This window comes from Zalophus californianus, chromosome 9 (genome assembly GCF_009762305.2).
Source record: "Zalophus californianus isolate mZalCal1 chromosome 9, mZalCal1.pri.v2, whole genome shotgun sequence".
Classification (NCBI taxonomy): Eukaryota; Metazoa; Chordata; class Mammalia; order Carnivora; family Otariidae; genus Zalophus; species Zalophus californianus.
In genome coordinates this window covers 100,588,127-100,731,312 of record NC_045603.1, presented here as the reverse complement: position 1 = coordinate 100,731,312, position 143,186 = coordinate 100,588,127, and the positions used below count along the sequence as shown (strand labels likewise).

The window sequence follows — 143,186 nt, the reverse complement described above, 5'->3', positions numbered from 1 at the left end:
CCGCAGAAAGAGACAGCATGGCCGGGAGGAAAGGGAACGAGCTTGGAAGTCGCTAAGAGTGGGTTCTGATCACCAGCTGCATGAGCGAGTTCCTTTACCTCTCCGTGCCTCAGTTTGCTCATCTGTAAAAGAGGTGGGAGAACAAAACAGCTACTACCAGTAAAAAACACTCGTTACTTAGTAGACTGCACATACACGGTAGCCTGGGGCCGGTCTTGTAGGCTTCACCAGCCTGGGCTTCGTCTGCAAGCTAGGGGGGGTTGCAGTCTGGAGGAACGCTGGTCTCAGAAGAATCAAGAGGGTGAAGGTGGCAGCTGTGGGGAGGGGCGCCTCTTCAGGTTGCTGCAATATTCCAGGAAAGCCCGGGTCCAGAGATTCGGCGGGGAGGCTGGGAGGCAGTCCCACTGAAGGTCAGGGAAAACTGAATGAGGTGAATGAAGGATACAGAAGGGGAATTGAGAGTGAAGCCTTTACCAACTAAAACTGTACATTTTTTTAAAAAGATTTTTTATTTATTCATTCATGAGAGACAGAGGGATAGAGAGAGAGAAGCAGAGGGAGAAGCAGGCTCCCAAGGAGCAGGGAGCCCGATGCGGGACTCGATCCCAGGACCCTGGGATCATGACCTGAGCCGAAGGCAGACGCTTAACCATCTGAGCCACCCAGGCGCCCAAAACTGTACACTTTTTGGTGTGGATTAAAAGAAAAAAAAACATGAAGGACACATGGTATCCTATATAAGGTATAGTATCCTATATATTATAACTCTACGAATATTAGCATAATTATTCCTCCTATTTTTACTGAGCTGTCCTTCTGGAGGGAAACCTGGCCCATCCTCCTTTCCAGAATGAAAAAGCTGAGGCCCCAGAGAGGCAGCCACTCTCCCAAGACCAGCAGGGAGGGTGGGGGTAGGGATGAAACAACTCCCTGGGCCCGTGACACCAGGGACATCGGTTCACCTGCCATGTGTAGAAGTAACTGTACATTTTTGTGTTCTAAATTATTACGTGCTATTGAAGTGGGTCTTAAAATGTCATGTCCTGCAGAAGAGGACATGGACTCTTTCACAAGAGGCCAGTTCACGTCAGGGAAGCCCCTGGTCTTTCATGTGATTCTAGCCGAGCAAGAAGCCTCCTCCGGTGGAGGAAAAGCCAGACAGGACTGCCAGGCTGAACCCAATCCTCCTTCTGGTTTCGATGGGCAGTGCACCGTATGCCCTGCCTGCTGGCCCCAGACCTTTCCAGCATCCCACACACAGGCTCCCTGAGCCTCACCCTGCCCCCGCTCCGAGCCCCCGTGCTTTGCCTATGCTGTGAGCAGGCATGGTCGGCCTAGCCCAGGCTGGCAGGAGGAGGGCTCCCCACTCCCCCCCAGCTCTCTACCCTCCAGCTGTCACTCCACTCCTTGCCCACCATTTGGCAGAGTGCAGCCCCCACCGCCGTCCCAGTCTGGTCCAGCAGGCACAGCTTAAGTTTCCAAAGAAACTCTGACTTTCCTGGGGTTTGGAGCAGGCTGGGCAAGGAGGGAGGAGGGTGGTTCGGCCAGCCACAGTTCCAACTACTGCTGGCTTCTGGAGCCCTCTCCTCCTGAGGCTCCCAGCAGGGCATGGCCACTGCCACTACAGAGGCTTGGCAAATTCTGGCAGAAGGGGTGTGGTGGCCCATCGTGTGTTCCTCTTTCTCTGCTCCCTGACATGCAGGATAACAGCAATCACTTACATGTCACTTTCAACCTTTCAAAGAACGTCCTAAATTTTATTTCGCTTGAGCCTCACTCATAGTTTCCCAAGCAGGGTAATTTAGATTAACTCCTTTTGGCCAAAGGAAAAATAGAGACCAAAGGAAGTAAAATGACCGGTCCAAGTTTCCCTTGCTGGTTAGCTGGACTGGAACCTGTGGAACCTTCCCCATCCCCCACTGCCCCCACCACACCTTCTCTAGGTGGCACAGTGCACTCCCTGAGGTGGCTGTGAAAATGTCTTTGATCGTTTCATAGCCTCCTCTTGCATAAAGAGTCTGGAGGTGTCCCATTTAGGGGGCACGAGGGGCAGTGGAGGGAAAGCAGTTCACTCTTGGGCAGCCTCCACCACGTCTGCGCTCTGGAACCTGCCCCCCATCTCCCCACAAGAATGAAGCGCCTCCCAAGCTTACCAGAGACACATGATTTGTGATCAACTTTGTATCCTGGGCAAGTCTTTTCCTTTATCAACACGAACATCCCAGAAGGAAATATGCTTTGTCTGTGTTTTTCCATGGGGGTAATGGGAAGCTTCAAAGTATACAGGAAATTAGAAAAGACTGGGAAGTATGAGGGCAGAAGAAGAAAAGGGGTGTAGCATGTATGGCTAGAGATGGGAGTTTCTGGGCTTTGCCCCATAGGCGTCCACCACCTGGCAGCTTCTTGTGTGGACTTACTGACTTGACCCCACTCTAGCTTGGGAAGAGAATCCTTCCAAAGGCAACCCATGACTACTCATTCCTGAATCTACAGGACCAAAACCGTGGAGTCCATGCCCCTGCTTCGTGCCCGCCCATCCCTAAATTCCCCCAAATGATGAGTCTGAACCTAGTCTTAGAGACTGCCAGAGAAGGACATGCCTTGATGATCTATGCCTGGGTCTAGGCTCAGGTGGCTTTGATGTTCTTCTTTGGTCTAGCCTAAATCCTTCTGGCTGCATTTTTAAAAAGACCTCTTCGGATCTCTGCCGAGGAGAGCAGGCACCGGGCCAACAGGCAGGAAATGAAATCATGATGCTGGTCATTTTCCTCTTTTCTTTCCTCTCCTCTCCCCCTCCTCCTCCCCATCACCCCGCTGCCCCCACCCTTGGGACTGCTTGTCAGATGTTTTCACGGTGATGAGCAATGCCTGTATATACAGTGCCTTTATGTGTTATAGATTTTTGCCGTGAGCCTTCAGGCTTCTCCTCGCAGCCCTTACAAGGGAAATCCCATAATGAAGGATTTCACGGAGCTCCAAGGGCTGGGAGAGGCTTTTCTTTCCATCTGTCATTTTACTTCAAGCCTTGACCTTTCTGTTCCCATGTAAAGCAGTACCAGGAAGAAACTGGGATTGGGGAGGGAGAGTCTGAGCTGGGACGCTGGGCTGGGCTGCGAGTAAACCAGAGCAAGTATCCTCGGGTCTGGAGAGAACTAAAATGGGGACTTGAGGAAGACGCTTCAGAAGGTGTGGATGGGAGGTGGGGATGGAGGTGAGGAGAAGAGTTTAAAGACGGGAAAGCCCTTCAGTTTAGAATGAAATCCTGAATACAGGTAGGGCAGCCGAACAGTCTGGGAGACCCCTGTCCAGTCATGCCTGGCTGGACACTCAGGGACGCAGAGGCTTCGGAGTCCCAAAAATCTGGGTTCAAATACTGACTCTATGCCTCGCTTGCAATGACCTTGGGTCAAGTGCTTAACTTCCTCAAGCCTCGGAGTCCTCCTTTGAAAGTTACGGGTAATATATACAGACTTCATAGGATTGCTTTGCAGATGGAATAGGATAATGTCCAATGCTCAGCACAGCGCCTGCAGATGGGTAGCTTGTAATCCAGAGGGGCTACCAGTACAGATCTTCCTCACCTTAAACGATGGGGCTACATCCCATGACCCCATCGTAAGTTGAAAACACAGTAAGTCGAAAAGGCATTTAATACACCCAACCTCCCAAACATCGTAGCTTAGGCTAGCCTACCTTAAATGTGCTCAGAACACTGACATTAGCCTACAGATGGGCAAGATCATCTAACACAAAGCCTCTTTAAAATAAGGTGTTGAATATCTCGTGTAATTGATTGAATACTGTATTGAAAGTGAAAATCAGAGTAGCTGTCTGGGTCCAGAACTGCTTTTAAGTGTATGGGCTGTTGACCCTGGGATCACATGGCTGACTGGCAGTTGCTGCTCACTACCCAGCACTGTGAGAGAGCATCACACTGTGTACCTCGAGCCCGGGAAAAGATCACAATTCAAAATTGGAAGTACAGTTTCTGCCGAATGGGTATGGCTTTCACACGATCATAAAGGTGAAACACTGTGACTTGAACCATAGGAAGTCCGGGACTGTCTGTGCCTTCAGATGAGGCTAGAACCACACACAGCAGCACCTGGAAGATAACAGAACCCAGAAAGCCATGCCTTGCTCTCCTTGCTGACCGAACTCCCCGAAAGCCTCCAGAGAGGCCTCACTCTGAGACAAACAGCCGATGGGAAAGCAAGCTTGGGGCTTTGATGCCGGTGAAGGGCCATCTTCTGACCGACTTTCCCATGTCAGGTCGATGGGGAGAGTGAAAAAAAAAAAATCCCAGTCTCCAAGGCTCCACAACCAAATATCCACCCGGCACTGCTTTGAAAGGGCAAAGCCTTCGAGATGCACAAGGATTGTGATTGTTTGAAATGTTGGTAACATTTCATCTTCTCAGAGACCTTGTTCATTTATCAGGGTTCTTAAAACCTTTTGTTCATAAGCTTGTGGTGAGCACAGGAAACATTCTATCTAATATCAGAGGACAGCTGTTCCCAGCAGAGAGACTTAGGGAGAAAGCCCTTAAAAAAAGGAAGGGGGTGGAGGAAATCCCACCAGGGATACAAACATGGGAAAAGCAACTGGGGGCAGAAAGACGGCCCTGCGAACTACAGCTGCCTACCAAGAATATGCTGTTTGGGGAAGTGTGAGAAAAAGAATCGCCACACTGACAGCAGGCCTCTGGAGCTCCCAGTAAACACTGTGACCAAGGCAAGGCCCAAAGCTGGGCTCCTCCTCTCTGTAGGGTTCCTGGCAATCGTGCACGAGGCCCCAGCCAGGGCCCCTAAAAATGTTTGAAGTAGGTGTGGAGCCTTGAGTAACATCTTCTTAAGGGCCAGTGTGGCCGGGGGGGAAAAAAAAAAAAAGCCTAGTGGAAAACTCTGTCCACCCGAGGCCACAGAAGCCCAGGAAATATTTTCTAAAAAGGGCTTTGATTGCTCCTGAAAGCACAAGACAGAGTGAGCAGGGCCAGGCCAAGGCGGGGACTGTGTGTCGCTAGCCATTGGCTGTGTGAGGTTGGGGCAGACAGGTCCGGAGCCTAGGATTTATTTTCAGCTCTTAATTATTTAGCTGGGAGTCCTGTAGAACTTCAGATAAAGGAAAATCACCTCCATGTTTATGCAATGTCTGAAAAGTAGAAATCGTTTTGAATGTAGTTTTTTTTTTTCATTATCAAAGCCAAATTAGGAAAGGGAAGAAAGATAAAGTCAATAGGTAAACTTTCTCAACACTGAAAATTATAGTTGCCTTGCATTGCAATACTGGTATATTACAGAACTTACCAGCTTGAGCTCCGGAATCAGAAAGACCTGGGTGTAAATGCTGGTGCTGGGTGACCTTGAGAAAATGTTTCAGCCCCTCTGTGCCTGGGATTCCTCATCTGCAGAATGAGAATAAAGGCACCTATTTCCTAGGGTTGCTGTGAAGGTTAATGAGCGTCTATGGTTATAATGTTACTTTGTTGCAGTCAGAAGAGCCTAGTCAGGCAACTTGGGTGGTCCTGGCTTGACCATCAACTGGATCCTGTACAAACCCCTGGCCTCAGTTTCCTCTGTCTGAGGCAAATGATACCTGTCTACCCTATCTGACACCAATGCCATGGCTCAAAGCAGCTCATGAAATGTAAAGGCATATATAAATTTGATCCATGATTATTACAAAGTATTCTTAGCATGTAATTTATTTCCCTTTGTTTGCAAACATTCCGGGGCAAGAACTTTGAATTATCAGCTGATCATTCCACCTGATACCTGAAACCTGATTTCCAGCTTTGTTTGGGTCCTGATTCTAACAAATCAATTGCAAAAGAGAAACACACACACACACACACACACACACACACACACACACACACACAGAAAGGTGAACAGAAAACTAGGTTTTTGATGATATTAAGGATTTATCATTAATTTTTTTAGTTGCAATAACTGTATTATGGATACATATAGATATAGATTTTTTTATGAGAAGGTTCTTATACAGTTATACATGGAGTATTTATAGATTATATTATATGATGTTTGGATTTGCTTTAAAATCATCTGTGCAGGAGGGGGAGCTGAGGTATCCTACAGATAAAAGTACAGATAAAAGAAGATTGGTCGTATGCTAATAATTGTAGAAGCTGAGTGAGGGGCACATGGGAGTTATTTATATTATATTCTCTATTTTCTGTTTGAAATTTTTCAATAATAAAAGGGAAAAAATACAAAAGGGGCATCAACGAATGAGTAAGCATCCCTGACAGCAGCTGAGGACCAAATAGTCTTAACCAGGGACTGCCAGATATTTTGGATACAAGGAAGATGCAGAGTAATGGGAAAAAACTTGAAATTGGACAGCCTGCACAGACAAAGCCTTTCTATGTGACCAAGTCACTTAATTTTTTCCAGGCTGCTGTCTCCTCATCTTAAAGTGAGGAAAAGAGACACAAATGCCCCTTTCGGCTTTAACACGATACGATTTTTAAAGATTTCAATATCGAGTACACTTCCCCAGATTTTTTTTTTACCTTTTCAAAGACAGATTTTAATAGCCAGGTTCTTTACATTTCTATGGTGACCAAAAACTTTTTTTTTTTTTGCACATGTTGCATCTTACCCACATAGGAAATAAGTGAATCCATTCAGGCAGGTATCACTTTTCTCATCTTACATCAAGGAAAGTGATTTATGAAATGTCAGCTCCTCAGAATGTGAGTTACTTCACCAGATTTTCTGAATGGAATATATAAAGCTCACTCACAAGTTAGTGAAACCATTTAAAATGTACCAGAAGTGCTCTCAATTTAAGGAAGTACCAAGATAAAGTGTCTAGATAAAAAACGAATCTTTTGGTGAAGTGTATACCCTTTTCCCCAATTTATTTGTGTCTTCCGATTTGCTTGTTACAGTAGAAGGTCGATTGACCAAAGCATGCAGCATTTGGAGAAGTTCTTCCAAACATCATTTTTACAAGCTGGATGTTAACTTGAAAAAAATTCTTTATGTTTCAATTCTTCTTACAAAAAATCTCTCAAAACCAAGAGGTGAATTTCCTGTCTTGGCAAGCACAGCGAAATGAATGCAACCTTCTTGGTGATCTCAGTTAGGGGATTCTTCTGACTTGAGGTCGCCACTGGGCACCCGGTCTTAGTGTCCAGGACTGGAGATGTAGACAGACAGGCAGAGATCAAGTCAAGTGGACACTGGTGCCTTGGCATCTTCTGGAAGGTGCATTTTCAACATCAATCCTGGTATGAGCCAGTTTTACTGTATAGTCTCCTACAAGTGGAAGACAGACAGGGAAGAGCAGTTAATAGAGTGGTTTTGATTTGCTGAAATGGGTCATCTCCCTCTACCCCTCATTCCCAACTGTTTTTCCCTTTTCTGTTTGCTCCTAGGAACTGTGTTTACTCACAACCCTTCTGACACAAAATGTGGGGGCCTTCCCCACAAACCAACCAATGCTCCCACTAACTAAAATTCAATTCCTGGGGTTAGCACAGACGTCATGTGTTAAAGGCTCAGCCCCGCCAGACTGCCCTACGTCTGAGGCCAGTCACAAGCTCCAGGTTGCCAACTCTGCTCCTCACTGACCAGCTATAAATTTAGGGGTTCCCAAAAGACCCTTCTCAGATTTCATCATTTGCTAGAATGGCTCACAGAACTCAACAACAGTTGAGTTACTCACTATTACTTACTATTACCAGTTGATTATAAAGGATATTATAAAGGATGCAAATCAACAGCCAGATGAAAAGGTCCATAGGGTGAGGTCTGGAAGAAACTTCTGTCCCCATGGAGTTGGGGTGTTCCCCCCTCCTAGGTGAGATAGTGGTAAATTATCTCACCATTAAATCACTGGCTATTGGTGATTGACTGAATCTCCAGCCCCTCTCCCCTCCCAGGAGGCTGGGGGAAGGGCCTCAAAGTTCCAACCCTCTAATCATGCCCGGATCTTTTTGGCGATGGGTTCCCATCCTCAAGCTACTTGGTTGGGGCCACCAAGAGTAGTCTTATTAGAGTAAAGAATGCTCATATCACTCCTCTCACTCAGGAAATTCCAAGGGATTTAGGAGCTCTGTGTTAGGAACCAGGGACAAAGACCAAATATCTGCTTTTTATTATATCACGGCTACCCTAATGACTTTGAATAAAATTTTCTAGGACACTGCCTACAAATCTCTCACTTCTTTAAGTACCTGAGTTTGTCTAACAAGGATTTGACATTATTTTGTCCTCCCAAAAGTACTGATCATGGAAAAAGCAGACTATAAATGTCTTTGTACAGTCAATAAACCAACATTTATTGAACAACTACTATGTACAGGCACTTGCTAGGAGCTCTAAGAGATACACAAAGGCATAGGAAGGTTCCTGACTTCTTTTTGTTGAGGACAAGTCAGAAACAAATCTCAGACTTTGATGCCCAAGGTTTCGACATTGTGTTTGAGTCCTGGCGTGCTCCTTAGCCATGAAGGACTTGGGTCTCTGTCTCCTTCTCTGCAATGCATTGTGATGGTAACACTGACTCACAGGATTGTTGGGGGGATTAAATGATATCAGCCCTGGAAAGCTGTTTCAGTCATGCTCAGCACATGGTAAGTGCTCAGTAAGTGTGCTATGAGCATCTGAAAAATGTATGTATGCAAGGAGCTGCTAACACCAGGAGATGCCATACCAGAGAGGTAACAGGCACCCACCACCTAAGGCCGAATGAACAGCAGAGAGGGCATATTTGCTGTAAGAATGGAGTTACTGGGAGCAAAGCTCCCAGGACTGACTGGGCTGGATTCCAGAGTGTCTGAGGCACCAATCACCTGAATGACTGGTCTCAGCCCACTGGGGACCCCTGTCCTGAATGAACCTGGACTGGCCTAGATCTCAGAGTACCCAGGCTTTCTGGCCCCTGAAACTGAGTTCTGGCCATCAGGAGGGCTTCATGGAGGAGGTAGCAGAGGAGTCAAAGCTCCAAAGATGGATAGGGTTTCAGAAGGTTAAGGGCAGAAATAATGCAGAGGTCAGCTTCAGGGTGGCCCATCGTCTCTCTCTACAGGCCTCTCCTCCGGGCAGAAGCTCCATAGCCTGTCAGGGATGTATCCCTCTTTCTCCCCGAAACCTCCCTGCTGCCACCTAAACAGAAAGCTACTCTTTCTCGCCTGGCTCTTGGGAGAGCGGCTACCTACATCCCTTATCCCACAGAACAGCCCTTCTCAGATCTGAATGCTGAGGTCATGCCAACCCTTCCCTTGGGTTTTCTCTTCTCCCAAAGACCATGTTCTGCTGGTCTTCTAGAAGCCACGATTCGTCCCTGTGCATTGCCCAGCATGGGGGTGCCAGCCCACGAGTGGGCTTTGCGGCCTTCCTTGGCAGGGCTTCTGGCTTGTGGCTGCGGTCTCCACCGCCCCCATCCCAGAGGTGCAGGGACACAGCCGTCACTGGCGCCCCCTCCCAGTCCGCTCAGAGACTCTATTCTCAGCATCCTGGCTTCCCGGTCCAAGTTATCACAGGAGAGCTCAAGTGGAAAGCGAAACAGAAACTGAGGGATGTCTTCCTATTTTATCACAAAATGTAAGCAGTCAAATGTAATTCCAGCTCTGCCTCTTACCAGCTGGGTGAGCTTGGGCAAATGACACAACCTTTCAGTGCCTCAGTTTACCCGTTTATTAATAGTAGTCTTTATCATAGTGTTGTGAGGGCTGAATGAGTTACTATAAAAGAAGTACTTGAAACAGTGTCTTGAAAGGAGCTAGGCACTATTTTTTTTTAAAAATATTTTATTTATTTATTTATCTGAGAGCACGAGAGCACGCGCAGGGAGAGGGGCAGAGAGAAGCAGACTCCCCAACGGGCAGGGAGTCCAATGCGGGGCTCCAACCCAGGATCCTGGGATCATGACCTGAGCCGAAGGCAGCCGCTTAACCGACTGAGCCACCCAGGCTCCCGAGAGGCACTATTAGTAAAATGTTATTATCATGGTTAAGACAGCAGGGTACCGAACCAAGGAAGACATTGGAGATATCACTTAACGTCTCTAAAGGTCGGTTTCTTCGTCTTCTGAAAATGGGAGTAATAATAGTATCCACTTCGTTGTACTGCTACGGGACCATATGAATGGCTTTCTGTGAATGATTTAGAACCATACTTGGCATATAGTATGGCAGGAAAAGGCTTAAACCATAAAGAAAAAAAGAAATCTTTTTTTAAATAATTTTTTATTGTTATGTTAATCACCATACAGAAAAAAGAAATCTTTGAAAAAAGATACACACAAACACAGACAGATCCAGGCTAGAAAGGTGATGATGACCTAACTCACTAGAGAATAGAAGAATCCCCGCAACTCCGCCTCCCCAGTGCAGGCTCCTGCCACGTTGCCTGCAGTCTGCAGTCCCCGCCGAGAGCTGCCACATCCGGGACATCGAAGCCCTCCCTCACGGGCCTGCCCGGGGTCTCCTCGCACGGCTCAGTCATGGAAGTAAAGTCATGCGGAATGAAACAGCACATTAAAACACGCCTACTCGACCCCCAGGAAACCAGGGGAGTAAAAAGAATCCTCTTTAGAATTCTTCTTGCTTGCCCCACACTCAGAGCTCCACCGTCTGGGAGGGTAACTGCTGTGGGGGACACAGATCACTAGGACGAGCCACGTGGCTTTGAATGCTGTGGCCAGAAGCCCAGGCCTTGTCTTTTGAAAGATTGGTTCAAGTCCCGAGTCTGCCAGTTACTGACTGTGGGATTCGGGTAAGTTTTTAATGCTCCCTAGCCTCAGTTTCCTCCTTCGTAAAATGGGAAAGGTGAAAATTATCTCACCGTGGCAATGTGAGAATTCAACCTTAGCACAGTGCCTGGTAGATTTGGGTGCCTCATACATTTTGGCGATGGTTATTGACTCTGGATTTCTAAAACCCTGAAGACAGCAGGCTACTCTGTTCAGGAAGTCGTTTTAGGGAAAAATCTGTACCTTCTTCATTTTCCTGGTTGGGGGGGGGTCAGGAAAAGAAGGGTGTGACCATGGCCTGAGCCTCTGGAATGCATCTGCCCAGTGGGCCAGCCTTACCAACCTGTGCCCATCCCGCTTCAGGGGCGTGGTCCTCCTCTGGCTGCAGTCGTCATTCCTGACACCATCAACACCCTTCCTTCTGCAGAGATGTGAACACTCTGGCATTGTTTCTTCCAGCCAATGGCGGCTCTCTGGCCTGCGATTGGTACCTCCGAGATTCCATCGCAATCCAGGCATCCCAGCTATGTCAGCGTGACTCACGTTGTGTGTGTCTGACATCCACATGGCCCCGGAGAAGGCTGGCTCCAGCAAAAGGTTATTTGGAATGCTGCTGAATGTTTGAGGGCTGTCAAGTTATCTTTTTGGGGTTAGGCCATTAAAGTTGCATCTGATGTTTCATGGAACAAATGAGATAAAGTGCATTTTGAAATCCATGGCGCAGAGAGAGGATTTTTATGGATGTGGACACAGTGGCAGCTAAAAGTAGGTAGGTTTTTTTTTTTTTCCTGAAACTTTGCAGGTTTTCTCCCACATAGCTGTTTCACTTCAGTGCAAAGCAGAAACAATCCCCAAACGTGAAGCATGAAGACTGCCATACTAACAGATTCAGTAAAACCTGGAGCTGCTGGGTTGCCTGGAACAACGTGGATCCATCTATCTGGCTCCTATCATCCCAATCAGAGAACTGTCTGCTCTGTCCTTAAATTCTCTACTGAATCTTCATCACACATCCTGCAGAAAAATTTCTTCCAGGCGAACCTAAATCCCTCTTGGGTGCTTTGTAGTCCATGCCTTTGATATCTCTCCATCCCCTCATTCCCCCCGAGGTGACCAGTTCTCCAGATGCTCTAGCCCCACCAGCCTGCTCTTAGCCCTCTGAGCACACAACGCATTTTTCCCACTTTTGTTCCTGAGCTTTGTCAGAGCATCTTTCCCTTCCATCTCTGCCACTATTCATCCAACCAAATGATCTAACAAAGAATCCAGACAAAGAACAGGCACACTGCCAGGCAATGGTTAAGAAGATAAGCAGACCAAACCTCAGAGCCTTCTCATGCTCCAAGCCCAGACTCAAGTGTCACCTCCTCCACGCAGCCTTGTCATTCATCCACTCAACTGAACCCTTTACTCTCTCTCTTCCTGCACTCCCATAACGTTGAGGTGAACTCCTCTCCCTTTTACTAATGTGAAAACTATGTGTGCATGTGTCTGATGTCCTGTAGACTGTAAGTTTGCTGAAGATAGGAACTTCAAGATGTTTACTTTCTATCTCAGACCACTTAATTTATAGAATTAAGACCCCAAGATTTTTCTCCTCCCATGGACACCTGAATGTTCAAAGAAACCAACTACAATGATGCTGGATGGAACATTCTTTATAAAGGCAAAATTGGTGAGAGAGGGTACCCAAATGCCTACTGATTGTAAGTACTTACATTATGATACATTCTTATTGTTGAAAACCATTCTGCATTTACAAAGAATGAAGTTGGGGTGCATGGGTGGCTCAGATGGTTAAGCATCTCCCTTTGGCTCAGCTCATGGATCCCGGTTCTGGGATCCCAGCCCCGCGTCAGCCTCTCTGCTCAGCAGGATGTACAGTAGGGCCAGGATTCATACTTTAGCCCACTGACTCCAGACCCCACCTTCATAACCATTAAACCGTAGAGTCCCCCAAAGCATAAGTCCCAAGGTGAACGGGCTGTGTGATGCAGATAACACATTGAGAGGTAAATTGAGAGGCAAGAGCATTTGGCCAGAGTGAGGTGATGATGGAAAAGACAGGGCTTGAGTTAGGTCTTAAGCAAGTGCAAAACAATTAGTTGAAGTGAAGTTTTATTTATTTATTTATTTATTTATTTATTTATTTATTTATTTGGGGGTGGGAGAGGGCAGAGGGAGAGGGAGAGAGAGAGAGAATCTTAAGCAGGCTCCATGCTGGGTGTGACATGGGGCTCGATCTCACAACCCTGAGACCATGACCTGAACTGAGATCAAGAGTTGGACACTTAACTGACTGAGCCGCCCAGGTGCCCCTAGATCAAATGAACTTTTAGAGACAGGAATCATAGCAGAGATAACAAAGTCAATGACATCAGACAGCTAAGTCTGCTAGTTATATAGAAGCTGTGTGACCTTTTCCAAGTTGACTTCTCTTGAGCCCATGGGTGAAATAAGAAGCCATCAGAGTGAATCAAAGGCCTATGAGGAGAATCTGAAGAGAGAAGGGGGCAGAGAATACAATCCTAGAAACCCTGAAAGGGACCAGTGAGAGTAAAGCCAATTCCTGTGGAAAATGGAAAGTCCTTTGGAAGAGTAGAGGGTAAGAAACCACAACCTAGGGAGTCACCATAGTGACAAGTCTAGAGCAATTATTCAATGGTGACCTTACACTGCCAGCTAGGAAACAAGAAAGAGGGGGAGAAAGTTGGAGCCTTGGGAACTAGAAGACTATGCTAATAAAGATACCTCCTCACAATCACTCAATTCTGGAACTGGATGAGACAGTGGACAACATGTAAGACAACCTGTTTATTTTACAGACAAGATAGGAGATATATTTGAACACTTATATAGAGAGAGGCTTGTGGGTAAAGTGCCTAGCACAGTGCCTCATAAATAGTAGATGTTGAATAGATAATAATTCTTATTATTTTTTTGGAGTGACTTAACCAAGGTCTCAGAAGTTGGTTAATGACCAAAACCATATAAGCATCCACGTCTGTTAATACCCATTGTAGTTCCTTCCATTACTCTTAGCTTTTTTTTCTTCTATGGCAAATTTGAGATGAAGGATGCCAAATTCCACTGAAAGAAGGGGGAAGAAAGAAAAGTTAGTTAGCTGCTCACTCATCCAGATCCAGCAACCCTTTTTAGCATCCAAAGTGGGGAAAACAATCATATGAGGAAAATGTTGGATTATTCCAACATTAGATGAGGAGTTTGGAAATCAAGATTATGGATGTTGGTCTGCCATTAACCAGTTCAATGATCTAACCAGCTTGGGCTCCCATTTACTCGTCTATAAAATTAGAGGTTTGGAAAAAGTAATCTTAGTTTCCTTCCAACTCTGAAATTCTATCAATGTAGGTTCCACTCTTAACACTGCAGTAACTTTCTTTATTAGAGAACATACTCAAATTGTTAAAATATATATATATATATATATCCTACATATGCAACCTTTATCCTATATATATATATATATATATATATATTTAGGTTGCATTACAAGATTAAAGTGAGAAAAGACATGAAAGTTGGCTTCAAACATCTGAAAAACTCTCAAGTCACATAGAGATTAGATCTACTTTGTGTGAGGCTCCAGAGGACAGAAATAAGACAGAAGAGTAAAAGCAATGGGGGCAGGTTTCTGCTTAATACAAAACAGATTTTTTTTCCATGTATTTTGGGGACTCTTATATTAGGTGCATATATATTTATAATTGTTAGGTCTTTGGATGAATTGACCCTTTTATCATTATAAATTGTTCTTTCTTGTGTGTGTCCACTAACAATTTTTGTTTTAAAGTCTATTTTGTTAGGTATTAGTATAGCCATTTCAGCTCTCTTTTTTAGTGTTTGCTATATATTTTTTCATCTTTTTATTTTAAACTTAATTGTGTCTTTGCAGCTAAAGTTTGTCTCTCATAGAGAGCATATAGTTGGATCATGTTTCTTTATCCTGCCAATCATTTCCTTTTGATTGGAGTGTTTAGTACATTTACATTTAATGTAATTACTGATAAGGTAGGATTTACATCTGCCATTTTGCTATTTGTTTTTTATATGTATTATGTCTTTTTTGTTCTTCTATTTTTCCAATGATGTCTTCTTTTGTGTAAAATAGTATTATCTAGTGTGCTATTTAAATTCTCTTGTTTCATTTTTCTTTCATTTCCTTTAAAAAAAATTCTTTTCTTAGTGGGTGTCTTAGGGCTTACAATTAACATTTTAATTTAAAAGAATATGGTTTGGATTAATATCAACTTAATTTCAATAGTACACAAAAAATTTTCTCCAATATAGTACTGTTCCCTTTTGGAAAGTTCCCTTTTGCTCTTTTGTGCTATTATTGTCACACAAATCACATCTTTATACACTATAAGCCTATCAGCACACTTTTATAATTACTACTTTATTCAGTTGGCTTTTAAATTAAGTAGAAGAAAGTTGTTACAAAAAAAAAACACTACATCTATATGGCTTCTTATATTTACTATGTGGTTGCATTTACCAGTGCTTTTTATTTATTTGTGTGGATTTGAGTTACTATCTAGTGTCCTTTCATTTAAACCACAAGAACTCCCTTCAGTATTTCTTGTACAGAAGATCTGTTAGCAACAAACTCTCTCAGTTTTTGTTTATCTGAAAATGTCTTAACTGTTCCTTTATTTTTGAAGGATAACTTTGCCAGATAGAGAATTCTTGGTTAACAGTCTTTCTTAGCACCTTGAACATGTTATCCCACTGCCTCTGGCCTTCACGGTTTCTGATAAGAAGTCAGCTCTTAAACTTATTGAGGATCCCTTGTACATGATGAGTTGCTTTTTTCTTGTTTTCAAGATTCTTTCTTTGTCTTTTTGAAAATTTGACTCTGATGTGTGTAGGTATATGACTATCCTTAAGTTTATTCTACTTAGAGTTTGTTGAGTTTCTTGGATACGTAGATTAATGTGTTTTTTTTTAAAGATTTTATTTATTTATTTGTCAGAGAGAGAGAGCACAAGCAGGGGAGTGGCAGGCAGAGGAAGAAGCAGGCTCCCTGTTAAGCAAGGAGCCTGATGCAGGACTTGACCCCAGGACCCTGGGATCATGACCTGAGCCAAAGGCAGACACTTAACTGACTGAGCCACTCAGGTGTCCCTAGATTAATGTTTTAAAATAAATTTAGGAAGTGTTCAGCCACTATTTCTTCAAATTTTTTTTTCTGCCCCTTTCACTCCTCTCCTTCTGGGACTCCCATTATGTGAATGTTGGTATACTTCATGGTACCCCACAGGTCTTTGAGACTGCTCATTTTTCTTCATTTCCTTTTTCTTTCTGTTTCTCGGACTGGGTAATCTCAGTTGATTTATCTTCAAGGTCACTGGTTCTTTCTTCTGTTAGTTCAAATCTGTAGTTGAAGCCACCTGGTGAATTTTTCAATTTAGTTATTATACTTTCAACTCCAGAATTTATATTTAGTTCTTTTTAATAATTTTTCTCTTTATTGCTATTTTCTATTTTTTATACTCTAACTCTTCAGAAATGGTTTCCTTTAGTGCTTTGAACATATTTATATTTTAAATAACTGATTTAGTATCTTTGTCTAATAAATGTAATATCTGGGCTACCTCAGGAATGATTTCTATTGATTGTTTTTCACCCTGTGTATTGGCCATATTTTCCTATTTTTCTGTGTGTCTCATAATTTTTTTATGAAAACTAGACATTTCAAATAATACAAGGTAGCAACTCTGCAAATCAGATCCCCCCCACCACCACTCTCACACATGCACTACTAGGTTTATTGTTTTTGTTGCTGTTTGTTTACTTAGTGACTTTCCTGGATTAATTCTGTAAAATCTGTATTCTTGGTCATGCCCAACCGCGGAAGTCTCTGTTTAGCCTGCTTCATGGTCAAATAATGATTAGACAAAGATTTCCTTAAATGCCTTGAACCAATATGTCTCTGAGCCTTTACCAAGGGACTCTAGTGTATAGTGTATGTGTGTGCACACCTTCAACAATCTGGCAGACAGTTTAAAAATCTACCTTAGCTTTCTTTTTGCACAGAGGCTCAAGATCAGCTGGTGGCAAGTAATTAGGGCTTTCTCAGGTGTTTCCTGGGCACATGCAAAGCCATACACATGAATGTGGCCTTCTGGATTCCCAAGAACATGTCAGAGCTTTTCAAAGTCCCTATGGACAGCACATGTTCCAGTGTTTCCTTTTAATTTTTTTAGCCAGCCTCTTATTAACCCCAATGGGTATTGCCCACTGTTAAATGTTAAACAACTGCCACTGATTGTTTTGGACAAACATGCTGGGAATAAGGCTGTTCATGGAGAGCAAGCTCTGAGTCAGGTAAAACAATGACAAACCCTGAGATTGGAGCTTTCCCAGAAAACTGCTAAATAAATCAAATAATGACATTTCTCTGCCTTTAAAAAGGCAGAGAAGTTTGAAAAGGTGACAGGACAAAAGAAAATCCTACTTGGAGAGGCAAAAGGCACAGGCAGTTATGGACTGGTAAAAAAACAAGGCACCCAGTCCATAAGTTCAAAGTAGGGAAAATCTTTAAAATTAAAATGAGCGGGGTGCCTGGGTGGCTCAGTTGGTTAGGCATCTGCCTTTGGCTCAGGTCGTGATCCCGGGGTCCTGGGATCGAGCCCTGCACTGCTTCTCCCTCTCCCCCTTGCTCATGCTCTCTGTTGCCTCTCTGTCTCAATCTCTCAAATAAATAAATAAAAATTTAAAAACTTAAAATGAGCAATAAGTATCTAAGGCCAGTTGGAGAACAGAATAAATTTGGAAACACGATAAAATACTGGCAGAAGAAACAGAAAGATTAGGGAAATTTTAATGATACAGCTTAAATGAAAAGATCCATGCAAAGCCTTACCTTCTTTAGTTTTTAAAATGAGAGTTGCTACCTTAGTCCCAGCACTGTCACTAACATCCTATATGTATGTGGGTGTAACTGAGCTGCTATCCCTTAGTTTTCCAAGGAGGAATTGGAGTTTGGAGTTTCCCAAATTTCAATTTTTGTATACAACCGTCCTGATTTTTAAACCCCTATATCTATATATCACTTTGTCAACTTAATTTTTAAAAATTTGATCCTTTTTCTAAACACTACTATAGTTTTTGCCAAATTATGAGTTTGATATGTTACATTTTCTTTTAATACTATTAAAATAAACCTCAAACCATTAAAATACACAATGCTCCTCCAGGTACCAACTACCTCACTTTGGTAGACTTGATGTGTAAGGTTCTTTCCACTTCTGTGATTGTGTGGTTGGGCTTTCCCCTGTCCTTTCTATTCAGGTTATAAGATTACCTCTTGGCGTATGTCTCTCAGAGGACAAGGTAGTTTGGAGTTTAGGATGGACCGGTTTGTGATCAAAACATGTTGGCAACAGCCACTGAGTAACTGATCCATGGTGGTGGTAAAAAGTGGGTTGAGACACCCCAGAGGTGAGATCTGGTACAGAAATATTCATGATTTCATAGAGTGTATGAAATACATTAATAATCCCATGTACTAGAGCTGAACCAATTCTGAGAGAACATGACATAGTACAGTTTGACAATAATAATAAACCTCGCTTAACTTGATCTCAGCACTTATGGTATGCCAGAGTACTGGGCTAAGCACACTGTCTTTACTCTTTACAACCACTCTGCTAGGTAGATACTATTATCTCCATCTTACAGATGAGGAAACCTAGGCTCAGAGCAAATAAATGATTCATCAATCCCCTTGTAACAGCCCTAATGAGGCCCTTTATTTAATCACTGGAGGTTACCCTTGCCATGTTGGAATGGATTGCAGAGAAAGCTCACTATATGAGCAGAAATCTTCCTCCTACTGTCTTATCAGAGATACTAGTTTTGTTCCCTAGGGCTACACAACATAAGATAAGATCATCTGTAGTTTAATTCACCCAATTTATGGATGAGAAAATGGAGTGCAATTTTGGATTTCATTAATAAGATCAGCCTCCAGAAGATGGGATGACCATTTTCTCTTACCTGTCTGGACTAGTCTGCCTCAAAAGCACTGGGGATGCCAGAAAAAGTGGTACCAGAAAAGTGGGTGAGGGTAGGCAAATGGCGGTCCATGGTCTTAGTGTGTTTTGTTGTAACCATTTTAATGGTCTGCAGGTTTCTGAAGTTGCTCCATGTTGTTCTTTCTCATTAGCCACACATTAAGAAAGATATCACACTTTAAGATGGATATCAGTAAACTAGTCAGATCCAGAGGAGGACAGCCTGCTAATGAGGGGCCAGCATCCAACTGAATAGCTGAAGAGAAAGGGTAGTCTAACCTAACCTCGGGGAGAATGGGTGAAGGGATGACATCCTCTGATATCTGGCCAACCGTCAGCATAAATGACAGAGATGGTCAATCTGCCTTGTGTCAGTGGCCAAAGACACCGTTTGTGGGCAGAGATTGCCAGGCAGCAGAAAGTTCTGGGCCCCTAACTAGCTGTGTGACCTTCAGTGTGTCATTTAACCTATCATCCTTCAGGATCCTAATGGTACACGGTTCTTGGGAAGAGTCTATATAGCAAAGGACCTAGTTCAAGGCCCATCAATAGTAAGTAGACACCAATGCTGTTAAGTTTAGATGCTGATGAAGTATTTTGTTCAACCTAAGAAAGCAATGTATATACATATAATAGACAATGAGGATACCTTATAGGACATGTGGTTCTCATCAGCAGAAATGTTTGATCAAAGGCATCATCTTTATCTGGCAGGGACACTAAAGAGGTTCCTCTGTGATAGATGGGGTATAGACTGAGAGACCCACGAAGTTCCCTTCCAACCCTAAAATGTTGTCATCCCATATAAATCTTGCCCCAAGTTACACAGTTTGTGGCACAATGGGGACTAGAACCCACCCCTTCCATCCCTCAGTCCAGTGCCGTCTTCATGACATCATATATCATACATTAAAAAAATAATGTAGAACACTGTCTAGAAACTATTCCAAGTGTAATTGTTTATTCATCACAAATTTCAAGTTTCTCTCTGTAGCCACATTTTAAGAAGGAAACATGTCTATAAACACATAATGTTATAAAGCAAATAATTTAAATCTAAGTAGATTTCATTGGAGTACAAAGAATCCCAATGAATGAAGTTTTTCACATGTTCAAAGCAATGAAAAGTGATGAAGAAAAGTGGAACACAGCAGAAAGTTTTATTTGCTTATTCCTAGTTTATTAGGACATGCCAGAAAGCAAGGAGGGATGTCCTGTGTAAAGACGGTGACTCTGGAAATTTGCTGTAATCCCTTTTCACCAAAGTAGCCACCTGATGCACATGAGCTCCATTAGCTCAGAAAATGCTTCTTTTAAAGATGCCCATAAGGGTCTGAGCTGTCACTTAGTCACCTAAAGAAGGACATGCAAGTTAGGGTCCATTCAAAACTATATGTTTATATGTGCTTGAATGGGGGCTGTGTTTGAGTTGTAGGAATAAAGCATTTGGTTGCTTTACCCCTTGTGCTGGGTAAGCACTCTGGGTAAGCACTCTGTGCTTAAGCACTCTGGAACAAGTATATATTCCATATATTTTTACATTCCCCATATATGTTTTCATTATGCACACACATACACACACACACACACCTACACACACACAACGTTTGTTAGGTCCACACCCAGCATGCAGCCCAATGCAGGGCTTGAACTCACGACCCTGAGATCAAGACCTGAGCTGAGATCAAGAGTCGGCTGCTTAACCAACTGAGCCACCTAGGCACCCCTACATTCCATATATTTTTTTGAAGAATGCCACCTTATTCTATCAACTTAGGATTATGAAAACATCATTCTCTATTGGCTGACAACAGGCATCCAAGTGCTCACCTATATAGGGAACTGAATTTAAAAGGTTCCGATCTGGGATGAGTTAACATTTCCCAAGATACTTAGGGAGTGAGACTATGCCTCAATTCACAATTTAAGAATTGTTATGTAAAACATAAAATATATAAAAGATGCTAGAAGATAAAATTCCTATTGATGATGGTGATGATGATGATGATGATAAAGCCATGGGGACATAACAAACATTTTAAAGCCAAAGGGGAACTTAGTGATCATTTACTGCAGCTAGCTAAGTTTGTAGATGAGGAACTTCAGAAATAGAAACATTTAAGGCATCTGCAGGTCACAGTGCTGCTTCGTGGTAAAGTAGGAACCAGAGTGCAAATATTCTGAATTCTAGCCTAGTGCCATTTCACCAACATGATGCTGTGGCAAGGGCAATATTTTCTGCATCAATTTTAGAAGACATCCAAGCTTCTAATTAGAGGTCTATATTCTGTTCTGTCAATGTCTGGAGGACTTCTGGGACAAGTAAATGATCTGCTCTGACCTCCACTTCCTAACCAAAGGAGTGAAACACTAATCGATACCCTGTCGGATTCAGGGAGGATTCATTCAGACGAGAAACAGATGCTCTGGGAAATACAGCTACTCTAAGAAAGGAATGCTCTCAGATGGACCAAGAAAGCAGCTCCATCTTTGGCAACTTTAAAAGGACTAACCAAACCCCAAACATGTAATCCAGACATCCAACCAACTAGTCCCAACAGAGTATAAACAAATTAAGAACATAATTTGAGAATAATTTAAGAACATTGTAAAAAACACTGTGCAATTCAAGTAATAAGTACTTGACTGGACCGAGTTTTAGAGAGAAGATAAATTTCCTATCCCTGGCTCAGTAGGTTGTGTAAGATGCGTAAAACATGGCATCTCATTCTGTGCCTTTTGTTCTATAGTTTTATTATATTTAAAGCACTCATTTCTCATGTTTAATCACTAGAAAATGTGCTTTTCAGGGTTAGGGACTGTATTCTTCAACTCTTTTTCCCTCTTGCCTGCCTTCCAAAACATTCATTGAGTGTCTAACTATTATGTCCACGACATTCCCAATCCCTAGCACACTGTTTGGCACATGGTAAGGACTCAGTTTTTACTTTAAAAAATGAAGGAATACATCACAAAAGCTAAAGGCATTCTCCAAAGCACAGAAATCTCTGCATATTTGACTACTCCATTTAAACCATTAAAATTCTACCTTACAAATCTGAAGCATGCCCCCGACCTGCTTTGATGTATCTGTGCACAGACCTATGATGTCATCAGTTTAACACATATGTGATCGCTCAGCATGGATACTATATAGAATTTCAATCACAGACTCCTAAACACAGAGGCATATTCTGTGACTGGACAAAATGTCATGAGGTCCTATAGTACATTCCCCTATTTCCAAGCAAAACTGTATCTAATCTATAGTAGAGAACAAGGCTTTCCTAAAGCTGAAAGATTTCCACTGAGTGAAACATACAGGCAGCCTAGGTAAAGTCTTAAGTATCTAAATGGAAGGTAAGACTTCAATTTCTTGAGCTAAGTATGATTTTCATCCCAAATGTAGCCAATTTCACTGGAGTGCCATTACTGATTTACTTAAATCATCTGCTGGATGACAAAAAATTGTTGGTAATTACACTACAAAGAGTATTTATATGAACTTACCTTGTATAAAGGCAAGTAAATTTGAGCCTTATTCAGTATTTTGTTAGGGAAATTTTAAATAAGATACATCATTTTGTTTAAAAAGAGAAGAATTAGAAGATTATAAATTTAGAAGTGGGGGGTAGAAAATCTATTTGCCCAGTTTATTAGAATTACACAGTAGAGATCTCACGCACTGCTACTTGATACAACTAAATTTCCCGAGTTTAAATGATTTCAGGAAGACCCCCACACAAAATGGCCTGTACAGGTCTAGACTCCCTTCTCTCAAAATATATTTTTTTTAAATAATGTTTCATGATCCTGAAATAATTGGTGGCCAGATGTCAGACATTTCATCTGAAACCTTATGTAGACTAACCCAAACCATTTGCTTCGGGACATCTTCCTTGACACCAGAAAAGAATTTTTTGGTCCTGGGTCTCTGAATTTGCCTGATGGACTGACTGGCTGGTCTCAAAAAGGAAACATATGTAGGTATGATGAAGGAAAGCATTTGTAAGTTAGGCAAAAGAATTTTCTTGTTCCTTTTTAATCGTGTGTGTTTTTCTCTCCCTCTAAGCAATAGGTAGAGTAAATTTTGGTGACTTTTTATTTTCAAAAGTGCAAAATTGAATGCTTTTGGTGTTACTTCCCAGGACAAAAACTTAACGTAGTATTCATATTTTTTTTTCTTCCAATTTGATAACAATTTTTAAAGAAAAGAATGTGAAGTTTCACACACTCATTGAAAGGAGAGAGAGGAATCATCATCATCATCACTAAATAGGGCTTGAAGGAACTCACCTCTGTACATCACAAAGAAAGAAGTATTTGGTTTACAGTTAATGGGACCACAATGAAAGTATGAACTGAGATGACTAACAGCAGAAATAAATTAGGATTTTCTGCTCTAATTTCACCTTCCACATAAACCCCTCTGCTCTGGATTTGTGCTTTTCTAAGTTGTTTACATAATGCATAGGCGCAGACTTTGTTTCAAGTTCATGTAAAAGCAGATGCCCTTACTTAAGGCTGAGCAAAGAGGAAATGCATTCCTCCTGAGTCTAAATCCAACCTAGCTTGGATTGTCTAACACACTTATACAAACTGCTTGCTTTCAGGTCAACCCTAAAATAGAAAGACTGTATCTCTCCAGAAGTACACATTTTGAAGATTACAAAATTTTAAAAACAACCTGCTTCACATTTTAAAACTCATTCCTTTTTATGCCAACAAAAGGACCACCAAGAAAATAATTTTAGAAAAATTTTCAATCTGCCTCCTGAAATTTGCCACCAGCAAAAAAAAAAAAAATCCCAAAAAGCCCCAACAAGAAAACTATTTCTCCGGTTTTTATTAATTAGTTCATAAAAGTTTGGAGAATATGAACTCAGCATGTTGTAGAATTATGTTATAAACTATACTAACAGATGCTGGCAATCCTTGTGTTTAAAGATTGCAAAATAAAATATGAAATAAGGAATATTTATTAGAAATATTTTATATAGCTTCGATTTGGTTGTAACTGATACACAGCTGAATAAAACCATGAAATCAAAAGAATATTCAATCACACCCGGAAGGTGGACATTTTTAAAGAGAATGAATGAACTTGGACAAAATTGAAGTGTTTAGAAAACAAATAAAAATGAGTATTGCTCAAAAAAAATTTCTGGTGGGGGTAGTCTCGACATTTTACTAAGAATTTAGATCTACAAAGCGCTTAACCTGACCTCCCACAATTTAGGTGTCTGAAATTAAGCAGGAGCAAAATTTAAAGGACATTCATCTTTTAAGTTTTTAAAACACTTCCCTTGGCTCTTTCTTTTCTTTTTTCAATAATTTATTCTATTTTTTTACCTTTGTATACACAAACCAAGTGTCCATCAAACCAGGCACCAAAAAGCAAGCCCTCTTAAATACAGTTCCCTCAGACTGAGCTTCAACAGCAAGTATTGACATTACCACTAATTTTAACTCTTCTTCTTTTTCAAAAGATACAAAACAGAGTGTCTTGGGTCAGATCAGCAACCATTAAACGAAAAAGAAATAAATAATAAGTTAAAAATAGAGGGAATGTACTAAAACGAATGAAGAAAGTAATACTCAAAATCAAACTCTGTCATCTGAAAAAAGAAACACTTCTACACTTCATATCTGATTGGAACAGAAAGCTTCTCCTTTACATTTGAAACAAGTAATTCCACCTCAAATTCACATTTTCAAAGAAGCCCCCAGCTTTCTGCATCTGATTCCTGCAACAGTCTACTTCATTGAGAGAAAAGCCAGTTCACATTTACTCCTTTTTCCCAAACATTCCCACTGCAGCTCCTTGTAAATTTCAGCATATAATCAGAATTGTCACTGTGGGTTCAGAAAATGACATATTTTAGATATCACCCCCCAGACTGAAAGATTAAAAAGACTTTGCCCAAATTTAGGGGAAACTGAAGGTGCATGGGCTCTCTCTGCAGTTGGAGTTTCCAGCTCCTGCAGTCTAGAAGGTTCTTCATGAGTACGGACACCACATGGGTACCCAGCGAGCGGGAGGGGAGTCGCCCTGCACTTTTGCCCGTCTATTTGTGGAACTCTCTGGACAAGCAGATTTCTAGATGGATTTTCTTCTCGCACAGTAAAATTCTTCCAATATCGCTCATATCCATCTTCGGGAGATAGATCTTACATGTAATTATTAGAGCATCAACCAACCTAGCTAGTGTTTAAATAGTGAATGGGGCAGGGGGCGGGGAGGAATATGTAGCGCGTGAAAAAACTCCTGGTGTGAAAGTAAACGCAGAACTCAGGACCCGAACAGAAAAACCACATTCTCGTCTCCTTCACTGGAGACAGGGTCGAAAGCTGAGTGGCCGTGCGTCGCGACCAGCATCGCGATATTCAGTCTGATGTCGATATGGAGCGGAACTGGACCACGACCCCCAGAAATGCGCCTTTTCAGCAGCCAGGAGCTGCTCCCGATTTCAAAGTGAAAAAATAAACTCCAAAGGGGTGGCAGGCGGCGGTGGCGGGCGCGCGGGGAGGGGAGGGTGCGGAAGGAGGGTGGGAGTCCCGGCCCGCCCGCAGGCCCGCACCGCCTCTCCGGCCCCGCGGGGCCGAGCGTGGCCGGCGGACCTGCCTCGCGGCTCGCGCGCCCACGGCGAGGTGCCGGACGCGCCGCCGCCGCCCCGCGCCGCTCCCCCGCCCGCCGGCCCCCTCCCCCGCCGCTTCCTCTCGCTCTCCCAGCCCCTTCCCCCCACGTGTGGGTGACGTCAAAATTCCGCGAAAAAGCCGCGTGGTGGCTCCCCGAGCGGAGGCGCGATTCCGCCGCCCAGCGGCCCCCTCCCGGCTGCGCCGGGGGGAGGGCGAAGCACCGAGACGACCGGTTCCTTTTCCTCTGGGGAGGCAGGGCCCCGCCGACGCCGCGAGCCAGGAGCCCCCCGCCCCAAATCTTATTGGAAAATTCACTTTTATAAAGCTAATGCATTTCCAGAGCTATTTTCGGCCTCGTGAGGCGTGTCCTGCAGCTGAATCAGACAGGAAGAGGGGGAAGTTCGGGTCTTTTTATTTTTTATTTTTTTTCCAAGGGAGGGGAGTGAGATGCTAGGTGGGTGAACAGACGGCAGGCGCAAGCCTTCCTGACCCACGCCTATCGCATCTGCTGCCTCAGGCACACAGACCCGGTCCGAGCTGAAACACACCGAAAGGGCAGTCTTAATACACAGGCCGGGCCCAGCGCTGCCCCCCGCTGGATCCCGAGCGCCCCAGAGAGGCGACCGGTGGGGGGGGCGCGGCGACAGAGTCCCGGAAGCGTATTCACACCTGGAGTCCCAGGGCCCGGGCGTTGGGAAGCCTTGCGTCGGCTTGTCCCCACCCACCTTCCTTGCCTTGTGCCCTCCATCCCGAACTGTCCTTTTCCTTTCGCACGTTTTTCCAGTTCGCTTTCATTCCCTTCCTGTGACCCCTTCTCCCATCCACCCCCATTTCTCTTTCTGTACCTTCTTTAGTTCTTTTCTGGTATCCCGGGAGCCAGGAGCTGAGACTAGGACATTTGCCTCCTACTTTTAAGTAACCGTCGGGTTTTTGGTTTTCATTGCCTGATCATCCCTCAGTGGAGAAACACAGACCCAGCCCAACTCTTTGGAGGACTTAGGGGGAGGGCGGTGGTCCCCATTCCAGAGCCTGAACTCACTCCCCTCCCCCCACCCTGCCGGAGCGCCCCTGCGCGGAGGCAGCGGGGCTCGAACTCGCGCGGCTCTGAACCTTTGAGCCGACAGTGTGATCACCTGGCCCGCCGGCATCTGCCAGGTGAGCTTCGGAGTATGTGTGCTTAGCGTTTGCAGGTTCCTGCAGAAATGTGCCTATAAACACCCAACACCCGGCTGCACCCTACACCTACAGGGTTTTGTACACTTTCCAACCGAAACTCCAAAACGCGGGGAATAGGGGGTGGGGAGCCGGCACGTAAGGGAATAAAAGTCCAATAAAACTTATGTTCACTAAAGTTTATCACTGATCCTATAAAGGACAGGATTTTTTTTTCTCTTGAGGGCGAAAAAGGGATAAGGAAGAAACAACATTTCCCCCCCCTTTTTTCCCACAGTGACCAGTTTTGACTTAAAAGTCAGAGCACAGGAGCTTGGGTTTTTTTTTTCCCTCTAAACCTGAGTCTATACTCAAAGAAAACGCGCACGTTTGCCCAGAAGGCAACGTGCCTTTTCCCGCGTGCTAGGCGCAGTGCTTTTTAACAAGCAAAAATTAAGGTTTTAACACATGGTCGGAGTGGCCACCAAAAGGGAAAACTCAGTTTCCAGTCCAAGCCTCCCGGAGACATTCCTGCCAACCTCCGCACCCTCTCACGCCCCACCCCATGCTTTGGAGACTGAAACCCGACTGGGGGACGGATTCGATGCGAGGTTAATGTTCGGGAACAGTCCGCAAGAGGAAGGGGAAGTGAATGGGGGAACTTGAGGCGAGCCTGCCACGCGGGAAGCGTCCGCGCTCGTGGGCCTGGGTGAATGGAGAGGCCGCGGGGAGAGGGGGCATCTGCCCGCGCCCCTCTGCGCCCCTCCCCTTCGCGGCTACAGCTCCCCCAGTCCCGCGCCCCGCCGGAATTTCTCCGGGAAGCCAGACGGGGGTAGGGGTGGGGGTACAGGGGAGGGAAGGGGCGAGAGGGCCCTCGGCTCGCTTCCGAGATTTGAGACGTCGCCACCCAGGCTCTCTCCCCAGGGTGGGCCAGGCCCGGAGGACGACCACCCGCCTCTTCCCCTCCCCCTCTCCTCCCCACTTCAGGAGCCCCAGGGCTGGGGATGCTTTTCCTGCAGGGAGGTGGAGAGAAAGACCATGCTGGGTTAGTTATCAAGTGATGTCAAGAGGCTGGAAGCCTTTGCCGACTTCTGTCCTTGCCTGTCGGGCTTGATTTATACTTTAAAAATACCTCTCTCACCCCCACCGGGCCCCCCCCCCAACCTCCCCAGCAGCTTTCTTTGAACGGCTCATAGGTGGCTGAGGTGAAGTTTGAGTAATTCCTTTATGGGGTCTTAAAATGTAAGTTAATATATTTATCCGGAGTGACTCAAGCTTGAGTCGGGAAGTCCAAGTTGACTAAAATCAATAGGTAATTGTTAGGGACCGACTCTATTCCGAGGAACACTGTACTCAGCCTGAGTGTCATCCGCTGGGCAGGACTGTTTCATTTTGAGTTGCAACTTGGGTTTCTCAGTGAGCTTTTTTCTTCCCGAAAGCTAATGGCTTCCACAGCAATTAGACATTTTCCTCGCCCTCCCCCTTCCCTCCCCTTTCTTTACCTACGGTAGATTGGATACTAATTCTCTCGGCTATTGATAAGGTCGCAGGCGCCCCGGCCTCTCCCGAGCCCTCGCCCGCCCCAGTCCCCACTCTCCCTCCGCCCTCCCTTGGCTTCCTTTTGATGTAGCGGGGAACGCGTCCTACTAAAAAAAAAAAAAAAAAAAAAAAAAAAAAAGAAAAAAAAAGAAAAAAAGTAATCTGCCCGGTAACAATCAGCGCGCAGTAGCAGGAGCCCCAGAGCTATTGGCTATGCAAATAGAGGGAGGGGAGACGGCGCCCCAAACTCTTACTCACCCTTTTAAAGCGATATCCCCCCCTTCCCTCCCCCCACCCCTTCCGCCCCACCCTCGTTTAAAGGGGCTGGCCCCGGGGCCCGAGTTAATCGCTAGCACCTCTGGTTTATTCACTCCCCTCCTTCTCTATTCCACTCCCCCGCCTCCTTTCAGGGAACCAAGTGTACAGCTCACCCAGCCTCCCCCCCACCCCGCTAGCTCTCCACGCCCGGGTTCGGGCACCCTTTCTCGGTGAAGGAGGTGCTCGGCCGACCACGGCGTGTCCCGAGCCCTGACCCACGCCATGCTCCCTGCACGTGTCAGCTCGGCCAACTTGCTGGGGGCGCCGGGCTCTGTCCCCTTCCCCCCAAAGTGAAATAACACTGAAAGTTGGGGGGTGGGGTGGAGGGAGGAAGGAGGTGAGGAAACGCCACCATATCCCCTGTAAAAGCAGCCTTGACCCGGGGATGCATTTGAGCACATGTCAGAGCCGACTGCGCCGGCAGCGTCTCCACCGCAATCCCGCTGCCGGGGAGAAAGCCCTGGCTGGCGGGTGAGGCGTGAACCCGGAGGGGTCGGCGAGGATGCAAAGCGAAGGACACAGGGTGGAAGTCTTGGGCCTCCGGGGAAAGGAAGGGGTGGTGTTGTTTGCGCAGGGGGAGAGGGGGGGAGCCAAACCTAATCCCTCCCTCGCCCCCCTCCCCTCCCCCTCCCGGGCTATTTCCTAGAAAGCTGTATCAGTGTGGCCACGCTCGGCGCAGACACCTCGGGCGGCTTGTCAGCAGATGCAGGGGCAAGGAAGCGGGTTTTTCCTGCGTGGCCGCGGGCCGCGGAGCAACCTATGATAGCCCTGCATCCCCCCCCCCCCCACCAAGGCCTGCGGCAGCGCTGGACGCCTCTCCGCTGCTCCCCGTGGCGCCTGTAGCGCCCCCAAGAAGGGGAGGGTTTCTGCTCTAGGGTCACATTCTATCACGTCGGAGAAGCCGCCCCCTCCCTCCTAACACCCACCCCTTCCTCTTCTTCCTCTCCACACACACATGCGGGGGTGGGGGAAGGGGGGACGTTGTTCTGGCCCCTTTAATCGGGCTTTTGAAACAGCCTCGAAGTGATCAGGAACTCAAACGTCCGGGACAGAGCCTTTATCTCTGGATATCCAAGGTTGCTATTTTCCAAAATCGCCCTCCTTAGTCTTCACTTAAGGGATCTGTTTCTAAATTGCATGAGCCTACCCCATCTTCAAGTGATCTACCCGTCATTTCTTGGATCTTACATACATGGGCAGGAGTGGAAAGATCAATGTTGAGAAAGCCAAAGTTGGAGGGTCGTAATTTGGCATGATACACCCACAGAATGTGCGAAATTAGAGGGAATAAATAGGAATCGGTGTGTTTTTTGTGGGTTCCCCTATCCGGGGCCCCTGGCATGCGGGGCTGGATAGAGGGAGAGGGCCTCGGAGAGCTAAGGAGAGGGGTGGGGGGGCGGGGGACCGCGTTTGAAGTTAGGTCGGGCCAGCTGCTGTTCTCCTTAATAACAAGAGGGGAAAGGAGGGAGGGAGGGAGAGATTGAAAGGAGGAGGGGAGGAACGGGAGGGGAGGGAAGGGGAGGAGGAACCGGAGAGGGGAGCGAGGCGAGAGGGAGGAGAACTAACTGCCCAGCCAGTTTGCGTCACTGCCTCGCAGAGCAGAGAAGAGCGAGCAGGGGAGAGCGAGACAAGTTTGAAGGGGAGGGCAGGCAGAGTTAGCAGCCCCCGAGGCTCTCCTCTCCCACCGCCCATCCCTTTCCTCTCTTCTCCCCCAGCCTCTCTCTCTCTCTCTCTCTGCCCCATAACTTTTCTCTCGAAAACCCCCTATTTAGCCAAAGGAAGGAGGTAAGGGGAACCCTCTCCCCTCCCCCCTCCAAAAAACCCCCAACTTTTCCAGTCCGGAGAAAGCAGGGAAGCGAGCGGGCACCCGGCTGGCCATGGAGCTGCTGTGCTGCGAGGTGGACCCGGTCCGCAGGGCCGTGCCAGACGCCAACCTGCTTTACGATGACCGCGTTTTGCAGAACTTGCTCACCATCGAGGAGCGCTACCTTCCCCAGTGCTCCTACTTCAAATGCGTGCAGAAGGACATCCAGCCCTACATGCGCAGGATGGTGGCCACCTGGATGCTGGAGGTAGGTCTGCAGACAGACTCCGTCTGTCCCCGTCCGGATACTCGGCCCCCCCACCCCCCAGCGCAGGGACCCTAAAACTGGGAGAGGGCAGGCTTCGCGCTCGCCGCCCCGCTCCCGTGCGCGTGGTTACCCCGCGCCCTTTGGCGAGACGCGTGGCTTCATTTCTGTTCCCTGCAGGATGCAAGACTAACTGGGGGAGGGGAGGGTGAAAGGGGAGGGAGGAGGAAAATCTGGGAAAAATGAGGCTGTCCTGGGGCGGGGGTGGGGGAGCATCCCGCGCGCGTGTGCCTGCATGTGGCTGCCTCTTCTTCCCACCCCCATCCCGACCTGTCTTTTGCGAAGCCGCGGCTGCTTTCCGTGCTGTGAAGAAGGGAGTAGGAGTGTGAAATCGGGGCCCCAAAGTAAAAAAAAGCAGCCCCCCCAAAGGCCAGAGCAAATTCGTCCTAGCCTCAGGTCCCCGCATGTGGTCGCGACTCCGCGTTGGCACTTAAGGGGGGGGGGAGAAAGAGGGAGGGGGAGGAGGGAGGAGGAGAGAAACGGAGAATTCAGGAGCCCCGGAAGTCGCCATGGAGAAACGTGTGTTTTAGGGGAACCCAAAAGAACCACTTTTTTACCCTTGCTCCAAATCTTTGCCGAGCAAGCCGTGTGCCCACGTATGCACAGCTCTGGACCTGCCGTGGTTTCGCCATGTTGCTTTGCAAACTCCGGTTGGAAAGGCTGGAAAACGTCGCCCGCTCCCCCCTCGCACCCCATTATGCCGGCCACCCCACTTGTAATAGTGCCCTCTCCCCCAACCCCCACCTCACGAAGGTTACTTACAGTTTGGCTTTCCAGTTTCCTCGGTGCGGAGATTTGGGTGGGGTAGGAAGGGGGGGGAGGAGGAGGTGTGTGTAGGGGGGGATGTCGGGGCACCCCTAAAGGAGAGGTCAGAGCGCCCCGTGCCTCTCTCCGGTGGCTCCCCGTTCCTCGGTTTTCCCCCAGCTCGTCACCACGATCCCCAGTTTCTGCCCTTGTGGGCCGCAGCCAGACACTCCCGCCGCGGCGCTCACCCCTCCAAGTTTCCCCTCGGGATCCAAAGCCCCAGGGGTCGAGATACAGACCTTTCCGGCACCCGAAATCTCCGTTTCGGGAAGCCTGGATCCTCTTTGGGGTTTTCACGCCAAAAGGTCTTTTCTAGGATATTTCCTCGATTTTTAATTATTTTTTGAAACCGTCTCCCCATGCTCCGAGTGCAGCCGCCGAGACTGCGGCTCTTCCTCCTCTTCTCCCTCCCCCTCTCTTCCCCACCTCTCCCCACCCACCCCCCCAATAGCGGCGCCTGGGCTGCAGGGACCCCCCCGGACATTTTTTCCAATTGTCGGGAATGATAGAGCAGGGTCCGAGGGTCCGAATGAGACCAAGAAGAAGACCCCCGGAGCTTCCAGAATATTTTTATTGATTTTTTGAAAAGATGACGAAATCCAAAAAAGAGAGTGTGAGTGAGTTAGAGTGAGCAAAGAAGTCAGTAGCCAAAGGGAGCGTCGCAGAGCCGGGCGGCTACTGCGCGTGTGTTTGCCTTCCCGGGTCGGATCTTCAATTCACCTCTTTTTTTTTTTACGTTGCTGGGGAATACCCCAGCGCCGATGGGTTTTTTTAGATTTACCCCGTTTTCCTCATTTTTATTCTTATCACATATTCTACTCCCCTCCCCCTCCCCACTCAAAAATTAAATATTTTTGCTTGTTTCCATAGGTTATGCCTGTTCATTTTTTTTTTTTTTTGTCTTTTCCTGGTACTATTCCCTCCACCCCCTTTCCCCCCAACCCTTTCCCCGCTCCCATTGTAGGTCTGCGAGGAACAGAAGTGTGAAGAGGAGGTCTTCCCTTTGGCCATGAATTACCTGGACCGCTTCTTGGCTGGAGTCCCAACTCCTAAGACCCATCTTCAGCTCCTGGGTGCTGTCTGCATGTTCCTGGCCTCCAAGCTCAAAGAGACCATCCCTCTGACGGCGGAGAAGTTGTGCATTTATACTGACAACTCCATCAAGCCTCAGGAGCTGCTGGTAATGACCCTCTCCTTTCTTCCCCCCTTTCTGTGCATCCTTCCCTCTTTGCTCTCTCCACCCCTGATAAGCTTCTACCCACTGCTCCCCAAACGAGTCCTTTGGATCCCAAATTACCACACCGCTGGAATTTTCACACTTGGAGGAATCAGCGCTTTTAATATGAAATGTTTTTGTGTTCCTACTGTGTGCCAGGCACTGTGCTAAGCACTGAGGATACATCCATGAATAAGATCGCCTGAGACATTTCTGTGGGTGAAATTCATTTGCAGTTGTGTGTGCGGGTGCGTGCGTGTGTGTGTGTGTGTGTGTGTGTGTAGGGGAGACTTGGGACACAGTGATAACATTTTAATTAAATTCCAAATTTTCAACCACTGAATTCTGACAGAATAGTTCGACTTCTCACATGGTAGGAAGGTCTTCATATGATAAGAGTGTGTTGTGATGTGTCTCCTAAGAATCCGGAGTTCAAAGGTGCTATCTGTAAACTCTCAAGATACCTGTACATAGTAGCTGTTCACTAAATATCAATTCATTGACTTTGGAGCCAAGTCACAATGTGGCCTCTTATTGGAGGAATCTGAGGTCTAGGTTCCTAGCTCCAGTGAGGCTGTGACCTCTGTCCGATGACAGGGGTCCTCTCTTGACTCTGGTTTTCTGCCAGCAAACCTCCCGAACGCCCCCCGCCCCATCTAACTCTTTTTCCCTGCAGCTTCACACTTAAGGCGTCCATGTTGCAGCAGTCTGGAATGGTAGAGTGGCTCCCAGGCCCACCTTCCGTGGTCTGCCCACGTTTCTCTAAACTGTTTGGAAAAGGGGGCCCCCTTCTAGCCCCCCCTTCCCCCTCCGTACTGGCAAGGCCTGCACAAAGTCCACAGGGCTAGGACTGGCTGCTAGAACTGAGCTCTTTGTGAGAGGCCTTCCTTTCTGGGGCTGTGCTGCCATCTAGTGGCAGACATGTGCAAGGATGGGGGAGGAATTGCGGGGAATGTCGAGAGGGGCATGAATGACTTCACCTTTGAACCACTGCCAGATTTCAGCTGCTTCTGGTTTGGTCCGGGAGGCCCAGAAAGGTGCTTTCTTCTAGGAGATCTGCTTCCTTTAATAATAGTCCAAGACGAGTGGTTCATACTCACATTCCCCTGTGAGAAGAAAGGGCTGGAATTTCAAGCCATCTTAGAAGACACTGGTTGTTTAATAATTTTGTCTTTTTTTTTTTTTTTCCCATCCCAACCCTCTGTAAAAAGCCAAGGCAGACTTAAAAGAATGTAAAGGAAAAATTGTTAGAATTCGTTACTAGTTTGTTTTCTCATGGGAGACCAGGAAAATGAATCTTCTATTTGGTTCATTTGTTTCAACGTGATGGTGGACCGTGGTGTTCTTCAGGACACCCCAGTTTTTTCCAGGACCAGACAAGCTAATGAATATTGCTCCGCAAAACCCTGCCTTTTTTCCCATTCCCTATTTCGTTATCCTAGAGGCTGGGATCCAGAGGAGTCCTATTTTACACCAGAGAAAGCTAAGGCCCAGCAAGGGGAAGGGAGTCACTCCAGATCACACAACCACTTGGTGCTACAGGAGGGGTCTGGGGGCTGTGGTTGCTGTGGCTTAGCAAATGGAAGAGAGCCTGGGGGTTTTTAGGGCAAATGGGGGAGCAGGGTGCACATGCACGCTGGTCTCTGCCTCTCTTTCTTCTGAAGACAATTAATGGACAGATCCGTTTTCCCTCTAATTGCACATACTTTTAGAGTTTCCTTTTTGGCTTGTTTTACTTTGAACACAAGTCCCCAAATGTATCCCAATAAGGGAGAGAAGAAGTTTTTCACGAAGTGGGCTGGTGGTGAGAAGCCCACGAGAGATGGGGTTGCATTGTTCCCCCTCGGCATTGAACGGAGGGATTCCGTTGACTGTGCACAAGCACTTTCACTTTGCCCCAATCACCCCCCCCCCCCGCAACATGGGGTTGCTAATGACCATCCAGTGGGTCCTTCAGTCATGATGACAAAGACCTATGAAACATTTAGGTGAAAGGGCACTCTGTGGCTGAGTGTCCTTTCCCCAAGACTTCTGCATTTGGTGTGGAGGGGAAAGTTTTAAAGCAGAGAAAAATGGCACTTTTTGGCACCAACTACAAGTCAGCTAATTGGTTGCCAAGGAGTTGGGCCCAGGAACCTTATTTTGAGCTTTATCTGTGTGCATCATTTTTCCATGAGGATTAAAAAGACTATTAATCCAGCAGTAGAGACATAGACAATAAATTACTACCTAAGGGCCACAATGACCTTGGCAGTATCTTTTCTGAGGTTCAGCTTTCTGGGTGGGCAGGCAACAGCACTGCCTGCAAGTCAGGGTTGGCCAGGGGTGGGGAAGCTGAAGAGGAAAAGAAATGGGATAAAATAGAGTCTTGGCAACAGCTACCTGGGCCCTCATTGCCTGTCGCGCCTGCCACTGGAAGCCTAAGAAGAGACGCCAACAATTTCCAAGCTTTGGGGGGCACTTGGACAAATGCGCCCGCCTCCCCATCCAGCGGCGGCCTCAGGAGCATCCTTAAAATGGGTCTGGATCCCAACATACCCTCCCCCCCGCCCCCCACTGCCCGGACACTAGGTCAGCCTTTGGGTTTTATACTCTACTCTTCCTTCTTCCTCCCTCCCTCCCTCCTCAGGAGTGGGAGCTGGTGGTGCTGGGGAAATTGAAGTGGAACCTGGCGGCCGTCACTCCTCACGACTTCATCGAGCACATCCTTCGTAAGCTGCCCCAGCCGAGTGAGAAGTTGTCTCTGATCCGCAAGCACGCGCAGACCTTCATTGCTCTGTGTGCCACTGGTAGGAGCAGGCGGGAGCCGGAGGGGCGGGCCTTGGGAGGGGTGGACACAGGCTGAAGAGCCCTTTGGGGGGTGGTCAAGGGGAGGCTCGCGGGGGTACTGCCTGGCGTGGGCCTGGGGGGCTTAGGAGATGGGTGGTCCCGGGTAACCTAGAGTACCAGGTTTCATGCCCCGGCTGTGTTTTCCTGACTTTATCTGAGCTGGCATATTCTTTTTTCTCTGCTAAACTCATAAATGGTTTATGACGACAGGTGTGGTTAAGGGGAAAAAAAAATAGTGCCTGTTAAAATAATTCTTTATGATGTCTAAAGTGCTCTTTGAAGATTATATATACTGCTGTCTGGTTGTGTTTAAATCTTTAATCTTTTGAGGAAAAGGATGGCTTGGAGATAAGCCCAAGAGGAAATTTGGGGGGTGGGGGCAAATATAGGTTAAAGGAACACTGTCAAGATAAATACGCGGCTTGCCCTGATAAGCAGTAAGGGAGGCCAAAGAAGTTCTTTTTACTGTAGGGCACATATGTGTAGCTGTTCCCTCTGCTGGACGGGGGAGTAAACCTGGCTGGCTCTCAGCAAGGACGCACGTTCTGAGCACTAGGTTCTGATGCCCTCGCTTTCAAGTGCTGGTATTTTGATTTTGGTTGCAAGCTTTAACATAGCAATCACAACTGGCTTTTCTGTATTAAAAGCTTTCCACCCACCCTGTTGATCCCACAATTGATACATAGTTCTTACTGGCCCATTTGCTTTGCATTTCCCTAATAAACTAAAGGCAGTAGTTTGACACTGTCTCATTAAACTGAACCTTGGCCAGTTTCTACCATTTTTTCTTGGTAGTGGCCATGGGAGAGACCCTGGAACCTTAATCATCCAGGGGAGAGGCACCATAGGTAAAGAACTGACCATGTGGGCAGATCTTTGGTTTGGGGGTGGGAGGTTGGTGGGAGAGTGGGGAGGGCTGGGGTGCAGAGGGATTAGCCCCAGTTTGCCAAGGGTGGTTGAATTTTGTAGTTGGGACTGGGGGGGGGGCGGTTAACTCCTTTCACTGTCTTGTTACATGGTATTCAGGAGCGAGTACAGAGGGATCACACAGTATGCAAAAGTGTATATGCTCTGTTCTCAGTCAAAAGGTCAGACTTTGCTACTTCTCACTGGCTGACCTTGGACAGGCTGCTTAACCTCTCTGAACCTCAGCATCCATCTGCAAAACACACCTGGGGGATACATGATCTTACAGCCTTTTCAGGGTGGTTAGGAAAAGGAAAATCAGAAAGAGACACGTGCAAGGAGGTACTTGGTGAACCGAGGAATGTGTAGACAGTGTGTTGTGGTCCTACTTGTGGGAAAATGCCACCGTCTCCCACTTGTAACTATATCCAAATCCAGCAGGACCCCTTGCTCTGCCTTCACTGGCTGGAATGTAGGATTCCCTGACATGCACATTGGATGCTCGGGCATGGGTTTTGTCGCACTGGTTTTCTGCGGTGCTGCCCTTCCAGATCCAGACCAGTCCCATGACATGTGTATGTGCCCTGGGCCCCTTTGTGGGAGAGTGAGCTGCCCTTCCCGTATCCCCGAGGGGGCTGTTGTTCAGAACCCCTGTGTATACCTTGCTGCCTTTTAGACAGTAGCCTAACCATTCTTTTGCTTCCTCTCTTCTGCTGTCTGGCCTGGGGCCCTAGAGGTCAGTCCCTCATTGACTTGTCATTTTGTCTCCCAGGCCTGGGCTGTCCCTTCCTCTCCATTGTCATGATTCACTGTGGGGGAGGGGTCAACCAGTCCTTTTTTTCTCTGGCCCTAGGACAGCTGACCCCTTGACCCTAAGCTCCCCCATTGCCCAGCTGTTAGCCAGAGTTCTGCTTTGACCTTGTGTCTTGACTGACAGATCTTTTGGGGTCTGTCCACCCATCCCTCCATTCTCATCTCTGATTGGGGTGGAGATGGTGGGTGGGATTACCCAGGCCTGGGTAGATCCCCAGATTCTGTAAAGGCCCATTCTCTAAAATTGGGGATCCCATCCCCCGCTTCTGATCTTCTTGCCTAGATCCTTGGCATGGCTGCCAACTTGGGGCCAGGGTGAGGAGCCTGGGCCTCGGGCCCTGAGGACAGAGGCCCAAGGGGTGGCACGGGAAGTCACAAAGACTGCCTTTTGGGAGACTTGAGCTAGACTTGGACAGGAAGTGAGGAAGGATAGAAGGAATAACTCCAACCGAATAAAAACCACAAGCCAAGTACTCAGCCTTAGGTGTGGACTGGTCAGAGCAAGGGGGCGGGGGCGGGCGCTTCTCAGAAGTTTCCTGAGTCTGGGAAGGATGGGTCTGTCTCACAAGGCTTTTCTTTCTCGATCTGTGCTTGAGTCTGTGTGAAGGACTGGGTTAAATAGCGTCCTCACTGTCGGGAGTTTCATAGCAGTTGGCCTGACGGCATCAAAGCCAAAGGTTGCTTCTCTTGGAGGAAAGATCTTCCAGTTAGAAGAGATGCTGCGCTTTGGGTGGGGCCAGGGTGTGACAGATGGTTGAGGGCCTAAGACCGCCTGGCAAGTAGCGGGCGCAAGGTAACTGAGAACCAAAGGTAGGTGGTGACACCGAGGCCGTCCCCTCTGCTCTGTGCGCCTCCCAGCTCCGTCCTGGTCCCCCCCAGCCCTGAACATTCTGCCCGGAAGCCGAAGAGGCACCTGTAGCCAGGGTCTGGCCGGCCTACAGTGGGCCCTGAGGAGGTGGTCGCCAACCCTGGGGGGTGTGGCCAATTGATGGGGAGAGCTGGTTGTGAATGAGCTGGCACTCGTCCCGTAGTCTGTGTGGGGAGTGCGTGTGTGTGTGTGTGTGTGTGTGTGTGTGTGTGTGAGAGAAAGGGGAAGAGAGAGGGCAGGAGAGCAGAGAGGGGCCGTGAGAAGGGGAGGGAAGCTGCAGTTCTCCTTGCCAGCCAGAGGGTAAGAGGGCCGGGCAGAGAGGCACCCTCCTACCCCCCTCCCTCCTCAGCTCAGAATGGCTTCTGGCGGGAGAGACCGCCTGCAACTGCCCGGTGTCCCTGTCAGGGCCAGTCGCGGTCCGTGGAGGCACTGGGGTGAGAAGTAGACCTTCATAGCTGCTGGCCCCTGGCGTCCCCTTTCCTGGAGCTTTGGATCCTGGAGAAGCAGAACTGAGCCTCAGTGTCTCCCTGGTTGTAGCCCTGACGGTAGAGTCCCCCAGGTCTGCAGATGAGGAAAGAAGGACCGTGGAAGATAACTCAGGATCGCACTCGGGCACTGGAAGATTCTTGATGCATGATATCATGCTCAACAGATGCTTCCAGTTAGTCTAGAAAAGCCAATGACATTGAGTTTGAACTTGGTGTGGGGGTGGGGTGGAGGTGCTTAACCTCCCAGGCCCGTGGCACCCCACATGTCCCTCTTTTTGCCCAGGGCCCCACCTCAAGGTGCTGGGCTAAAAAACTCTTTGCACCATGCCCGTGAGCCGTGCCGCCCAAGGCTCCTGACCCCAAGGTCCGAGCCCCAGTGATGATAATACTGCTTGTGTTCCCAGTCTTCCAGGCTTTCCCTAAAGATGCTTCATGACCTTCCATCATGAGGTGTAATCATAGCTGGGACCCAGAGAGGGTAGGTGACTCGCTCGGCCCCTTATCCAAAAAGGGGGGTGTGCCCTGGTGGTTGCCAGGTGGGAAGAATTTAGACCACCTTGCCCTCTCTGAGCCCCTGCACTGCCTCCATAGCTGACAGGGTGTGGAGCCGAGGGGAAGTGGCAGTCTCCTCTGCACGGGCACCCCGTGGGGACAGGCAGTGGGACAAGGTTCTCTCACTTGCCATCTGACTGTAAAATAAATGAGGCGCAGGCTGCTTGCTATTCTCCAGCCGTCTCCCTCCCCTCCTCCTCCCACCGAGGCCTTTGGCTTTACGTTGCCATCAGCTTGGCGTGGCAGTTCCTGCCCCATGCGCGCATCCTATTCCGGGGGGTGGTAGGTGAGGCGTGTGCTGCTCCCAGCATCGGTTGGCCAGTGAGCATCCGCGATCCTGGCCTTTTTAACTTCCACCTTGCTGCAGGTTGGAGGAGGGGGAGAGACTGGGGCGTCCCTGCTTCTCTTCAGCCTCCGAGCAAGTCTCTCTCGCCCCCTAGTGGTGATCCAAAGCACAGCGGTCACTCTTGGACTTCAAGGTCTCCGTCACCATAGCCAAAACAATTCGCGCTAAACTTATGTGCAGGGCCATCTAATCTGTGGTTTCAGACGAGCTTAGCTCAGAGCTCTTTCTTCAGTGAAATCTTACCAAGGCGTGCAGATACCAAGTCTATGAAATGTGGAGCCCTCGCTGCCCTTGTCCAGATTAAGGAGCCCAGTCGGACCCCAGGAGTGCCTATGGTGGTCTTGGGAAGTTAAGTGGGTTGTGCAGGTCACACAGCTTGCTAGTGCCATGGCTAGGACCTATCTCTCTGACCAGGGCTTGCTTTGGGGGGCTTTTCTTGCACTTCTGATAGGAAAATCACCCTGTATTCCTTCGTGGGATGTGGGAGGTGGCTTGAGGAGCTATTCACATTCTGGTAAGTTATAAAGAGCCCTGGGTTCACAGTCCGAGAGTCTCAGCCTTAACCCCAGGCCCAGGATCGGGGATTAGACAAGTCAAGAATTCATCGATGCAGGGTGCCTGGGTGGCTCAGTCGGTGAAGCGTCTGACTCTTGATTTCAGCTCTGGTCATGATCTCAGGGTCGTGAGACCCGAGCCCTGTGTCGGGCTCCATGCTGGGTGTGGAGCCTGCTTAAGATTCTCTCTCTCCCTCTTTCTCTGCCCCCTCCTGCCCCCCTCACTTGCACTCACATGCTCTCTCTCTCTCCCCTGCCGCTCAAAAAGAAGAAGAATTCATTGATTTCACCTGTAAAAGGAAGCAGCGTTTTGAAACTGATGAGTTTTACGTTGGTTTTTATTAACACCTCACCACTACTACTTGGATGAGTAAGCGACCAATAGAGCTGGGATTCTTGCATTCATCATATGAGGGCCCTCGGTTTCTCCCACTCCTGACAAACCAGCATGAGGCTTTGGGGACTCAATGAGGTCATTTCTGGGACACAGAACACAAGTGATAGGGGAAGATTTCTCCAGGCAGCCCAGAGACCTCATACTTCCCGGCGGTCTCGGCACAGTTGGCCTACTGTGAGCATCTGCCTGTAGCCGAGGGATGCGGGACACCTTCCTCCTAATGCCTGCCCATGCTGAACAGCATCTCCCAACGGTCAGGATTATCCTTCACAGTCCCAGAGAAGGTTCCCATGGTCAGAATAGTGGTAGGACACTGCTGGCTTGCCAGGAGCCAGGCACTGTGTTTTTACATGGATTAGTCCTGTCCTCAGAACAACCCTATGAGGTGAGTACACTTCTCCTCCTGATATGCTGGTGGGAAGATGCAGGCTCAGAAAGGTCAGGTAACTGGGCCATCTTCACACAGCTGGCCGGTGGTAGGACAGCGGCCTCCCCATACTCCAGCTTCCAGTTCTTGGAGCTGTTTGGCCCAAATGCTTCCCATGTCCTCAGAGAGTCCTCCTAAGTATCTTCCTGCTCCTGTCCCCTCGAGCACCCCCTTTCTTTTGAGAAGTGTCTTTTTTTTTTTTAAGATTTTTTTTTTTTTTAATTTACTCATTTGACAGGTGTCTTTACTGGCTACCCATGCAGTGTGCACCTAGCCATTTAGAATGCACCGTGCTGGGTTCTGTTCCTACGTTTTTACCTCGGGGCTGGGGGTGGGGATTAATCCTTGCTGCCTGGGACAGGGAGGAACACTTGTGACGACTCTGTTGGAACCCATCACTGGTCAAGGCTGCGGAGGAAGGAGGGGTCTCAGGAAGTCACCTCGGAGGCTAAAGATAAACCCTTACTCCCTGAATATGCCTTTTGCCCCAACATATAGCTCATTGGTATTTTTGACCAAGAGATGTAGAGATTGCAGAGAGATTTTTTACTTGGTATTTTACTTTTGCTGGAATAAAATAATATGAGGAGGAACTTTTACAAAATTACTTGTATTTCTTCCATCTCAACAGTGGGTACGTTTATATACGTTTTCTGTGACTCCTCCTACTTCAGTCACATGCACGGGCGTATATGCGTTTTTATGCATCTATTTCTGGAAGGTTGTAATCTTGGTCATAGCATGCATACATGACGTTTGATTTTTCTGCTCCCCCCGCCCCCGCCCCATCCAAGTGGTAAGTTTGAACAGTTTTCAGTCCAGTTACGTAGCCAGAGTTTAAGGTTTCCAGGAGTGGCTGAGTGGGTTGGGTGAAACTTTCCATGGGTGAGTGCAGAGGTTAGGTAAGTAGAGCTAGTAAGAGGACACGACCCTTCAGATGTTTTATTCGGGTGTTTTTCTCTCTGCTGTTTCCCCTACCAACAGAGAGGGGGGTGTCCCTGAGCAGGGTCCTGGGGCAGCCCCTGAGGTCGTGCAGAACTGTCACTGCTCTCTGTGGTGAGAGAGGCCTTGTGACTCCCCGGCCAGTGGAAGCCATGCTCCGTTCTATTGATGCTTGCTTCTTTTCTTGGGAGTGGTTCTCATTTTAGAGCCTTAAGGAAGAGCAAAATAGAGCTGGAAAGCGCCTGGGGGATTAGCCAGCCTTTGACCTAAACCACGAAGAAAGAAATACATTTTATAACACAACTCAGGATATACATAAATGGACATCAAACTGCTACGAAAGTTTCTCAAGACAGTATTTACTCTTACTACATGATTACTTCCTGATACTTTCTATCCTGTTCAGTTAAACAGCAACAAAAACAACCCACCACCGGGTTTCATGACCCAACAGTGAGCTGCAACTAGAAGCTAGAAAAACACTGATCCAGCCCCACCCTTTATTAGACAAACGGAGTGCCAGGGGCTGGGGGAGGAAGTGACTCACCCAAGGTCCCACAGTCACACCGGGCTTGTAATGCTAATGTCACCTTTGGACTTAACCGGAGGAGAGCCTCGCAGTTGCTCGGGAATCTCAAGGAAGACTGTGCTTTGCTACCGCGGTGGGTGGCAGAGGGGCAGCGTAGTGGTCGCCCGGCTTCCCGCAGCTCTTTCCTGGTGGGGGGAGCACTACCCGGCCTGCGCAATGCTCCCCATTTCTGGGACACAGGCGACAGTATCCCCGGGAGGATGCCCCTCAGCATTTTCCTAGCAAAACAAGAAAGGGGCGAGGTATAGTCCTTCTGGCAACTTTAGCCCCTGCTGCACCCAGGGACCACCCGTATATACCCCCTGGCTTCCAGAAGTTAATTAGTTTGCTAAAATTAGGAGTCACTTTTGCGTGCAGTGGGACAACAAAAGCTAGGCATGTGTGAGGTGTGCTTCCTGGTCGGAGGCCTGGGACAGAGGAAAGGGAGGGCCAGGGATATCCTCCTGTCGTTCCCTGCCAGAGGCTCCCACCCAGGTCCTTTATGGGCCCAAGGCCATGGGCTGGCTGCCTTGTCTGCATTATGAATGTCACAGGGGGAAGCTAACGAGGTTATTGGGCAGAGAAACACTCCTGTGAGCCCATGTGGAGGAGACCTACAGCAGAGCGGGATGCAGGGAGGCCGCCTTTGGCACCATCCATGGGGATAGAGAAGGCACGGGAGGAGTTAGTAGACAAGTGGACGGCAGGCTTGGGGCAGAACGCTGTGATACACATCCCTCAAGAGGTAGAAATGGTGAGTGGGCTAAGGAGAGAAAGCCAAGGAGAAAGACAGAATGACAGAAGGCCAGGCTTGCTCTGTTCATGGGATTCGGCCAAGATGGGAGGTGTGTGCATGGTTCAGTGAATCAGCCGTGTTGCTACGAACACCACCAACTTGCTGCTGGACAATGGGGTCACCTATCAAAGTGCTTTAACGGAATATGTGGCTTAATAGGGCATTGGACAGGAAGAAGGGGAAATATTATGTTACACTGTTTTTATAGTTCAGGAAGAAGGGAAAATGTTATGTCACATTGTTTTTACAGCTCAGTCTAATGGTGGTGCTGTAAATTGAAGTGTGACCCATGCCCTCCCTCTGTACCTCCCTCCTGCCTCCGCCCTTCCCCCCCCCCCCCCCCCACAGGTATAGGCAGTAAACTCTGGAGTAATGCTAGAACCAGAGGTAGCACATTGTGGAGGATTTGCTCCACTCCGGGACTGACTAAAATGAGTGTTGGAGTAACCTCTTTACCATATCAGCACAAGGAGTGGGAAAGGGCACTTTCAGCTCTCAGAAGCCTGCCCTTTCTCATCCACCACATGGGGGTAATTGTGCGCAGCTTATATGGTGGTTGTGTGAATTAGCTGGCATATAACTCAGACGGGACTGTACACGTGGGTCATTAGCAGCTATTAGAGGGCAGCAACAGAAGTCAGGTGCGGGTGTCCTTCTGTCCTCCTGATAACTGGGAAGTAGGTGATCTTGGTCACCCAGCCTCTTTGCGGGAGCACTCAGAGGAACCTGAGGGGTTTGGTCTCCCAAGCTGAGGAGCATATGAGCATAGGAAGATGCCCTCTGTTTGCTTTTGGAGAAATGAAAGTGGATGAGTGTTTGAGCTCCTTAAATTTATCCTCATTTTGTACTTCTCTTTAGCAAACCACTCTTTTTTTCCAGCAAGAAAATAGGACCTTTGGGCCCAAGAGCCATAAAATCTAACCAAGTCATCCATCTGATTAGGATGCAGTGGTTAATACTGGTTAATACCTGCTTTCTCTGTCCTCATGTTCTAAGGGTCCTTGGCATTGGGCTAGAAGTTGGGGATTTGTGTGAAACTTGGCCCTTATCCCCTTGATTACTGCTTCTCTCGCTTCCTTTTTTTTTTTTTAAATGAAGTCATCTTTTGTTTTGTGCCATATTAGTCCTTGTTGACTGTCCACAAAATAATAGGGCAAGATCACATCAGGATTATTGTTCTTCATAAAATTTTACTTGCTTATGCTTTTCCTGCCTGCCACCACCTAGATCCCTTGGTCTGTCTCACTTGTATGGCACATAAGTTACCTTGTCTGGACTCATCTCAGACGTCCCTGCCCTGCTCCTGCCATGACCCCCAGAGGAGAATGTACCCCACTCACCTTCCTGCCCCTTGCACATGTGCTAACCCCAGGACTGTGGGGGCCTGGATCTCCCCTCTGAGAATTTACTATGTGCACTCAGATAAGCTCTCCACCTTCTCTGCCTCTGTCTCCCCATTTTGGCTCCGGGCCCGCCACAGTGACGGCAAATAAAGAAAGGGTGTCTTGTGAAGGAAGACTCGGGAGAGGACGTGTCTGTAGGGTGAGGGGTCACCTGTACAGCTGACTTTTCACCATCCTATTTCTGAGTACCTTCAGGCTGGGGAGCCCCGCGAGCCAAGTGCTTCCCGGGCCTTGACCTTCGGCCTCTCGTCCTCACAGATTTTAAGTTCGCCATGTACCCGCCATCGATGATTGCAACTGGAAGTGTGGGAGCTGCCATCTGTGGACTCCAGCAGGATGAGGACGTGAGCTCGCTCACTGGCGATGCCCTGGTCGACCTGCTGGCCAAGATCACCAACACGGATGTGGTAGGTGGACGCCATCTTCCTGGTTAAAACCAGATGTCTCTTTTCTCGGCTCAGGGAAAGAGACACTTGGCTTGATGATAATGTGTTGGAGGTATTTTTTTTGTTGTTGGTCGCGGTTTCTGTTTTCCAAGATCAACATCCAAGATAGTACAACATTCAATAGATGAGGCTTCCTCCTCAGGGTTTGAAAGCCTGTGTGCCGTAAAACAGAGAAAAGAGCCTAGCTAGCAGATGCAAGGTGGGAGGAGGGCTGTTTACTAGTTTTCCTTTGTGGTGTGGGCTTCCCCGTGGGTCTGAAATGCTGCTCGTTTCCATTTATATTCGTGTCCTCGGGCTGTCTCTCCCCCACAGTGTCGCGCTCTGCTTATACCCACTCAGGCGGAGACACCGTGGAGAGAGGGCTGGAGCCTGGCTCCACTGCGCTGGGGGCGGTGGGGGTCCAAGAGGTGCCCCACCTCGAGCGCGGTGTCTGGCCTTGACACACCTCTCAACCCCACCTGCCTCTCACTTCCCTTTTGTTTAATGTGGTAATGGATTAAGAAGTACTGCTAAAAGAATAAAGAGCCATAGTAATTCAAGGAACTATTATTAGCTATAGGTTTTTCCATCCTTGTGCCCCGTGGACCGCCCAGAGGCTTGCCAGAATATGAAGCTCCCTAGAAGAAAGGTCTTGAGAGACCAGGGTCAAGTGAGGCTCTGATTCAGCTGGTAGGAAATTGCAGTCCTTAGAAGGTCCGAGCCAGGGTGGCTCTGAGAGGTCAGAGAGGCCGCTCCTGCGTCTTCCAGCGTCTTCCAGCGGGAGGCTCTCCACGGGAGGTGCAGAGAGGGCTGAGGTAGCCAGCTGAAGGAGGGGGAGGGCAGTAGCAGAGCTGGGGCTAGAACCCGGAAGCTCCAGCTCCCCGCCTGGAAACGTTGCACTCCACTCTTGCTGTAGTTCCTGACTCTTTTTGTTTGCGAAAGGCCTCTGCTTTGAAGACAACTGGCCTGTCAGCTGCGAGGCCCTCATGTGTCACCATGGAGAGGCTCAAGATGCAGGGGGACTTCACCGTGCCCCCCCTCTGGATGTTCCAGGGAGATTCCGAATGCCCTGCTGTGGGAATAGATTGAGTCAAGCGATAACGTGGCTTACAGGCCCATCGGGGATGCTGAACAGAACGTTGACAACTCCGAGAGCCTAAGGCTGCAGCTTGCTGGCTTTCTCACCTCCCCACCTGTATTTTGCCTTGGCCTTTATTACCATCTCAAGGAAGTGGTGCAGGGAGGTGGTGAAGGGCCTCATGGAACAAACCCAGGGTCCTATTCTGAAGCAGTTCTTAGATGTGCTTTTCAAATTCTAGGTCCAAAACATAGGCTTTTCACAAAGACCTGTGCTACCATGTACTACATGGTTTCCGAAACACAGATGGCGAAGATCCTTCCAGCGTGCTTCATGTGAAGAGTGCTTTTCCCATCCTCCAGAGGCAAATCTGGGTCAGAACTTAACGTTTATAGAAATGATAAGCTTCCTTCCTTTTCTGAGTATCTCCTATTAAGGCTGCCTTACAAAAAGGACTCCCAACGGCAACGAGCTTAAGACAGGCTCTTCCTCAACCCCCAGAGACAAAGATGTCAGTGACAACAGTTTGACCCCCAGGCACTGTAACCTCTTTCAGATATTTCTAGACCTGCCCTGACTGGCTGGTGGCTCCATGGGTCTCTGGCCTTCTCCCACGTGTCCCTTTATCACCCCTTACTGGTTTCACATGGACAGAGGTCACTCCGGAAGTGTCAGCCGCTTTTCAAGACTGCAAACCATTTCTCCTCTTATACTAGGGAAACCGCTTGCCTCTTTCAGATACTATGTAGCCAGTGCATCCGAGGTAGCCATCAGACTGGGTCAAATGGATACAAAAGCCATCAGCCTGGGTCAAATGGATACTAGAGGTCTCCTATGTCTCCCAGCTGTGGAACTGGAGACGCATGTGTGCGCCGTTCTTACCAGCGGGCCTCTGGTTCAACATTTTAATATTAACAACCAAGCTGAACAGAGGAGAATGTAAACTCCGTAGCACTTTTTCAGATAAAAGTCTGAGACCTCTGTGAGTTCTAAGCTTACCTCTGGGCCCCAGAGGCTTGCTCACTCTCCCCCTAGGAATGTTCTTAGTAAAAAAGCTTGAGCAACATTGGGCAAGGCTGGCCACCTGTGCCTGACTTGCAAGTGCTATAGGTCTCCTCCCATCCGTCAGGCCATGTTCTCTGAAGTACTGAGGCTCAGAGTGAAGGAAAAGAAAAGCACTGGAATTCAGAAAGCATTAGTATCTGGAGGGAGGCAGGTTTTGCTTCCTGAGCCCATTTACCATTTCGTGAGTCAAGAAGTGATGTGTTGCAAGCACTTACTCTCCATTCATTTCTGGAAGTATTTATTAAAGGCTCACTTGTTGCAGACTTGCATGATGAACAAGGCATGGATGGAACCAAGGCAGAAATTGGGACGGGTGGGTCATGTATGGAAAATAGGAGATGATCTCCTGACTTCAAGGAACTCGGCAACTGTAGGGGAAATCAAAAGCAAAGCATGCAAAATCCTAGCAAATGAAGATCATCAGCAAATGAATGCTGAAGTGTTATGAACTATAAATGTGGGAGAAAAGCAACCCAGAGGAAGAAGCTCGCTAGGCCTAATGTGAAATGCAGGCCTCCTGGAAGAGGGCACTTGGCAACAGAAAATGTCCTTGGAACGGAGAAACAAAATGTGGTATGTATATGCAGTGGAATATTAGTCTGCCTTAAAAAGGAAGCAAAATCCTGACACGTGCTGCAACATGGATGAGCCTTGAAAACATGCTAAGTGAAAGAAGTCAGACCTGAAGAGACACATATGTGGGGCCACTTATAGGAGATACCTCGCATAGTGGAGTTCATGGAGACAGAAAGTAAAATCGGGGTTACCAGGGCCCAGGGGGTGGGAGGAATGGGGAGTTCTTTAATGGGTATGGAGTTTCACTTTGGGATGATGAGAAAGTTCTGGAGATGGATGATGGAGATGGTAGCATGACCAAGGGAATATACTGAATGCCACCGTACACCTAAAAATGGTTTCCATGGTAAAATGTTATGTTCAGTTTATTTTGCCACAATTAGAACACACACACACACACACACACACACACACACACACACACACAATATGCTTTCAGACCCACACTCTGAAATGCCCACAGGATTGTGTTGAACTCTCCCATGGAGAAGTCAGGTGCCCAGGACCATGTTCTATTAAAGCTGGCTCCAGCAGAATAGGACAAATGGGAACCAGGACCTGGTGTCCCTACAGTTCTGTGCCTGCCCCGTGCACCTTGCTATTTGTGGTTTCCTCGAGCTGATGGTGTTCTCTCTCCATGCATTGTCAGGGGTCGGACTGGGGAAAGCGGGTCCCCTGGATTCCTATGAGACAGGCAGACAAGTTTCTCCGGCTCACTAGCCAGCGGCAGATAGCTTTGATCGGAGGGACCCAGGCAGCTCTGAGAAAGTCGGTCTTTGTTGCTCCGTCTGGTTGCCAAAATAAACCAAAATGCTTCATTCCAAAGAGAAAGCTGAGTGAGAAGCCTGACAGTTTTACAGGGAATAAAAGTCTCAGAGGGTGGTATATTTTAAGTACTTTTTCCTCCCAGTCATAAGTGTTGCTAAAAACAGACGCCAGCCAGCGAGGCGGTGCTGGCTTTGGGGAAACTTCTACCGGGGCTTCCGTTGCCAAGGGTGAGTTTGAGAGGAGGGCTTGAGCGTCCTGGTTCCCCGGTGAACCTTTCCCTGCTCCGCCGGGCAGACTCGGGGTTCCTCTTCCGTCCCCTCGGCACTCGGCTCGTGCTTTGTGCCAGCATTTATCTCAGCGTTCCTTGTCTATAGAGCCTCTTGAACAGGACCCAACTTTTACTGTGCTCTTTATCCAGAGCCCCTGGCAGAGGCTTGGGAATGATGCTGAAGAGAGGGAGGGAAGCCGGAAGGAAGGAACGGAGGACACAAAGGCCAGGCATATGGGCTTAGAGTGTGTTTCTGAGTCTTTGGTCTCCCCAGGTCTTTGGGAAAGCCCTATAAGCCTTAATTTACACACCAAGGTCCTGAGCAAAACACATCACCTTCACGTGACACAGTTTTACAAACTGATAAAAACGCAGGAGTCAGGCTCACGGGCCGTGACCTTGCTGTGAAGCTATTGGGAGATAATTTGACGGAGGCAGACGCTAGTTCCCTGGTCCCTATATTCCTCCTTTTCTACCTTGGTTACGTTAAAACTCTGTCTCGTACTTAAATAGCACGCAGAGAAGATTCAGTATACCCCTGCGTTAGGGTCATCCTGGCATGTTAGGATCATGGTCGCCAGTGAGCTGTTGAAAACCCATTCGCTGTGCAGGGGAGGAAGTCTTGATTTTGACTACATGCTCTGGTCCGGGTCCCCAGCCCTGTGTCTCTGTCCTCCTCAGTGAGAGGCACCGACCCGCTCACGGCACACCTTCTCCTGAGGGCCCCTGTACGGCTGGGGCTGTCCTTTGTGGACCTGACGGGGCCTGTGGTCAAGGACCTTGTGAAGAGTGGCCGGAGGGGAAGCTGGGCGCGGGGAGGGGGACGGAATCGAACTGGAGGCTCATGCTTCCCTCTCCTGCCTTATTTCTTCTGCGGGCTTCATTTGGTATGCAAGGAAATAAGCCAAACAGCCTGTGAAGAAAGGAAGAATGAGATAGTTTCCTAAGTTGTCTCTGCCTGAGTTGGCCGCGGGTCTGGGGCTCATTCAGCCCTTTGTCCCCCTGTTGAGTGCAGTGCGTGTGTGGTGACAATGGCGTGATGCAGTTACACTGGGGGCTAATGGTAGGAGTTCCGTCAGCCCATTCATGGAGGCCGAGGAGGGTGCAGGGCGCAGAGCCCGAGCCAGCACGCAGAGGAAGTCGGAGGCCCGTGTAACGAGCTGGAGATCACAAACACTGCTGTCAGGGCTCCGGGCTGGGGGGCAGGGGCCAGGGAGGGAGCCGATCATCATCGGAGTTGGAGGTTTGCCCGACCTCCAGCACTGTGGAGTGCCACCTGTCCAGGCTGACAGACGAGCATTATGGCTTTCCTTTTAATCAGCTTAATTCGGGGCATCTTAACACAATGACCGGTGCTTTTGGAGGCTGCCGGAAAGCAGAGGTCCCAGAGCTGCTGCATTTTGCATGCATGTAGCATCTTTTCACTGGACGAGCTGTCCGGTGCCCCCCCCCTCCCCTGCCCACCAGCCCCTTGGGGCTACGTCTCCCTTTCTTGGAGAGTCTCTGCCCTGTATGTCTTTCCTTAGAGCTGGGAAGAAGCAGAGGGTCTTAGGGGAAAGAGTTCTGAAGCTGGAGGCTTGCCCGTTTAAAGCCAGGCTTAGCTTTTAACTCGAAGGAACCGGGGGACAAGCCAGTTTCAGTTCCGTTCTCTAGCCGTACAATGAGGGCGTGTGGCTGTTTGAACCCCAGAAGCCGTTCAGACCCCCAAATCCCCCGACTCTGTAATTGCCTCTGTGTGGCGTCTTGTGATTCTGCCCTTTGGAAATACTATGGATTCTGCTCTTCCCCAGCTTTGCCTCCTTTCCGGGCCCTTGAACTGGCCCCCCCCCTCTTTATTTCCTTCTCTCAGCTTGACCTTCCAGCACCAGCAACCCTGCTGGGTTTGAGGCACGTTCCCCCTCTCCAGGTCACCGCTCCTGCCACCCCAGTCCCGTGTGCCGTCCTGCCCTGCTGCTTGGGAGAGTGGGAGCTCCTTGGGCGGGAACGGGGCTGTGTGGGGTGGGCATGTCTGGCTCAGGTAACAGCACCACCACACATTTCCTTCTCCCTTCACTTTCCATCAGCTCACAGAAAATTCTTGTGCTCTTTGCAAGTCCAAGGATGGTTCCTAACAATGCTAAAGGAGGGTATTAAAATACAGGGAGTGAGTTCTGTCTCCAGGAAGGGGGCGTGATGATGTCTCTGTCTTCACCATCACAGAGTAGACTGTTTGACATGGTTCTTGCAAGACAGACACTTGCCCTTAAGTTTTTTTATCCAGTTAAGGATGGGTGATCTGCACTTAAAACTCAAGCTGATCATAGCCGAGCTGTGAAGAAGGGGAACCTGAAGGAGTGGTAGGCCGAGGCCCCAGAGAGCTTTCCAGGAGTGAGGGACATGATTGAGCCCAGGGAGGGTTAGCTTCCCGCTCTGTCCCACGTGAATCTAGAAGCGAGCCGGGGATGGAGTTCAGGGTCCCTCATTTCTGGGGTAACTGCTATAGTCATTTATCTCTTCAAGTAGGAGGTATCAAAGATCAAGAGCCTGGCCATCATCAGTCATGATTTAGACTGAAATGAAAACAGGGCCGAGGAAAGTGCTTTACATGAAACCTTCCTTTATTTTATTCAGGAAGGCCGGTATGTGTGTTCTTGGCTGGAACTTACATAAATGTGACACTTGAGGCATGTTATCTTCAGTCCCATGGCTCTGAAAGTCCAGTAGAAGTGACTGTCCAAGGTCCCAGCCTTCCCTGTAGGAATTTTTCTAGAACCATTCTTTGAGGTTTCAGGCTGCTGGAAGGGAAGGCTGAATGCCAGAAACAGTAGAATCGCCGGCGTCCCAAAAGCGAAGACTCTAATATGGCCCCAGATCAGGTCCTTTCGCTTTCTTGAGCTTTGTCTCCTTGTGTGGAGGACGATCTTTCTCAGGGATGCTGGTGTGGCTAATGCAGTGATAATCATGGAGTCCTGCGTTGGTCATATTTTTGGGGTGGAAGGTGGGCTGACCTTGATGACCTCCCCCTGGCACTGAAATACAGCCTCAGAGGAAGGAAAGCTGGACAGAATCGGCCGGAGGCACTAGGGCTCTTAGTGGTGGGCAGGGTCTTCCACACGACCTTCACCTTCATGTCAGGGAGTCTTCACCAAATGGCTGTGCCATGGGAAACCGTCTTGTTAAAGAGGCCTCGTTGCTGACACCTGACTGGCATTTCTTTTTGAATTTAGTGGTTCAGAGCTATTGTCTGTCCCTCCCCTACACACACAGTCCCTCAATCAGCTGAGAATCCTGCCATCCTCTTTAGAGAACAAAAGCCCTTTATGCCACACCTGAAATTAATAGAACACGTACGTTAATAATACTTCGGGGGGGAAAAAAAGCTCTTTATGCCCTATGCTTTGGATAGGATTTGTCCTCCATGGAGGCAAGCATGTGGGTACCGTCCCTGTGGTATGGAGGGTTCTGACCCATTCCCCCTGCCTCCTTTTAAACATAACCTTCACCAGCTCCTGAAGGACCTCTGTAGCGGAGGGGCATCCCATCACAACTGGCTGGATTCAACTCTTTATTCCCTGCGAGAAAAAAGAAAGAGGAAACTAATATTCATTTCAATTCTGCAGCCCCTCATTTCTCAGTGAGGAGTTCAGGGGAATGAGGGAGGGCAGAGGGCGCCCGAGACATGAGACAGGGCTTTTGAGGATAGTGTTATGCCACCAACATGGCTTCTCAGAACAAGTCGGCTTCTTCAGATGGTGCTCAAATGGAGAACAAGCCACCTACTCTGGCTTTGGAAGGAAAACTGACCGTGGGCCCCACTGTCCACCTCTGATGCACGACCTTCCCAAGGAGAGTTGAGAGTTGTTTACCTATAGTCGTTTGTTTGCCTTGTTTGCCCACACCAGCTTTATCTTTATTTAAGATCAGTTTTCTTTATCGATTGTAAGGCTTTCGGGTTTTCTGATATCTTCTACTGAAATGGAAATGCCCTTAGAAACGTTATGCCTTTAGCCTTCGCCCCGAGCTCACGGGGCGAGTGGTGAGTGACCTGGAAGCACAACCCCTGGGCGTGGGCTTTGGAGGAGGAGCCCAGGGAAGGTTTCCTGTCGATGGTTAGGGGATCAATCGACAGGGTAGAGGATGTGGCCAGGGCATGCCACAGAAGTTTGAGAGATGTTGCCAGTCCCTGACCCTTCAGCTTGTTCAGGGTGGCCCAGAGATCTCTGAGGCTGGGTTCTGTCTGTCTTGTTCCACGATCCACCCCCAGTGTCAGACACATGGTGCTTGCCTTCAGCAATCTGGAGCAAATGCTTATCCATATCTCATCTTAAAGAAATCGAAAGAATTCTTTCAGACTCCAGGACAGGTTTCTTGTCATTCATAAGAAATGGGGTTCATTTATTGAATAGAGCACCTGAGATACATCATCTCAAGAGTTGACCATTACCCTATGAGTGTTTTTCATCCTTATTTTACAAGTTGGGGAGCAGATCCGAGAAGTGAAATGACCTCGTTGCTCCCTGCAAGTATGGTGGGCGGGTCGCAAATACTATCTCCCTGTTTTCATTTGTCTTGCATGCTGGGTGATACTCCATCTCTGCCCTTAGCAATCTGCGGCTGTTGTTCCTAATCTTCAGTTTCGTAAAAAGCTGTAGTTTGAAACGTGGAATGGACAAGATAGGAATGGAACATTGGGGGCCATGGAAACTGTGTCCCTGAGTAGTTCAGTCCAACTTTATTTTAGATCTTCAGAAAATAAAGATAACGCTTTTGTGCTTGGCAAACAGTAGCCTCCAGGCAGTGAGAATTGCACAGTGAAACAAACAACAAGGGAAGCCTAGATTAAGCTGTGGGAAGACGCAAGCGGAGTCGATTTAACATGTTTTCCATATGTAGATGCTGCTTGAGTGCAGAAACAGAGCATTGCAGAGGAGAGGCGGGGAGCATATCTGCTAAGAGCGATTCTCTTTAGCCCACTTGCCGCTAGGAGCCAGCCCCTCCCTCGTGACACCCATGAATTGCCGTGCATTCCACGGCACCCCGCTAACCAGAAGCTTCTGCCTGGGGCAAACTTACTCTGAATTTTCCCTACCAAATATAGACTAATATCAAACAATGTTGCAAATTCTTACTTACTCCCAAATTGGACAGTTGCAAAGTCCAGAGTTCTGTCAACATTCCGTGTTGTAGTAATATGAGAATTGAGGGTGGTTAAGTAAAGCTGAATACCGGGCGTTTTTCTTTTTAAGAACCTCCGCGGTTTCTGAGTACAGTTCAGTGCACTCTCTTCTCATCCATCCCTCTGGTGCCACACCTGCCTGACTCTGTGGCTCTGTCTGCGGTGCTGGACTTTGCCGTTTTCTCTGTCACCTCCCACAGTCCACAAGCAGAAAGCCCCCAGTTGGCGCTGGGGTTACCGGGTGCGGCGTGTCTGTAAAGGGCTCAGCATCTTGGCCAGATTCTCATGTGTGTTTGTCTCAGCTGGGCTTCTGCTAAAAATACCGATTCTGTTTTGATTGATCTGGAATGGGCCGGGATTCTGCATTTTCAACAAGGGGGTGCCGATGCTGCCGGCTGTGGACCCCACTTGGAGCAGTGTGGTCCCACAGCTCTGCCGGAGCACATCTTTCTACTGGGAAACCGGCATGAAGCCCGCGAGGCTTCCATTGTGTATATTTTCTTCATAAATGCTGTGCACACTGTTGATCTTGCTAACAGCTCTGGTCTGACCCCCTCTCCTTCTAGGACTGCCTCAAAGCCTGCCAGGAGCAGATTGAGGTGGTGCTGCTCAACAGCCTGCAGCAGTTCCGTCAGGACCAGGGGGACGGGTCCAAGTCGGAGGATGAACTGGACCAGGCCAGCACCCCTACGGACGTGAGGGATATTGACCTGTGAGGACGAAGTCGGGCCGAATGGGAGAGATAGCGTTCACATCTGCTCTCTCCTTCTCTCTGGTTGTGTTTTGTTCTTTATGTTTTAGGATGAAACTTTAAAAGCAACAACAAAAAAAATTCTGCCCCCACCTAGATCATATTGAAAGATCTTTTAGAAGTGAGAGAAAAAGGTCCTATAAAAACGGAATAACTAAAAGCATTTGGTGCCTATTTGAAGTACAACAGAAGGGAATCCCTTGTATATGCGAACAGTTATTGTTTGATTATGTTAAAAGTAATAGTAAAATGCTTACAGAAAAACCTGCAGAGTAGCTAGAGAAAATGTACGCCTGCAAATATGGGAACAAATTAGAGGAGGCTTTTTTTTTTTTCATGTTATGAACTAGCATGTACACACCCCTTGTAGGATAATTTCAAGGAACTTGCGTATGCCATTTATGGCATGATTAGATTGCAAAGCAATGAACTCAAGAAAGAATTAGAAATAAGGGACACGATGGGGAGGGAGTACAAAACAATCTCTCAACCTGATTGAACCATTTTGGATGTAGAAGCACCTTTGTTCTCGACCACCTGTTTGTTACTAAGTCCGGAGCATAGCTGAATCTCTAGTTATGATCTCTTGCTGTCTACAGTAGCTGCTACCTAAAAGAGATGTTTTATTTTGCCAGTTGGACACAGGTGATTGGATTCTGGGTTTCATGTGCTTGTGACATCTTGCTTCTTCTTCCAAACATGGTTCATTGCAGACACCACCATATTTTTATCAAAAGGGGCAATCTCGCTTTGGGCCATAACCAAAACTCATATGAAATGGAGGGAGATGGAGACCAAGGGTGGGATCTGGAATGGAATATTTTCTCTTCATGTATTCAAGAGGGTAATGTGACCTTGGCATCCTTTATTAAAAAACTGATTTTTGGTGCTGATTGGCATGTCTGGTCCACAGTTTAGCATTGTTATAAACCATTCCATTCGAAAAGCACTTTGAAAACTTGTTCCCGAGGGATAGATGGGATGGTTTATGCAAGTCATGCTGAATAGACTCCTCCCTGCTTCTCCTGTGCTCCTCCCTGCCTGCCCCAAGTCGGGGGACTATTCACTTCTGGTATCTGGCATTCTCTGGTACACAGTTCTGGTATCCCTACCGGGACTCAAGAGACATCCCTTTCCACCGACATTCCCATCACAACATTCCTCCAAAAAGCCTACAAACAAAGATCTGTTACCATTTCGGTGGCAAAGAAGGATCTTAATTCCCACCTATATGCTTCTCCTCTGGACATGGAAAGAAAAGTTACTGCTGGTGCAGACAGACAGCTGAATATCAGAGTGTGGCATTTTGTTCCCTTTTCCGTTTTTTCGTTAATTTCATTGCAAAGTTGTATTCAGCGTACTTGAATTTTTTTCCTCTCCACTTCTTAGAGGCATTCAGTTAGCGAAGAGGTTGGAGCAACAACTTTTTTTTTTTTTTGCACAATTATAATTGACAGGTAATGAAGCTATTAAAATATTTGCCTTTTTAAGTTAGAAAGAAAAAATCAGAACAGGGCTGCTTTGAAGAATTATTTTATACACAGATTCTGCCTTGTTTCGTAGTATGAGGGTTGAAGATGGAGAAAAATCTAAGGGTCTCTTATTTTTCAGTTTATTGTGTTCAGTTTTTTATGATTATTTTTTTTTTTGCGCTGCTAAGAAGCTAAGATCATTCATCCTTATTCACATTAACAGTACCTAGCTGTAATGTTTCACAGAGTGTGCTGCTATTTTATAAACATTTTTATAATATATTATTTTACTGCTTAAATTCCAAGTCCTGAAGTAGGTGGTCAAGATAGGAGTTCTTCGTACTGGAAAAGCCCTTCCATAGTTTTTCTTCTGGTAGCGTATTCATGGTTTTTTTGTTTTTGTTTTGTTTTTTGTTTTTTCCTTTTGGTTTTCTCTCTCTCTCTCTCTCTTATCACATTCTTCAAAGACAGAGCATTCTTTACCTCAGGTTTACTGGACAAAATCAATAGCTACAAAAGAAAATGATTCACATTTTTGTTTTCATAATACCTCACAACCGCATAGTTTCTGCTTGGGAGCCGTTAGTGCGGGGAAAGGAGAAGTCGGCGAGGAGGCCGAAAGCCCCTCTCAGGTGGAGGGTGGGGTGGATTTGGCCCTTGGGTCTGACACCCAGGGACCTTTTCAGTCATGAAGGTCATTAGGCTTCCATTTTGACTCCGGTATCCTCATCATGATGGAAAAAATACAATTGAACCAAGGGATTTCCCCTCCCCCCATCCCCCAGGGCAGATGTTCAGCACAAACATTTATGCAGTGAACTAGGAAGTCATAATTTGCACTTAGGGACCAGGTATCAGGAGACAGATTGAAAAGAATTCCAGCAGGCTATTTGGAGATCCTCCTCTGTGGCCCTTTCTTTAAAGCAGGACTTTCATCTGCTTATCTCTCTTTCCCCTTCCCTGACATGGCTATCCCCAGTTTAGGATCATCTCAGAGGCTTTTCTAGGTCTGAATCTGTGGGCACATGAATCTGCCGCACACGGGATCACAAGGGTGCCTCCTCCCACCTGTCTCGCACCGCGGCCGGCCAGCCCCTCTGCTAAGTGGCACTCGGTGGTTTTCAGGTTTTAAATTGCATTGAATTGGCATGATGGGGAAAACAGGGCAGATGAGTATTGGAGTGGGAGCGGGAGGGAGGTGAAGAGGCTGCATCTCTGCAGAGATGCCATTCCGATGAGTCAGTCTCTCTTGAAGTATGTTTGGAAGGGTTCAGGATTTGGTGAGTTAGCACAACCCTAAAATTCTAGGGAGTTTCTGGTAGGACAGTGGGTGGTGAATTCTGAAGTTTTGGAGAGGAAAGCTGAGCAGCCAGTGTTTTGTCAAGAGCTCACTTTGCATAGGACGCTCTTTCAGGCCCTTGAGGAGTAACAGGGAATGGAAGGAGGCGTGGTCCCTAAGTCCTTGGGAGTCTTGGAGCCTAACGAAAGCAAGGTACAAAGTCACTTAATGGTGACTGTCCCTAAGCTCAAACAGAACCGGACGAATAAGGAAGGGAACAGGCCTACAGGCTCTCCCTGCAGTCTGCAACTTCCCAGTTTTCCTGGAGCCCTGGGTGCCACCGGGGCCTTCTGATCTTTTTCTCCTTCTGGTCCTCGGGGCCTGGTGTGATGGGAGGTGTGGTGTTGCTGATGGGAAGGTGCTAGGTTGTTTGGCTTTTCTGCCTACTCCCTCCTTAAACAAAAGAAGGAAGCTTGGATTTGTTAAAGTAGCTGATGCCCTCCCCTTAGATCTTGGTTTCCTTGGTAGGAGTTTTCGTGAGAGGGAGTTCAGCCCTCCGCCACAGATTTTTTTCTCCTTCTCACCTCCCACAAATGGGGTTCCAGACCTATTCTGGTCTTTTTTCTACTCTGTTGTCTTTCTCTCTGTTCTTCCTCCTCTCTGTGTTTTTGGTTTTTGGTTTTTTGGGTCATTGTTGTTAACTGTTTTTCTCCATCAGTGGGGGCTAAATTGTTCCCCTAAGCCTGCCAAATTTTATTCCTTCCCCTATTTTGGCCAAATCCCAGGGGGGAAAGTCCTAGTATGCCAAAAATATATGCTAAGCATAATTCAATTCCATGCAGGTTCCTACCAGCCAAGAAGCCTGCAGGTGGGAGCAGGGGGTAGGTCCCTCCTTAGAATGTCTTCCCGTGTTGACAGGAGGGCTCCTCAGAGAAGGGGGCTTGTCTCAGAGGAGGCTTTATTCTGGAACTGTCCCAGAACCCCACTGAAGAGCTCACCACGTCTCAACAGCAAGATCCCCTTTGGTCTCCGTGCTCTGTACAGGAGACTCTTGGTCTGCTGCTTTTCCCAGGCAGCCCAGGGCCAGAAGCAGCCCTTTGCCGGCAGGATGGGCTTCTCTTCAGAGGGGGTTGTAGCTTTCCTGTGGTCTGGCACCCTCCGGGCCTTTCCACACTGCCCCGGGGGAGCTCTAGCATGGAGGTGAAGAGCATGAGGCAGGATTGGACGACTTGCTCACAAGAGGGCGGGGGAAGTTTCTCTCCATGGGCCACAGGGGCAGGGCTGGGAGAAGAAAGAGACTTGCACCTTATATCATGTAAATAATGATTTTCTAGTTCAAGAAGATAATATTGGTAGTGTGGGAATGGGAGGTAGGAACGGGGAGGAAGTCTGAGTAAGCCAGTTGGCTTCTAAGCCAAAAGGATTCCTCTTTGTTTATCTTTGAGACAGTCCAACCCTGAGAATAGCTTTAAAAGGGAAATTAGTGCTGAGACAGTAAAGTCCCCTTAAGCCAACAAACCGTAGCTATAGAATGAGCGCAGGCTTCTAGCGGTGTGGGCTCCGAGCAGTTTCGAAGAGCCACTCATGCTGTCGCCCATTTGTACAAAATAGGGCAGGAAGATTCAGGAGGATGTTTATGACTTTCTCATACCACGTGGCTTTTCATGATTCTGGATTCTAAACAACCCAGAACAGTGTTTTCAGCCAGAGCTATTCTCCTACATTTGTGTCTCTCTGCTTTTAGACTTGGCTGGACTATCAGACCCGATTCTTGGCTCAGGTTTCAAGAAGCCATCAGCAAATGTACACATGCACGCTTGTCGCTGCAATGTTTATTCCTTTGCCTGCAGCCTACTTTGGGGAAAAAAAGTGCCTTACTGACTGTAGCCATTGCAGTATCCAGTGTATTTTGACAGGTGCCTGTCATAAAAAAAAAAAAAAAAAAAAAAAAAGTTTTCATTTTTTTTTTTTTTTTGATTGGTTTTTGTTTCGTACTGTTGGCCAACTCTTAAGTCCCCAGCAAATCACTGGGCCATTGGATTTTTTCCATTATGTTCATTACCCTTGTACCATGTACCTCAGATCTCTTTCTCTCTCAGTTACAGTTTCTCGTCTTGGACTTCTTTTATTATTATTATAATTTTTTTTTTTTTGCTTTAAAATGAGTGTGATGCCATATCGAGTCAATGTTATTCTCTCACAATGTACTCTATAAGAGGTGTGGGTGTTTATTTGGTCGGGATGCTAGCAAGTGCTAAAGTAGCATGATCAGTATAAACAAAAGGCTTTTGGAAGTGTGGAAAAAATGTTTTACTGGTTATGATGGTGACATGGTATAGTCAGCCGCCTTTTAAGAGGTCCTGTCTGTTCAGTGTTAAGTGATTTTAAAAAATAATGGCCTGTTATTCTGACCAGCTTAAAGATGGATTTGCAAATGGTTTTGGATGCAATTAGGTTATGCTATTTGGACAATAAACTCACCTTGACCTAAATCCTCTGGCCACTTTGACTTATTTAGAGACCAGCAGCCCTCAGAATAGAACGCGTCTTTCTCCTGTCAGAACACTGTTGGTAACAAGTGGTAGTGGCATAAAACACAAATCCTAACCTGAGAGGCACTCGACGTGTGTATCTGTGTATCTACAGTACACATAGTCGATGGCTTTTTTCTCCCTTTTGGGTCCCACGGGGAGCCGTCTCATAAACTAGATGATTCAGCCCAACTTCCTGAGGTGGGCAAGTCCCTGCTATGACGACTGGGCTTCGTTCCTGGGCCAGCTATTCACTCTTGTTGTGAGCATCTTCTGCCTTGGGAGGTGCTAGAGGCCCTGGGTGCCATCTCCAGACGGGGGGGGGTCTCTGGAGAACTCCACCTCTGTAGGTGTCTTGGCTCCAGTCTGCCGCTCCTCGCAGCTCCCCCCTGATTCCCGACCCGGTCTGTAACTCTCCTGTGAGGACTGGGCCATAAGTACCCTTGGGGGAGGGGTGGTGAGGTAGAGCCTAGGAAGCAGGTGGGCGAGTGCACACTTAAATGAATTGGCAGGCCTTGGTCCTGGCTGCTCCTCAGACCAGCCTCCTTCACAAAAGCAATGGGTAATGCAAAGGGCAATGGCGTCATAGCCATTTTGATGTTGCTATAAACACTTGTGCTCTCTGTGGTTCCCTGTTTCTCTCAAAGCCACTGGAGGCTGTTTCCCAGTTTAATTCTGTCCTGAGCTGCAACGGGTAGATTAATACTGGTCATTGGGAAAATCCACATATTCTGAACAAACTCCCCTTAACAGGATTTCTAATCTTACAAGGACCCTAGAAATTTCCCTTTGTCTCCATCCCCCACTGACAGTCACCATTCTTGGAGACAAGCAGGGATAGCTTTTTTCCTTGGGTCTCTGCCTAGTGAAGTCTGCGAGGCCTCTTGGGAGTTTCCAAGGGCCCCGGTTGCCTCTCTTAACCATCCCTGGAATTCTCTTCTGCACGACCTGTTGTACAGCCGGGTCCCTGCCCTCCCTCCCCCAACTGTTTGCCCTGCAGAATCGGTGCCTATCTGTTACTAACACTACAACACCACTCCTTCTTCCAAATGCCATCCAGGAACACCTCGGGCTTCTCCCATTCAGAACTGCAGATGTTTAGGGGTGGGAAGGGAGCAGATGCTCCATTCCATACAGCTGGCTAGTGATACTCTTCCAGAGCCGTCTCATCCTACACTTGGAAAATCTCAAACCTGAGACAAAAGTGCCCTTTTCTGGAAGTGGAAGTTAGCGATGGAGTGAAGAACTAGAAATCCCAGGTCTTTTGTGCTTAGGGCCTACTTTTGTATTTCTTACATAGCTTTCCAAAGATCTAGAACTGTTATGCAGTACACAGATGTAACACCAAAATAAAATGTTACAGCTGGCTTCGTGATACTCTCAACACACTGCCATGAAGCGAGTATTCAAAACCGAATATCATACCAGATTTTTTTCTCCCCTGCTCTCATAGCAATAACGGCACCAAAAGTGCTGGTGACTGTGGATGTGAAGGTTCAGCCTATCAGAGCTGAGCATCCACAGCCAGCACCCTTGTGTGCAGGGTCTATGCTGAGCCTTCAAGGAAAAGCCCAGAAGACAAAACCTGCACCCCGTGGTTAAGGAGCTTTCACTAGCGGAAACAAAACACAAAGCCTACAAGATTGCATGGAGCTCTGACAGCAAATGCAATGCCTATGGAGTAAATTGATACCAAAGGTGGGAGGGGACACTTTCTGAGGAGACAGTGGACAGGTTTCCTCAAGTAAATGTGTTTTAGGAAAACCCTTTTGGTAAGGTGCAGCACAGTTTGGAAACTCTATGGTAGAAACAGTTTGACCTTTTCCAAAAATAAAGGGATGGGAAGTGAATGCATAATGCAAATTAAAGAGGAAGGGAAAATATTCAAATAGCTTGAAGAACACATATGATATAATGAATCTGAAATGCCGTAAACACAGACCTTATCCTCACGAGACAGGATGAACTCAGCCACAAACACTAATTTTGGATTCCCACCTACCTAATATCTCTTAGGCTCAAATAACTAAGGGTGGCACTTTCGAGATGATGACTGGTGGCTTCCACGCTCTGGGCTCTGGGGGCCTACCCCGCACGGAAGAGGGGCGGAGTCTATCAGCTCTGACCGGAAGCTCAGTCAAGCAGCACTGGGTGGCACGAGAAGACAGCAAGACAGCTCTGCTGTCCCCTCCGACCCCACCTCATTTTCCCACTGGAGCCTTGAGTTTCTGCTTTATCTGAAACATGGCTTGCATTTCATTCATGGTGATTTGCTTTGGCTCTGGCTTTTACTTGTCACCGCCAGCCTTAAACTACCCCTCTGGCCTTCCTAGGAGTCAACATGGAGGACTAAACCTGCGGTGCTTCCTGGGAAGTCCACCAGGTGGCGCCAACACCACAGACAGGAACAACTTCCCAAAAGACCCTTTTGCAGCCCGGTGTAGGATGACTGCCCAGAAGGAACTCCGCTCTCTGGCCACCAGAGGGACCAGCAGTTTCCTCACCCGCTTCTCTCTGTTACTACTACATTCTGACTCCATCTGGGAGAAGCTGGTGCGATTCATGACTTCTGATTCTGCTCAGGGATTGGCAAACTGGTGGCCTGCAGAGACATTTAATATTTCGTTGGACTCCCACCAGGATTTAAATTGCCTTGGACTTACTTGCCAATGTAAGATGAGAGCTTTCACATAAAAGTCGGGACTTTAACTACTCTTGGAAAATCCACGTCCTGGCAACAACCAGCCTGAGGGGCAGTCGGGACTGCAGCTGAGGATGGTCTGACCCCTTCTCTGTCCCCTAGCACCCACTGAACCTGATTCACTCCTTGATGCCACCTGCATCACCTACTGCATGTCACCTGCTGCATTTGCAGCTCGGCTGCAAAAATGTGTCTGCCTTACCTGTCTGCTATGAGGTAGGACTCCTGTACGCCTCAGGTGGAGCAGAAGAGGCCTGTGATTCTCGCTCCACTTTTCTGCCCCAAATAAAGACGTCTGCTCCTCATGAGGCTTCATAATCCCCTTTCTCTCTTTAGGGATTTTAGTTATCAGATACCTGGCAGCTGAGCCAGGTTTTTGAAGTTCCTTCGAGACCCCAGTGCTCAGTCCACACTGAGGTCTGCAGGTGGGCCAGGGGACAAGGTTCAAGATCGGCTTTCTCTCTGTTTTTTTGTAGCCACTTTTTGTTCTTGTGCGTCGGTGACCCCAAGAGAAGATGCACCTGTAAGATTTTGAGATCTGTTGAAAAAGTACAAATCCCGTGGCAGTTTCAGTGATCCCGTCTATCAAAATGACACGCAGGGCTCCTGAGTGCTGCTCATTCCTCCGATAGACTGTCTAGGGCTGGTCAGATGCCAGGCATTCTGCACCAAACACCTCATTCAACAAGTGTTTCTTCAGCACCTGCTTTTCCAGGAACTACGATGTCCCTGCCCTGCTTGATCTCAGTGGCTAATAGCAGAAACAGACAAGTCACGGGGCGCCTGCCACTGAGTGTGGTGGCAAAGAGCACAGTGCTCTCGTGGGCTGCCTGCGCTGGAATCCGCGTCGGTCCACCCACTAGCTTTGTGGCCTTGGGCATGTCAGTTCTCCCCTCAGTGAGCCAGTTCCTTCCTCTGCGAAATGGGGTGGAATAATAGGAGTACCTCCTGAGTTCATTCGTTTGAGCACTTCCACGTGCCTGGCACACAGCCAGAGCGGGATGAATGGTAGCAGTCCTCAGGCGCACGTGGCATGTGAGACAGGCACCTAATTCAGTCTTTTTTAAAAATTAATGTCACCAACAGGTACCAGTTATTTAGCTACTCAACCCAGCGAACTTGGGCACTGAGATAAGGGAGATAAGGGAGACGTTATAGATCATTAGCAGCTAAGTGCAGTTTGTGCTTTTATTTTATTTTATTTTTTTAAACTTTAAATCATATTTTTTATTTTAATTTTTTAATTTTATTATGTTATGTTAATCACCATACATTACATCATTAGTTTTTGATGTAGTGTTCCATGACTCATTGTTTGTGTATAACACCCAGTGCTCCATTCATCACACATCAATACGTGCCCTCTTTCAAACCCATCACCAGGCTAACCCATCCCCCCACCCCCTCCCCTCTAGAACCCTCAGTTTGTTTTTCAGAGGCCATAGTCTCTCATGGTTCATCTCCCCCTCCGATTCCCCCCCTTCATTTTTCCCTTCCTACTATCTTCTTTTTTTTTTTTAACATATAATGTATTATTTGTTTCAGAGATACAGGTCTGTGATTCAACAGTCTTACACAATTCACAGCACTCACCATAGCACATACCCTACCCAGTGTCTATCACCCAGCCACCCCATCCCTCCCACCCCCCACCACTCCACCATCCTCAGTTTGTTTCCTGAAATTAAGAATTCCTCCTATCACTGAGGTCATATGATACATGTCCTTCTCTGATTGACTTATTTTGCTCAGCATAATACCCTTCAGTTCCATCCACGTCCCCACAAATGGCAAGATTTCATTCCTTTTGATGGCTGCATAATATTCCATTGTATATATATACCACATCTTCTTTATACACTCGTCTGTTGATGGACATCTGGGCTCTTTCCATAGTTTGGCTATTGTGGACATTGTTGCTATAAACATCGGGGTGCATATACCCCTTTGGATCACTACATTTGTATTTTTGGGGTAAATACCCAGTAGTGCAATTGCTGGATCATAGGGCAGCTCTATTTTCAACTGTTTGAGGAACCTCCATACTGTTTTCCAGAGGGGTTGCACCAGCTTGCCTTCCCACCAACAGTGTAGGAGGGTTCCCCTTTCTCCACATCCCCGCCAACATCTGTCGTTTCCTGACTTGTTCATTTTAACCATTCTGACGGGTGTGAGGTGGTATCTCATTGAGGTTTTGATTTGGATTTCCCTGATGCCGAGCGATGTTGAGCACTTTTTCATGTGTCTGTTGGCCATTTCGATGTCTTCTTTGGAAAAATGTCTGTTCACGTCTTCTGCCCATTTCTTGATTGGATCATTTGTTCTTTGGGTGTTGAGTTTGATAAGTTCCTTATAGATTTTGGATACCAGCCCTTTATCTGATATGTCATTTGCAAATATCTTCTCCCATTCTGTCGGTTGTCTTTTGGTTTTGTGGACTGTTTCTTTTGCTGTGCAAAAGCTTTTTATCTTGATGAGGTCCCAATAGTTCATTTTTGCCCTTGCTTCCCTTATCTTTGGCGATGTGTCTAGGAAGAAGTTGCTGCAGCTGAGGTCGAAGAGGTTGCTGCCTGTGTTCTCCTTCAGGATGTTGATGGACTCCTGTCTCACATTGAGGTCTTTCAACCATTTTGAGTCTATTTGTGTGTGTGGTGTAAGGAAATGGTCCAGTTTCATTCTTCTGCATGTGGCTGTCCTATTTTACCAACACCATTTGTTGAAGAGACTGTCTTTTTTCCATTGGACATTCTTTCCTGCTTTGTCGAAGATGAGTTGACCATAGATTTGAGGGTCCATTTCTGGGCTCTCTATTCTGTTCCATTGATCTATGTGTCTGTTTTTGTGCCAGTACCATACTGTCCTGATGATGACAGCTTTGTAATACAGCTGGAAGTCTGGAATTGTGATGCCACCAGCTTTGCTTTGCTTTTTCAACATTCCTCTGGCTATTTGGGGTCTTTTCTGATTCCATAAAAATTTTAAGATTATTTGTTCCATTTCTTTGAAAAAAGTGGATGGTATTTTGATAGAGATTGCACTGAATGTGTAGATTGCTCTAGGTAGCATTGACATCTTCACAATGTTTGTTCTTCCAATCCATGAGCATGGAACGCTTTTCCATTTCTTTGTATCTTCCTCAATTTCTTTCATGAGTGTTCTATAGTTTTCTGAGTACAGATCCTTTTCCTCTTTGGCTAGATTTATTCCTAAGTATCTTATGGTTTGGGGTGCAATTGTAAATGGGATCGACTCCTTAATTTCTCTTTCTTTGGTCTTGTTGTTGGTGTATAAGAATGCCACTGATTTCTGTTCATTGATTTTATATCCTGCCACTTTACTGAATTCCTGTATGAGTTCCAGCAGTTTTGGGGTGGTGTTTTTTCGGTTTTCCACATAAAGTATCATATCATCTGCCGAGACTGAGAGTTTGACTTCTTCTTTGCCGATTTGGATGCCTTTGATTTCTTTTTGTTGTCTGATTGCTGTGGCTAGGACTCCTAATACTATGTTGAATAGCAGTGGTGATAGTGGACATCCCTGCCGCGTTCCTGACCTTAGGGGGAAAGCTCTCAGTTTTTCTCCATTGAGAATGATAATCGCTGTGGGTTTTTCATAGATGACTTTTATGATATTGAGGTATGTACCCTCTATCCCTATACTCTGAAGAGTTTTGATCAAGAAAGGATGCTGTACTTTGTCAAATGCTTTTTCTGCATCTATTGAGAGGATCATGTGGTTCTTGTTCTTTCTTTTATTGATGTATCACAATGATTGATTTGCGGATGTTGAACCAACCTTGTAGCCCAGGGATAAATCCCACTTGGTCGTGGTGAATAATCCTTTTAATGTACTGTTGGATCCTATTGGCTAGTATTTTGGTGAGAATTTTTGCATCCATGTTCATCAAGGATGTTGGTCTGTACTTCTCCTTTTTGATGGGGTCTTTGTCTGGTTTGGGGATCAAGGTAATGGAGGCCTCATAAGATGAGTTTGGAAGTTTTCCTTCCATTTCTATTTTCTGGAACAGTTTCAGGAGAATAGGTATTAATTCTTCTTGAAATGTTTGGTAGAATTCCCCTGGGAAGCCATCTGGCCCTGGGCTTTTGTTTGTTGGGAGATTTTTGATGACTGCTTTAATTTCCTTAGTGGTTATAGGTCTGTTCAGGTTTTCTATTTCTTCCTGGTTCAGTTTTGGTAGTTTATACCTCTCTAGGAATGCATCCATTTCTTCCAGATTATCTAATTTGCTGGCATAGAGTTGCTCATAATATGTTCTTATAATTGTTTGTATGTTTTTGGTGTTGGTTGTGATCGCTCCTCTTTCATTCATGATTTTATTAATTTTGGTCATTTCTCTTTTCTTTTTGATAAGTCTGGCCAGGGGTGTATCAATCTTGTGAATTCTTTCAAAGAACCAGCTCCTAGTTTCGTTGATCTGTTCTACTGTTCTTTGGTTTCTATTTCATTGATTTCTGCTCTGATCTTGATTATTTCTCTTCTCCTGCTGGGTTTAGGCTTTCTTTGCTGTTCTTTCTCCAGCTCCTTTAGGTGTAGGGTTAGGTTGTGTATTTGAGACCTTTCTTGTTTCTTGAGAAAGGCTTGTATTGCTATATACTTTCCTCTTAGGACTGCCTTTGCTGCATCCCAAAGATTTTGAACAGTTGTGTTTTCATTTTCATCGGTTTCCATGAATTTTTCTAATTCTTCTTTAATTTCCTGGTTGACCCATTCATTCTTTAGTAAGATGCTCTTTAGCCTCCATGTATTTGAGTTCTTTCCGACTTTCCTCTTGTGATTGAGTTCTAGTTTCAAAGCATTGTGGTCTGAAAAGATGCAGGGAATGATCCCAATCTTTTGGTACTGGTTGAGACCTGATTTGTGACCTAGGATGTGATCTATTCTGGAGAATGTTCCATGGGCACTAGAGAAGAATGTGTATTCCATTGCTTTCGGATGGAATGTACTGAATATGTCTGTGAAGTCCATTTGGTCCAGTGTGTCATTTAAAGTCTTTATTTCCTTGTTGATCTTTTGCTTAGATGATCTGTCCATTTCAGTGACGGGGGTGTTAAAGTCCCCTACTATTATTGTATTGTTGTTGAGGTGTTTGCTTTTGTTATTAATTGGCTTATATAATTGGCTGCTGCCATGTTAGGGGCATAGATATTTACAATTGTTAGATCTTCTTGTTGGATAGACCCTTTAAGTATGATATAGTGTCCTTCCTCATCTCTTATTATAGTCTTTGGTTTAAAATCTAATTTGTCTGCTATAAGGATTGCCACCCCAGCTCTCTTTTGGTGTCCATTAGCATGGTAAATTGTTTTCCACCCCCTCACTCTCAATCTGGGCGTGTCTTTGGGTCTAAAATGAGTCTCTTGCAGACAGCATATTGATGGGTCTTGTTTTATTATCCAATCTGATAGCCTGTGTCATTTGATTGGGGCTTTTAGCCCATTTACATTTAGGGTAACTATTGAAAGATATGAATTTAGTGCCATTGTATTGCCTGTAAGGTGACTGTGACTGTATATTGTCTGTGTTTCTTTCTGGTCTATGTTACTTTTAGGCTCTCTCTCTGCTTAGCGGACCCCTTTCAGTATTTCTTGTAGGGCTAGTTTCGTGTTTGCAAATTGCTTTAGTTTTTGTTTGTCCTGGAAGCTTTTTATCTCTCCTTCTATTTTCAGTGACAGCCTAGCTGGATATAGTATTCTTGGCTGCATATTTTTCTCATTTAGTGCTCTGAATAGATCATGCCGGTCCTTTCTGGCCTGCCAGGTCTCTGTGGATAGGTCTGTTGCCAATCTAATGTTTCTACCATTGTAGGTTACAGATCTCTTCTCCCAAGCTGCTTTCAGGATTTTCTCTTTTCCTCTGAGGCTTGTAAGTTTTACTATTAGATGTCGGGGTGTTGACCTATTTTTATTGATTGTGAGGGGGGTTCTCTGTGCCTCCTGGATTTTGATGCCTGTTTCCTTCCTCAAGTTAGGGAAGTTCTCTGCTATAATTTGCTCCAATATACCTTCTGCCCCTCTCTCTCTTTCTTCTTTTTCTGGGATCCCAATTATTGTAATATTGTTTCATCTTATGGTATCACTTATCTCTCGAATTCTGCCCTCTTGATCCAGTAGTTGTTTATCTCTCTTTTTCTCAGCTTCGTTATTTTCCATCATTTGGTCTTCTAGATCACTAATTCTCTCTTCTGTCTCATTTATCCTAGCAGTTAGAGCCTCCGTTTTTTATTGCACCTCATTAATAGCCTTTTTTATTTCAACTTGGGTTAGATTTTAGTTCTTTTATTTCTCCAGAAAGGGTGTCTCTAATATCTTCCATGCTTTTTTCAAGCCCAGCTAGTATCTTTAAAATTGTCATTCTGAACTCTAGTTCCGACATCTTACTAATGTCCGTATTGATTAGGTCCCTGGCAGTTGGTACTGTCTCTTGTTCTTTTTCCTGAGGTGATTTTTTTCCGTCTTGCCATTTTGTCCAGAGGACAATAGATGAATGAGAGAACAAAATGCTAGCAGGGTAACAACAACTCCAGAAAAATATACACTAAACAAATCGGAAGAGACCTGAAACTATGGGAAAAGAAAGGGAAAGAAAGAATAAGAAAAAGAAAAAGATTAAAAAAAAGAAAAGAATATGATCAAATATGATCAGGCTGGTGCATAGATCAGTGCCACACACTAGATTTTGGGCATATTTTGGTGTGTTAGAAGAAAGTGCCTCCCAAAATTTTAAAGAAAGAAAAACTTATATATGTACAAAAATAAGGGTAAATACGATGAAGGGATGGAATATGACTGTAAAGATGAAAATTATAAAAGATTTTATAAAAGGAATTGATAAGAAGTTGGTTGAAAAAAGAGCAATTTAAAAAAAAAAGGGAGAGAACGTGATCAGGCAGGAGACTAGAACAAAGCCATACACTAGAGATTTAGGGTATATTTTGGTCTGTTAGAAGAAACTGTATTCCAAAATTTTAAAGAGAGAACAGCTTATATATATACCAAAAATAAGGTTAACTACTATGAAGGGATAGAATATGACTCTAAAAAGGAAAAATAAAGAAGATTTTTAAAAAAGGGATTGATAAGATGTTGGTTGAAAAAGGGAAAAAGAAAAGTTAAAAAAATAGAAAAAGAAAAAAAAGAAAATTTAAAAAATTAACTTTGAAAGACTAAAGAATCATGGGGAAAAAAGCCATAAATTCTATGTACAGTATTCCCCTAGCGCTGGAGTCCTTCCGTTCTCATTGATCGGTAAACTTGGTCTTGGTGGGCTGTTCTTGCTGATCTTCTGGGGGAGGGGCCTGTTGCCGTGGTTCCCAAATGTCTTTGCTGAAGGCGGAATTGCCCCGCCCTTGCCAGTCCGGGCTAAGCAATCTGCTGGGGTTTGCTCTCCAGAGCTTTTGTTCCCTGCAAGCTTTCCGTCCAGCTTTGGAGGACGAGAGTGAGAATGGCGGCCTCTCAATCTCCGCTGGAGGAGCCGAGAACTCGGGGCCCCACTCCTCAGTGCGTCCCTAGAGGGAAGCAGTCAATCACTCCCATCTCCCTGGTCTCCAGCCACACTCCGTGCTCACCCGGCCTGTGACCGAGCATTTCTATCTCTGGCACCCGACCCCGTGTGGAGTCTCCAAACCCAGCAGATCTCTGTGGTGCGCTCCCGCGCCTCTCCTCCTGGGGGAGGAAGGGGAGTCTCCCTGGATCTGCCACTTGTTGGGTCCCTGCTGGAGGAGCAGTGGCCTGTGCTGTGGATCATGGTTTATGGCCACCCCGAGCTGAGAGCCCGCGCCTTGGCTCCGTCTCTGCAGCCAGCTTCCCCGCTCCGATACCTGGGAGCTCTGCTGCACTCAGGCACCCCCGGTCTTTCTGTGACCCCGAGGGTCATGAGACCACACTGTCCTGCGAGGATTCCACCCCCCACTAGCCACTGGAGCGACGTCCCTCAGCGGAGCCAACTTCTAAAAGTTCCGATTTTGTGCTCCGCGGCTTTATCACTTGCCAGAAGCGGCCGACGGAGGCCCCCTCCCCCACCGTCTATCCTCCCAAATATCGCCTCGGATTCACTTCTCCGCACGTCCTACCTTCCAGAAAGTGGTCGCTTTTCTGTTCAGAGAGTTGCTGCTATTCTTTTCTTCGATCTCTTGTCGAGCTTGCAGGTGTTCAGAATGGTTTGATCCCTATCCAGCTGAATTCCTGGGACCAGACGAAATTTAAGTCTCCTACTCCTCCACCATCTTGCTCCTGCTGCATTTTGTGGTTTTAAAAGAGCTCTTCCCACCCATCCTGTGTAATCCGCAGGTCCCGCTGTGCATTGGATACTTTGTCTCTTAGCTAAGTGACTGGAGGGTCATACAGCTCATGGGAATTTAGCAGAATAGGACTGGAACCCAGGTGTGGCGATTTCCATGTTATGCATCTCCCGCCACGCTGGGCTGCTTGATGTATTTGTATTTCGTTTACTGAGGATTGAGCTGAGAGAGTGAGGCTTTCAGCCCTGGTGGGGTGTGTGGGAGGATACCGCTTGTTGAAATCACCAGATGGAACGTCCCCTTCGATGAAGACAAGGTCCAAGGAGAAAGAAAGGGGCCTTGTAATCCAAGGAGAGGATTTTTTGGTGGATTTGTACTCTGGAAGTGGCATGTTCTTTCCCAGCATTTGTGCCTTGCCTCTCAGCGAGAGGCGGTGGTTCTGTTCAGGTAGGCTCCTCTTGGTATATGTGGTTTATAAATGTGGAGCCACTGTGATTGTCAGCCCAGCACACACACTTGCAGGAATGTAATTGTTTTCCCCTAAAATGAGTTTTGACCGGAAGAATCTGCCTCTTCAGGCCATTCTTAGTGTGTTCTCCCTCTTCCCAGGTTTGCATTCTCATTCTCAGCTGGGTTTGCCTAGCCCCAGCACTCAGGGCGGGGTGGAAATGTGATCCTCGGGCCTCCAGTTCAAGCCTGCAGAGCCCCTTCAGGATCAGTGACTTTGCATACTGACATAAGTAAATTCTTAGAGTCTCTTGGTATTTGTAGCCATTAAAAAATTTAAAGTGTGTGAGCATTGGCCACTCCCTCGCAACCTTGCTATCAACTTACAGTGAAAGCAAAGCTTGGACTAAATTTTGCAGCTCATGCATACAAACATTTAGCAGATACTGCAGGCCCGAAATGCACACTTCTGTCCCCCCAGTGATGTAACAGCTCAGGGCTCTGTCTCTACCACCACCTTGCATGAAGCTTTCATTCTCCAGGTAAATATTCCAAAGGTAGGAGTCTTTTACCTTTAGAGTTAGCAATAAGCAATCAGAAGGCCTTCTCATCCTATGTCTGAACACGGGGCTGTTTATGATATGAGGTGCAGGCTAGTCCCCCTGTTTATTCAGAGGTGAGGAGTGTCCTGAGATGGCTTCGGTAGGTCAATACACTTATCTCGATTTCAATGAGGCCCAGAATTTACTTGCATTGTTAGAGTTGACAGACTGCTATTTTCACCAATACATGCTCATTTCTGAACTTCAGGATACTAACTAAAGTATCCGTGATCAGTCGAGAGACAGGTAACTGAAGTTCCTGTGGACTATGGTTCTCCCGATTAGGATACCTCTGGACCAACCTTAGATTGTACATCCTCCACTGGGATGTGTTATGGACTGAATGTTTGTGTGCCCCCCCCATTCATATGTTGAAACTTAATCCCCAGTGTAATGGTATTTGGAGGTGGGGACTTTGGGAGGTGATGGGGTCACGAATGGGGTTAGGGGCCTTATCAGAAGAAGCCAGAGGGCTAGCTAGCTCTCTCTCTTCACCTCATGAGGATACGGAGAGAAGTGGGCAGTCAGCCACCTGGAAGAGGGCTCTCACCAGTACCTGATCCTGCTGGCACCCAGGCCTGGACCTGCAGCCTCCAGGCCTGTGAGAAACAAATGTCAGCTCTATAAGCTATCCTGGCCATGTTCCTTTACAGCTGCTGGAGCCAACCGAGAACGCCCGTAGCGTCTGGGTACTAGCTTACGTGAATCACCTGCAGAGGCCGCATATTCTGAAATATTTCAAGAAAACTGAAAACATTGCTACTGGGTCTTTCTCGGTTTTTGCTACTCTGGAATGTGAAAGAAATATTCTGCTGTTCCCACACCAGGCTAGGGGCTGGGAACCAAAAGACGGTCCAGGGCGCTACACAGCTGCTCCTTCTCTGGGGTCTCACCTCCAGGGGAGCCCCTCCTGTCCCCCTCAGCCCCAAAACTTATGTCATTTAAGAAAATCACATCACCTAGTCTGTCCCTGTTCCTCAGGGGGCCCCCTGACACTCCCTCACTTCCCCTCAGCCAGGAGAACCTTTCTAGTCCAGGGAAGGAGCCATCTCGACACAGTCGCTTAAGACTTCGTTTATGTCAAGATTACTTTCATTATCTCCTGGGGACAGAGATTCTTTTCCTAGGCTCTTCCTTGTTGCATTCCCTTCCCTGAAAAGGGGGACCCAGGACACAGGACCAAAAAATGCAGGGGAAGAATACTGGAAGAAAAACACCGAGTCCTATTTCAAAAAATAGTACCCTACCAGGAATGCAGTAGCCAGAGGCCCTGCAAGGATTCATGCCATTCTGAGGTTAGGATCACTCAGCAGCGGAGGCACTGAGGTGGTCTGAGAACTTAGGGCTTCTGCAGCTTTCCATTCATGGCTGAGTTCCTGGAAAGTCTTGATGCCTTAGAGTCTAAAGGCAATCATTCAGGGAGCCTGGGTGGCTCAGTCAGTTAAGCATCTGCCTTTCATTCAGGGTCCTGGGATCAAGTCCTGCATTGGGCCCCTTGCTCAGCAGGGAGTCTGCTTCTCCCTTGTGGTCTCTCTCTCTGACAAATAAATAAATAAAATCTTAAAAAACAAACAAAAAAATAAAAACAGTCATTCAGGGGTGCCTGGCTGGTTCAGGTGGAAGAGCATGTGACTTTTGATCTCAGGGTCATGAGTTTGAGCCCCACATTGGGTGTAAAGGTTACAAAAATTATTTTTGAAAAGAAAAAAAAAAAGCAAGAGCAATCATCCACTTACATTTTCCATATGTCTCTGTAAAATGAAAACGAAGACATTATAGAAGATTTGCTTTGATATGGCATTTCCTACTGCCTTACTTGCTTTATATTCTAATCTTTCCAGATAGTAGGGCCAAGAGATCAAGATTTTAGGGTCCTAAAGGTCTTCTTTTTTCCTTAGCATTCTGTCAGGGCTGTGGCAAAAGCAAGAGCCTGGGCCTTCCCACTCGCTACCCCCCAGTGCTTGCTATCTGCCTGGAGCATTACTGACTGTAGCATACATTTGTATGTTTCATATAAACTGTCACACATATCGTTGACGGGGAGAGTCAGGGTGCTGTAGCTGAGAGAGTCTCACTTAAGCAAGAAGATCTGCCTCTGAATCTCAGGGCTTGCACTGATAAGCAGTAAGAGCTCTGGGTTTGCCTGTTCTTTAATAAAACGGGAAACCTCACTGGATTAAGAGGGTTAAGTGAGGTGGTCTATGTCAAGTGTACTACACAGGAAGCACAAGAATCAGAGGATCTGAATACATGCAAATGTGTCAATGCTGTATGAATTTTTTTTTAATTTTAAAGATTTTATTCATTTATTTGACAGAGAGAGACACAGCGAGAGAGGGAACACAAGCAGGGGGAGTGGGAGAGGGAGAAGGAGGCTTCCCACAGAGCAGGGAGCCCGACGTGGGGCTCGATCCCAGGACCCTGGGATCATGACCCGAGCTGAAGGCAGACGCTTAACAACTGAGCCACCCAGGCACCCCTGTATGAATTATTTTTAAAGGCATTATATATGCACATGTTAATTTCCCAAAAGGCCAGGGGTGGGAGGGGATGTTGTTTTTCTGTGGATCCTGATGGAGGAGACCACTCTTGATACCATGGCAGTAAAACTAAGCATTTATAACTTTCAGAGTAGCCTCTCCGTGCTGCTCTTCCAAACAGCAATGAACTTGGGCTTGGGGAGAGCTCTCTCTCCCACTAAGTGACAGGCTCCAAGGCAAGGCATGAAAAGGGATTAGTGGATACATGTATTCACATAAAGGGGAGTTCCCCAGAAGCACGTCAGGCTGAGAAGGCATCCTTCAACTGTCTATCAGTAGAAAAGCTATTTGACGAACAGATATGATTTTTTTGGAACGAACAATAATGGAGAACCCTGGATGACAGATGTCAGATGTTGGCAAGGCGGCTGCCAAAACAAATCCCCCTCCACCTTCAGACAGCAACCTGATGGAAGACTGGGCACAGTTGGACTGGCAGCCCCTTCTCGTGTGGATCATCGGTCATATTATTATTTCTCAGTCACCAGACAAAGCAGATGGTTTACCATGTATTTGTGATTTTCTGTTGGCTGAGAAATTCTGTTTTTCCATCAGGGTACAGCATGTAATCAATTATGACAGTGGGTGGGGCAAGGAAGTCCCTGCCAGTAAAAGCCCAAGACTTTCTCTTTTATTAAATTTGCATAAGCCACTATAATTTCCAACTTAAAAGCAATAGAGGGGAAAAAGCAAAGTAGTGTTGTTAGAAATAACTTGGGTAATTGCAAAACCACAATTCTTAGTTGGCCCTGGAGTCTCTCAGTTTGTACCGGTATCTGCTGTCAGTTTTGTCTGTCCATTTTTAGTCTTAAAATTTTCTTGTCTCTCTTCTGGTCTCAGAGAGCTTTATCTTAGAATCATAAAGTGACATAATCAGAGTCAAACTCTGTAAAAGTGAACAGAAAAAATACAGAGAATGCACATACTCATCAATTCAGATTTCTTTTTGAATATTCAGTTCTACTGTATTATATGGTAGTAATACTGAGTTGGCCTGCCTTAGCATATGTGAGTAGCTACATACAGAGAACACTATATACATTCTCTCTCATCCACCCTCTGAATAGTTTTCTTTGTGAAAGGCATCTTGCATATATTTATGGAAAAAGTCCTTTAGTAAAAAAAAAAAACAAAAAACAAAAAAAACACAGAAGCATTTTTAACATTATAAATATCTCCTAGAGAAATCTTTGACACAAATAACATGTTTCTTCTTGTCTTTTTTCAAATGTCTGTTATTTTTTCTTATAATATTAGGCTCACAGTGAATAGTTTTCTCTCCTAGCCTTTTTTTCCCCATTTAATCACGTATCAGGGGAATGTTACCATATCATTAGATATTCTTTAGGTACATGATTTCCAATGGTGGCAAATATTGATTGAGTTCCTACCATGTGTCTGGCACTATTCCAGGCACTGAAGGCATGAAAGAGAACAAGGTCGTCCCTAGCCTCAAGGAATTTACATTCTAGCAGAGACAGGTGATAAACCTGTAAAAACAGTAAATAAGGGGTAGAGTTTCAGCTAAAATAGGATGATAGATGGTCACCAGGCAGACTACTTTGCTTGAGGGAAGGCCTTTTGACAAGGTGACTTGAGTTAGGATCTGAAAGTTGAGAAGGAAATAACCACTCAAACGTCTGGGGCAGGTGTGTGTGTGTGGGGGGGGGGGCGGGGGGGTGGAACTTTGTAAACAGAAGGAACAAAAAATGCAGACCCTGAGACAGGAATGAGCATGTCATGGTCTAGGAACAGGAAGAAGCATTATAGCTAGGGCTTGGTGAAGAAGGGGAGTGAACAGAGAAATGGGACTGGAGACCTAGAGGGAGCCCAAGTCACCCAGGCCTTGTAGGAGTTGGGTAAGCAGTGGGGACTTTATTCTAGTGGCAGTGACACTCCATTAAAGAATTTACTAGCAAGGGGCTGGCATGATGTGATTATAAAGACATCCCTTTGGCTGCTGAGTAGGAGATTGTGTATAGCGTACAAGAGAACAGACTGACTCCCACAGTCATCCAGACAAGAGATGATGGAGCTTAGGGGAGGATGTAGTAAGGTCACAAGGAAGAGTGAGGGACTCAACACATACCTTGGTGATAAAGCACACAGAACTGTTTTTTTTTTTTTAGCTTTTATATTTATTGATTGATGAAGATTTGAACATAAGTAAGCTCAATTCAGACATACACAGAGCTCTGTACCCAATAATGCGTGAGCCCACATTGTTCCCAAGCATACATGAGGAATTTATACAAAATGACCATGGACGAGTTCACAAAATGAGTCTCCACAAATTTCAAAGACGTGTATCTTTAAAGATCTTTGAAGTCCTATAAATTTAAGTCTATGACTATTTCAGTCTTAATCTCAGAATAAGGAAAAAAACCCTTTAGTTAAAATTATAAACAAGAAAAATAGAAATTTCATTGACTCCTATTAACCAGCAGGCCAGCATTTGGTTATTTAATTAATACAATTAATTTTACCCTTAATGCTATTGTTAAAAGTATCTGGAAACTGATGCCAACCCACGCTCTCCTCCCTGATCCCACATCCTGAGTAGATCAAGCATTTTCACCCTTGGCTCATTTTCAGTGAAGACTATAATTAAATCTTTATTTGAAAACACGACTAAAAGTCCAGCACTCACTGCATTATTGAGACGACAGAAATTTGTGATGAATTTGATGAAGAGTGTTAGGTCAAGATAAGAATCTAGGATTACATGGGCAACTTGGGTAGAAGATATTGCCATGAGATGAGAAAGACTTGAGGAAGGGTGAGCAGTCTTAGGAGGTAAAAATCAAAGATTCCGTGTGGACAAAGTTAGCCTGAGATGCCCATTGGAGATCCAAGTGAAGATGCTGTGTAGGTAACTGGACAAATGAAGGAGGAGACTGGATACTTGTGGACTGGAGATATAAATATCTATACACTGGATAGGATCACCTAGGAGGCTGCACGGTTAGGTGAAGAAGAGAGCTAAGGACAGAATCCTAGGATAATCCAACATGCACAGTATTTATGGCATTGTCCACTCACTAAACATGTATGTGTTCTCCATGTTTCCCATTACATTTGCAGTTAAATAGGGCCATGTCAGTAGCTCTGGACAATGCATGGAGGAAGCCTCTAAGAACTGGTTCAAGACCTTTAATTGTTCTCCTCTCCTGCCCCAGGAATAATGAATCTATGTATTTACATTGATATATCTGTCAACCCTAATCCCTGAGTGGCTATGTGGAGCAAAGCCCCTTTTTGATACACGTCAGACAAGTTACACAAGAGAGAAACTTTTATGTGTTAAGCCATGGACAACTTCAGGGTTAATTTGTTACCTCAGCATAACTTGGCCCATCCTAACTAATTCAGAATTCCATCATATGCTATACCACAACAAAGCACTATTTTTTATTTAAAAAAAAAGGGGGGGCATATGTGACGTGATAGGTTGTCAACAAAAGCCTACTGGTGGTTATTTCTAGCTTCTATCTAAACAAAGTTTAAACCAACTCCCTGTTCATTTTAGAAGCTGAAGAGCAATCCCGGAACTGTTGAGTGAATAATGCAAGATTATGTCCATTCTTTCAAAGATCGTCATTTCTCAATTGTGTTTTTTTTATTCTTAGAGTTAATGAAAACACTCTTTTTTATACATATTTCTTGCATAATTCTTTAAGTTAATACTGGTGCTTTATAATTTTCTAAATTTCTCCTAAATTAGTACTCTCCCATTTTATCAGATAATTTTTTAGATGTTGGTTCATTTGAGAAATTGAGCATAATAAATATTCCTCATTCATGCATTAACAAATTTTAATTGAGTCCCTACTGTGTTTTAAACATTTTGATAGGAGCCGGGGAAATAATGAAACAGAGCCAGTACTTACCTTCATAGTTATAGTTTTGATACCACCTGGAGCATACTTACCTGGGGTCAAACTCAGTTTTGAGATCTTGAGAGATGGGAAATTAGTTAGCTTCTCTGTGCTTTAAGTTTTTCAATTGTAAAATAAAAATAGGGGTGTCTGGGTGGCTCAGTTGGTTAAGCGGCTGCCTTTGGCTCAGGTCACGATCCCAGGGTCTTGGAATGGAGCCCTGCATTCGGTTCCCTGCTCAGTGGGGAGTCTGCTTCTCCCTCTCCCTCTGCCCCTCCCCATTGCTCATGCTGTCTCAAATAAATAAAATCTTAAAAAAATAAAATTAAATTAATAATTCATACCTTGCAGAGTTATTGTGTTAAATGAGACAAAGTGGAAGTCTGTTTTTAGTTAAGCTTTAGAAATGTACTCAGACTACCTTAAAGAGAAAGAGTTTTTATTGTCAAAAAGAACCTATAAAGTATCTGGTGTTATGGCAGCTGGAGGGACTAGGGACCAGGTAGTCTCTGCATTACACACTTGTGTCTGTTTCTGTGTTTACTGATTTCTTCTATTACCTCGCTTGTTCTTAATTCCTACTCTGTAAATCTGTTCTCAAGCTTGTATAATTTGTGGTTTCTGTTTCTTCATAGCTTCAGTCTGCATGCTCCTCATTGCTCGATCTTACCGGTTCTCTTGATGCTTTTTCTCTTTAGTCCTCACTTACAACTACCTAATTAATTTCCCTGTTCTAGTTCAAACTTCCAGAGAATCTGTTGGACTGATTCATTCACTCAGGCATTCAGAAGATTCATATAAACTATCTACTATGTGTAGGGAGTGTACTCCCATGGTAATTTGGGCCTTCTTTTAGAATCCTCTGAATTATCCTTCCACCCTCATTCTGAAAGCTTGTTAGAGATGCTGAATTTGGTCCCCACTCCCGATCTACTAAATCAGAATCATTTTAACTAGATCCCCAAGTGATTTGTATGCCTGTTCAAGTTGGCGAAGCACTGCCTTAAGCTTCTAGTTCTCAAAGCTGACTGTACATTGGAAAAAGCTGGGGAGGAAAAAAAAAATTACTGATGTCTGGATCCCTCCTGCAGAGGTTCAGATTTAATTTTTCTGGGCTGTGGCCTGGCATTCAAAAGGTCCTAGATGGTTCCAATGTGTGGGTGGGTTTAAGAATCACTGAACCAGTCCTGTGTCACCATAGACCAGCTGTGAGCCTAGAATAATTGCTTAATTTCTCTCTAGGCCAGATTCTTCGTCTCTTAAGTGAAGATACCCTGTCTACCTTGGACTTGTTCTGAGGGCCAAATGTGATCACACATGTGAAACCGTTTTTGAAAAGTGTGCCTATAAATCCCATGCATCACTTGATTTCTCTAAACCCATCTTTGCATATATAATTGGGGGGAATTGCATTATCAAATAGGAATATAAGTAAAAATGGATGGAGAACAATGTAAAGGTTAACATTATTAAGCTATATCATTGTAAAGCTGGCACGAGTAAGCTTTACCTGTTATTCCATTTTACTTATCATGTAAGAAAGAGGTTAAGTAACTCTCTCAAGGCCCTGAAAGCTGTTAGAGAAACATTAGTCGCCAGATACTCCTTAAAAAATGGCGGGGGGTAAGATTTTACGTAAGTCAACTGCAACTGGGGTTAAGACTTGCAGTGTGGTGGAGAGACTGAATTCAACTCCAAATACAGCAGAGACCAAATACAGCAGAGGTTTACAGCCAGGGGGTGGAGTGAGGGAGGGAATGGAAACTAAGAAGTTGGTTAGGTATCAAGGGAGAGGGGGAAGAGGAACTTGGAGGACGGAGAGCTCCATTAAAAACCAAGGGTGGAGATAGAGGAGCTTGATTAGATACGAAGGGTGAGGGGATTCTCGATAAATTAGCTCCGCAGGGGTCTTCGGTGAAACCCGGCTCAGCAGGCCAAGAATGAGGCCTAGTCTAGAAACGCGCTCAAAACAAACCTGCCTAAAGTTTGCTGCAGGAGTGTGTCTGTCAAGGCGCGGGCGGGGACCGAAACTGGGTGGGTCTAAGTCCCCAGACTTTGCGGACCCTACATTCCCAGCGTTAGGGATTTTTTTTTTTAAGATTTTATTTATTTATTCATGAAAAACAGAGAGAGAGAGAGAGAGAGAGAAGCAGAGGGAGAAGCAGGCTCCCAAGGAGCAGGGAGCCCGACACGGGACTCGATCCCAGGACCCTGGGATCACGACCTGAGCCGAAGGCAGACGCTTAACTATCTGAGCCACCCAGGCGCCCCCAGCGTTAGGGATTAACAGTAAAACCTCATAGGACCCAATGTGTCTGGCGCAGTACACCCCTGAGGTAAGACTACTAGCTGCATTACAGCTTCAAATGAAATCAACCCCAAACCGTGAGCTGGTTCCCTTACCTACCCGGAATCTCCCCGATCCAAACTTGCCGGGGTAAGAATCGCCTCCACTGCGGACTCCAGGGCGGGCCCCGCACGCACCTGCCGCGCGCCAATCATAGGCCTGCGCGCAGGGGCGCAAGCGCCACGGCCCTGGGCGGGGTCTCGTCGCTCACCAGTCTCCTCCGACCTGCCGGCCTCCCGCCGCCCTGATTGGCCCTCCAGGGATGACGTAGACGGCCGCCACGACCTATGGCGGCGGAGCCGGCCGGCCGGCGGGGCTTGGCGGAAGTGGTGTCGGCGAGGTGTCCCGCAGTGCGGAGAAGCGGCGCGCAGGAGGGTGCTGGGCACGCGAGCCGGAGAGCTGGGGCAACCGCTTTCCCTCCCTCCCGGCGCCAGGAAGATGACGCGCTTCGCTCTGACCGTTGTCCGGCAGTGAGTATGGCAGGGTGCTCTTCTCGCCTTCTGGTCAGTGAGTTGTTCTGGAGTGGGTGAAGAGACCGTTGATCTGTATCTCCCCCGCTTGCTGTCCCCTCGGAGGGCTGGCTTGGACCCGGCTGTTTCGAAGGTGTTTTCGCCAGGGCCGTCTCTCTTGGACCCCCCCCCCCCTCGCCCCCCAGCACCGCTGAGCGAGGAAGGCGGGTCCTAAGTATCCTGAGTCCCGCACTACAGATGAGCACACTGAGGTCTGGAGGAGTCAGCGGTTGAGGTTCGCAGCCACTTGGCGGAGTTACAACTGAAGAAAGACAACCTTGTCCTCGGACTTCCCTGTGCGCCGCTTTTTGCTCCCCAGCGGATTCTGAAGAATTTACGGGATGGCTCGTCCAAGGCAGATATTTTTGTGCCGGCTGCCTTCTGCTGTTACCCCTCGCTTGCCAGGGCAGCCGCAGGCACAGATCTGAGATTTATTTCTTCCCTCCGGAGATTACATTGTTGGCAGAGGAAGAGGGCCTCCGCCCTCGTCTCGGCCGACCGCATCACCCCGGACAAATATTTTTATCATAACATTACACGGTGGAGCTAAAGGCAGATATGTCTTTTTTTTTTTTTTTAAGATTTTATTTATTTATTCATGAAAGAGAGAGAGGCAGAGGGAGAAGCAGGCTCCCAAGGAGCCCGATGCGGGACTCGATCCCACCTGAGCCGAAGGTAGACGCTCAACCATCCGAGCCACCCAGGCGCCCAAGGCAGATATGTCTTTATGTCTGTTATCTTTCTCCTTCTGAACGCGCTTATTGGCCGAGTGTCAATGGAAGTGCAGTTCAGGGTGGTTAAGAGCACAGATTTTTCAAGCAAGATAGACCCGGGTTAGAATCCGGGCTCTGGCTAGGAGGAGCCTTGTAACCAGCGCTTCCGTTAACCGACGTAACCTTTACGACCTCAGTTTCCTGATATATTAAATGGGGTAATGATAATACCTACCTCTCAGGGCTAGTGTGAGAATTAAATGAGGCAAAGGCAAAGCGTATAGCTCAACGGAGGGGAAGAAATATATCTCAAGAATTAGGTAACTTCTAATTCTCTGAGGACGTCTCTAATAAAAATGTAGTTAATCCTCAATATTTACGTATAGTTCTACCAGACCAGCATTTTGTACACTGCGTGCCAGTGTACTGGGTTATACAGATAAATAAGATACCATTTTTGACTTTCCGGAGCTCAAAAGGAGTACGAATAGGACTTCACCTGGTCAAGCTGACTTTAACTGCTATCTTCTTTTTGTCCTCTTCTTCCTTCATAGGATAATCTTGGGAATCATCAGAATTATCCCTTTAGGACTCACAGGATTTTGATGACTAAACCAGAAATCGATTTTCTCTCTGTCTCTTCTTTCCCCACCCCTCCATTTTATAGAATGCTTTATGACCATTTTATGACCTACTTAAGGGCATATAGCTTACTGGTAGCAGAGAAGGAAGTGGAGCCCTCATTTTTCCAGTGTTACAACACTATCTGGATGCCTTGACTCAGGCAGCACAGTGTCTGACATTTAATTGAAGCTCAGAAGTTGTAGGAAATCTGGATTAACCCTCCCTTGAAAAGTAGGGTGATGTCTATTTAGATTCTTACTGGACAATAGTTATATGAATTTGGATTTTGTCCCTTCCCTGCTTCTTAAAAAGGGCTTGATTTTAAAAATTGATTCCTTAAAGAAATTCTATGAAGAATCAATTTAGAAATAAGTCTTTCTAAATTACTATGTGCCAGGCACTGTTGTAATTAAGTTCTGACAACAGTCCAGTGAGGTGAGGACTGCTCTTCAGTTAGCAGGTGAGGGAATGGATGCAGAGGGCATGTAACTTGCTTGGAGTCACATGGCTAGATGGGGGGCTGGGATTTGAACCAAAGGAACAAGACTCTGCAGCCCATCCTCTCAACCACTGTAGTCTTCTGCCTCCTATTTAATTGAGTTAAAACCTAGTGTTTTAGATTGCTGGAATATCACTTAGTGGCTACTTTTTATTTCTGCTAATATAATTGTAAAGAGTGATAAGAATAGTTTGCATTGTTCTGTTTTATTTGTGGGAAAGTAAAGTTAAAGTGTTGAAATAATTGGTAGGGTTATGGTTAACTCTGTTTAGATCATCCCTCTTTCCCCTTCTGAGTTCTCCAAGCTAAGAATTGAAGATTCTTTCAGGAAAAGAAATGATTTCAAACTTGGTTAATAATAGTCACCATAGTTAAATATGATGACTCGTTGGAATTCACAAGATTGGGTCATTTAGCATAATATTGGGAATAGCACTAGCCTTTTCTATTACCTGATTCTGTTTAAGATAGATGCTCTGAAACTGATGGCATGATCAGTATTTTTTAGGAGATGGATAATTTTATTGAATGGTGCCTCTTTAGATAATGCAAGAAACCTTTGAAATGCAATTTCTTTAAGTTCAACCAAAGCCTTTATGAATCTTGCGCTGTTACTACATGTGTGTTTGTCTTCATCATATTTATGGGGTATGTATTGTTTTTGGAATACAATATCCAAGATTTCAAACTTGAAGTCTTTTAATATTATTAAACTGTAACTTTTTTTTTTTTAAGATTTTATTTATTTATTTGACAGAGAGAGAGATAGCGAGAGCAGGAACACAAGCAGGGGGAGTGGGAGAGGGAGAGGGAGAAGCAGGCTTCCCGCAGAGCGGGGAACCTGATGCAGGGCTCGATCCCAGGACCCTGGGATCACGACCTGAGCCGAAGGCAGACGCTTAACGACTGAGCCACCCATGTGCCCCTAAACTGTAACTTCTTATGATCTTGTAGCACAGCATTGTTGAAAACCCCGATATACATAGGTTGGCATTTCCATCACTTACACAACCCCTTGAAAGGACCCAGTTCCCTTGAAATTATTTGTGTGTTTACCATTAGTTGCCTGCAAAGCCATCCCATTTCACTTCCATTTTTAGCTGGCTCTTAAAACTTAAAAAAATTTTTTTATAAACTAAATTAAGTTTACTTTTATTGACTCAAAGATGATAAATTAGTAAAGTTATTGATAGCAAAACTGGCTTGTTTTTCTTATGCTACCTCTATTACTTTTTGTTGAATGCCAATCTGGTCATTAATAAAAACAAGCACAGTAAATATTAGGTCACCTGTAAACTTTTATAAACATCTATGTGATTGTTATGTTACTGTGGTATTTGTTTTTTGAGAATACAGTTGATCAATTGGGAGACTGTTTACAACTACGACTAACTTCTTTATAAACAAAAACATATCATGAGTTGGGTGTGTTACATTTTTTTCCCCTCAACCTATCTAGTGAAAGTCTCTGTGTTACTAGCCCTTGAAATCTTCCATGTTTATGGATGAATTAATTGGTAGAGAAGAATTAGGATAAAGCTGTATTCATGATTAAATATCAGGTGAGGCTTTGCATTTCCATGTACACTAAAGCATACCTATTTTGAAAACATGCCCCCAACTGTACTAATTTCCTATGATTTATCTCCGTCTTGTGGCAAACAATACTTGTTGATTGAATTTAAATTATTTAAAGGATATGATTGGGAAATTAAGCCTTATAAATGACTTCTAAGGAAATGCCATAGAATGTAAACCAGAGCTAACAAAATATCTTTTGAAGTGAAGAACAGTATAATAACCTACAAAATGAATGATGCATATTTGTAGGGCCTATAAATGGCTGGTCATAAGACTTAACTTCTTGGCATAAGCATTTGGATTCTTGCAGAGTCGGGTGTTCTGTTTTGGAAATGGATCACACTGGAGATTTTGAAAATGAGTAGTGTTATTCCTGACTCCTTCGAAATATATCCCTCTGACCTTTCAGCTTCCTCTACCTTCTCTGCCTCTATCACAAGCTAAACTTTCATTAAGGGAAGTAGATTAATAGTAAAACTATTTTAGGCACCTACTTTTCTTTCCCACTCCCAAAAAACCCTGTATACAGTTGCCATAAGGATTTATACAAACCTCTTGATAAAGCTGATAAAAGCTGTGAAAGTAAATATATATTTAAGTTTTGGGGGAAAAATTCTATTTCTAGGTTTCCTGCTCTGTAATAATTGTAAAGTGATTTGAAGGCAAAAAATGCCCAGCAGAATGCCAGTGATTGTTAATAATACAGTAATTAAGTCTCTCTCTTGACTTTAGCTAAATAAAATCCTTCATTATATCATTGCTATTTTTTTCCTCCCTTTGTCAAAAATAGTTAGATGGTGTGGCAGTACCTTACAAAACTGTCAGAAAGTACTGAGATTCCATTTTTTTTATAGTATGACATTTTGATAATAGAATCTTTTATATTATTCTGCATCTTATCAAATCAGCTATTGAGATTGAACTAAAATCATGAGCTGTCTTTTTAGCAAGCATACAAAAAATAATCATCTGCTAAAAAAAATTATCATCTGCTAAAAAAAATTATCATCTGCTGAATTTGTATGATTTGTAAAAACCTGGATTGGCAAATTATTAAATTTCTCCTCATCTTTGATCTTAAATTTATAAAATGAGCAGGAGAGCTTGTGATTGGTATAAAGTAGGCAAAAGCTTTTGAGGTTCCTGTATAAAAGTAAACATGACATAGGGAGGGTTCTTTGAATTTTGCTTGAAATTGAATTGGCTACCAAGTACTGTCTAAAGAGGACATTACTTGTATTTAACAGCAGTTCTTTTATTCTTGATCTCACTCAGCAAGATTATGAGGCTGAGACAGGAAGTGAATACAATGTTTGGGAATCATTTTCTGTATTAGAAATGACAATTTCTTCATCATCGCCCTGGAAGCTTTGTCTGAATGGTAGAGATTAATATACTCTTTCACATTTATCTTGTATGATTCTGAATAAATTTTGGAGTATAAGACATATTTTATTAATATTAACCACAACAATGATAATAATGGCAAACCAGTGGTAAATAGTTCTGAGACATTTCATTTATTTGTCATACTTTTTTTTTTTAAGATTTTATTTATTTACGAGAGAGAGATAGCAAGAGAGAGCATGAAGAGGGGCGGGGGAGAGGGAGAAGGAGGCTCCCTGCTTTGCAGTGAGCCCTGTGCGGGGCTCATCCCAGGACCTGGAGATCATGACCTGAGCCCAAGGCAGACGTTTAACTGACTGAGCCACCCAGGCGCCCTGTCATATATTTTTTTAAAGCTACGTCCACATATTTAGAAATCAGAACAATTCTCCCTGGTCTTAACCTCTTCTCCTCTCACCCCTTAGATGGTCATATTTATTAGTTTCTCATGTATCCTTCCAGTGTTTTCTTTGTTTTGTTTTGTGGCAGGTCCAAATATTTATTCTTATTTACCACCTTTCTATAAAGGTAACATTTTTTTTTTTATATTATCCTGGACCTTGCTTTTTCTCCTTAATATATTTTGGAGATTTTTCCATATCTTTACATAAATCACTCTCTTTTTAGGGGACACAGTTACATAGTATTCCATTATGTAGCCACACCACCATTTATTTGTTAACGCAACCAGTTCCCTGTTGATGGATGTTTAGGTTATTTACCATCTTTTGCTATTAGAAATAATATTGTTACAAGTATTATTTTAAATATGGATGCCTTTGGCTCGGCTCATGATCCCGGGGTCCTGGGATTGAGTCCCGCATCATCGGGCTCCGTGCTCAGCGGGAGGCCTGCCTCTCCCTCTCCCACTCCCCCTGCTTGTGTTCCCTCTTTCGCTGTGTCTCTCTCTGTCAAATAAATAAATAAAATATTTTTAAAAAAATTACCTTTAAATATGGATGAATGTAAACATTCCCAGTAATAGGGTTGCTGGATCAAAGGGCAAACAGATTTGTTATTTTGATAGGTATTTTCAGATGGCCATACACTGAGGTTCTGTTGTTTCCCAGGATTTTCTCCCGGTAATGAGTATGTTAGGGCGAGGCAACCTCTGGCTGTGCCTTTAAGGAGCTGGAGCCAGGGTAGACACACAACTAAAAAAGTTAATTAGTATACAGGTGGTAACTTTTAATAGTGGTGCTGGGTAAAATGGAAGTATTGCATTGGGGTGTTTAAATGGGATAGGTAGGTGGGGAAATGTGCTGGGAAGGGAAGACTCCCACAGAGAGCTCGCTCTGTGTTGGGTCTTGAAGAATGAGAACCTATTGACCTGGTCTAGCAGTCTATGTTTTAATAAGCCCTCCAGGGGATTCTGATACACGCCCAAGTTTGAGAACCACTGCTCTAGGCAGAGGTTGGCAAACAACTATTTCTGTAAACAATGGACAGGGTTCCAGGCAGAGGCCTGGGTTTGTGATTCTGACTCTCCGGTCTGATGGAGTTCCTTTCTGGATCTATGTAAATCAATCCCAAGTGAGGGCTTTTGTTTTATTTTGTTTTTTAACTAGTGCTTTATGTAAAACAGATAGAGCAAGGGTGATGAGCCTTCACAGTAATCAGGGAAATACAAATTCAGATCAAACTGAGATAAACTGTTCTAGTGCCAAATTGGCACAAATGGGAAACTGACATTACTAAATGTTGGAGAGGATGTGAAACGCTGCTGGGGTATGTAAATTGCTATGACCACTTCGGTAATACCTAGTAAAGCTGAATGTTTGCATACTCTGTGGCTCAGCAATTCTAGTGCGACGCCTATATCACTAGGTGTGGGTTAGCAAACTTTTAATTAAAGGGTAGGAAGTAGTTTAGGCTTTACAAGCCATGCACTCTGTCTGAACTGCTCAAGTCCACTATTACTGTGTGAAAGAAGCCATAAAGAACATACAAACACATGTGTGACTATTCCAATATAACTGTTTACAAAAAGTAATTTGTCAGTTCTCGAGTGGTTTTCAAACATGAATCTGCAATAAGAATCACCTGGTGGGTTTATTAAAACACAGATTAACTGGACCCCAACCTCTGAGTTTCTGATTCAGGCGTCTGGGGTGGGTCCTGAGAATTTGCATTTCCAAAAGTCCTCAGGCAATGCCAGTGATCCTGATCCAGAGGCCACACTTTGAGGACCACTGCCTTAGAGAATTTGATGCACTCTGTACAAAGATAGTCACAGCAGCTTAGCTCTAAACTGGAAACAATGTAAATATCAACAGTAGAATATGTAAATACATTGTGGTAAACTCTTATGCATATTACACAATAATGAGAAGTAAGAAGTATGCCACCCTCAACAACCTTGATGTATCTCGCAAACAATGTTAACAGAAACAACACAGAGAACTACATACAGTAAGAAGCAATTCATTATAAGGTTCAACAGCAGGGGAACTAATCTGTGCTATACATGGGTGGGAAAGCTATGAAGAAAGGTGAAGCAAGTGGGCATCTAAATGTCCAGGTAGTGGATCCACTGCGGGTGGGAGGACATTGTGATGATTTCTGTGTAGCTCTGTCCAAGAATGACCTATAAACAGAACTATTGAGTGCTTACTAAAAGCTGAGCAGTGTTTGTTTGTTTGTTTATTTTTAAAGCTGAGCAGTGTTTAAACACTTTAACTGTGATAAACAGTTTGCTTGGCCTGTATTCGGTTACCCCAAGAGTCCTGTTTAAAGATTTATTTATTTATTTTTAGAGAGAGACATAGAGTGCACACACAGATGAGGAGGGCAGGGAGGGGCAGAGGGAGAGAGAGAATCTCAGACAATCTCTGAGTGCGAGCCCAGCGTGGGCTCGATCCCACAGCCCCCCGAGATCTGAGCTGAGGAAATTAAGAGCTGGACACTTAACTGACACAGCCACGCAGGCGCCCCAAGAGTTCTGTTTAAATAGGGCTAATATTGTCCCCATTTTATAGACAAAGAACAGAGTCACTCAAGTCTAACCAAGTTCCTAAGGATACAGCCAAAGCAGTTTTGTTCCTCAGCCTGCTATGTGGCAATGAAGTTTACTTTAAAGGATTTTCACCTCTCATTGACATGGAAATCTATAAATATGTGGGCATTTGATACCAAATGAGGAAACAACTTGATCTGAAGAAACCTATTTTTACCTATTTCCAATTCTGTGTCCAGTGTCCATACAGAACAAGCCAACTCCTTTCTCCCAGTCTGCTCCTGGTCCTTTGTGTCTCCGTTTCCAGTTCCTTACACTGTACTTAGCGCATAAAAAGGCCTCAAAGAATTTTCCACTCAGTTCTTGATAGCTTTTCATGTACTTGATTGCTTTTGTTGCAGGTATATCCTGCTGTCTGGTCTGGTCCAGGTAGCACAGCCCCCTTCACTTTCTTTCCCCTCCAGCCTCAATTGATTATTTTGTGATAAAGTTTCCAGTCCTTTCCCTCCTCTGGTGGCTTCAAAATTGGTTCGGTTTGGTTTTTGACTTCTTCAAAACATAGTACCCAAACCTCAGTTTTTCAGTGTGGTCTGCAAGATAGTTGTCAGCATTACAAGAAGGAACAGCTTGAGCTCTAGGAACTGGGAGAAGCCGGGGTGTCTGAAGGCTTGGGGACTTCTTTCCCCCTGAATTCAGGTTCCCTTGCACTTGCTTATTCAGTCCAGCAAGAGATGGACTCATGGTTTCCTTCTGCTGCTTGTAAAAAGAGTTTTAGTCAACATAATTTATTTTCACAAGATTATTTAATAAAAATTATATATGTATTTTCATAGAATTTGCTACTTAAAATTTACTTACGATTGATTCATGAGTTACACATTTTAATTTGGGGCAGGGTGAAATTCTTAGCTCATCAACTAAATACATTAGAGTAGATGATTGCAAATAGCAGGTTAGAACAAGTTTTATATTTACAGGTTAGATTATGAAGTATGCTACAGTGTTCATATGCTGCCTTTGTGAATATCATTACCTTTCATTGGTGATTTTTTTCTCATTTCAAAAATAACCTAATTTGGTAATAAAGGTTTTTCCCCCCCCACCCTCTCTATTTTAGTGGAGAAACAAGATTTAACAAGGAGAAAATAATTCAAGGTTAGTATACTTTATTTTAGCTGTCTCCTTTAGTGTTAATGTGATATGTGAGTTAATCAGATTTGGGGGGGGGAGGGTAGACCGGGGGTAGCTTGTATTGTGAACAGCATTAGAGAAAGTGTCATAGCCATAGAAATATGATTAGAGCAGATGGTCATCAAGAGGAATAAGTCTCTTAAGTGAACTGAACGTAAAAAATAGGATTCTAAGTTGTTTATAGGTAGCTTCAACTGGCCCAGTCAGCTGATTGAAGAGTTATGTTGAGTCTAGTGGTCTTAAAATATAACTGCTGTGATTTAAAATGATTTCCTATTTGGAAACATGAAATTTGCTGGCTGGTGTTAATAGTATTTTTCTTCTAAGACGGTTATATTATTTTTAGCAGTAACAAGAGGTGTAAAAAGAGAATTCCTATTCTCACACAGGATTGTTACTTTATTCTAACAGATTCTTCCTCTGTTCTGCTAATTTGGGTTCAGGTCTTTTAATCTCCCTATGATCCAGCAAGTCTAGCTTTTAAAGAATATTTTGGGTAAACTCTCAGCCAGACAGGCTATTTCTGTGCTGTGATTATAAAAACATTTAGTTTTATTTTTTTGGATAGGGACATCTGGAATTTGCAGAACCTGATTTTCATACCCAGAGTGCCCCATTCCCTCTTCTGAAAACTAGTCTGATAATTAAATGAACCTTTGTTTTCCAGTGACATGTGCCCAACCCAAATTAGCCTCTGTACTTCTGCCCCTTACCACCCTGTCCTTTAGTACTGCCCACCTGTCTCATTTCATTAGACACTAACAGCGGAGCAGGAATACACATTTTTGTGATCACACCTGGTTTTGACATTTGTTTTGTGTTATTTTCCTACCTTTGTCAGTTAGATGCTTATTCTTTAAGTTAAAGCATTCAAGGCTTATATACTTCCAAGTACCATTTTTGTTGCGTAACTACAGTTTTGATATGTAGTCATTTCATAGGTATTCAGCACCAGGTGTCTTAAATTTCCACTGTGATTTCTTCAGTGACCCATGAATTATTTAGAACTATTTTGTAAATTTCCAGATGACTGGGCTTTTTGTTTTTGCTTGTTCTCTTTTATGATTGGCTTCCAATCTGACAAGATGGCTTATTTGATGAGACTCTTCGAAATCTATTAACACGCTGTGTTTATAAATCTACCATTGTATGCTTGAGAAAAATCTGTGTTTTCTGATTGTTGGGTTTGGAGTTATATGTCAAATAATTAACCTCTGTTTTGTTCAAATTTTCTATGCTTTGCTAATTTTGTAAATTTACGAATTTGCCTGCATGACCGAAATACGGATTTATGGGTGAGATGTGGAATTTCCCATTGTGATGGCTAACTTATAGTTTAGTACCTGACATTCTATCAATTTGTGCTTTGTGTGTTCTGCTCTTATATAGAGACTATTTCATGAGGCACATACGTATACAGGTTTAAAAATTGTTCTGCCTTCCTAGTGAATTGGATCGTTGATTATTTATAGTATCCTCACAATCCTAAGACTTTTGTCATAAAGTCTTGCATTTGTGAGTATAATATAGCTTCTCCAGCTGTTTTGGGCTTGGAATTCGCCTGGTATGTTTTTCTCTTGCCTTCCTTTCAGCCTTTCTGGGTGCTGACATCTTAAGTGTTACCTCATAAATACTACGTAGCTGATTTTGGTTCTCTTCCTCCCCTCCCTCCTCCCTCTCCTACTCCTCCCCCCCTTCCCTGCTGGCTTTGGAATGATAAACTATTTCCATTCTTTCAATTGTTACCTTTAAATTTTTACCATTCATATCTAATGAAGTATATTATCACTATCTCCTTGCCCCCCAAATACAAGGAACTTATATGACTATTGCTTAGTATCTTAGTCCTATCCTTTTTTAACCACGTGACATAGGCATTATTATTTGACTCGTTATTTAGACAATGTTTAGATTTACATATATATTTACCAGTTTTCTCTCCTTCTCATTTCTTTTGCATCTCAGACCTCCATTCCTGAAGTATCTTTTTTGAAAGGTCCCCTACAGCAGATTGGTTGGTGGTAAAGATAGTTTTAATTGTTTCTATTCTAGACAATTCTATTTTTATTCTATTCAGCATTTTTTAGCCTAGACAATTTAGACTGACAGTTCTCTTAGCACTTGTTATTGTGCTGTTTTTTGTTTTTTGTTTTTTTTCTTCCATTGCTCCTGTTAAGTCTTCTCTCAGCCAAATCATGTTCCATGGTAGGCAATCAGTCTTTGCAACTGCTTTTAAAATCTTTTGTTTGATTTTGGTATTCTATAGGTGTCCCTTAATATATCTAGGAGGGATTTTTTTTTTTTCTTTTTAATTTATCCTGCTTGGTGTTTTATCTGTAGATTTTCCATCATTTCTGGAAAATTCTCAGCCATTATCTCTTCATATTTTCTTTCTTCTTTCTGGAGTTCCAGGCAGATGTATGTTAGGGAATATCATTCTGTCCTTCATGTCTCTAATAGATGTGAGATGTGTTTCATCTCCTTTGTCTGTGCTGCATGTGGGGTAATACCACAGCCCTGTCTATGAGTTCATTAAGCCTTTCTGTTACTGAATCTCCCTTTATCCACTGAAGGATTGTTTCCCTCCTCAACAACTCATAATATTTTTCATTATTAAAAGATCTGTCTGGTTCTTTTAGAAAGCTGTTTGGTTGTTTTTGATGACTTCTTGTTACTTGCTTATTTTTGTGATTCCGTCTATATGTTTTATTCACAGTTTGTAGTCTGTATCTGCTGATTTCAATGTCTGAAGTATTAATGATTCTGAATCTGTTTTTTGTTGTTTCTGCTGACTTTCATTCACGATAGATTATTTTCTTGTGTGTTAAGTTACTGACTGAACTATTATTTGCTCTAACTTAGTAGGAAACGTGTTAGCCTTTATTCAGTCAGATTTGCGCTGAAGCGAATTTGCATTTGATTTTACTATTGACCTGAGACTATACCAGCTTCCTCGTAGGATCTCTAGCTTCCAGGAATGCTGAGTTCAGGCCTCCTACCTTGCTGTGCCATGCAGCAGGCTCCCTCCCCCAGCTGCCCCCTTGCTTGTGCTGATATCCTGGCAACTCCATTTTTCTAATGTTAATATTCAGGTTTCAGCTCAGGGTATTTTGGTTGCTTTGCATTTCCTCTTAGAGACTTTCCTTAGATCCTGTGAGCATCATGCACACACACACACAACACACACACACACCCATTTAGTTCTTTTGCAATAGGAGGACCCTTCAGAGTGTTTAATCAGCCCTTCTCCTGGAAATGAAGGTTCCAAAGTTTTTTTGTTTTGTTTTGTTTTTTTAAGGAAAAAGAATGAAGAAAGAGGGGAACAAGGGTGAGGGGAAATAATACAATATTGAACATTTGGGCAGTGGAGGTAAAGAAGGGAAACTGTTTAGGTGAGGATCCTACCTTTCAAATGCAGCGCCTGGGTTGAGAACATAAGATCAGAGCCAGCATTAAGAAAATAACAGCTAATGAAGGGATGGGCAGACACAAGAGAAGGGAGAGCTGGAGACAACTGAATTCTCATCATCATCTGATTCCCATTAGGCAGACATTCTTTTGGGAAACATTTGAATACCTGAGCCTTTACAGGATTGTAGCTTAATATTACTTGCTTTTTTGGTTCTCTGAAAAGTTATATAGAAAAGTACCTAAGGAAATCTTTTAATAAAATATAGATAAATTCTATTTATATTTTCTTACATGTGATTTATTTGCATCTGTTATCTTTATATTTGAATGTTATTGTTCCTTCTCTGACTACCACAGGACAAGGAATAGATGAGCCTCTTTCAGAAACTGGATTTAAACAAGCAGCTGCCGCTGGCATATTTCTTAATAATGTGAAGTTTACTCATGTTTTCTCCAGTGACCTCATGAGGACAAAGCAGGTAAGTTTAGAGTCAAGGTTTAGACCGATGAGTAAAGAGTCTCAACAGTTATAACCTTGAAAACTGCTTCCAGAGTCTGTAGGAAATTCAGTCACATGCAGATACCATCCCCATTCCTCTCCTTCCCGCACTAACAGAACTTCTTTCTTTCATTTTACTTTTGTACTTCATTTTATTTTGGTAATTTTTAAATTAAAGTAGCTTGGGGAAAATGTCTAACAAAATATCTTTAAAAAGACAAAGAAGGTTTATGAGAGAGAGCCAGCAGAAACACCAGACGGGAGAATTTAACCCACAAAGACATCAAATATTGGAATCCAGACACAGTTAGAAAAGAAAACAACTGTGTTACTGTAAAGAAATAAAAGGCATGTTTGAAATATCTTTAGGGAACAAATTACTATAAAAATGACCCCAGAGAATTAAAAAGGAACCAAATAAATGTCTAAAGACTTCATGGAGGGAATAATTCACCATGAGGGAATAACAGAGTTGGAATACAGTCTCCCTGCATAAGCAACTAGAGAAACAGGACAATATTTATGAAACAGTTGTTTGCAGACATTGGACTTCAGACAGTGTGGGCCTGTGATCCCCAAATGAAGTGAAAGAAATGAGGTGAGCCCTTGAGTTGTCCTGGTGTTCCACCTGATGCAATTTCCTGATGCTGGTAGGAGAAGCCAGATAGAGCCAGTGACTTCAGTGAATTGAGAAGACAATGCTTGGAATTTGGGGAGATTAAATGACTAAAGATTGTGGGGCAGAGTGCTGGAAGAGGGTGCTGCACAGAGAAAGCACTCTAGAAATTTGGATAGGGATCCCCTGAAATTCTTGGTGGACTAGAGTCTGCCTGTGCATAGGTGAAATTGCATGAGGCCAGGTATAAAACATAACTGCTAGGGAGAGAACAGTTGCTAGGGAGCCAGAAGCCAGACAATGTCAAGAGCTCCCACAGGTTGGGAATGATTTGAGTTCCTACCACCCAGAGTGGAGAGATTTTGTTAAATACATCAAGCATACAGTGGAAACTTCAGAAAGGTCACACCTTAACAGCGAGGCTGATCTGTGCTCAGGGGAACATAATGAGGAAAGAAATAGAAGATATGAAAAGAACCAAATTCATCTTCTTGAGATCAAAATACAATATTCTGAAATGAAAATTTCACAGGAGGGGATACTAGCAGGGTAGACACTGTTAAAGAAGAGGTCAGTGAACATGAAGTCATAGAAACAGAACATCCCAAAATCAAGGAAGAAAGAAGACTAAAAATGGAAAAATGGGGGTGCCTGGGTGGCTCAGTTGGTTAAGCGTCTGACTCATGATTTGAGTTCAGGTCATGATCTCATGGGTTGTGGGATTGAGCCCCACGTCAGGCTCCACGCTCAACTGGGAGTCTCCTTGAGATTCTCTCCCTCTGCCCCTTCTCCCACTCGTGTGTGCTCATGCTCTCTCTCTCTCTCTTTCTCTCTCTCTCCTTCAAATAAATAAATAAATCTTTAAAGGAAAAAAAAAGGAAAAATGAAGAGTCTCAATTGAGGGACCTGAAATAGACCCATACCTATATGGTCAGGGTGTTTTTGTTGTTGTGGGTTTTTTTTTTGTTTTGTTTTGTTTTTTAATATTGGTTTGGGCTTTTTTGGTCAGTTGATCTTTTTTAGTTCTCTCTTTATTATTATTTTTAAAGGAGTCTGGCTAAAGGTTTATCAGTTTTATTGATCTTTTCAGAGAATCAGCTCTTGGTTTCATTGATCTGCTTTATTCTTTTTTTAGTTTCTACTTCATTTATTTATGCTCTTTATTATAATCTCCTTCCTTCTGCTGGTTTTAGGTTTTGTTCTTTTTCAAGCTCCTTTAGGTGTAAGTTAGTTTGCTTTTGAGATTTTTCTTGTTTTTTGAGGTAGGTCTGTATTGCTGTAAACTTCCCTCTTAGAATAGCTTTTGCTCCAACCCAAAGAAAAATCTTGGAACCTTGTGTTTTCGTTTTGTCTCCATGTATCTTTTTGGTTTCCTCTTTAATTTCTTGGTTGACTCATTCATTATTTAGTAGCATGTTATTTAAACATGTTAAAGAGCATGTATTTGTGCTCTTTCCAGAGTTTTTCTTGTGGTTAATGTCTAGTTTCATACTGTTGTGGTTAGAAAAGATACATGGTAGGACTTTGGTCTTTCTGAATTTATTGAAACTTGTTTTGTGCTCTAATATGTGATCTCTTCTGGAGAGTGTTCCATGTACACTTGAAAAGGATATGTAGTCTGTTGTTTTAGGATAAAATGTTGTGAATATGTCTATCTGTTAAATCCATCTGGTCCAGTGTGTCATTCAAAGCCACTGTTTCCTTGTTGATTTTCTGTTTAGATGATCTGTCTATTAATGTAAGGGAGATGTTAAAGTCCCCAACTATTACTGTATTCCTATCAATTACTTCCTTTATGTTTCTTATTAACTCCTTTATGTATTTGGGTGCTCACATGTTGGGTGCATAAATATTTACAATAGTTATATCTTCTTGTTGGATTATTCTGTTTATTATTATATAGTATTCTTTGTCTCATTACAGTCTTTGTTTCAAAGTCTCTTTCGTCCAGTATAAGTATTGTACTCCAGCCTTCTTTTGACATCCATTTGCCTGATAAATGTTTCTCCATCCCCTCACTTTCAATCTGCATGTGTCTTTATGCCTGAAATGAGCCTCTTGTGGGCAGCTTATAGATGGGTTTTGTTTTTTTATCCATTTTGTCATCCTATTTCTTTTGATTGGAGCATTTAGTCTGTTTACATTCAAAGTCATTATTGATAGGTAATTATTGAATTTACCTTGATGAAGTCCCAATAGTTCATTTTGTGTGTTCTTCATTTCTGATTGTTTTTTATCTCTGTGTTAAGGGTCTCACTGACATCCTCCACTTTTTTCTCAACTCCAGGGAGTATCTATATGAGCATTACTTTAAATTCTCTATCAGGCATATTACTTCTCTCCATTTCACTTAGGTCTCTTGCTGTGATTTTGTCCTGTTCTTTCATTTGGGGCATATCCCTATCTCCTCATTTTGTATAACTCGCTGTGTCTGCTTCTGTGTGTCAGGAAAGTCAGCTACATCTCCTGCTGTTGCAAGTTGTGGCCTGTGAAGAAGTCCTGTCATGTGCTGCAGCACAGTGTCCCCTCTTCACCAGCACCTGACTCTTCAGGGGTGTCTCCTGTGTGCTGTGTGCACCCTGCTGTCAAGGCTGAGCCTCTTTTGCTTTCAGTCCAGTCATCTACAATGGCTCTCTTTGCCTGTTGTGGGTAGGGTTTGGTCCCTGTGTTGTTAGTGGGCCAATCTGGTGGGGCTGCCTTGGGCTTGAGTTGAGTCAGACCAGGCATTTGCCAGAGCTGTGGTAGCACCAGACTGCAGGGCGCTTTCCCTGTGTTGTGCTCCAAGAAGCTTTCATTGGTGGGCACGGCCTGCCGTCAGACCAGTTGTCTGCCTTCAGCCCACTGCTGGGACCACAGTGTGACTCGGGTGTATGCTTATCTTTCCCTCTTCCCAGGGCAGGAGTCACTTTGGAGTGGTGCTGGCCACTGTTGGGGCTACTTAGGCACTGCCAGGCCTGTGGCACCACCCTGGTTGGGCGGGGCCAACATTGTATTGGAGGCAGTGGATCCACAAGGTGCTGGAGGGTGGGGTGGCAGTGTTAGCAAGTTAGGTAGTGAATGTCTGCCTCGCCGGGTCCCACAGGGGCCGTGTGTGTATGCTGTGGGGCTGGGGAGGGAGATGGTGCGTGTCAGCTCCTTTGTTCCCGGAGGAGTCTCCTTGTGACTGTTGCCCCTCTGGACTTGCTCTGAGATTAGTAAATTACTCTCCCTCCTGTATGCCCCAGGAGTTTTTGAAACTGCTGCTTCTGTATTCTATCTTGTTGGGCAGTTTGTTGTGCTCTCTCTCTTTTTTTTTTAAATTTCATTTTATTATGTTATGTTAGTCACCATACAATACATCATTAGTTTTTGACGTAGTGTTCCATGATTCATTGTTTGCGTATAACACCCAGTGCTCCATGCAATACGTGCCCTCCTTAATACCCATCACCGGGCTAACCCATCCCCCCACCCTCCTCCCCTCTAAAACCCTCAGATTGTTTCTCAGAGTCCATAGTCTCTCATGGTTCATCTCTCCCTCTGATTTCTCCCCCTTCATTTTTCCCTTCCTTCTAATGTCCTCCATGCTATTCCTTATGATCCACGAATAAGTGAAACCATATGACAATTGACGTTCTCTGCTTGACTTACTTCACTTAGCATAATCTCCTCCAGTCCCATCCATGTGGATGTAAAAGTTGTGTATTCATCCTTTCTGATGGCTGAGTAATATTCCATTGTATATATGGACCACATCTTCTTTATCCATTCATCTGTTGAAGGGCATCTCGGCTCTTTTCACGGTTTGGCTATTGCGGACATTGCTGCTGTGAACACTGGGGTGCATATGGCCCTTCTTTTCACTACATCTGTGTCTTTGGGGTAAATACCCAGGAGTGCAATTGCTGGGTCATAGGTTAGCTCTGTTTCTAATTTTTTGAGGCACTTCCACACTGGTTTCCAAAGTGGCTGTACCAATTTGCATTCCCACCAACAGTGTAAGAGGGTTCCCCTTTCTCCACAACCTCTCCAACATTTGTTGTTTCTTGCCTTGTCAATTTTTGCCATTCTAACTGGTTTAAGGTAGTATCTCAATGTGATTTGAATTTCCCTGATGGCTAATGATGATGAACATTTTTTCATGTGTCTCTTGGCCATTTGTGTCTTCTTTGGAGAAGTGTCTGTTCATGTCTTCTGCCCATTTTTTGACTTGATTCTTTGTTTTTTAGGTGTTGAGTTTGAGAAGTTCTTTATAGAGCTTGGAAATCAGTGGTTTGTCTGTAGTGTCATTTGCAAATATCTTCTCCCCTTCGGTGGGTTGCCTCTTTGTTTTGTTGACTGTTTCCTTTGCTGTGCAGAAGCTTTTTATCTTGATGAAGTCCCAAAAGTTCATTTTTGCTTTTGTTTCACTAGCCTTTGGAGATGAATCTTGAAAGAAGTTGCTGTGGCTGATGTCAAAGAGGTTGCTTCCTATGTTCTCTAGGATTTTGATGGATTCCTGTCTCACATTGAGGTCTTTCATCCATTTTGAGTTTATCTTTGTGTGTGGTGTTAGAGATGGTCGAGTTTCATTCTTCTGCATGTGGCTGTCCAATTTTCCCAGTACCATTTATTGAAGAGACTGTCTTTTTTCCATTGCATATTTTTTCCTGCTTTGTCGAAGATTATTTCACCATAGAGCTGAGGGTCCACATCTGGGCTCTGTATTCTGTTCCATTGGTCTATATGTCTGTTTTTGTGCCAGTACCATGCTGTCTTGGTGATCACTGCTTTGTAATATAGCTTGAAATCGGGCAACGTGATGCCCCCAGCTTTGTTTGTCTTTTTCAGCATTTCCTTGGCAATTCGGGGTCTTTTCTGATTCCATACAAATTTTAGGATTGTTTGTTCCAGCAGTTTGAAAAATGTCATTGGAATTTTGATTGGGATGGCGTTGAAGGTATAGATTGCTCTGGGTAACATAGACATTTTAACAATGTTTATTCTTCCGATCCATGAGCGTGGAATGTTTTTCCATCTTTTTGTGTCTTTTTCAATTTCTTTCAAGAGTGTTTTGTAGTTCCTAGAGTATAGATCCTTTACCTCTTTAGTTAGGTTTATTCCGAGGTATCTTACGGTTTTTGGTGCTATTGTAAATGGGATCGTTTCTCTAATTTCTCTTTCTATGGTTGTATTGTCAGTGGATAAGAAAGCAACTGATTTCTGTGCATTGATTTTGTATCCTGCCACATTACTGAATTCTAGTAAATTGGGGGTGGAGTCTTTGGGTTTTCCGCATAAAGTATCATGTCATCTGCAAAAAGAGTTTGACTTCTTCTTTGCCAATTTGAAACCTTTTATTTTTATTGTCTGATTGCTGTTGCTAGGACTTCTAGTACTATGTTGAACAATAGTGGCAAGAATGGACATCCTTGACGTGTTCCTGATCTTAAGGGAAAAGCTCTCAGCTTTTCCCCATTGAGGATATTCGCTGTGGGTTTTTCATAGATGGATTTTATGATCTTGAAGAATGTTCCCTCTATCCCTATACTCTGAAGAGTTTTAATCAGGAAAGGATGCTGTATTTTGTCAGATTCTTTTTCTGCATCAATTGAGAGGACCATGGTTCTCTCTCCTCTTATTAATGCGTTCTGTCACATTGATTGATTTGTGAATGTTGAACCACCCTTGTATCCCGGGGAGAAATCCCACTTGGTCGTGGTGGATGATCCTTTTAATATATTGTTGAATCCTGTTAGCTAGGATTTTGTTGAGGATTTTGGAATCCATATTTATCAGGGATATCAGTCTGAAATTCTCCTTTTTGATGGGGTCTTTGCCAGGTTTGGCCAGGTAATGCTGGCCTCATAGAATGAGCCTGGAAGCTTTCCTTCTCTTTCTATTTTTTGAAAGAGCTTCAGGAGAATAGGTATTGTTTCTTCTTTGAATGTTTGGTAGAATTCCCCAGGGAATCCATCAGGCCCTGGACTCCTGTTTTTTGGGAGGTTTTGGATCACTGCTTCAATGTCGTTACTGGTTAGTGGCCTATTCAGGTTGTCAGTTTCTTCCTGTTTCAGTCTTGGCAGTTTATAGGTTTCCAGGAAAGCCTCCATTTCATCCAGATTGCTCAGTTTATTGGCATATAGTTGTTGATAATAATTTCTAATAATTGTTTCTGTTTCTTTGATATTAGTTGTGATCTCTCCCCTTTCATTCATAATTTTATTAATTTGGGTCCTTTCTCTTTTCTTTTGGATAAGTCTGGCCAGTGGTTTATTGATCTTATTATTTCTTTCAAAGAACCAGCTTCTGGTTTCATTGATCTCCTCTACTGTGTTTCTGGTTTCTAATTCATTGATCTCTGCTCTAATCTTAATTACTTCTCTTCTGATGCGTGGCTTAGGCATCATTTGTTCCTTTTTCTCTAGTTCTTTAAGGTGTAGAGTGAGTTGGTGAATTCGGGATTTTTCTATTTTTTTGAGTGAGGCTTGGATGGCCATGTAGTTCCCCCTTAGGACCGCCTTTGCTGTATCCCATAGGTTTTGGACTGATGTGTTTTTGTTCTTATTGGTTTCCATGAATTGTTTAAGTTCTTTGATTTCCTGTTTGACCCAAACATTTTTGAGCAGAGTAGTCTTTAGCTTCCAAGTGTTTGAATTTCTTCCAATTTTTTTCTTGTGATTGAGTTCCAGTTTTAAAGGATTGTGGTCTGAGAATATGCAGGGAATAATCTCAGTCTTTTGGTATCGGTTGAGACCTGATTTGTGACCCAGTATGTGCTCTGTTCTCGAGAAAGTTCCATGTGCACTCGAGAAGAATGAGTATTCTGTTGTTTTAGGGTGGAATGTTCTGTATATATCTATGAGGTCCATCTGGTCCAGTGTGTCATTCAAAGCTCTTGTTTCTTTGTTGATTTTCTGCTTAGATGATCTGTCTATTGCTGAGAGTGGAGTATTGAGGTCTCCTACAAATAATGTATTGTTATCAGTATGACTCTTTTGGTTAGCAGCTGGTTTATGTAGATGGGTGCTCCCATGTTGGGGGCGTAGATATTTACAACTGTTAGATCTTCTTGTTGGATAGGCCCTTTAAGAATGATGTAAGTGTCCTTCTGTGTCTCTAACTACAGTCTTTAGCTTAAAATCTAATTTGTCTGATATAAGAATTGCTACCCCAGCTTTCTTTTGAGGTCTGTTGGCATGGAAGATAGATCTCCATCCCTTCACTTTCAGTCTGGATATATGTCTAGGTTCAAAATGAGTCTCCTGTAGACAGCGTATGGATGGGTCCTGTCTTTTTATCCAGTCTGCAACCCTCTGCCATTTTATGGGACCATTTAGGCTGTTCTCATTGAGAGTCATTATTGAAGGATATGAATTTATTGTCATCATGTTGCCTGTGAAGACCTTGTTTTTATATTGTCCCTGTAAATTTCTGTTATATATCACTCTTGGGGTCTTTCTCCTTTTATAGAACCCCCCTTAATATTTCTTGCAGGGCTGGCTTAGTGGTCACATATTCTTTCAGTTTCTGCTGGCCTTGGGAGCTCTGCATCTCTCCATCCATTTAAGTGAAAGTCATGCCAGATGAAGTATTCTTGGCTGCATGTTCTTCTCATTTAGTACCCTGAATATGTCTTGCCAGACCTTTCTGGCTTGCCAGGTCTCTGTGGATAGGTCTGATGTTATTCTGATGTTCCTTCCTCTGTATGTAAGGAATCTCTTCCCCCTAACTGCCCTTAAGATAGTTTCCTTGGTTCTAAGATTTGCCAGTTTTACTATTACATGCCGGGGTGTTGGCCCGTTTTCCTTAATCTTGGGAGGGGTCCTCTCTGCCTCTAGGACAAGAATGTTTGTTTCATTCCCCAGATTAGGGAAGTTCTCAGCTATGATTTGCTCAAATATATCTTCTAGTCCTCTCCCTCTCCACCCCCTCAGGGATTCCAATAATTCTGACATTGGAACGTTTCATGGTGTCACTTATTTCTCTGATTCTATTTTCATGGATTCCGAGTTGTTTTTCCCTGGCCTCCTCGTTTCCTTTTTTGTCTATTAATTAGTCTTCTAGGTCACTAATTCATTCTTCTGCCTCACTTACCCTAGCTGTTAGATTATCTAGATTAGATTTGATCTCATTGATAGCATTTTTAAATTCTGCCCATTCAGCTTTCATTTCTGCCCTTAGAGACTCTATGTTGCCATTAATTGATTTCTCCATTCTAGCCATTTTCTTCACAATTGCTAGCCTGAATTCCATCTCCGACATCTTGGTTATATCTGAATCCATTTGTAAATCTGTGGCATAAGTCATAGTCTCTGAGTCTCTTTAAGGGCTTGGACTCAGCTTCCTCTTGCCCTCGGGGCTCTCCCAGACCCAGTCCTGTTGATCTTTTAAATTCCAGGTTTTAAGTCCTGCTGGGTGTAAGAACTCACAAAGTTTGGACCCTCTGGTTTTCAAAGCCAAATGTTATGAGGGATTTGTCTTCCTCACAGGGGCTTCCCAATGCGAGGGTCTGTTTTTCTTCCTTCAACAGGCCTTTGGCTCCCTCCCTCCTGTGGGTGGCCCATGGGCCCATTTTGTTCTCCATCACATCTCATTGTAGCCTCTTCTCTACCTTTAGTTGTGGAATTTGTTCTGCCAGTCTTTGGGTCATTTTCTGGGTTATTTACACTGATGTGAATGTTACCTTGTTGTATCCGTGGAAGGAGGTAAACCTGGGTTCCTCCTACTCTGCCATCTTCCCTGGAAGTCAGAATCTTTTTATTAATTGGGTTTTTACAAAGGTGCCAAGGTAATTCAGCACTTGAAAGATATTCTTTTCAATAAAATATGCTGAAACAATGGGCTATCCATGTGGAAAAACATGAACTTTTGCCTTTAGTTCCTATAACACAAAAATTAACTTGTAGTTGATCTCAGCACAAATCTAAAAGCTAAATCTATATATTTTCTATAAGAAAACAGAGAAAAATCTTTATAAAGGTTTCTTAGTGCAAAGCATAAACAAGATGCAGATTGGGAGGAAATTATGAATGTGTATATTACATATCTAATGTATGTGTGTGTATATATCTGACAAATTATCTAGATATTTTTATCTAAATTTTTTATCTAAATTTTTTTCAACTCAGTAATTAGACAAACACCCACTTCAAAATGAGCAAAAGATTTGAATTTGACCAGGCACTTCACAAAAGAGAATATGGAAGGTCAGTAAGGAGATGAAAAGATGCTTAGCAGAAGTGATCTTAATGGAAATGCAAATTAAAACCATAATAAGATGCTATTACACAAATATTTGCAAATGCCAAAAATTAAAAAGATAAAAGAATGTGGGGGCTCCTGGGTGGCTCAGTTGGTTAAGCCACTGCCTTAGGCCAGGTCATGATCCTGGAGTCCCGGGATCCTGGATTAGGATCGAGTCCCACTGCAGGCTCCCTGCCAGCCCTCCCCCCTCTTGCGCCCTCTCTCTCTCTCAAATAAATAAATAAAACATCTTTTTTAAAAAAAGATAAAAAAATGTGGAACAACTAGAACTCCTATATTGCTAGTGAGAATGTAAAATGGAGCAACTGCTTTGGAAAACAGTGGAAGTTTAACATACACTAATCATATGATCCAGCAATTTCCATCCTAAGAATTTATCCAAGAGAAATCACGTGTGTTTACAGAGAGACTTGTATATAATTTTTTAACACCTTTGTTTATAATAAGCAAAGAATCGGATCACCTGTGTTCATCTGTAGGTGAATGGATAAGTGAACTGTGATGCATTCACACGGTGGAATACAGCTCAGCAGCAACATGGAAAAGTCTCAAAAACATGCTGAACAAAAGAAGCCAGGCACAAAAGAGTACACAGTGTAGGACTCCATTTATGGGAGACTAGAAAAGACAGATCTAATCTTCAGTTACATAAAGCAGATCCGTGGTTGCCAGGGGCCAGGAGTGAGGGGGATCAACTAGGAAAGACACAAAGGAATCTTTTAGGGTGACAGAATTCTTCCATATCTTGATTTTGGTGGTATTTAGAAAGGTATATATATTTTTTAAAACTCAGTGAACTGTACACTTAGGAATAGGTATATTTTTTGTTGTAAATTATACCTCAATAAAATTGTTTTAAAAATGCAGAACAAGTTAATAAACCAAAAAGAAGAAACTCAGGGGATGTACTAAGTTATTAGATTAAACATGGCCAAAATAATCATTAGCTCATAGGTAAATGTAAGATAGTAACTGAAATGTAGCACAGTGTAATGAATATATTAAAAATATGAGAGTTTAAAAGAAATCAAGAATATGATGAGGTCTGGTGTCTTTCAGAAGGAGGTATTTAAAATGGGAAAGGGGTAGGGCGCCTGGGTGGCTCAGTTGTTAAGTGTCTGCCTTTGGCTCAGGTCATGATCCCAGGGTCCTGGGATCGAGTCCCACATCGGGCTCCTTGCTCAGTGGGAAACCTGTTTCTCCCTCTCCCACTCCCCCTGCTTGTGTTCCTGCTCTCGCTGTCTCTCTGTCTCTGTCAAATAAATAAATAAAATCTTTAAAAATAAATAAATAAAATGGGAAAGGGGTCGAAGAAGTCACAGTTGATAATTTTACAGAACTGTTGAAAGATCACAGATCTAGAAAGGGTGATAAATCCCTGTCAAGGTAAATAAAAAGAAACCCATATCTACGCTTACAGTAACAAAATTGCAAAACTCCAAAGAAGGACAAACATCATCCACTAATGGCCAATATTAGACTATCAACAAATTTGTTAGTATTGGTAATAATTTTTTTTTAATGCACTGAGTGATAATAAAGACTAACTTAGAGTTTTATACCCAGCAAAAACAATTGTCTAGACTGTAGGTGATATGAAGACATTTCGGACAAACAGGCTATAAAGAAACTTTGAAAGGCTAACGGAAGAAGGAAAATAATGCCAGAAGGGAGGTCTGAGTTTTAGAAAAGATTGGTGAGCAAAGACACTGGTAAAGGTAAATGTAAACAAATATTGATAATACAGAATCATAATGATGACAGTGTTTACTTCGTGGGGAGGGGATTAAAAAGGCAGGTTGTGGACTTAAATTTATTTCTGCAATTTTGCAAATACAGTGTCTTGTTGATCAAAAATAACCAGGCACATCACGAGAGAAAGGAACATGAACAAAAATGAGCCCAAACAAAAGACAACAGAAACAGCTTCAGGAGTTCTTCAATTACTGGTTACCAGACACGTTCTTTAAAATAGCCACTGAACGCATAGATTAAAAAATGACACTGAGAATTTCAGCAGAGAACTGGAAACGATGTAGAAGAACCAAGCGTGAATTCTTGAACTGAAAATGTAACTGAAATTAAGACTCAGTAGATGGGTTTAACAGCAGTTTAGGCACACCTGGATGGAGAATTAATGAACTGGAACCTTTTCTGTAAAGGGCCATATAGTACGTATTTTAAGTTTTATGGGCTGTATGCTGTCTTATCACAACTGTTCAGCTCTGCTGTTGTACCGTGAGAGCAGCCACAAACAATATGTAAGGGGTTGTGTTCTAATAGATCTTCATTCACAACAACAAGCCTCAGTCTGGATTTGGGCTATAGTTTGCTGACCTCTGAACTAGAAGATAGCACAGAAGGAAATAATCCAAATTCGTGTGAAGAGACGAAGGATGAGCAGTACAGAAGAGAGGTAACTTTCATGAAGGAAAATTATTTCTAGTTTTTTTTTTTTAAGATTTTATTTCTTAGAGAGAGAGAGAGTGAGGGAAAGAGCAAGCACAAGCAGGGGGAGTGGCAGAGGGAGAGGGAGAAGCAGGCTCCCCACTGAGCAGGGAGGCCGATGCGGGGCTCGGATCCCAGGACCCCGGGATCATGACCTGAGCCGAAGGCAGACGCTTAATGGACTGGGCCACCCAGGCGCCCCTCTAATTCTTTTTGATTTTGCTGTGCTGTATTTTGACATTTTGGCCAGAATGACTGTTTTTATGAGAAAAGAAAACGTTGTCTTTCCATTTTCAGACCGTGCATGGGATTTTGGAGAAGAGCAAAGTTTGCAAAGATTTGACAGTAAAGTATGATTCAAGACTTCGAGAAAGAGTAAGTAGCTTACTTATATATTATCCTTCACCATAAATTATCAGTAAACCACCTCAGTTGATCTGATGCATTCTTGATAAGGGTGTGGAATCAGCTAATATATGTTAAGAACCTGCTATGTGACCGTGGCTGTTATATACGCTCATACATAGTATCTTATTTAGTTATTAAATTTGTGTGAGGTAGGCATCCTAAATTATAAAAGCAAAGTCTGCTCATAAGAACTAGTACAAAAGAGTTGGAGGTAAAAGTGCACAGTTCTCTTGTCAGCTCCCCATCCTACTTCTCAATTTTAAGCTTCAATAGACTTTCTTATGCCCATTTTATTTATCAGAAATGACTCTTGCTGAAATGGCAATTTAGCTAAAGCCACATCTCACTTTCAGATCTAAGATTTGACCCCACGTCTCCTCCTAGAGCAGTTTTTGCTCTTTCGTACAGGCCTTTAAGCAGGCTAATGTCCCTGGCAGCCCTGTGATTTCTTCTGTACCTGGATAGAAATGTCAAATGGCTGGGGATCTCTAAAGAATTGCTTTTCATAACTTGCGTGTGTTCTCTGTTCTCATCCAAATATATACTACAACTTCCACAGAGATACTGCCTGGAGAGGCTCGCTCTGTGCCTGGGAACCCAGTTCCAGTGCCAGACAAGCATCGTGAGTTCAGCGGAGTGCTGAGCGAGGCCTGTCACCTACAGTAGGGAGAGTGTGATCATTGGCTGCGCTGTCTCTTCTCACTCCGCTCTCTTCCTGAGTAGCTTCATCCTCTCCTGTGATTTCAGTTGATGTTCATATATATATGTTTAGCTGAGAGCTCTTGCCTAAGCTCACGTCTCAAACTACCTACTTTTTATCTCTGTGTGTGCCCCACAGCTCAGTGGAACGCACCACCTTTTCTCTCCCCGGCCCCTGCTTTACCCAGTTGTTCAAACCACACATTTTTGACTTGAACTTGCCTCCCATGTGCACATCCTACCATCATCTTGTCAGTGCTGCTGTTGTGTAGTAGTTCCTTAACCCACTGCTGCCGTCCTACTGCCCTCAGTGTCCTCTGTCTCCTAGCTCACTGGGAACAACGATCCTCCTGTCTTCTGACTGGCGCTCGCTTTTCGCATCTCATCTCCGTGCTGCAGCCAGAGTCGTCCGGAAAACGTGGTTGCTGCACACCTGTATAGAACAGTTCCCTGTTTCTGTTTTACCTTCAGGAGGCCGTCCAAGCTCCAGCTTGGCCTGTCAGCGTGCCGTAGGATATGATCTGTTGCCTCCATCTGCCTCCGTCCTCTTTCTGTGCTTTGTGCCTGGCCTTAATAATAATTAGCGAGCATTTGCATGGCGCTCCCTACACTCTGGCCCTGCTCCGAGCCCTGCAGGTTTGTTAATCTTCACAACACCCCCATGTTGTGAAGACTTAAAAACCTCATTTTTACAGTTGCAGAAAGCAAGGCACACAGAGGTCAAGTCTGTGCTCAGCATCATAGAGCTAGTACATGGCACAGCTCAGGTTCAAATTGAGGCCATCTGGCCCTGGATTCCATGTTCTGGACCACTGGTGATAGGCCTCTCACGGATCTTCTCAGAGTTGTCCAAGCATCCTGTGCTCTTTCCTCACTGAACTTCCAAATCTGCCCGGGATACATGCTCTCCACACCTGGCCAACTTCCATTCACCCCAAGGCTTTGGCCTTCTGCAGCCCCACAAATGCAGATTAGCCATCTCTGCTGTGTGTGTCTATGTCCGGTAGTTCCTTCCATTACGGCGCTGTTCCCTTACTGTTCTAGGTTAGTACCCACCACACTACAGTCTCAGCAAGGGTGGGGAGCTGCGTGTCCCTCCTGGTCTCTTCACTGCTCTCGCCTCATTGCCTGACATGTTTCAATGTAGCATTTGGAGTATTTAATGAATGGATGTTTCCGTTCTTGAAAAAACAAACCAAGTAATGATTTTTAATGTTCTCCTTTATAATAGAGGTTGTTCCCATTATAATTGAGGATGTAAGAATTTGAACTTGGGAATTGGAGGAGCACCTGACAATTGTGCATATGGTCTTATAAAAAAAGAACATTTAGTTGTCGGACTTCTGTCTGATGGTGGTGTTAGCATTTTGGGGCATCATCAGTGTGAAACCATAAATGGTGGTTTATCTCTACATATTTTATTAAATATTTTATTATGCAAGTAATCTGTTACTATTGTAGGGAATTAAAAGTAAGAACAGTTTGGGGAAAAATACAGTTAAAAATTTCTACCATGCACAAATACTGTGGACATTTTGGTATGTGTGCTCTTGACTTTTTTTCGTGTTTGTCAGTCTCTCTATCTGATTGTGTATGCCTTTTTCTAAATGTACCCCTACTATATGTGGTGCGTTTTTTTTTTTTTTAAGATTTATTTATTTATTTTAGAGGGGGCGCGAGTGCAAGTTGGGGGAGAGGGAGAGAATCTCAAGCAGACTCCCCACTGAGCAGGGAGCCCGACACATGGGGCTCAGTCTCATGACCCTGAGATCACGACGTGTGCTGAAATCAAGGGTCAGACGCTCAACCGACTAAGCCATGTAGGTGCCCCTATATGTGTTGTTTTTTTAACTAGCTTTTCTCCCTGTGTATTTCAGTGCTAATGAATGCACACGGATATGATCACCTAATTAGTGACTGCATTATTCCAGTATATAGAAGTTGCATAGCTACTACTGGTGGACACCTAGGTTGTGACTAGATTTTCCACTGATATAAATAATGTTAAAATAAACCTCTTTGTAGTTCTTTATACACGTACCTAATACATTTCCTAGAAGTGGAATTTTTGAGAGTGTTCTTTTTTTTAAAGCCTTTTATACATATTGCTAAATTTCCTTCTAGAAAAGCTGAGCCAGTTTATACTTCCATGAATGATGTAGGAGAAAGTTTTTCCTACATAAACACTAGCTATTGGTAGTGTCTTTGGTCTTCTAATTTAATAGTTTCTGAAAGGTGCCATTTTAATTTTTACATTGTAGATTTCCTGTGTTTCTTGGTCACTTGTATTTCTTTTGTGACTTCTGTGTCCTTTGCTATGGCTCAGTCTTTACGAATCTAAAGAGCTAATGAGCTTTGAAAACATACAGATCTGGGTTTGAATTTCAACTCTGCTGATTATTGGCTGTGGGAATACAGGCCAGTTGCTTAATCTCTCTGAAACTCAGCTTTCCCATTTATAAATATGGAGCTGAAAATACCCATCTCATAGTGCTCTTGTTAGGATCAAATGAGATAGTACATGTGGATGTGAGGTGGCTGACTTGGTGCACTTCATATGTTGGTCTCTGGCCCTGGAGTCTGTGCAAGTCTCTGTATTTTTCCAGTAAAGCCCCACTGTCTACTTGGTGTGTTGTTCCATACAACCCATCTGGACAGTGTACAATTCAAGGTGTCAACTGTATTTCTAGGGTTTGCAGCCTCTACCGAGTATGTTCTCATTATAAGTTTAAAAGATATAATAAAGTAAGTGGAAAGAAACCCAGCCTCTTGCCAGAATGATTGTCCCAAGTTTGCCGTAAGCATGTACTTAATCAGTGTATCGCAAGTTCATTTGAGGCACTTTTGTCTTTTGGACCATTGCAGAAATACGGGGTTGCAGAAGGCAGGGCCCTAAGTGAGCTAAGGGCAATGGCCAAAGCAGCTGGGGAAGAATGCCCTATGTTCACACCACCCGGAGGAGAGACCTTAGACCAGGTACGTAGCCCTGGGGTGAGTTCCCACGTAGTTGATCTTGCCAATGTCAAAATAGCTAAAATTGGGTTTCTTTTGTAAATGAGATGTCTCTAAATCTTAGCTAAGCAGTTTGAAAGTTGTTTGGTTTATAAAACAACTCTGTGCAGTGTGTTTGTTTTTCCTTTTTATTTTGCTATTATTTATTTAAAGATTTGATTTATTTATTTGACAGAGAGAGACACAGCGAGAGAGGGAACACAAGCAGGGGGAGGGGCAGAGGGAGCAGGGAGCCCGATGTAGGGCTCGATCCCAGGACCCTGGGATCATGACCCAAGCCGAAGGCAGACACCCCTGTTTTTCCTTTTTAAACTGTCTTCCTTATTTACTGTTACATCGACAGTCATTGCCAGTACTGGGTGTAAAGGACGTGTGTTATCGGGTGATACTTGAAGGAGAGTCTCGGAGTCTGCAGCGGTACCCACAGCAGTGGTAGTAGTAGGCAGGGGAGCAGTGCGGTGCTGTTTGAGGACAGTGGTAGGCAGAACACTCCAGGCGAAGTAACTCAACACTCGCAATCTTCAAGCCTCTCCTCCTGCGTCTTTAGCTCTTGTAAGTGACCCCATCACTGCGCTTGCCTTTCTTTGGAGTGTTCTGCTTTTGAATTGCATTATTGGGGATTTTTTTCCCGTTTGTTATTTTCATAATTTTCTTGGAAAGACTTTCTATTAGTTTAGTAAAGGCAAGATTTTGTGTCCTTGTTGATGGTTGCTCTAACCCAGTTGACGTGCTCTAGATGTCGTTACCTAGTTAACACTTCTGTGGGCTCCTTTTTCCCATGTAAGTCGCCCTAACTAGATTGTAAGTGCTGTGAAGTAAGGGATTAGGAATTGTATCTTACTCTTCTTTGTCCCCCAGTGCGCTTCCGTCACTCCGGAAGTATGGTAGGCATTTGCTGCTGATCGAGTGAGTGGAAACAGAATTTCACTGCTTATGTAATACTTTATGTTGACATATTAGAAAAATCCAGTCAGTTGTGTTTTATGTTTATGTTTTAAGACAATCATTAATGGCACTTTAATTTCTTTTCTTGTAGGTGAAAATGCGTGGAAAAGACTTTTTCGATATTCTTTGTCAACTGATCCTTCAAGAAGCAGGTCAGAATGAACAGTTTTCCCAAGGAGCTCCAAGCAACTGTCTGGAAACTTCTCTGGCAGAGATATTTCCTTTAGGAAAAACCTGTGCCTCTGAATCTAATGCAGACAGTGGTGCACCAGGATTAGCCGCCAGTGTCTTAGTTGTGAGTCATGGCGCTTACATGAAAAGCCTGTTTAATTATTTTCTGACTGACCTTAAGTGTTCCTTACCCTCAACTCTGAACAAATCCGAATTTATGTCAGTCAGTCCCAACACAGGGATTAGTCTCTTTATCATAAACTTTGAGAAAGGAAGAGAAGTGAAGCCAACAATTCAGTGTGTTTGTATGTACCTACAGGATCATCTGAATGGAGGGACTGAAACTCGCTAAAATTTAAATCTACATCAGAATTTTGAACTTCTGAGGGAGTGCCTTTGGCTTTGTTTCCATCCTCTGCTAGCACTGATTTGGAAACAGTTAAAAAGCTATTACAGCAGGTTATAAAGCTTGAATGGAATCGTGGCCACAGAGAATACTAATGGAAACCATTTGGGATTGACTTATTTTCTCTTGAGTACAGTTGGCTTTTTCCAAAGTAATTTTACCACCCTGTTCAGTTACATCTCTAGATTGTAAATGAATCAAGGAATTCAGTATTGCAAATTGAGGGATTCATGACCTTGTAACTATGTTTTTTTTCATTTTCTTTGTTCTTTTTCTTTAATATCTGAAAAATCTAGCCTGTTTTATTGGCTCTTGGGTAAGATACTGTGTGTTTTTTACTATATCGTCCAGTGCTTAAAAGAAGGAACTATTTATAATTCCCATTGCATATTTATAGTGAGAACAGACTGTATTTTAAAAGTCCTTTAAATGAAAAATTCTTAACCATCCTCAGTTTTGTATAAAGCAAAATGACACTAAAATTTTTAATATAGAAATCAACTGTTAGAATTTTTTACTATGGAGGGTTTGAAATGTGGACGAATGGAGATTATGATTGCAGATTGGTCTGGTGAGGAAGAATGGAAAGCATCATTTGACTAAGAAACATTGAAGAAGGAATCTCTGCGCAAAAGAAGACAAAAGAGCATCTCTTTCTTATCTAACTAATAGGCTGAAGAATTTAGTTTGGGGAAGGCTCTAATGAGAGTGAATGGTTACTGGTGTACTACACAGTAACCTCAGAAGGAAAGGGGATGCTTCCTTGGAAAGAATGTTGCTCCAGTAACCCCAACTGTGGGGTTTTGTGGAAGGTACAGTTGCCTCTTTTTTCCACCAGATGGCACTGGAGCAAAGGGATTTTGGTTAACTGAATTTTGTACACAAGATCGGCCCCTCAAAAAATCCTCACCGAAATGAAAGTGTTTTCCATGTGGTGTGCTTTTAAGTTATCATGCTGATGAATGCTGAGTCCCACCTTACAAGAGTGTTAATACTAAAGTTTGTCGGTTAAGGCCAAAATCACGTGTAGTCCAAATTTACCGTGGACAGCTTGTAAGTCCTAGGTAACGTTCAGTGTTAGCAGTGTTCTCAGCGGGTCCATCCGTGCCCCTCTCCTGTCAGCGTTGGAAGAGAGCCTGTGGTTGAGCACTAGAGGGAGGGCTCTGCAACGGAGAACTTGAAAAGGGAAGCGAAAAGGACAAATAATAATAAATATAATAAATGTCCGCATTCTCACCATCCAGAAGTAATAACTTCCCCGCTTCCTTTTTGCTTTATTATTATTATTTTTTTAACGAAGTAACACACTGAGATGTAAGTGAAGTTCCTTTAACCAGTCCCTGCGGTGCCGTGCCCTCTTGTACTCTGCAGAGGCCACCACCGCGGTGCATCTGTGCGTACATTCATCTGTTCCTGACCATTTACCTAGGATCCTAAGGAAATGGAATTGCTTCAGTGTTTTTTCAAATGTACATAAATATCATCAATCGGTATTCTGTATTTTCAATTACTGTATCATGGGGTTCTATCTATGTTGCTATGTATATATGGATGTACTTACTATCACTGTATTCTATTAAATAAATGTGGCACATTTTGTTCATTTGGTCTCCTGTAGTGGACATTTGGGTATATTCAGTATTTTCTTTCAGGGAACAACCTTCTGTGGCATAAAAAATGTGCATCTCCAGTTTGACAAGAGTCAATGGGTTTTCAAAGTTGCCGGCCTGGTTTTCAGTCTCACTGGCAATTTTCAAAAGTTCCTATTTTTTATATTTCTGTCAACACTTGATGCTGTCTGATGAAATTCTGCGAATCTGATGAGTGAAAATATAATGTCATTGTTTTGACGAGCTTGTACGTGATTCCTAACGAGTCTGGGCATTTTTCTCATGTGTACTGACAGGATCCCCTCACTGGTGAATCACTGGTCTATGCTCTTTGCCCGGTTTTCTTTTGGACTCTTTGGCTTTTTCTTAGTGAGCTGCAGAGGTAACATTGCAAATATCTTCCAGTTTACTTGCCTTTTACATGATGTTTATTAAGCATTTTTTTCGTATAAGTGTTTTTCGTTATTAAGTCAGATCATTGTGTCTTGTCCATTATCGTATCCTACTAGGAGGTCATATAATGGCTTCCTACTTTCTTATATTTTTAAAGGATTTTTTGAATGCTAAATCTTTAGATTATCTGGAGATTATTTTTATATGGTATATGGTAAGAATTCCATTTTATATATATATTTTTTCCTTGTGGTAAAAAAGTTACCCCAACATCATCATTATATTTGCTGGAGTCGGTGGGCTTAGTTCTGTTCTAGTGAGCTATGTTTTCCCATAACAGTATCATACTTAGTTACTGTAGCTTTGTAACTGGATATCCTGTAGGGTACAGAACTCATCTTGTTTCATTTTCTTTTTTTTTTTTAATTGAAGTATAATAGTGTTTTATTTGTTTCAGGTGTACAATATAATGATTCAGCTGTTCTATACATTACTCAGTGTTCGTCATAAATGTACTCATAATCCCCTTCACCTTTTCCCCTATCCCCCCACCCATCTCCCGTCTGGTAACCATCTGTATTCTATACTTCAGAGTCTGTTTTTTTGTTTGTCTCTTTTTTCTTTGTTCATTTGTTTTGTTTCTTAAATTTCACATATGAGTGAAGTCATATGGTATTTGTCTGATTTAGTTCACTTAGCATTATACCCTCTAGGTCCATCCATGTTGTTGCAAATGGCAAGATCTCTTTTTTATGGCTGAGTAATATTCCACTGTGTGTGTGTGTGTGTGTGTGTGTGTGTGTGTGTGTGTGTGTGTGTGTGTGTACAGCATCTTCTTTATTCATTCATCTGTCGATGGACACTTGAGTTGCTTCCGTGTCTTGGCTATTGGAAGTAATACTGCAGTAAACATAGGGGTGTATTTATCTTTTTGAATTAGTGTTTTCATATTTCTTGGGTAAATACCCAGTAGTGGGATTACTGGATCATATGTTAATTCTATTTTTCATTTTGTGAGGAAGCTCCATACTGTTTTCCACAATGACTGCACCAGTTTGCATCCCCACCAGCAGTTCCTCCACAGAGGTTCCTTTTTCTCTATACCCTTGCCAACACTTGTCATTTTGTTTTTTTTATTTTAGCCATTCTGACAGATGTGATACCTCATTGTGATTTCGATTTGTGTTTTCCTAATGATAAGTGATGCTGAGCATCTTTTCATGTCTATTGGCCATTTGTCTGTCTGCTTTGGAAAAATGTCTATTCAGGTTGTCTGCCCAATTTTTAATTGCATTATTTACTTTTTTGGTGTTGGGTTGTATTAAGTTCTTTATATACCTTGGATATTCACCCTTTATCAGATATATCATTTGCAGATACCTTCTCCCACTCAGTAGGTTGCCTTGTCGTTCTGTTGATGGTTTCTTTGCTGTGCAAAAACTTTTTATTTTGCTATCGTTCCGTAGTTTAATTTTGCTTTTCTTTCTCTTGCCTGAGGAGACATATCTAGAAAAATGTTTCTATGGCTGATGTCAAAAAATTACTGCCTATATTTTCTTCTAGGAGTTTTATGGCTTCAGGTCTCACTTGTGGTCTCAATGCATTTTGGGTTTGTTTCTGTGTGTAAGAAAGCAGTGCAGTTTCCTTCCTTTGCATGTAGCTGTGCGGTTTTCCCAGCACCATTTGTTGAAGACACTGTCTTTTTCCTGTGGCACATTCTTGCCTCCTTTGTGGTAGATTAATTGACCATATATGTGTGTGGGTTGATTTTTGGACTCTATTCTGTTATATTGATCTATGTGGCTACTTTTGTGCCATTTTTGTTTCATTTTTATAGTTGTCTTAGCTAATTTTGTGCTCCTTTATTCTTCCATATATGTTTTAGAATCCGTTTCCAGAAAAATTCAGTTGCAAGTTTATTTGGAATCCCATGCATTTGTTAATTTATCTGGTCACTCAATACATACTTTCCAAGCATGGCATCCACATGTCAGGCTACTATAAGAACTATTAGAACTATTACAAGAGCTGCAAATATATAGCAGTGAACAGAAAAATAGACCAAGTCTCCATCCTCGTGGAACCTGTAGTCTGTCAAGGAAGACAGATAAATAGGTAACATGTCAGAGTGTGGTCAGTGGGAGAGAGAAATGGAGGAAGGTAAGGGGAATTGCGATGGGAGTGAGGATGCTGCCTTATTTAGGGTAAGTACAAGAGGGCTTTCGAAGGTGTTCTCAGAAGGGCGGGGGTGAGCTCTGCTGATCTCTGAGAGAAGATCAGCCTAGGCAGGGAGTAGAGAGAATGCCCTGAGGAGGGATCTTGTTTTGCATGTTTGACCGGCAATGGGAGTTGGGAGAATGGTAGCAGAGGAGGGCTAAGGGGATGGGGAGGCGGGGTGGCCCTGAGGCCTACACTAGGGATTATGGAGAGCGTTTATTGATTGATCATTGTCTGATAGGAGCAGTCTGTGACCCAGGAAAGGTTTGTTGTCAGAAAACCTGTGTGCAAGTTCCAGGCCTGGCTCATAGTAGTTTTGTGGCTCAGCAGTTCTCTTAATACGCCTGAGCTGCTGTTTGCTCACACTAAATGGAGAATAGTTCTAGTAATGTACGTATGTGTGTGTGTTTTGCTAACCTTTTGGCTTTGATAAGTCAAACCTACAGAAAAGTGGCAATAATACAAGGGCTGCCTGTATACCCTTTACCAAGATTCCCCACTTCTTACTTTTTGCCAAATTTGCTTTGTCATTCACTGTGTGTGTGTGTGTGTGTGTGTGTGTGTGTGTGTGTGTGCGTTTTACCCCTGAATCCTGAGAGTAAGGTGGAGATGTCATGCTCTTTGTGTGTTTCCTAAGAGCAAAGATATTCTTATAGAAAGCCACAGAATAAATACCAAAATCAGGGGATTTGATATTGATATAATCTATTATCTAATCCACAGACCATATCTAAATGTTCCCAGTTATTCCATTGATGTTCCTTAAGGCTCATTTTTCCCCAGTCCAGCATCTAGCCTAGGATCACGTGCTGCATTTAACTCTCAGGTCTCTTTCTTCTCTTCTGATGTGACATCATTTCTTAGCCTCTCTTTCTTGACCTTGTTATTAAAATATATATATATGTATGTATTTATTTATTTATTGCTTTTTCCTGATACTTCTCATTATCATTAGATTCAGGTTATGCTTTTGGTCCGAATTACCCTAGAAAGGATGTGTCCTTCCTGAGTCTCCTCAGGAAGTCCATGATGTATCTCCCAAGTCTGTCTGCCACAAAGTTGCTATTTATGCGGTTCCTGTTGAGTTTCAGCCCTCTCTTTTAGTCTCCACTGATTATTTTGTAACTCTGTTTTTGTTTCTGTATTTATTAGTTGGTATTCTACAGTAAGAAAGAACTTTCCCTTCTTCCCTATTTAATTATAGCACCGTGAACTCAGGGGTATTCAGTGACTCAGAATCCAGTACTATTGTTATTTTGTGCTCAGATTGTCCCAAATTTGTCCTGTGGGGGCCCTTTCAGGATGCTTCTTGTGTTCTGTTGATATATTCCCATCATTCTCTAAGCACTGCTTTACTTTCTGGCAGAACAAGATGCTCCCAATGCAGATTAATCTTTTTTTTATAGTAGTTTTTTTATGTTAATCACCATACATTACATCATTAGTTTTTGATGTAGTGTTCCATGATTCATTGTTTGCGTATAACACCCAGTGCTCCACGCAGTACGTACCCTCTTTAATACCCATCACCAGGCTGACCCATCCCCCCACCCCCTCCCCTCTAGAACCCCCAGTTTGTTTCTCAGAGTCCATCGTCTCTCATGGTTCGTCTCCCCCTCCGATTTCCCCCCCTTCATTCTTCCCCTCCTGCTATCTTCTTCTTCTTTTTTTTTTTTTTAACATATAATGTATTATTTGTTTCAGAGGTACAGATCTGTGATTCAACAGTCTTACACAATTCACAGCGCTCACCATAGCACATACCCCACCCAATGTCTATCACCCAGCCACCCCATCCCTCCCACCCCCACCACTCCAGCAACCCTCAGTTTGTTTCCTGAGATTAAGAATTCCTTCTATCAGTGAGCTCATATGATACCGACGCACATTAATCTTTTCCAGGCCCACTCCTGGGAATCCAATTTTTCTCCAAAAACCCTCCTTCCTTTTAGTGGAAATGGCATTTAGACACCAAGATCTGGATGCCGGGTATGCTCATTGCTAATCTCGGTCTTCCTTGTTTGTTTGTTTTAAGATTTTATTTATTTGTCAGAGAGCACAAGCAGGGGGAGCGGCAGGCAGAGGGGGAAGCAGACTCCCCACTGAGCAGGGAGCCCGATGCGGGACTCGATCCCAGGACCCTGGGATCATGACCTGAGCCGAAGGCAGATGCTCAACCTACTGAGCCACCCAGGCATCCCTCAGTCTTCCTTGTTATTACTGCATTAAATTCCAGTGTGTGACTATACCACAGTCTATTCTGTTGTTGAGCACATGGACCATTTCCAGCTTGGGGGCTATTATGAAAAAGCTGCTAAGAGTACTTTTTCTTACAAGTCTTTTGTGGACCTATGTTTTCATTCTTCTTGGATAACCACCTAGGAGTGCAATTGCTGGGTAAGAGAGTAGTTGTGGATGTGTGCTTAGTCTATGAAAAATTTGTCCGACCTTTCTCCAGGGTGTTTGTATCATTTTATGCCCACCAATGAAGTATGGGAGCTCTGGGTGATTCAGTCTCACCAACATTTGATATCCTCAGTCTTGTTTTAGCCATGATGGTGGATATGCAGTAGTATCTTGCAGAGGTCGTAATTTTTCACTTTCTAAATGTTCACTAATGATATGGAGCACTTTATCACACGCATATTGTCTATTTATGTAGCTTCCTTTGCAAAATGTCTTTTTATTGTGTTTGTCCTCTTATTTTTGAGTTTGAACTTTTCATGTATTATGGAGATACAAGTTCTTTGTCAGCTATCTGTGTGCATGTGTAAGCACATACACACTTTTATGTATTCATAATGTTCCAGTTTTTATATTTGTCAGATATGACTTTTCTAAATGGTGTTTTTAATGAATAGTTAATTTTCATGAGACTGCTTTACCATTTTATATGTTTTATGGTTATTGCTTCCTGTATTCTAAGAAATCTCTGCCTGATCCTGCACTATGGAGATCTTTTTTTTTTTTTTTTTTTTTTTTTTTAGAAGTTTTATAGTTTTACCTTTTACATTTTGGTCTCTGTTCTATCTGGAATTAATTTTTGTGTAAGGGGTTGAGGTTCATGGTTTTTCACACGAATATCCAGTTATTCCATCAGCATTGGAGGAGACGTTCCTTTCTCCCTGAATCGCTTTGGTTCCTTAGCCAAAAATAAATTGACCATGTAAATATGGGTCTATTTTTGGCTTCCTATTTTCGTTTTCTTTGGCTATTGCAAGTCCTTTTACTTCCATATACATTTTTTTGATAGACTTTATTTTTAGAAAAAGTTTTAGATTTACAGAAAAGTTGAGAAGATAGTACCAAGAGTTTCCATATACCCTGTGCTCAGTTTCCTCTGTTATTAATATCCTTCATTATCATAGTGCATTTGTTACAATTAATGAATCACTATCAATGCATTATTAACTAAAGCACATTGTCTATTCAGATTTCCTTGGTTTGTACTTAATCCCGTTTTCTGTTCTAAAATTCCCAATCCCATTTTTACCACGCTACATTTAGTTGTTATGGTTCCTCAGGCCCCTCTTAGGTGTGACGGTTTATCAGACTTTGGTTTTTGATCACCTTGGTCGTTTTAAGGGACACTGGTTGGATGTTTTGCTGGATCCCTCTCTGTGGGAATTTGATGTTTTTCTCCTGAGTAGAATTGGGTTATAATTTTTTGAGAGAAGAACACAGGCAAAGTACCATTTTTATCACATATCAAGAGTACATACTACCAACATGACTTATTTCATCTGATTATCGATGTTGATTTTGATGTTGACTTTGATCATCTGGCTGAGTTAGTGTTTATGAGGTTTCTCCATGGTCAAGTTACCCATTTTTCCCCTTTTCTGTACTGTGCCCTTGGGGAGAAAGTCAGTGTGCACAGTGGGGATTTATGTTCCCCTCCTTGAGGACAGAATATCCACATAAATCTTTTGGAATTCTGCCTGAGAGATTGGACTCTTCTCCCTCATTTATTTATTCAATCACTGATTTTTTTTTTCTGTAAGATTTTGGATTTTTGAGTTGAGACTGTTTATTGACTCCGTATATGATCTATCTTGGTGGACATTTCATATGTACCTGGACCTGGAAAGAGTACTGTTCTATAGTTGTTGGGTTTAGTATCCTAGAAAATGTAAATTGTATGAAGTTCATTAATAGTGTTGCTCAGATATTTCTACCTTTACTGATCTCTCTTTTTTAAAAATATTTTATTTGTTTATTTGACAGAGAGCAAGAGAGAGAGCACAAGCAGGGGAAGCAGCAGAGGGAGAGGGAGAAGCAGGCTCCCTGCTTTAGGGAGCCTGACATGGGGCTCAATCCCAGGCAGATGCTTAACTGACTGAGCCACCCAGGTGTCCCTATCCTTACTGATTTCTTTGCCTCCTTGCTTACTCAGTCCCTGAGAGGCTGTTCACATTTCCAACTATGATTGTACTTGTCTGTTTCCCTCATCAGTTTTGTTAGTTTTGCTTTATGGGTCTTCTTACTCTGTTTTTAGAGACCTAAACATTTGATTTTTATATCTTCCTTATGAATTGGCCCTTTTGTCATTGTAAAATGTAAAAATGGTCTCTTTTACATATGGCAATATTCCTTAACTTGAAGTCTATTTTATATGCTATTAATGTAGCAAGCATGTATTTCGTTGTGCTTACTTCTTTTTACCATATATATCTGTTATGGACTGAACTGTGCCCTCTTCCCTCCTCCCCAGATTCATACGTTGAAGCCCTATTCCCAACTAACTCAGAATGTGAGTGTGTTTGGAGATAGGGCCTTTAAAAGAGGCAGTTAAATACTGTATGTGGAAAACCCAAAAGACTCCACCCCCAAACTGCTAGAACTCATACAGGAATTCAGTAAAGTAGCAGGATATAAAATCAATGCACAGAAATCAGTGGCATTCCTATACACCAACAACAAGACAGAAGAGAGACAAATCAAGGAGTCGATCCCATTTACAATTGCACCCAAAACCATAAGTTACCTAGGAATAAATCTAACCAAAGAGGCAAAGGATCTGTACTCAGAAAAGTATAAAATACTCATGAAAGAAATTGAGGAAGACACAAAGAAATGGAAAAACATTCCATGCTCATGGATTGGAAGAACAAACATTGTGAAGATGTCAGTGCTACCTAGAGCAATCTACACATTCAATGCAATCCCCATCAAAATACCATCCACCTTTTTCAAAGAAATGGATCAAATAATCCTAAAATTTGTATGGAACCAGAAGAGACCCCGAATAGCCAGAGGAATATTGAAAAAGAAAAGCAAAGCTGGCGACATCACAATTCCGGACTTCCAGCTCTATTACAAATCTGTCATCATCAAGACAGTATGGTACTGGCACAAAAACAGACACATAGATCAATGGAACAGAATAGAGAGGCCAGAAATGGACCCTCAACTCTATGGTCAACTCGTCTTTGACAAAGCAGGAAAAAATGTCCAATGGAAAAAAGACAGTCTCTTCAACAAATGGTGTTGGGAAAATTGGACAGCCACATGCAGAAGAATGAAACTGGACCATTTCCTTACACCACACACAAAAATAGACTCCAAATGGTTGAAAGACCTAAACGTGAGACAGGAGTCCATCAAAATCCTAAAGGAGAACACAGGCAGCAACCTCTTCCACCTCAGCCGCAGCAACTTCTTCCTAGAAACATCGCCAAAGGCAAGGGAAGCCAGGGCAAAAATGAACTATTGGGATTTCATCAAGATAAAAAGCTTTTGCGCAGCAAAAGAAACAGTCCACAAAACCAAAAGACAACCAACAGAATGGGAGAAAATATTTGCAAATGACCTATCAGATAAAGGGCTAGTATCCAAAATCTATAAAGAACTTATCCAACTCAACACCCAAAGAACAAATAATCCAATCAAGAAAGGGGCAGAAGACATGAACAGACATTTTTCCAAAGAAGACATCCAAATGGCCAACAGACACATGAAACAGTGCTCACCATCGCTCGGCATCAGGGAAATCCAAATCAAAACCTCAATGAGATACCACCTCACACCCGTCAGAATGGCTAGAATTAACAAGTCAGGAAACGACAGATGTTGGCGGGGATGTGGAGAAAGGGGAACCCTCCTACACTGTTGGTGGGAGTGCAAGCTGGTGCAGCCACTCTGGAAAACAGTATGGAGGTTCCTCAAACAGTTGAAAATAGAGCTACCATACGATCCAGCAATTGCACTAATGGATATTTACCACAAAGATACAAATGTAGGGATCCGAAGGGGTATGTGCACCCTAATGTTTATAGCAGCAATGTCCACAATAGCCAAACTCTGGAAAGAGCCAAGATGTCCATCGCCAGATGAATGGATAAAGAAGAAGTGGTATATATACACAATGGAATATTATGCAGCCATCAAAAGGAATGAGATCTTGCCATTTGCAACGACGTGGATAGAACTGGAGGGTGTTATGCTGAGTGAAATAAGTCAATCAGAGAAAGACATGTATCATATGACTTCACTGACATGAGGAATTCTTAATCTCAGGAAACAAACTGAGGGTTGCTGGAGTGGTGGGGGGTGGGAGGGATGGGGTGGCTGGGTGATAGACATTGGGGAGGGTATGTGCTATGGTGAGCGCTGTGAATTGTACAAGACTGATGAATCATGGATCTGTACTTCTGAAACAATGCAATATATGTTAAGAAAAAAAAAGAAGAAGATAGCAGGAGGGGAAGAATGAAGGGGAGTAAGTCGGAGGGGGAGACGAACCATTAGAGACGATGGACTCTGAAAAATAAACTGAAGAATAAATTCTAGAGGGGAGGGGGAGTGGGGGGATGGGTCAGCCTGGTGATGGGTATTAAAGAGGGCACATTCTGCGTGGAGCACTGGGTGTTATGCACAAACAATGAATCATGGAACACTACATCAAAAACTAATGATGTAATGTATGGTGATTAACATAACAATAAAATTATTAAAAAATAAAAAAACGAAAAAAGAACTTTAATAGAAGCAAAGAAGAATTTGATGCGAGGGTGATGCAGTAAATGACCTTTTTTGAAGCCTCCTTAAAAAAAAAAGGAAAATGATCATTTCAAGATATTCAGGCACAATATGCTGCTCATCCTTAGTGGAGTAGGTCATACTAAGAGCTAAAAGAACTGCAAAAAATATATTAAGCCTCACCCAGTAGTTTTAGTACTAATAATATTACTAGAATGGTATAGGCACTATATTTATTATTATAATGACATATTCTTATTACTGTTATTTTTATTGTTATTCTGAAGCTATCTCATGTATTTAGCAGGGTAAAGCTAATATGAAACGGTATCCATCAGGAAAAAAAATTAAAAAAGTCACTATTATATTCATCACAAAAAAAAAAAAAAACCCAAATATGTATAAGGGGGGTGATGCCATCTTTATCATGCCAGGATTTAGAATTCTACGGACAAGATAAAGATTGGGCTTTAGATACTGGGCATCCTGCCTATGGTTAGACCTCTGAAGCTCCTAGCAGCCAGATTATCTAATATATCATAAAAGTGGTATGTACACATTTTTATTTATCTGACAGAGACAGCAAGAGAGGGAACATAATCAAGGGGAGTGGGAGAGGGAGAAGCAGGCTTCCCGCCGAGCAGGGAGCCCGCTGCGGGGCTCGATCCGAGGACCCTGGGATCATGACGCGAGCCGAAGGCAGACGCCCAACCAACTGAGACACCCAGGCGCCCCTTTTTTTTCTTCACTCACCTTCTCCCATGCTCACCCCACTAACTGTGTTGTGTCAAAAGTTTTAAATTTTCCTCTCCTTAGGGAGAACTGTCATAGACAGAAAAAAGATCTCTTCCAAGCCTGTGGAGGGGCAATGTCTATAGGACATCTTTTCTCTCCAGTGTTTAATTCTCCCTCTGTAATGGAATGAAGACCTATTTACTCCAAAATGGTTATTTTGGTACTGTTCCATTCCTATGGGTTATCAGATTTTAAAGTCCTTTGGGCCAGAAATAAAACAGAACCACTTATCCCTTCTGCCTTCAGAAATACTATGGCGGGATGAGCCTTGTAAACTGAGGCAATGTTAACAAACAAAAACAGAAAGGAGATAACTTTTAAAACAATAATCTGCCTTTGATAAATCTTGTTTTATGTGATTAAAGAAATAAGGCATTTGACCTGTAGTCCTGTATCTATCCTGATTCCTGTCTTTCACCCTTCTCTGTTGTATGGAGGACTTTGGTACTTAGACTCTTGGATGCAATTAAAAGACAGTCTGGGTTGTCAAAAGGTCATTGGAACACCAGTCAAAGTAGTGAACACTGCACTAAATTCTTATACGTTTGTTTGTCATGGGACGAGGCTACCGTCAGGCAGTGAAAAACTAACTGCAGTCTTGAGCAGATGTAAATTTGAATAAATATGTGTATTTGTATGTAATTGTGATGGAAAGGTGTCATCAGGTGTCATCAGCATCTTTGCTTCCTGTGTTTGGGGAGTTGCTCAGGTAGAGATTAAACAAGGAATTCTGGAGGCACCAAGCTTGAGAGAGAAGACCTAGGTTCATTATCTTGGGGTCCTGCTACAAAGTCTCACAGGGCAGTCACTGTGTGTGTCAAATACATCCTAAGTGGTTCCCTGGGATATTGACAGGGTTACTTCTGTGGGTATTTTCCAAATACAAAATTCTCTCCTTAAAGAAAACACTTTTGAGCTGCAGTGATCAGAAATTCAGTATTGATAAAAAATCTTCCTTGTTTTCAGTCGTTCTGTCTGGATTAATCAAAATTGCTGAGTCCATTTATGAATGGCAGACTTTTAAAATTCTGATGCTCTTTTTCAATTCAATAATGCTGTCTCTGGATTTTCACAATTCTGCCTTCCCATAATCCCTGTCGTTATCATATGACATGCTTTCATGTAATACAGAAAGGAAAAGCTAAGAGAAGCTGCAATAAATTTTATTTTTCTTTTAAACAGAAGAAAGAAAAAAAGTGGGGTTACATTTTTATAAATATCTATAAATACTGAGCAATAAGCAAATTTTCCAAATAAATAAATAAATATTGCCACATGCTAAGGAACGTAGGAAATTGTGGGGACTACTCCGGCTCTGCCAAAGGAAGAACCCCTAATAAATGGTATTGCGTTTATAAGATTACAACCAGTTTTCTGCCAAAGTCCTTTTGGGATTTTACATCTAGTTATCAGTATGGGAGCTTCCAAAAGCTTTTAAACAGTATAATATCTCCAACAGGAAATGAAAACTATGGAGAAAATATTTGCCATGCATTGCTATATAGTTGTATACATAGTTTTAGTGTTTCAGAACAGGAACCAGAACTTCAAATTCAGCTTAAAACCATCAGGTGAAAACTGCTGTCCGATGTTTCATAAGTAAAAACAACGGATCGGTTTCTAAGGCTCGGGGCATGATGGCAGTGGGAAAAAACAAGGTGATGCAAAAAGCTGTTGTTGAAATGTACTTTGCTTGCTAGCATTCTGCTCTGTGGGCGGCCATCTAAACAGAGGTAGGAACATGGGACCCCCTCATAGAAAGACTCCAAGTCAGGTAGTAAGGCTAGGTAGAGGGAGGCTGAGCATCAGGCCCACCTGGCTGGTGCCTCAGCTGTTCGGTAAGTGAGGTTTGGTTTTCTTGGGACTGAATACTGTCTTCAGTAATGCCCCCAGAATTTGCAAGTGGACAAAGACCCAGACATGTCAGCCCGGGAGTGTTTAACTACCTCCATCGGTAGAGCAGTAAGGAGAACCAACAGCATTGTCTTTGGGTAACTCCTACACTTTGGTCCCCTGATTATTGGACTTCTTTTCCTCTGAGTCCTTGATGCCACTTCACTAAGACAGAAGGACACAATCTGTCAGTCCACAGAAAACCGAACCCAGAGCAGTCCCATTGTCTCAAGACTCCCTCCCTGTGACAGTTATCCTGAATGTGGTACTACTCAGCCTGGAAGTAGGCTTCATCAAATGCCTCCGAGGGGAATTTGAATTTATTTCCATTTCCTAGCAGGGGAGATTTTCATGAGCCCATGCCAAAGCTCTTCCTCTGGCCAAATTCACTAAAGCCCAAGACAGGGCCCATAGACAGGGTTATACCATGGACCGCTTGGGAACAGGCAGAGTCATTCTTGGCCCTCCACCTCTGGCTGCATAGAAGGGGAAAGAGCATGGCAAGGGGGGGCCCACTCGGTAGGGAGGTTGAATTTTCTAGCTTGGTTTCTTGCCTTAATTGTCTGAGCATTCCAGGTCCGGTTTGACCAGCCTACTACCAGTCTTTCTGACAGCTCTTCTCCAGAGATGCTCAAGGAAGAGTGAAGCCTTGAGATTAGGACTTTTATCAGTTTGCCCAAGTCAGCTATTAATGCCCTAGTCAAGGTTGCAGACTCAGAGATGCCAACAGGGTCCAGGCAGGTGACACAAACGTAAGGAGCAGTGGAGACGCTACTGGTATTGGCTCTTCCCTTCACCTCGAAGTGGTGAACTCGTTAAGCCATTGCTTGGTTTTTAATGCTAGACTGATGAAGAAGAGAGGCATAGGGAAGAAAAACTGCCCCGGGTGGTTGGGGGAAGGGTGGTGGTCGCGGTGGGAATCCCTCTCTCCTTAATGAAGGCGAAACTTCTAGTTTATCTTTCTGGGCTTCAGAGTTCGGAAAGGTGGTATAGGTGGGGTGGGGAAGGCGGTGAAAGCGCCATGACTCAGGCCTCAAAGGTACATTCTCGGGGGACCTCCCGGTGAATGGGGAGAAGCCGCTAACTGCCCACTTCATCCCCACCTTCCCCTTCCCTGGACTGCGGAGGGCGCACGTCCCTCCGAAAAGCTCCGAAAAGTTTAGTTTTCTTCGGAAAGACTGCTGGGAAAGGACTCCTTTCTGGTTTCCCTAGATGAACTTGGGGAAGGGGCGGCACCTGTCCACGCCCATCCCCCCCGCGTGCGCGTTCACCCGGCTGCTTCTGAGCACCCCTAATGGGTCGCTGGCCACCACACTGTTGTCCTCGGCGCTCGGGAGCTCCTGGGAGCAGGAGGCCGGGGCGGGGGTCATGCGGGGCCTGGGCTTCAGCACGTTCAGGGGGTCGCGCTCCATATCCTCGGCACTGCGCGTGTGCCGCCGCGGCCTGGGGGTGTTGAAGTGGATGAGGGGGATCTCGTTCCTCCGGGACAGGAACTGGGAGTAGGGCGGCGGGTTGGTGCCCGGCAGGAAGGCTCTCTTGGCCTGGCCCAGGCTGACGAGGAATTGGTGCTGCGGGGAGTGGTACACGTCGTAGCCGTTTTCCAGCGTCCGCTGTCGGAACCTGCAGCTCTCCGGGCTGAAGAGGTGCTGAAAGGGAGAGCGGTGGGGTGAGCGCCTGGCGGACCCCCGGTCCCCGTGCCCCGGCCCCGACCCCCGCGCGACCCTCCGAGGTGGGGGTGGGGGTGCTGGGCCTGGCTTCGTCCTCCGGGACTCTATCAGGGGGGCGTCCTTAACATCTCGCCGCTCCCTTCTGCGGGGAGTGATCTCTGACCAGCGCTCTCCAAGTTGCCCAAGCAAGCAGCACGGTTGGGACTTGACCCCACAGCCCCCGCTCCCGCCAGGAGCCCCCCGCCGGCCCTGCACGGGGCTGGCTCAGCTCGGCTGGCCATGGCAGGCAGCACTTGTGTTCAGTTTCTGGAGGGACGGCTAACGTCAGGGGAACCCGGTTCTTCCCGCCTCTGCCTTTGGCTGGAAGTTGGCTTGGGTCTGTCTCCTTGCCTGGAGAAAGGAGGGGGGATGGGGTTTGTAGGGTCAGACATAATTGAGGGTACTCGCACTCAGAGATAATATCGTTTGGGATTTAGGGCCGGGAGCTCTGGCAATAGATGACTAGGTTTGAGCCCTCACTCTGCCACTAACTAGTACTGGGTTTTATTGAACAGCTGCTAGGACCTTCACATGTTGTTTCAGTTAATCCTCAGACTCCACGGAGTGTTTTTACAGATGAGGACTATCTATATGCCTAAATGTGGTCAATAGAGATTTTAATTTAATGCCTATGTTTGTTCCATGGAGAGTTGTCTACTTGTGGCCAGGTGCTGTTGTAGGTGCTGGGACACGGCAGCAAGATAAGCAGAAAGTCATTGCTGTCATGGTAGTTCTGGTGGGTCTGTCTGGGGGTAAGAGGTAAGTAGGAACAGTCCTACTACGGTAAGATCTCGAAATCCTTTGGAATATGCCTGCAACCTGTGGTTTGGGAAATCCTTTGCTTACCAATCTGAATGACGGGTGATTGGGGCAGAGATCATTCATGAGAGAGCTTTATTTTTTTAAATTTTTTAAACAAGATTTTATTTATTTATTTGTTGGAGAGAGAGAGAGGGAATGAGCACAAGCAGGGGGAGTGCAAGCAGAGGGAGAGGGAGAAGCAGACTCCCCACTGAGCAGGGAGCCTGATGCGGGACTCGATCCCAGGACTCTGGGATCATGACCTGAGCCAAAGGCAGGCGCCCAACTGACTGAGCCACCCAGGAGTCCCCATGAGAGATCTTTAACTGGAGGGCGATCCCTGCTTTTTCCAGGTGAGGAAACTGAAGTGGAGAGAAACGAGGGGACGAGCCCAAGGTCAAGAAGGTCTAGTAAAAGAATCGGGAAGACACTAATGGCTCTCATTAGAGGACTTACGTACAAGGTGTTGTGTAGGTGTTGTGTAGATGGGTGCCCATAGGTGGTCAGACTAGAGGCTAAGAGCCCAGTCCCCAGAACCAGACTACCTGGGTTCAAACTCCAGCTGTATAAACCTGAGCATCTACTACTTAGATTGACTAAATCACTCCGTGAAAACATCACCAAGCACTGCCAATGGAATCTTTATAAGATTTTATGCTCTGGGGAAGAAATGAATTATCTTTAAATGGTGACCAGCTCAAAAAGGAAACTCACGGATCCAAAGATGTTGCCTCTGAAGTCCATACAGAGGTACCTCCTGCTCATCACACCTGTTATCACCACAAAGCCAGCATCCTCTGATCTGATCATCAGGGCACCTATGGAGAAAATCATCCAGGTCAAAAACTGGCTGCACATCCAATTCCTATGTTTGAGCGCTTCCTGAAAACCCACCCCCATGAAACCTCCCTTGATTGATTTTAAGGGCGCTGATGACTTCACTTTACCCTCCCTTGTACTTACTTCTTCAGCTTCATTTCTTCTGATTCTCCCCTCCAAACAACCCCCCACCCCATCCCCCATTTGCCTCCTACTTCCTCCTCTTGTCGGTATAGAGCACTCTGAACTCCCAGCATTTTTTCTCCTGTGCTGGACACGTGTTTCCCTCTTGGCCTGCACTGTCTTTACTTCCCTGGTTGCCTGGCTAATACCTCTTAATACTTGTGGTGGTCATCATGTTCTCTCAAGCCTTCTGGGCTTATGCAATTCTTAAATCTACACCAAGATGTCCTTCAAGGATCCAGCTTGAGTATAGAGCCTGATGCTTCACCCAGGTATCTGTATGGTAGTCCGTGATCCATCACCCAACACCCATTATGCATCAAGAACACTGTTAGAATTATCTTCTCCTCCCTTCTCTGCTTATCAAAGTCTCTCATCCTTCAAGGCCAGGCTCAGATGTGACTTTCTATGAAGACTTTCCTAATCTCCCTAATCAGAACAAATGCCCTCACCTTTATTACAGAGTGTGTTTCATTCACCTGGCCTAAACTAAGTTTACATTATCTAGTGCTTCCCCTAGAGTGAGCTACTTGGGAGCAGAGGGTTTATTTTTCTGTGTCGAATAGATACCACGGATGCACAGAATTTCTTCTTGGATCTTCATGGCTGCTCTTTGTCCCTTTCTCGCTTGGTGGTGTCCCCTCCAGTGCAGTCCCTCATGGTCTTTCTGTGTCCCCACTCAACAACCAGTCTCCAACAAGGGCCTAAACCCCACACATAGTACCTACACTTTGAATAACTGATAACTGCCTGCCCTTGTGGGGACTTGCAATTTTACCAACTGCAGTGCATTGCCCCAAGGACTAGTTAAAGTCTAAAGCTTTCTGTTTTGTGGCAAGAGTATCATTCAGCAAGAGTTCCACCCCAAATGCTGTTTAATTACCTGACATTTTCTGCTAAAAATCATTTCTTTAAGTCTTTGGAGTCACTTGCATTTGCTTACCACAGAATTTCCACGTGCATCTCCTTTGGCCTCACAACCCCCTGGCAGGTGTTTGAATTTCTGTTCTAGAAATGTAGTATGGAGAGGTTGAAAACGCCCAGTATCTGTGCCCAGGAAGTGGGGGAGCCTCACGGGGTGACTTACACCTGGGTCTCCCCTCTTTACCCTGTGTAGGCTCAACTCAGAGACCTCTGAGGAGAGTAGCAGACAATACCTAGACTCTAGCAGAACTTCATATGGACTGAAATTGGAATGATGTGGGACAGAGGGAATGAGGGTAGGAGCAAGCCCAGAAAGAAGAGAAAACAAGAAGGCCGAGGAGAAACGTTAATTTGTTTCCAGGTTTAGCTAAGGGTTAGCCTTGAGGGAAGCTTCTGGAAGTGGGATGGGGTATAGGAGGTGCAGAGGATATTGAAATTGCCCCATAATGAGGTCTGTCTATGGGGTCTCAAATATGTGGCTAATTCTATGACAAGCCCTGAAAGAAACAAAGGAATGTGTAAAAAATAAGTTTTTGTCCTGATGACTTTTCAGTCTAACTGGGAAAAAATTACACACGGTCCCTGTTTTTGAGTGGTTGTGCTTTAGGTACTTTACAGATTTTAAATTCTCAAACAACTGTGATCTGGCTAATCTTATTAGTATTAACATGGGTAGTAGCAGCATTCCAATTTATGTGCAAAGGGAACTAAGGCAGGATTCAAACACAGGACAGTGACTGTAACATCCTCTTCCTACAACCCAGAAATTCACCTCCAGTAAAAGTCATCACCCACCTGAGGAGACAAAATCAAGTGCCAAGATATATGTCGCAACCGGTGAGAACCCCAAGTCACGCTGCTCCTGAGCAGATCTGGGAAGGGGCACTGAACCAGGAACCAGGGCACTTGGATTCTGGTCCCAGTTATGCAACTTCCTAACTCTGTAGCCTTGGGCAAGTCATTGTTCTAACCTCAGGTTCCTCAGCTGTGTATAGAGAATGACAGTAGCTGGCCTGCCAACTTTACAGGGTTCCGATCAGAATCAAAAGCAATCATGGCTGGAAAAGTGACTTTTTTCAAAAAGCATTGAGCAAACGGAAGGCATTAGGTAGCATGTGCTGGCCTGCCGTTTATGACAAGCCCAGACTTTGGCAGCCACACGGGCCTCGTGCTTGGGGTCAGTGTGGGCAGTGTGTGAGCCATGTGTGCTGCTGGGCCCCGGGGCCCGTCCCAGGAACAAACAGCCTGGAGGGGAAGAGCGAGCAGCTGCTACAGATGACGCACAGCCTTGAGTCAAACCAACAGGAGCCAACGAGAAAGTGCAGAAAATGGAAGAGACAGATTGCCTTCCCTTTGCCTGTGCGGAAAGCGTGTTTTCACAGGCAGGCGGGTTCTAGGGCAGAATCTGGCAGAAGGAAGGTACAACACTGGTTGCTGGAGCAACAACCTGCTGCAGCCAGGTGGGCTTAATGGACTGGCCTGTGATCCTGGAAGAAGCATGGGGTTGGGGTCAAGGTGTCCTCTAGGTGACCTCGAGCCGGTGTAGTTCTTTATCCTTTGTTTTTCATAGGTTGTGGAATCATTTACCTCGTTTGGTCCACTTGAGGATGTAATGAGATAATATTTTTATCCATAATAAAAGCACTTTCTAAATGCTAGTAATTTTACTATTGCCACTTGCCTCCACTCTGCTATAAAAGTGGAAAATTATCAGGGCACCCGGGTGGCTCAGTTGGTTGAGTGTCCAACTCTTGATTTCGGCTGAGGTCATGATCTCAAGATCCTGGGATTCATGTTCAGAGGGGACTCTGCTTGAGGATTCTCTCCCTCTCCCTCTTCTTCCACCCCCCCATGCTCTCTCTGTCTCTCTCTCAAATAAATAAATAAATCTTAAAAAAAAAAAGGTAGAAAATTTTTGGCTCTGTTCTATTCTCATGCTGGTAAATGATAAATGAGATGGTAGATGTAAAGTGCTTCGAGCTCCCCAAAAGAAAGATAATATTTTGCAAGATTAAAGAGTCCCAGGATAATTCAGCTTCAAGTAAAGAAAGTGCCAGTGGGGAAAATGGACGAAGGAAAAATATCAGGATCTTGGACATGGTCTTAACCATGGGTAATAAGCATCTCTTCTGCTGTTTCTATGAAGCAGGGGTGGTGGGGAGCGGGAGGGAGGCCTCCTTCAGAGTAGGATCAGAGACTGAAGTCAGAGAGGCTCTCTGGAAGGGGGTGGGATATAGGAGGTGCAGAGGATATCGGTGATGTAAGTCCCAAGCGAGGTTGTAGAATCTTACAGGCAGGTAATGTCACAACTGACAACCCAAAGAAGGCTTGGGCACTCAACTATTAATCAAGAACTGACTAAAGCACAATGATCAAATGAACCATATTTCACCAAGAAATGTATAATTATTTAGGAGGGAAAAAACACTATACACCTTCCATCAAGTGTAAGCAAATCCTTCACCAGTCTGTGAATTACTTATGCTACTTACCCACATGCCTCGGTGTTTCCTCTTACCTTTTTTCCTAAGTTTTGACCTTTGTGTATACATTTATTTGGGTAATACACACAATGACTTATTTTAATAGTATAAAGGGTTATATAAAGTAGGACAGGTAAGTCTCTTCCCCCAACGATGCCCCCCCGCCCCGTTGCCCTCTGCTGGTTTGTGTTAATTTCTAGAGACATAATGCTTAGCTACTGTCTACATCTAACAAAACAAAATCATTTCTATCAAAAAAAAAAATCTGAAATCGTTTCCCTTCATTTTGCTTCTTCTCAATCATTTTAATTCACTCCCAACTTGTATGAGTGCCTTCTCTGAGCCTGATGCCGGTAGATATTTGAGGGAAAAGTTCTACAGCTCAGGATGCCTGCTATAGGCAGAGCATCGCACACCATACCACACACAGCTCACCACAGTTGGCTCACACTGTCTCTCTCATGCTCCAGAGGACATGTCTTTGAGGGTTCCTTTCAGTGAAAGTTTCTGTTAAATATCCCTTGAATAAAATGAGCAACACTTTGGACACATCAAGTGTATCCAGATTTAGTTCAGGTTTTTGCCATTAGACTCTAACCTGGTTTCCAGAATGTTGACTCCTGAATCCTACTAGGTCCCTTTCGAGTTCTGGAACCTGCCTGGTACTTGCAGAGAACTTTGGTCCCTCCTCTCATCTCCCGTCACATCCATTGAGCACTTAAAGAGGTATGCATGGCTGGCTCTGCATGTGCATGTATCTTGCTACAGTTTTTTTTTTTTTTTTTAAGATTTTATTTACTTATTTGACACAGAGAGAGAGACAGCGAGAGAGGGAACAGACGCAGGGGGGAGTGGAAGAGGGAGAAGCAGGCTTCTCGCTGAGCAGGGAGCCCGATGTGGGACTCGATCCCAGGACCCTGGGATCATGACCTGAGCCGAAGGCAGACGCTTACCAACTAAGCCACCCAGGCGCCCCATCTTGCTACAGTTTTAGGGACCTTTAATTCCATACAGCAGGGCCACAGAAAATTATCAATTAATTCAGTACAGCAAGGAGGGCAAATCATTATTCCCATAAAAAGTTTCCTTTAATTAAACAGAGACTGTGATTACTCTGTCATTCCTTTCGTTTGATCTAGATTGAATCTGCTTGCATTCTCCTGTATCCTCAGTGTAACTGTGACACATTCTTCTAAAGTCGAAGACCTTGTCTTTTTCAATACCCATCCCCCCTCTCTCCATAGAATCCCCTGTGTAGGTGCACATGAAGGGGCCCTCATTTGAATCGTAGCTAATTGATCAACTATGGATTGTGATCCATCTTGTCACAAACCTAATCTTTAAAATCATTCCAGTGGCCTCATGTTGCCAAGGAGTTCCCAACTAGCTTGATCTGCTACTGAGTGGAAATTTCAGCTCCACAGAAAGGAATCACCAACTGATACCAAACTGGTACCTCTGAAGCCCCCAGCAAACATGCTGGATGGATGGATGCATGCGTGCATGGATGCGTGGATGGTTCATGCCCTTGGTCAGACCCATCAAGACAACATACCTGCACAGTTTGTCTTTAGTACCCTTTTCCTGAGAAGTTTTATAAGACCAGAATATTAGAAGCTCAGAGTTGGAAAGAGCCCCTGAGTTCATCTATTCCAATCCTTGGTCTGATACAGGAATCTTCTTTATAACCTCCATTGTTAGCCCTGTCCAAAGTTTATGAGCCCATACTTAGTATCAATGACGTATCTAACTTTTCTCCTCTCCACTTCCTTGCCTTTCGGTTCTGTACATTTTTGGATTCTTTGGCTAGGACAAAGTGAGAGTGGCTGCTATTGTGGGAAAAGAGATTGTAGTTAAGACAAATTATTTGTGTTGGGAGAAACAAGTAAATGCTAATTAAGGGAGTGGCAGAATCTTCTCCCCGGGTTTAAACACATACAGGCGCGTGCGTGCACACACACACAGACAAATAAGTGGATTCTGGGCAAGAAGCTAGGAGGCTGGATTGGCACTCTGGTCTAGCCCAAGGCCTCCCCAAGTCCCTTGGGGGCGGGTGGACAGAGGAGCTCCCCATCCTTCCCAGCCTGAATGAAGCCCCTACTCACTGTAGATGGTCTGATGGGGTGTGCCATCCACATGGCCGTCCTTGTGGATCTGCAGGTGGTAGCTGTTCCTGCCAGTGGCCGTGTACAGGTGGGTCAGGCCACCCCAGCTGGAGCCGAGCAGCGGGGAGGTGTTGGGATAGGCTCTGACTACCCAGCACAGGATAGAGACCAGGAGCCCAAGGCGGGTCCCCGACATCGCAGTGCTCTGAATGGCTGGCTGGGTTTGAAACCTGACACTGGCTCCCTGAGCCCCCTGGCTGTGCCTCGCAGGCCTTTTTCTCCTCTTCTTTGTGGGTATCTGGCTTGAGGATCCTAGGCTGAATTCCCTCCTTTTTTCCCTCGGACTTTTAAAGGGTAGCCGTGTGACATCAAACAGGAAAAACTCCGCTGTCCACATCCTCTGTGTTGTAACCAGCCCATTGGAAGAGAACGCAGAGCCCTCTGAGGCGCACGGAAGGCACGTCGTTCCAGACACACACACACCCCTCAATTTCAGTCCAGCGCTCCAAAAAGTGAGTGATGTGTGGGCAAAAGTTATCTACGACTCTGGGTTGTCTGATGACCTGTCCCACTTCCACCAGGAAATGTGAAGGCAGCCAGCAGTTCCAAAAAAAAAAAAAAAAAAGTCCAGCTCTAGTCATGCAGTCGACAGACTCCTGTGCAATTAATCTCCCATTGAGTCTACTCATTTTGGTTTTCTCTATCCTTTTAATTCCAATCAGCAACTGTGCATCCGGTGCTTTCTCTGTGCACAGCACCAAGTGGGTGTCTTGAAGGTACAGAAATAATACAGGACACCATCGGGCAGAGAGCACCCTCTGAGATCCCTCTTTCATGAAGACATGGGAGCTGGAAATAGAGGTCCAAAAGCCAAAGTTGCCACCTTGGGAAAATTTCAAAATAGGAAGAAAGGAAGCCAGGCCTTGAGGTCACTGCTGCTTTATGAAATTCTGAGGTTTGATTTCTCAGTTTTCCTAGTTTGGACTGCCTAAGGGCAACTAAACCAATATTATGGTTTCTCCAACTGTATGGAGACTAACTCAGAGACTTCATGAAGATAGGAAGGCTGGTGGCTGAGCACAGGGGATCAGAACCCGGGAAGGTCCCGGGGCAGAGGGACAGGCCAGGGTGTCCCCACAGTCTCCTGGGTGCCTGGTTCCTGGGACTGGACACTTCCTTGCAGACCCTGCTCACAGGTATGCCATCCGGGAAGCTACATTTGATGTGGCGTGGAAGTGCCAGTACCTTCCGTCCAATGGGGAGCAAGCTACTGCAATGCATACCAGAAAAATATACACACAAGGACACTGCTCCTCTTCCAATTTTCCGCTTACTGAGTGCATGCAGACATCAGGCTAGACATCGTGGTTGATAGAAGAGAGAGCTGGGTGTGATCTCTGCTTCAGGGAGGTCACAAGCTAACGGAGGAGGCAGAAACAATAAGTACCCATTGCACAAAGCATAATGGGATGTACAATCATACAGGTGCAGGCAAAAGATGCCATTTGTTATCCTACATTTGTGCAAGTTTTTATAGCTCATAAAGCATTTCATAACGCTAATTTTTACATATCTTAGCTCATTTGAATCTCACTGCAACCCTGTGAGTTAGTCACACCGGGCATTATCAATATTTTGATTTTATATATGAAGAAATGGCAATCATGGGTTCATATGTCCAAAGTCACAAAGCAGTTAAGTAGGAGAGCTAGGACAAGTTCTCCTGGTTCCCTGGGCTGCTTCTCCACTAGTAATCACAGCGACAACTAACCCTTACTGAGAGCTTTACTTGTAGTAACTCGTTTCATCGTCACAATAAACCATTTGAGGAGATGCAGCTACCTCCTTTACACAGATGAGGGAACCGATGCACACGGTTTAAGTAACATGCCCCAAGATGTGCAGCCAATACAGGGATTGACGTTGATTTGAATCTGGGCAGTCCGGCCCTTAGACCGCCTACGGACTTCGCTAGATGTACAAACCCACACAACATGTTAGGGCAAAAGAGATGGGAGCCAGGAACTCGGTAAGAGAGTGCAAGTAGCAACAAGACATAGTAGTCTCCAGTGTTTCTCTAAAACACAGGCCTTTACCCAGGATGTGCCTCTAAGATATGCGGTGCTGTCTCCCCAGGTTAGGTAGATGATCTAGGACGTATGAGACAGTCTTCTTTAATAATGGTCACAGAATGACCCATAAATCTAGTACCACATCTTAGCATTCAGAATTGAAATACAAATCATCCCAGAACATTTGCCAGTTGATAACCCCACATTTCCTTTTCCGGTTGCAAAAGGTAGAGATGGAAAGTACCTGTGAAACAATTAGCAGGTATCAAGAAACTTCTCTGTGCAAGAGAGAAGAGAGGAAGGAGTTCCAGGAATGAAAAGCAGAACAAACATCCTTGAAGGGCTTATACTATAACTGAGCAGAAGAAAACCTTGTTCAATACAAAGCCTTGTGTGAGAAGTGCTACATTCCTAGGATGTGCAAGAAATGCTAACAGTGGGGCGCCTGGGTGGCTCAGTTGGTTAAGCATCCGTCTTCAGCTCAGGTCATGATCTCAGGGGCCTGGGATTGAGTCCCGCATCGGGCTCCCTGCTCAGTGGGGAGCCTGCTTCTCCCTCTCCCTCCGCTCCTCCCCCCTGCTCCTTCTCTCTCTCTCAAATATATAAATAAAATCTTTTTAAAAAAGAAATGGTAATGGCATTCAGAAGAGCATGAGAGCACAGTGGGTGGACGCTGTGGTCAAGGAGGGATTTGAGGGAAGTGAGACTAGAGGGGGCCTTATAGGATGGACAGGGAAGGGCACTCCCTAGCACCTGCCAGAGCACAGTGGGAAGGCAGTGCAGGTGTCTCAGGAAGAGTACGTGGTTATTCACTCATTCCTGTGGTGACTGGAGGGGGATCTTCCTTGGCTGCTTCAGCTTATGTTATTAGGAAAGAGAATTGATGGGCCAGCTTAATCCACTTCCAGACTTCCCTCCAAGAAGAAGCCCTGAACACCTAGCAACTGGATCCTAAGGCAGAGGACAGTCCAGGACAGCAGGTTTACTTCTGAGGGGAATGGGTACAGGGCAGGGAGAAGAAGTATTACCCACCTGGTGAAAGCAAAGGAGAGTACAGAATCTCAGAATAATTCTTTCCACTGATATATGGAAAAGTTGAGAGTGGAGGAGAGGATTTACCCATTAGCATGCACAGGAGATGGAGCTACCTTCCAGCTGACTAAATTCCCTACCAGTGGATTCCAAACCTGGCTTCCCATTAGAATCACCAGAACTACCCAGCACTAACCTTAGACCTACTGAATGTGCAGCCTAACTATTTGCACTTTCCTCCAAAGCCACCTGGGAGATCCCACCACCCACCTTGATACTGATGACACTGAACAACTTTTCAAGAAACAAGAAGTTGTAAAGAAGATACCTGTATCAGACCAAGGATTAGAATAAATGAACCCGGGGGCTCTTTCCAACTCTGAGCTTCTAATATTCTGGTCTTATAAAACTTCTCAGGAAAAATGTACTGAAGACAAACTGTCCAGGTACGTTGTCTTGATGCATCTGACCAAGTGCATGAACCATCCATGCATCCATGCACCCATGCATCTATCCATCCAACATGTTTACTGGGGGCTTCAGAGATACCCAGTTTGGTATCAGTTGGTGATTCCTGTCTGTGGAGCTGAAATTTCCACTCAGTAGTAGATGGAGCTAGTTGGAAACTCCTTGGCAACACGAGGATACTGGAATGATTTTGTTTGTTTGTTTATTTATTTATTTATTTATTTATTTATTTATTTATTTATTTATTTTAAAAAAGATTGTACTTATTTGAGAGAGAGAGCACACACATATAAGCAGGGGTGCAGGGCAGAGGGAGAAGGAGAGGGAGAAGCGGACTCCCCACTGAGCAGGGATCCCAATGCGGGGCTCGATCCCAGGACCCCAAGATCATGACCTGAGCCAAAGGCAGACGCTCAACTGTTTGAGCCACCCAGGTGCCCCAGGAATGATTTTAAGGATTAGGTTTGTGACAAGAAGGGTCACAATCCACAGTTGATCAATTAGCTACGATTCAAATGAGGGCCCCTTCATGTGCACCTACATAGGGGATTCTATGGAGAGAGGGGGAATGAGTATTGAAAAAGACAAGGTCTTCTACTTTAGAAGAATGTGTCAAAGTTACACTGAGGATACAGAAGCATTCAAGCAGATTCAATCTAGATCAAATGAAAGGAATGACAGAGTAATCACAGTCTCTGTTTAATTAAAGGAAACTTATGGGAATAATGGTTTGCCCTCCTTGTTGTACTGAAGTAATTGATAATTTTCTGTGGCCCTGGTGTGTGGAATCAAAGGTCCCTAAAACTGTAGCAAGATACATGCACATGCAGAGCCAGCCATGCATACCTCTTCAAGTGCTCAATGGATGTGACGGGAGATGAGAGGAGGGACCAAATTTCTCTGCAAGTACCAGGCAGGTTCCAGAACTCAAGGGATCTAGTAGGATTCAGGAGTCAACATTCTGGAAACTAGGTTGGAGTCTAATGGCAAAAACCTGAACTAAATCTGGATACACTTGATGCATCCAAAGCGTCGCTCTGAGTCCCAACAATGCACTGGAATTAGTACACAGAGAACAAGCCCCCCTTCAGTGGACTTCTCAATTTTCCACTTCCTTTCAGGATTTCCAACCTAACTGTGCAGTCTAAGATGTAAATGGGTCTCTCTAGGGGATTTAGTAATGAACACTAAATCAATACACTGTGCCCCTGAGCAGCCTTTACCTAGAGCCTGGTGTGTGTGGCATCTCCTTAGAAGCTTCAGAGGGTGAGGGGAGAGTCCAGGGTAAGTTGGTTCCTGCTCTTTGCACCTAGAGGGGATCAAGGTGAATGGAAAAACAGGAGCTGGGCCCCAGGGTGGCTCACTGTTTTCTTTTTCTTTTTCTTTTTCTTTTTTTTGACACTCTGTCTAAAAGATCCATCTACAGATGGTAGGATCACAGACCCATGCTCCCTCGTTATTCCTGCCTCTTCATGAGTTTGTCTCCATCATTGTGGTAATAGTTTCACCATCTTCTCTCCCTGGGCTCAGGCAGCTGGATTTCTAAGCCATTCTGGACAAATAGTGGTTTCTTCTCTCTCAAAATTGTCTGGGGGAGGTGCTGCAGCCTTCCTGAAAATGCCATTCCCAGATCTTGTTTTCCTGACAGTTAAAACGTGCTTTCTTAGAAGCTTGAGAGGGCAAGGGGAGAGCCTCGGGTAAGTCAGTTCCTGTTCTTTGCACCTAGAGGGTGCAGATTCTCTCTTGTTCTAATGTATCCATTCAGTCAATACATAACTATTTACAGAAAGCCAATTTTATGGCTAGTACTTTGTAGAAAATCTTTAGGGAAGCCTAATGGAAAAAATACAGTCCTGATCTTTGAGGAGCCTACAACACATTGAGCAGAATATAGTTTGCGTTTGTCCAGCACTTCACAACCTATAACCTGCACATTCATATCTAGTACCTCATTTGATGCTCAAAACAGTCCTGTGAGGTGGGCCAGCATGTCACCACAGAACTGGTATGTCCCATGGGGTCAATCTTCTCTCTTTCCCTCCAAATATGTTGTGTCAGTTTTCCCTCTCCAAAACAAAATTTCCAGCCTTTTTTTTTTTATCATGGTAGCCTTTCCCAAATAAAGGCACCTGGGAAGACATTTCTTCAGGACAGGCCCTTTTCCAAGGAAACCTAGGACTGAAGCTTTGAACTTAAGAGTGAAACATCAAAGCTTGGAAAAGAGTTCAAATCCATATGAAATGTTAAGCTTCTTCTCTAGAAGGTTCAGCTGGCAATGGCTTCCACTCCTGCCACTCCTGCCAAGGAAACCCCAAGCTTCCCGTGGTCTTGTAAATTTACAAATATTGACACTGATGGTTTGGTAATCACTGTTGATGAGAAGGGTAGGCACCTGAGTGCTAGATATTTAACCCTTTGGAAAAGGGTTCAATTTTCAAATGCGTAACATTAAATTTCACCACCTATTTTGAACTTATTACACAGCATAAAAGTGTTTTGTAAGAATAGCCAATGTCTGAGAGTATTTAATTAAAACATAAGCGTATAACTAATTTAAAATATGCTTCCATTAAGCATATCTGAGTGCTTGTTTATTTAGAGGTTTGAAGTTTTTCGAGATTATAAGACCATTAGACTGAGTATAACAATTCTGAAGACAGAAGAATTAGAAGAGAGACCTCATAGACAGTGACAGAAGATATACTGGGGATGAGAAGAAGCAAGAAAGCCTCAGGATTATTACTGCCAGGCGCATCCCTCCAAAGCAAAGGTTTCCATGGTGAGCAGGGGCCCTGTAGGCTGTGAAGGCCCAGAGCTGACTACTTACAACTGGGGCCCTCTGTGCTGTTGTTGTGGGTAGGAGTCACATGGTACCCTATGTGAGCCACTGCACAGTGAGGGGAGCTGGGCACCAGGAGGGCACACAAAGCCAAGAACTGGAGCACAGGGGATCTTTAGGGCAGTGAAACTACTCTGTATGATACTGTAATGGTGGGTACATGACATGATGCATTTGTCAAAACCCACGGAATGCACAACATAAAGAGTGTGAACCTCAATGTAAATAAACCATGGACTTTAGTTTATAATCACGGGTCAATTTTGGTTCAGCAATCATAACAAATATACCACCCTAATGCCAGATGCTGTTGATAGGGGAAACTGTGTGCGGGAAGGGGGAGAGGAGAGGAACATATATGGGAACTCTCTATACTTTCTGCTTCATTTTTTTCTTAACTTATGACTGCTCTAAAAAATAAAGTATATTTTATTTTGTTTTTTAAGATTTATCTATTTGAGAAGAGAGAGAGAATAGAGGAGCTTAGGGAGAGGGAGAGAATATCAAGCAGACTCCCCACTGAGCGTGCAGCCTGACGTGGGGCTCAGTCTCACGACCCTGAAATCATGACCTGAGCCCAAATCAAAAGTCGGTCGCTCAACCCGACTGAGCCAACCCAGGCACCCCAAAAATAAAGTATATTTTTAAAAATGACCAGCTATGGTGTTTGCCTCAACCGGTGTTAAAATTTAATCACTACCTGGAATGATTCATTTCCAGATCAGATCAATGAAATGCGCTAAAACAGCAAGTATTCCACTGCATACAGCTAATTAGTTACCTTCCATTCCTTTATATTAGACATAAGCAAATCTCTCAGCCATCCCAGGCACATGAAGCAGCTTTTCTATGAGAATTGGAACTCATTTCTTTTTAAATCTGTACGTGCAACCTTAGGGACATCCCTTCCTCTCTCTGCACCTAAGTTTCTCCAGCTGTAAACTGGGGAGGTGGGATGTGGGATGTCTGGGAGTTCCTCCGGGGAAGGTCACTGTCTTGGCTTCCAGCCCCTACCCCTTTCCAAGCTATTTGCTTTGTCACCTGCTACACTTCATCCTCTACCTGTGAATGGGGATGGGAAGGGCTCAGATTCTCTGGTGGTTGACTCCTTTCACTCCCCCTGCCTTGCTTATCATGTCCACACTAGATTAAGGATAAACTCAAGGGAGGAAAGTGCCTTTAATCTAATATTTCATATCACATTGATGATAATATATATTTTATAATTGGGTAGTATATGTCACTATAACAGCAGCCTCAGCCTGACAGACGTGCTCAAGTGTAAATCTAAATATATAAATAGAATCCTCATTATACATTCCAAAACAAAATACAGACGCCTCTGTAGGATTACCGAATCCGTGCCATGCTGCCTTGCCCTTGGTGCCATAACAAGAAGCTTAGGTAGCAGGCCAAAGGGGGTGAAAGTGCCTTCGCTAGGGAGCCCCAGTGCCCTGGAGGTCGGAGTGCAGCTGGAGACCTGAGGACAGAGGACAAGTGCAACCGTTTGCAGCTTCCAGCCCCTTTTCCTTCCCTCCCCACTCCTCACCCCTCCTCCCTTCCGCCCTTCTTCTTACTGGAAACCCTCTCCTGGCCTCCACCTCTACTGTGGGAGATAAGACAACACATGTCCTGGGCGGGGAGTGGCCCAGCCTGTGTAAATGATTTCAAAAAAGGTTCACTTTGGGTGATAAGAACAGGGTTATGTTTGTTCCACTGAGAGCAAAGCCAAAGACTTAGGTCAGATGGGGTAGCTGGGGTAGCCAGGGAGCGTGGGAGATGCAGCTTCTGAATGAAGGATTCTCAGCAAAAAGTCTGTCAATTTGTAACCCCCTCCCCAAATCCTGCACGTATTCACACTTCCAGGGGGCTCCTTGACTCTCTTTCTCTTTATCACTCCTTGCCCTCCAAGAAAAATCTTTTTTTTTCTTTTTTTCTTCATGTTTGACTAGATCTTTAAAACTTTTCAAAAA

General features: G+C 44.5%; 3 protein-coding genes and 1 long non-coding RNA gene across 4 annotated transcripts; 2 read left to right on the top strand and 2 right to left on the bottom strand.

Moving 5' to 3' along the window:
• The first annotated feature begins 29,983 nt into the window (after positions 1 to 29,983).
• Positions 29,984 to 59,782, top strand: CCND2 (cyclin D2). The gene is made up of 5 exons (XM_027591956.2): positions 29,984 to 30,487; positions 32,313 to 32,528; positions 35,194 to 35,353; positions 44,712 to 44,860; positions 54,355 to 59,782. The coding sequence occupies exons 1-5, from the start codon at positions 30,293 to 30,295 to the stop codon at positions 54,502 to 54,504; spliced, it is 870 nt and encodes a 289-aa protein (XP_027447757.1). The 5' UTR covers positions 29,984 to 30,292; the 3' UTR covers positions 54,505 to 59,782.
• Positions 48,302 to 80,750, bottom strand: LOC113921401. Its single transcript, XR_003519668.2, has 3 exons — positions 80,654 to 80,750; positions 52,110 to 52,184; positions 48,302 to 51,941 (listed from the first exon to the last, which is right to left on the bottom strand). It is a non-coding gene; the product is annotated as an uncharacterized LOC113921401 (long non-coding RNA).
• Positions 80,751 to 80,909: 159 nt separating this feature from the next.
• On the top strand, positions 80,910 to 113,495 carry TIGAR (TP53 induced glycolysis regulatory phosphatase). Its single transcript, XM_027591958.2, has 6 exons — positions 80,910 to 81,063; positions 89,979 to 90,016; positions 93,821 to 93,942; positions 106,549 to 106,626; positions 110,224 to 110,334; positions 111,407 to 113,495. Exons 1-6 carry the CDS (start codon positions 81,032 to 81,034, stop codon positions 111,836 to 111,838), a joined length of 813 nt encoding a protein of 270 aa, XP_027447759.1. The 5' UTR covers positions 80,910 to 81,031; the 3' UTR covers positions 111,839 to 113,495.
• An 11,554-nt stretch (positions 113,496 to 125,049) lies between these two features.
• FGF23 (fibroblast growth factor 23) lies at positions 125,050 to 135,099 on the bottom strand. The gene is made up of 3 exons (XM_027594475.2): positions 134,803 to 135,099; positions 129,003 to 129,106; positions 125,050 to 127,427 (listed from the first exon to the last, which is right to left on the bottom strand). The coding sequence occupies exons 1-3, from the start codon at positions 134,996 to 134,998 to the stop codon at positions 126,990 to 126,992; spliced, it is 738 nt and encodes a 245-aa protein (XP_027450276.1). The 5' UTR covers positions 134,999 to 135,099; the 3' UTR covers positions 125,050 to 126,989.
• Positions 135,100 to 143,186: the final 8,087 nt, after the last annotated feature.

Excerpts from the sequence above, each read along its gene's own strand:
- CCND2 (XM_027591956.2), top strand. The coding sequence starts at position 30,293 with ATGGAGCTGCTGTGCTGCGAGGTGGACCCGGTCCGCAGGGCCGTGCCA. Across the intron at positions 32,529-35,193 it reads TCAAGCCTCAGGAGCTGCTG|GAGTGGGAGCTGGTGGTGCT; the intron begins GTAATGACCCTC and ends CTCCCTCCTCAG. Across the intron at positions 35,354-44,711 it reads CATTGCTCTGTGTGCCACTG|ATTTTAAGTTCGCCATGTAC; the intron begins GTAGGAGCAGGC and ends TCGTCCTCACAG.
- TIGAR (XM_027591958.2), top strand. The coding sequence starts at position 81,032 with ATGACGCGCTTCGCTCTGACCGTTGTCCGGCA. Across the intron at positions 81,064-89,978 it reads GCTCTGACCGTTGTCCGGCA|TGGAGAAACAAGATTTAACA; the intron begins GTGAGTATGGCA and ends TCTCTATTTTAG. Across the intron at positions 93,943-106,548 it reads ACCTCATGAGGACAAAGCAG|ACCGTGCATGGGATTTTGGA; the intron begins GTAAGTTTAGAG and ends TTCCATTTTCAG.
- FGF23 (XM_027594475.2), bottom strand. The coding sequence starts at position 134,998 with ATGTCGGGGACCCGCCTTGGGCTCCTGGTCTCTATCCTGTGCTGGGTA. Across the intron at positions 129,107-134,802 it reads ACCCCATCAGACCATCTACA|GTGCCCTGATGATCAGATCA; the intron begins GTGAGTAGGGGC and ends TTTTCTCCATAG. Across the intron at positions 127,428-129,002 it reads GAGGCAACATCTTTGGATCC|CACCTCTTCAGCCCGGAGAG; the intron begins GTGAGTTTCCTT and ends TCTCCCTTTCAG.